Source organism: Topomyia yanbarensis, chromosome 1 (assembly GCF_030247195.1).
Source record: "Topomyia yanbarensis strain Yona2022 chromosome 1, ASM3024719v1, whole genome shotgun sequence".
NCBI lineage: Eukaryota > Metazoa > Arthropoda > Insecta > Diptera > Culicidae > Topomyia > Topomyia yanbarensis.
In genome coordinates, this window is record NC_080670.1 from 17,847,739 (window position 1) to 17,991,917 (window position 144,179).

At 39.2% G+C, this 144,179-nt stretch overlaps 1 protein-coding gene across 1 annotated transcript; it reads left to right on the forward strand.

Moving 5' to 3' along the window:
• The first annotated feature begins 23,541 nt into the window (after positions 1 to 23,541).
• On the forward strand, positions 23,542 to 88,768 carry LOC131677038 (homeotic protein empty spiracles-like). Its single transcript, XM_058956553.1, has 3 exons — positions 23,542 to 24,724; positions 71,592 to 71,746; positions 87,645 to 88,768. Exons 1-3 carry the CDS (start codon positions 23,905 to 23,907, stop codon positions 87,936 to 87,938), a joined length of 1,269 nt encoding a protein of 422 aa, XP_058812536.1. The 5' UTR covers positions 23,542 to 23,904; the 3' UTR covers positions 87,939 to 88,768.
• The last annotated feature ends 55,411 nt before the right edge of the window (positions 88,769 to 144,179 follow it).

The following is a 144,179-nucleotide window of genomic DNA, read 5'->3' on the forward strand; positions in this document are numbered from 1 at the left end:
TTGGTAGTGATTTGTCGCGAAGCTTTGCAAGTATCGATGCAACACCAAATTTTAAAATTTTGGGTGCACCGATGGTTCCAGAATCATTGGTCAACAGTGCTATTGAAAAAGATTCTTTGTCTGCTTTACTAGCATTCGATTCGCATTTATTTATTGTTTTGTTTTTGTGTTTCTGTACGTTTCCTTCTAGAATAATTCCACCTAGAAGAATTAGAATTATAGTTCTATTAGTGATTCTTAAACGAGAGTAGAAATCATTAGCTTAGCTTAGTTGCATATTGAACCAATTGTCTGAAATTGAAATTGAAATTTAATTTCAAGTTATGATGACAATCAGATATAAGATATCGTTATTATTCTCATTTTGCTGCGCTTCAGGGGCGGATTTAGGAGGAGGATACTGAGGGTCCGGACACTATTCTTATTTTCAATAGAGCAGGCGTAGAAATGATAGAGAAATAGTCACTAACACTCCTTTTGTACTGATTGGCATTGAGGGCAAAGTAGGCTGAGTTATAAATATTGAGAAAAACAAGATAGGAAGAACGAACGCTATCTTTAATACTCAGAAACAGCTCTCGCTGTATAGTTGTATAACGAACAAGTGCTCAACTGGCCCTTTTCCATCGTTCTTCTTTCTTGATCAATGCTTTTTTCATGATCGAAAAAACGTTATAAAACTACGAAGATCAGATTCCCACGTGTCAGTCTGTCAACATGTGGCTAACTGTGGATTTCAATTTCCTATTGCAACACGCTCCATTTTAGAAACTTTCAATTCAAACAGTAAATGTTAAAATTAGACATCCGTGATGTGATTGTTCATCATTTTTGTTAATATTTACATCTATTCTCTTATATGGGTCCGCTCTCCAAAATTTTTCAATTTGTTAAGGAATTTTAAATTAGTTTAAATTTTCAATTAGTTTCAAACTCAAAATCATTGCGAACGAAAATGTTCACTGATTTTCATTAAATGAGGTTATTTCGTAATACGTACAATGTTTATTTTACAATCGAAATTTCAGACCTTCTCCGATTTTTTTTCTGGATTGAAAAGAGTAGGGCCGGAGCGTCCTGCGTCTAATGTCTAAACAATACTTATTACAAACAAGTTGCTTGCAAAAATTCAAAATTGCTTTTTTTACCAAATTTAATTTATTAGCTTTTAAATTGCTACAAAAACTTGTTGATCACTTCTACAATATTAGCATATTGAAGTAGGGAAATGCAAATATCTTTTTACCAAAACAGCTTGTGGTTAAATAGGGGGAGGGAGGGTTCACGTGCCTTACAGTCACTTTTACGCTGTTTGCTCACGAGGCGACAGAACATACGCCACAAAAATATTCACTATGGATTTTGTTCTACCTATTTCAGCACTGTTGCTGTTGCCACGTTGGAATAGGTCGAACAAAATCTACAGTGAATATTTTTTGTGGCGTGTGTTTTAACGCCTCGTGTGCGTACAGTTTTAAAGTGAAATAAATGCTCGAAAACTTTTGTTACGGTCAAGATCGAATATTTTCGAAACCGTCAACTTTATAAGCCTAACACGCTCGAAAAGGGCTTTCAACATAAAACGTCGCCTGATTTAGCAAATTTTAGTGATTCATCCTCATTATAGTGATAATTTCTCCCATGGAGTAAGAAACCTGCTGTCTTCAGTAAGTTTGTCGAGAATGTTATTTAAAACAAGTTTGTAGATGAAGATTACTTGTGCTCGAGTTAGAGTTACAAACTTATGCGATCGCTTCGTAAAAAGTTTCGAATTTTCATATAAAACACATGAAAAAATACATGTATTTCCCATACAAAATTTCAAGGTTCAATTTCGTTCAAATTTTGGCCTAAAATTGTTTTTGCGAGCACTTGATCTAATTCAAAACGACCTAAAGTCAACGGCAATCGTATTTGACAGGAATCAGAATATATTGGCTTAAATGGCACGTTCCCCGTATGTAGCCGGCGATTTGTGCCTTGCCGTGTGTTTTCATCATTTCCTGAGCGGAAGGAAAGGATTAGGAGGTGTGGGGAAGTAGAATTGGAAGGGGTGGGAAAAATAACAGCACAAAAACAAAAATAAGTTAAACTCGCAACTTGCCTGCGAATAAGCCTAAAGCTCTTTACCACATTGGATAAGAAACTTTAGTATGTCTCTGAGTTTCAGTCGTCCAAACATGGTTTCGTCTATAAAAGGATGGCCGAAGACTCGAAATCGCAATTGCGCTACCGCTGGACAGTTGCATATCAGATGATATGAGGTTCCGTAGTCGGATTCACAAAGATCACATGAAACAGACTCAGCGTGCTGAATAGTTGCCATGTGATAATTCAGTTTGCAGTGGCCGGTTAAAACCCTGGTCAGCATGCCGCAGTGGAGCTTCGAAAAATGAAGAAGATTTTTCGAAATCACTGGGCACGGTTTTTCTAGAAATGCCTTTGTTTGGCGACACGTTTGTAGATTTTTACAATAATTGCGGTGCTCGGACAAAGCCCAGGACCGTATTTTTACCCTTATCCAACTTGTTGAAATTGGCAGCGCGGGCTCAGGACCAATGAAGTCAATCGCTGAACCTGCTTTGGCCACTTCGTCAGCCCATTCATTTCCAGTAATACCAGAATGTCCGGGTACCCAGACAAGGTAAATAGTGTTGACAATGCTTAGTTCTTCGATTTGGGTTCGGCACGCGATCACTAGCTTGGACCGGGATTTGTCTGAGCTAAGGGCCTTGATTGCAGCCTGACTATCGGAGCAGAAGTTTATAACTCTGCCGGACAAACTCAGTTGAAGGGCCGATTGTACCCCGTACATAATCGCAAAGATTTCTGCTTGGAATACAGTACAGTATCTACCTACTGAGTGAGATTGTTCCAATCTCATTTCACGATAATAGACACCAGCACCAGCACGTCCCTCCATCAGAGAACCGTCAGTGTAACAGACCACTTGCGCTTGTTGTTGTCTTTCCATAAAGCCAGACAACCACTCCTCTCGAGAGGGAATCTTCACATGGAATGTCCTGTAAGGAAAACTACATGTGAGTGTAATATCGCTGGGAGCAAGAATATCTTCACCCCATGTAACCATTTGTGGCCACAATCATGTATGACTGGTAGCAAGATCAACATGGTTACTGTTCCAAAGCCCAGTAACCGGCAGTCTGTATGCACATGATAGTGCTTCTTGTTTGAGGTGTATGTGTAGTGGTTTGATATTTAGAAGTGCCTCAAGAGCAGCAGTCGGAGTTGTGGTGAAAGCACCAGTCAACGCCATGAGCGCCATTCTTTGCAGATGATTTAGCTTTGACTGGACTGTCACCACCTCTTCCCTCTGCCACCACACAAGGCATCCGTATGACAGGATTGTCGTGTAAATCCAATAGATGTATTTAGGTTTGAGACCCCAGGTTTTTCCAAATGTTCGTCTGCACTGCCCGAAGACCATGCACGCTTTCTTGACCCTGAACTCAATGTGAGCAGACCAATTCAGTTTGGAATCCAATATGACTCCAACGTATTTGACTTGATCTGCACACAGTAGCTCAGAATCAAAGAACTGCAAGAGACGAACACCGGTTGTTATTCGCTTCTTCGTGAGAAGAACCATTGCAGTTTTGCTTGAGTTAACTGATAGTTTAACTTGTCGACACCACTGTTCGACAGCTCTTAATACCTGTTGCATGAAGTCAATGATTGTTCCGATGCAAAATCCAGTAATTACCCGATCAGAAAGAGATAACAAAGTTATTACACACTGTGTTACTTTGTTATGACAACAAGTTGTGTTATAACTCAGGTCTCGTTAGTTGGTAAAATAACAGAAAACATAACAGAAATTCTTCTAGTGTATATCAAAAATATGGCAACCTGTGATATGCTTCTATCAGAATTATAACAAATTTTGTTAGGTTCTCCCACGGCCAATATAGCTTTTATTACCTATTGTATAGTATCAACGAATTTAGCGTGCATGTCTAAAAATAGATTAGAATAGAAAAATATAGCATACATTAAGGCGCTTTTCGTTTGGAAGCAAAAAGCTTCATGTAGCAAAAGCTTTTTATAGTTTGGTCAAATTGTTGCATACATGCTGGCTGATTGTTATTATGAATATATGACACACTGATTCTTATTTGTGGATATAGCGATTTGAACCTGGGTATTCTGGGTTTTATGGAGATGTTTCCTGGATGAACCAACGACGTTGCTTTCGACCGATATTTAATGTTAGCATTATATTCCACGCATCCGTCAAGGGTAAACGATTATAGATGCAGATGTTGCAGATGAACGAACACATTGAACTTTGCTAAAGCCTAAGGACTGTTTGTTTTCCTTGTATCGTACGCTTTGTTTTCATACAGTTTTGCTCACTACTGCAGCTGCCTATATTACGATAGACTGAAAAGCTTTATAATATCTTTTCAGATAAGGAAAGTGGGGCTATTTTTAGATTCTGAGTAGTGCGCCTCGGTGCTTTTCTTGTACATTTACATGTTTTACACGATTTTTAGAAATAATGCGATATGGTAACATTGAGCGGATAATTTACCTACATAATTTTACGGAGAATACTACAAATGTTACTTATGAATCCGAATAGATTCAAAGAAACAAATACCAAACTTTTGAGGTTTGCATTTTGAGATTTCAAGTAAAGTCGCTTTCGGAGTTTTGTTATTGGCATTTTTAATATGAGGAAGATTAAGCAAACTAGTACAATTATCTCACACCTAATAAATTCCCAGAAATACATTTTTTTTACAATAGTTCAATCTATCAACTGCGAATATTATAACAGATAATTTGAAAATTCGAGGAATTGTTGAGGATTCTTCTGTGTGATGAATTTTAGAATATTTCATGTTTTCTAAAATACATTTTCTTTTCTAAATTTCATTTAATTTTAAGGAGGAAATTATTCAATATTTTTACATTCAAGCCTACATCTATTTCAAGCATTATCTAAAACACATATTTAAATTGTAACAGCAAACAATAATACCAGCTCGTCGCTGTTGTGCTATCTTATGACAAACGCCATTTTGGGGTAAACTGAGTTAGATATGCCACATTACTTGTCTGAAAAATCTCTACAAAGTGGCGTTTTCAGAATTTTGAAATTCTATTTGGTTGCTTAGATATAGCGAGAAACATGATGAGAAATTGTAAGTTTTTTGCTTCAAATCACTGTATCTAGAGATTTGCTCAAGTTATATTGAAGTTTTAGATGTTTTATGTGTAAAAATGTCTGAGGAACACAATGGCATTAAAATTTTCAATAGAAAAATATAAAAGTTGTGAGAAAAACACAGTTTATGTTATAAACTGAAAATATAGCATATTTGGCAACACTGTAACCAAAAATAACTATTTTGCTAGATTCCCTGACTCATTTCCTTTAAAATGCATCTCACCGATTGTTTATAGACCAAATGAACCCAAAGATATGAATAAAAGTAAAAAATTGATGATTTTTTCCTATGGAAAAATTTCCATGCACGATTATGACACGTCATACAAATTTTGTCATCAATACACGCCTCTGACATATGTGAGTGCGACTTTTGCTTACATTCATAGTAAAAACTCGCAACATAGTCAACCGATCTTTGTAATAATTGAGAGATTAGTATAGAATAGATAGAAGCATCAATTGTCTTTTTTGGATTGTCTGTACCATTTATAAGCCTTAAGATATTCAATTTCAAACTTTAAAAATCGTTTTTCTCGAAATGTGCTAAATGGCGCTTGTCATAAGATAGCACAACAGCGACGAGCTGGGATATGTATATATTCAGAGATTTCTAGGCCATTTTGAAATATTGATAGCTCTATGCAGCATGCTCACAAATATTAATCTTTCAACAATTTGAACAAAATGAATCAAGTATCTTGAATATTTCGAAAATTTGTTAGTTCGATGTTTTTTTTAAGACGAACGAAGCACCATCGAATACAACGGAAACATTAGTACATATGCGCATTCAAAGCAATTGTCAGTTCAACCGTAAAATGTCAAACTTATCTTAAGTGGAATGAAAAGATACAACAATCTCAGCCTCAATCATTTTTATGCGGGGGTTTAAATTGAAATACTTTGGTAATTCGGAAAACGCACAAAATCAGATATCCACAAACTGGACAAGTTTCGGTTGTTTATCAAAATCCCACATAAATTGGAGAAATCGGACTGAAGATCCTCGAAGATCCTCAAAATTCATAACGGTATTGTGGAAAGCAGTATATATCAAACAGTTTTATAAGTTCTGAAAATTCGTTTTCGCAATATGCAAAATTAATTAAAAGAAAATTATATAATCATTTGACTAAACCATGATAAATAGTTTAAAAGGTGCTTTTGTTTGAATCCGCGTTTCTTTATTTCATCTGGAGTGCTTGATACTTCCTGAATCTTCTTTACAATAAGTTTTATATGAAAATTATTAACTTTAGAATAGCTTGTTGATAACTTTTCGATTCCAAAACTTTTTGAATAAAGGTTTCAATATTGAAATCATTAGCCCCATATTCGAAAATGCGTCTCAGAAAATAGGCAATCTCTTAATCAAAATGCAACCAAGTAAGTTAAACACCTTACTTTCGAATTTTCCGACCACTTGCATCTAAAACTTATCTATTCTCAAAATCGTGGAACTTTGAATATCCGTGTGGAAAACGCAAATATTAGTAAAACAATAAAAACTTCGAAAATTTGCTTTAAAAAGTTGAATAACGACGCATATTAGCAAATAGACAGTCATCTGTGTAATATAACAATCATTCACAGTTGATTGATTTGTTTATTGGGGCTTTAACCAACTGGTCATTTGCCCATTTTACAGTTTACAGTTAGCATTCTAAGATAATTGTGAAAGAATATGTAATGTATTATAACATCATCGTTATATGCGTACATTAATATTATATTAGCAGTTCAATGATATCACCAGAAGATATAATCTTGATATAAATTTGCTTGCCTTGCTGATTGGGATATCACAAAGATAACACAGTGAGTAATAAATATCAACATGAGATATAAATTTGATAGCTTTCTGTTATGTTGTTCTGATCGGGTAGTATTTGGTAATCGTCAGCAAACCCGTAGGTTGGAAATCCAAGCTCATTGAGTTTCTTCAACAAGCCGTCAGCTACCAAGTTCCATAACAAAGGTGACAGAACGCCGCCCTGAGGACAACCGCAAATACTCAGCTTCCGTATCTCAGCCTGTCGCAATGACGAGCAAAGTATGCGGTTACTAAGCATTGCGTTTATCCAACATCCATATACATACTGCATTCATCAGCTATTGTTTGTCGTATAAAGTAAACGGAGTATCATGACTGTTGCATTTGGGACTTGGAAATAGACTGAATAAAGCAATGTTGTTTTTAATCAAATGTGATATTTACTTTTTTATGTGTGGAATACAATATGCTTGGAATTATTAGTTTTTGATGTCGTCACAACTGCGTCATTTGGTATATTTTTCATGCTATAATTCAAACATAATTTATGCAATATCGAAAAACATTGAAGGCCTAACATAAAAGGATCCTTTGGAATCATCATAACACTTCTGACAAAATAAATGTGTTTTATGTTTAAAATTAAAAGAATTCAAAACCAACCTAGGAAACGTATCACCTAGTATCTATACATGTTTCGGTTGAATGTCAATGATAGGTTCACCCACGCAGTTGGCGACGACGACTTCAAGTTATTCTTCAAAACCACTTGTGGAATATCTAGACCCCTGCCCAGGTAGATCCACACAACAGCGCGGCTCCATAGACAGCTGCCTTTCGAAACCAGACCCAAACACGCGGTGTCCGTGTCGAAAATCACTAATTGGTCCGCGCAGTCTCAAACATGTGAAAACCGATGTGCTGTCACTGTTATTGCGATAATGCGACTCTCCGCTCGACAGCTACAGTCTCGCCCGCAGTCGTTAATCGTTGTGGAGTGCCGCCGCCCGCGCCGTTGACAAAAACTCTGTGTCGAGGGATGTGCGTGTGTGCGATGAAGCGAAAGCAAGGTATGAAAATAAGATTGATTTCGATGATAATTGGGTTTATTTGGTTGAATTAATGTGTGTTTTAATTTTAGTTGTCACCTCAGTTGCGCTCCTAGAGGAATAGTAACAATATTGGACGTAGGGGTGATATAGGTCGATATTAGTATAGAAAATCACGGCAAGCTTATGAACCTGATTTTTAATACAGCCTGTAGTTAGATAATTGTTTTTTTAGCATTGAAAAAGCTTTACTCGACTATATGACGCTGGTGCTAGCTGTAAAACTGTAAACTAATTTTGCGCCGCGTAAATGTGATTTAATTTTAAACGACTGTAGCGCTGTTAATTGTTGGGTTATGTATTTTCTGTTGAATATATGCACCTACGAAGAGTAATGCAATCTTAAGGTGAAACAGTTCTGCTCTCTGGTTTTTGAAAACAAACACTTAACACCAAAAAACCCTACTACACTTTTTCTATTCCAAATATTAAGTTTATGATAATTATTCATAAATTCCAATTTAAAAAAAACAGCTCCCTGAGAAGTCCGTTCGGTGTTCCGTAAAAAGCCTACCTTCTCCGCCTTTTATAATGTTAATCCACACTTGCACATTAAGCTGAACACACATATATACATTGAACAACTCCTCGTTAATAAACCACAGATATTCAGTCCGCCGATTCCTCCCTCCCTCGAAACAACGTGACCGGTGTGTAACCGTGGGAGCTACAGCAAAACTCAATTATTGCTGCTTTGTTTGGGCTTTTATGCTTCGACCAAGTACAACATAAAAACTGGAGCTCTTGCTCACAAAATGGTACCGAACGAAACCATCGCCCCACTTGTTAATAATTGGATAAGTGATGTCCGTTCACGGTTTTGGACGGCGTCGGCGCCAGGGTGATAAAAATTAGGCATTTGCCTTCGTTTTCTCACAAATACGCACAGCGAAGGGGTGAGGAATCGTGCCGTAACGTAGCGCGCCAGGCGGGAATTAAAGCTGATTAAGACCATCAAAGAGCTCGTAATGGTGCGTGGTTTGACTGTCTGTAAGGTGTCCCCTTCCGAGCCGATTTCTTTGTGTTACTTGAGAAGTTTCAGCTTTCCAAGCAAACAGAACCGCACACACCGCCGTCTGGATACTTACAACTGAGGGAGGCGCCAGATAGTTTTACCGTCGTGAGGCGAAAAGTAAATGACTGCGATCGGAGCATTAATCACCCTGGTGGGCATGTGCGTTTCGGCTGGTTGGCGCATAACTCATGCGTTCGTTTCGCTGGAAGGTCACTTTGGTGGGCCTGTTCGTGGTATCTTTTCCCCTCTCTCCAACTGGGTAAACAAAAAGAAAAAATAAGTAGAAGATCATTGCACGTATTTTAACACAAATTTACCACTTATTAATTAAAACATCACGAAAAATAAAGATGGCTTCATTTACAAATAAATCAACGCGTTAGTATGAAATATTTATGAGGAAAACCGAAAACCAGCATGATTTCGCGTCTTGGTTTTCTTTGCGTTTCGATGGTGGGCTGAAGCCGGGGTGGGGAGGAACGAAAAGGTGATACCGAAATAAATGTTTCATGATTACCCGCTGCTTGCGTGTCTTGCGCGTTCATCTACTGACCAGTGTGAGGCTGTTGCTGACACCCGATCTGAGCGAGATAAAGTGTAAATGGTTACAGTAACTGATGCATGCTTTTCGGGAATCGGTTTTAATTTAGCAGACAGGATAGTCTGAAAAAAATCTGTATAGGGATTTGAACAGGAAGGAAACTGTTCAATTTTTAAATAGAATAGTTCAAATGTTTCAATGCAGCGGTCTTGTTCCAAGTAGTTGTCCAGATTTTGATTACGAATAACTGCCATTGTATTGATCGAATTAACTAGATTTTCGCGACACACGATTGTTAGTACGCGCAGGAAATTTGAATCTAATTCACTAAAATGTACGGGTACTATAAACATTGAAAAGAATGGATATTGTCAAAGAAATTAGTGACCTGATGGGGGTTCTACGGTTCGACCGACGAGCGAGCATTCTTTGCATTGTTAACACCGTCCCATAGGATAACTGAATGTTATACTACGTTCACACTACGAGTTAAAACGTGTTTTAATGCTATCTTCATGACATTTTTCTTGTTGCTAATTATTATAACATGTTTTAACTCTGCAGTGTGAACATAGTATTGGTTACATATAAAAGAAGGAACACACTGGAGTCGAATGTTTCCAATTTTTAGGTTAGGTTAATGGCTTTGTAGTCTAATTTTTAAGCAAAAAGAAACTATTTTATCTTCATCCGACATTTCGATCCGTTTGGGACCGAATCCTTGAGAAAGGTCTCAAACGGACTGAAACGTCGGATGAAAACAAAATAGTTTGTTTTGCTTAAAAATTAGACTGCAAAGCCTAAACTAAAAGTACTATAATTGGAATGTCGTTCGCAAAAATCGTCCCAAACGAACAACAAACGGTCCTTATTAGTCTATTAAAAATTAAAACGTTAGTCTTTCACAGTCAAAAACATTTTCCTTTCATCGGCTCACCATTTTCAATCTAAATGATGATGTTAAAAATTGCATCAAGGGTACTCGTCACGAGAGTGGTGAAAACTGGGTATACAACTAGAAAATATCGATTGATTTTGCGACGAGAATATGAAATAATTTTGAGCGGCCTAAAAATCCTTAGTATGACGGGCATACTAGTAATTTCACCTGTGCGTACTACATTATTAACCCAACTACTAAAAAGACAAGCAAGCAGATTTATCACAAATAAATAATGATCAGAATTAATTAACTATTTTTGTAATAAAAATTAGAAAGCCTAAAAGATGCAGTAAATTAAATATAGAGAGTACCTATTGTATTTGTCGCTTCTTATGACATAAGACCCATTGGGTCAATTACTGGGTTTTGTCACCGAATTTCCTCTCGGCTTCTAGGTTGGGTTTGTCCGGAGCAAGATAGTAGTGACATCAACCTACTAGTGGACACCAGCCCCTTCCGTTATACCCTCATACACGGTTCTACAGTCATCAAACAAGATCATGCTTATTCCCTACGTACATTTAATGCCCTGTGGATTAGTTCCCTAGTTAGTGTAATGAACACTAAACAAAGGGATTGGTTTGCTTCGTCCAAAGAAATGTCAGCTCGATTGGAATCACCCGGCGGATCCATGCTCCATTACAATCAAATCAACGAACAGTACCGGCTAATTTGGGTAGTATATGTAGCTCTACCCACTCGAAAAGAAACCGGGTGATTACTCAGCAAATGAATCGAATGGTACACAAGTTCGAGCGCTATGTTAAAGCGTATAGTACATCGACCTATTTTTAATCAATTGAACTTATCAAATGAGCTGCATTTCAAACTGGGTATTCTGAGGTTTGTGTATGGTCTATCCAGAGACATACAAGTAATCTCCGTCGACATTGTCTATCAATGTATTAGTATTTATCTACCGCGATAAGTTTCTTTTCACGGAATCGCACGCTATTGTTAAATTAATCATCATTTATTTATTTATTTATTTCGTCAAAAACAGATTTAGACATGCTATGCTATTCATTATTTCTGCCGTTCACAGATATTTTACTTTTTTTCTGGTTATAGTAGGGTCAATTTTTTCATAGTTTTGGTTATATTGGCGCAACATTCAATTAACCGGGCCGCTTTTTGCATAATTTGTTTTATGAAGTGTCTCTAAAAATAATTTACGAGATCTTAAATTACGGCTCGGCGCAATGAACTTTGTTTACTTTCGACGGCACGGAATGAACTTTGTTTACTTTCGAAAAGTGTTGATTCGAGTCAACAACATCCAGCCGGAAATATGCCAACTAAAGGCTAGTTTACAGTTCGAGGAATGGGTCACGGGATTTCGCACGGGATTTGATCAAGGAAAATTTTCGGTCGGGATCTTTCCAAACTGTCAAACTAAAAGCTCTGCTACTGCTAGAAACAATCAACAATATTAAAATAGCGCTGAATTTTAAACCTCATGAAAATACCATTTTCCCTGTCGGAAACAATTTAGTTGAGTTTTAAAATCCCGTGATGTTTCCCGTGGTTGGGTTTACACTTCATGAAAGCTGTCTTTTTTGTGCGTAGATTCATTTCCCGCCACGGCATTTGAAAATCCCGCTCCATTTAAAATACACAGGCACATAAATCCCGTGATCCGTTTCCCGAACTGTAAACTAGCCTTAAGAATCTCAAGGGGGAATTTTTTTCAAAGAATATAGATGATTGGCATTCGTTTTATTAATTTTCATCATTTTCTCTTTTCATTTCGCTTGTACTGTTTACATGTACTTAGAAAAATCCTTTGTGATTGGCTTCGAGGGAATCTAGTCGTCTACAAAAATTTTCCATGTGAACATTGATAGTAAAATGTCAAAAAGTGAGGATACTAATTGTACTATAATATTCCCTAATCTCGCCGGAGAAGACTAGCTAAAACTCAAAGAGAAACTTGCACTAGGATTTCGGTTGATCGGTATATTTGACGTATTTATTTATGTTACATTGATCGACTTATCGCATTGTTTTTATCTATTGCTACACGTTCATTCAAAGCAACTCGAATATGAGTTGTCAGCCACTCAATTTCAAGTGCACGGAGTCAAAAATTGAGTTTTTCTCGTTGGGTGTATCAAACCAGTTTTTTAAATGAGTGTTGAACTTGTCAAAATGTCAATTTTTAAACTACGACTGAGATACCAAATTTACCTATGGTGTGTTGAAAATATTTAATAATATTGACAATAAGCCGTCATAAAATCAACTTTTTATTCATCAATGAAATATTAAACCCTGATTGGAAAACGAAAATGAACAACTAATTTTTGCTGGAGAACGAATCTGTATATACAAAAACAAGCAACGATGGGCACTCTTAAGGCTCAAGAAACATTTTTTGAGCATGTGGAAGAATTGAACGCTTAGTAGTATGAAAACTTGTGTTCAGCTTTGCCACTGGTTTGACCATATACAACCTTGTCAAAACTCTAAAAGAGGAATATCAGTCGATTTATTAAATAATTACGATTCAAATTGTGCCAAATAGTTGGTGGAAAAATAATTGACTGATCGGAATGGTGCTGTTGAAAAAGTGGCCGCGATGATAGCTCCGTTTCTTTACACACCAGATCATTGCATCGTTTCATGATAGAAAGTGCATCGCGCTGTTTCAATCCATCTCACGTAATAAATGACACGAATGTCCCTCCGGCTATTTAGACGCTTGATTTTGATCCATCAAGCTCATACGTCGTGTAGGAAAGTCATATTTTCTGTCCATTTCTATCGACTGAATCGTACGCTGCATAGAAATCCATAAACAGATTATAAGACCGCAAGTTGCATCCCGAAATTTTTCCAGGAGGTCATTGATCGTTCTTCTCGAAACCAACTCGGGAATTCGACGACAAAAAATCCAGCCAACGGGGATAGTCTGATAAACAGAAATTGAAAATCGTTTTATCTCGATACATATTACATTCGAGTTTATGGCCCACCATGCAACCAATTCAAATGTAATTCTTCTTTAACCCAGATCATCTTGATCACGCAATGGATTGCGTCGTACAGCCGGTCACTCTCGAATTTCAGCAGAAACCCATCATCGCAAAATATTGGCCCGATTGGGATGTTCACCCATGTTATTCGCAAATTTGTCCCTTGTCCATCATACACCAACATTAACGTGAGGTCCAATTGCTAATGAAATGTACACGACTACATGCACCACATTTCTCGAACCTCTGTACAGGAGACCTGCCAGTCTGGCAAAAGCAAACGCAATATCCGCTTTCGCGGTGAGCTTTGCAGCAAATATTTGTTTAAGATATCATTCTTCCTTTGTCCGTACTGTCTTCCATCCTCTCCTTCCAGTCAAGCTTCGAACATATCTCTGGCAAACGCAATATTTCAACCGTCTCCTTAACTATAGTATCCAATATACTACACCCCATCAAACATTTGCTGGCCAGGCAACAATATCAACAACAACAACAACAACAACAGAATGGGAAAATTAAATGCCCTCATCGTCAAATGGAAACGGTAAGTGCTGAGCTGAAACGAGGTGTCACAACGAGAGGGGCCGCCGTGGTAGCCAGGATGCTGTATGGAACGCGCGCGCTGATGAGGCTTAATAAGTTTGAAATATTTGTAGCCGAGCCGAGGTTCTGTTGGTTCTGTTTGCTGCTGCCTATTGCTCAGTCCGGTCCGGGATAGAGACGGAAAAATCATTAAGACTTCAACCTCCCCAAGCCAGCAGAAGCAGGTATGTACATACGTACATACATCAACCGCGATCGGCGAGTTGCTCGCGAGGGTAGCGGAAGAACGGTGCTGCGACAACCGACGAACGGTTATAATTGAGATGTATTTTTAATTTCTGTTCGTTTTTACACCGAATGACGTCCCGGGAACAGCTGGATCTCGTTTATTTAAATTGTATTGTTAGTGCCTTTTATTATTCCAATTTCTTACGTGATCGGTCTTCTCGATTTTTGGCTCACCCTGCTGTTCTTGTTTGTTGCCGTACAAGCGAAACGTGTGAAATTCGGAGTCTGAGGAAATGTCGTTTGCGAAAGGAAATGGACACGATGAAATTTATTAGCGAGTCACGCAGCCGTGCCAGATCAGGGCAAAGCATTTCAATTTTCGGAGGAGCTTTTCGATGGGGGAAATGTCAGAGGCTGTTTGCGTTTCGTATAGTTAGATAATTGAAATCACTTTAGGTATTTAATTTGAGAGCTACGTTTTTCGTTCCAGGGGTTCCCGGATTTTTCTATCTGGACGTAAATTTGGCTTTGTGCAAACGCTAGCTTGTGTAGTAAAACTGCTATCAGTGAATATAACACAATCTGATCGGCTTTAACCAAAATAGTTGCGATATTTCATTTTAACAAAACATAGTTACGATATTTCACGAAATATTCTATGCTCTAGTGCAACGCCATTTTCAAATATTTCGTGACGCCTTTACTTTTGTTTAATAACATGTCAATAATGAACCTCTTTTAAAGAATGTAAAGGTCCAGACTTCAGATTCGTTAACATTAATATTTTGTTAACGCATATAAAAGCCGTCGGCGACGTCGTGATGTACTTTTTTTATGCTTACCGTCGATCACTATCATTTTGAAACATTATAGAGTCGAGTATCGACGCAGACTTCATGTTATTGAAGCGGCTGTTGATGATCAAAATAAATAAAATTGGTTCTGAATTAATCGAGGCATATTAGTATACATTGTATGTGAACCTGAGTGAATTCAAATTTGATGAAAGCGAATAGTTTAGATTAATAAACCTGGGGACAACTTGACAGCTCCCATATATTGAACTCATAAGGAAATTTTGGGCATTATGGTCTACATTTGAAAAAGCACATCGTTTTATTTATTCTTTCCAAATCTGTTTAAAAGAAATCATACTAGATTCTATTTTGAATTTAAAACACGCAAAATAAAATGAATCGATGTTGAATATAAGTGGCTCGGATTTGAAGGTTGGCTTTTAGTGTTTTCGAAAATCTTTGCGTGTGAACCAGATCTCTCCAGACAAATCCTCATGCCAGAATCATTCCGTCAGACTTCTATCATTCTTTGGTTTTGTCTAATATTTGCGTATATTTTGTCGGGCCATCCAAACAAGTTGAAATCAATTTCCTGGTACAAATCTGAACGGAACCGAGCAAACGTGAGAAGAACTCCAAAGCTACTCTAAAACGTATTATCGAAACATTAGGAACTAAAAAAAGTTAGCCATCCTAATGATTAGTGAATATATTTTTTCATATCAATTGAACGAAAAATTCTTTCAACTTTACAAAATTTTGCAAACAACTCTATTTGAACCGCTAAAAGTAAATAATAATTTTTAGAAGCACTGTATTAAGCACCTAGTAAAATTGAGTCGGAAAATGAACCAAAATTCTTACTGGCTCTAGATAATATCCGGAACCAGGAAAGACTAATTAGAATCAGCTAGAACTCCGGCTCATTTTCCGGCTGAACTCACTGGGAAGCTCTCCTTAGTAAACAGGAAGCAAAGCGTTCTTGTAATCGCTTCGTCTTGTTTTCTTCTCCTGATAAACTGGAAGCAAGACCTGAGTAAATCTACAGGTAAATCAAATAATGAAAACTTTTATCCACAAGTAGGTGGCCAGTTAGTTTCGATGGAGAGATATTATCAATCAAAAAATTCTTTCCGTTTCTCTGAACAGTTATCAGAGTTTGCTACAACTGGTGCCACTTGAAATCCTACAGCATTTTTTTTTGCGCAATGATCGATTAATCATTTTCCCTTGCTAGTAAAATGCCTACATCAATTATTTGAAAGCGCAGTACAAACCATTAGGTTTGCTGCAATATCGCAACGTTGTTCCTGTATTCGCTGGTAGCAATGGGAGCCTTTTTTGTTCGTTTGGGGCATCTAGGAGCAAGGATCGAATACTGGGGTGGCATTCCGCATCTCGATTCGAGTGACTCGATTCGAAACGTTTTGAAGTCGTTTCGACTAAATTGCGGCATTACGTATCGCATTCGACCAAGCGTTCGAGCTTGTTAGATTGCGGTACTAGATTTCGACTGCCTGTTCGAGCGCAAACTGTCAAATAAGAGTATACACTGAGAAAAATATTTTTAATTCTGCTACAAATAAGTTTCATAAAACCAACTTTGGTAAAATATAAGGAATTGTTTTAATTTTAGTTTTTAGTTGCTTTTTATCGAAATATATTTGGATAAGTTTCGCAAATATAACATTTTTTTTTCTAGTACACAATAGGGGTGAGCTCTTTGAAATAAAATCGATGTTGTCAAAAATAGATCCAAAATGATCCGATGTAATACGGAAATATGATTTTTTTCCTTTTATGTACGAAAAATAAATTAACCCTTTCCAAAAATATTTATACTATATAAAACAATTGATAAAAGAACGAATCATTTCGTTTCATTGACGAAAAATAGTTTAGCCATCGATGATAACTTTTATGCACTGTACGGCCCAATCAACGTCAGATTTACATAGAAAATTTTAGTTCATTCTAAATTTTTTTCTTGCATTCTTCAGCTAAAAATATTTGACAGGTATTTTTGTTATGGCTGAATATAATATTAACTTCAAGGTATGAGCTTTCAACTTTTGAAGTTAGAAAAATTTAACATTTTTCAATCGCTGATAGCTCGTAAAGCATTTGATGCATGGAAAAAATATTAAATATGAAAAGTTGCATTGCCGGAAAAATTGAGAATTTTTTAAAAAGTTGGATTATTTTTTTTACTTATTTTTTTTTCTTCAAATAATAAAAATCATGTTAGAAATGTTGTGTAAAAAAATTGCAGTAGATCTCAAAATGTTTTGCGAGATATTGCAATATAACATTAAAAAGGGAAATTTTACATTAAACGCCATGTTATGGGCCAGCTTTAATTGAAATATCTCGTAAAGTAATAAGGTTCTCAATATAATTATAAATGTTTTCATAAAATATAAAACTTATTAGTTCAAGCTTGTTTTTTTTATATGTTTCTAACATTTGCAGAATTCATAACATAAATAACAAAAAAAAACTATATTAGATTTTTATTGGTGAGTTCATTCGAAAACGCACTTTTTATTATTAATAAATTTTTCGAACAACTAAGAGTTTCTGAGTTATCAGTGGTTGAAAAATAGTCCAATTCATAAAATTCAAAAACTTATAACTTGAAAAAAATCTATCGTATTCAGCCAAAATAAAAAATAGATGTCAATTATTTTGTGTTAAGAATGCAAGAAAATTTTTTGGTTGGAATTAAAATTGTGGTTGTAAATTTGACATGGAATAACCCGTACATTAAATATGTAAAACTACTCAACTTTTCGTTCATCAAGATGCCATTAGACGAAACGAACTATTTACAATGCACGAAAATGCTTCGTTGCAGAAAACGAGTAATGATTTTGTTCATCGTATAATTTTAATTCCACCTAAGAATTTTTTTCAGTGTAAACAAAATTGCAGTTTGTTTTGTTTTTTTTCCGATGAGCGTCAAATTCACAGAATATAAATAGTGATTGATAGTGGTAAATAAATTGACCCAAGCATGTTCATAATTTGTTCACGCCACTCTCCCTCACCACCTTTTTCAATGCTTGGGCATTATTTTAGTTTGATATAACTGTATTCTTGAACTTCTTACCACAAAATTTTTATATATCTCGCTGTTTAAGTTTATGCACCGAAACATCAAAATGCCTAGCTGGTAGTGTGTCTTATTCGGACCTCAGTCACATGATGGAATGTATTATCTGCAGAATGAGTTATTCACAATTATTCTAAGATTAAATAACATATTTAATATCTAAATAATTGTTTAAAACAACACAACTTCGAAACCGCTTTTCTCAAATCAATTGGAAAATAATCATAGCGAACACTGCCCTTTTCAATAGAAATAGCTAATTTTGCATTGATTGTAGATGGCATAATCTTCAATCGGTTGATGCATTCAAATTTGTTAGTAATTCAAATTTCTTTGCTATATAAGATGATATTCTGTATTTTCATGCATTTAATACAAATGATGATATAACACCTGATTCTGTTGGTGTATAAAACGTACATTATGGCATTGAATTCAAGGCTATATTGTGATATTGAAAACAATTGAGGTATAGTCGGGAACAAATGCATCAATTAGAATATATAATTGTTTAAATCACCACTTTAAATCGCGGCAATGGAAACAATGAATTCAGTAAAAAATACCAGCATAATCTTATGTATCCTAAAATCCTTAGATGTATGGCAGAAGTTGAACGGATCAACATTGCAGGAGAATGCAAATTTTGAATATCTCGAGAACTACTACGTTCAAAAAATTTTCTTTATGAGCATTTCGATTTAAAATAGCGTTTAGAGTAATTTTTTAATTATATTTACGGCTTAGTCAGTCTTTAAAGAATTAGTAGAAAGAATTTTTTAATTTTTGTTGATGTTAAGGCAGTGCCTTAATGTGTATTGAAAATTGTGTTGCTCAAATGACTGGATCTTACCATTGGAAGGGGATTCTCTGTCCCTGCGGATTGCGCATAAATGACTCTGTTTATGAATCCACTCCTTTTTGGTCCTTCATACAGCGAAAATGTGAATGTCGTTAGATAAAATGATTGTTGCTTTACAGTTAAAAGCATCTGCAGCCATGCACTGATGGTGGGTTTCTATATCATCATCATCATAATAATAAGTTCTCCATCATGCAATCATATTCAAAATGTTTCGTTTCTCTTTAGGTTTTTGTTGACAAAATATTCAAAATTGAAAAAGGGTTTTTTTGCAATCTTTATTTTCAACATAAATTTTTGTTTTTACGATAAATGACACATTTTTTTCAGCATATTTTTTACCGTACAGAAGTATTTATTCCCTGTAACTCGTTCTCAGATAGTTTTTCTGTTTAAAATACAGCAATCGAACAAAAAAAGAAATGAAATTAATGCACGTAGAAACGACTATGCCCTTTTGAAAAATTGCTCTTTATCAAAATATTGCAATTGCCAGAAAGAATCATGGAGATTCATAAACCGAACACAACTTCAAAGTTTCGTTCGAGTCGAGGTTGGTCATATTTTGCGGTCGGCCGGTTTCTCATGGAATCCCTCATTCTAATTACACTTGCACGACTTCCACGAGCCTGATGAGCAACATGTCGACACTGATACACTTCAAACGAACAAAAATGTAATATTCAATTAGCTTAGTGGGTGTGTATAATTATTGGGAAGGGGAGTTGTTCTCGAATATTCCCGAAAACCGAGACTTCCGTAATTATCGGTAGTGAACAAGATATTTGATGCTTGATGCTAGTAGAAGGAGCGAAGAATGATCGCATGGTCGTTCTAGGCGAGGATTTATGAAGTTTCTTTTGTCGGCGAGCCCACTACCCACGGAAGAACAGCTGGGCGCAGCTACTCTTGCTACTTACTACTTCTCCTCTAATAAATGTAAGCATTTATTGGAGGAGAATAATGTAGCACGGGCTAAGGATGCTGCAGCACGGAACGAGACAGAATGTGGAGCGATACAAACAAACATGGAATAGGCAAATCTCGGTCCTCCGGAGAAAGAAGCACCAACAGGAGGAACAAGATCGCGAAGCGATGGAACAAATGTACCGCGTAAACGACACACGGAAGTTCTACGAAAAGCTGAACAGTTCGCGCAAAGACTACGTTCCGCAAGCCGATATGTTCAGGGACTTAGACGGCAACCTTCTTACGAACGAGTGTGAGGTGATTGAGAGGCGGAAGCAGTACTATGACGAGCACCTTAACGGCGAAGCAGCAGAGGACGAAGGCGGTATGGCAACGGATTTTGAAGCACGCGCAGAAGACGATAGGCTGCCGCCCCTTATCTCCAAGAAGTCAAGGAGGAGATCGTTCGGCTGAAAAACAACAAAGCTGTCGGTGTAGATCAACTTTCCAGCGAGCTATTAAAATACGGTGGTGAAACACTGGCTAGAGCGTTGCACCGGGTAAGCGCCAAAATTCGTGAGGAGGAGATTCTTCCGGAGAAGATGATGGAGGGTGTCGTTTACCCAATCTGCGAAAAGGGTGACAAGTTGGATTGCTGCAACTACCGCGCGATCACACTACTTAGCGCCGCCTACAAGGTCCTCTCCCAAATTCTTTGTCACCGATTGTCACCATGTGCAAGGGAGTTCGTGGGGCACTACCAAGCGGGATTCATGGGTTCTGCAAACACATCAGTTGTTCATCGATTTCAAATCGGCATATGACACAATCGATCGAGTTCAGCTATGGCAGATAATGTACGAGTACGGTTTTCCGGATAAGCTAAGACGATTAGTCAAAGCGACGATGGATCGGGTGATGTGCGTTGTTCGTGTATCAGGAACACTCTCGAGTCCCTTTAGGTCTATCGTGCCTGCTGTTCAACGTTGCGTTAGAAGATGTAATAAGGAGAGCGGGGATAGACACGAGTGGCACGATCTTCAGGAAGTCCATCCAGCTTTTTGGCTTCGCCGACGACATTGACATAATGGCACGGAACTTTAAGTCGATGTCGGAAACGTACATCAGACTGAAAGCTGAAGCCAGCAGGATTGGACTTGCCATCAACGTTTCGAAGACAAAATACATGAGAGGAAGAGGTTCTAGAGACGACAAAGGGACCTCCCATCCCGAGTTTGAATTGACGGTGACGAAATCGAGATGATCGACGAATTCGTGTATTTGGGCTCACTGGTAACAGCCAACAATGATATCAGCAGAGAAAATCAGAGACGGATCTTGACGGGAAATCGTGCCTACTTTGGACTCCGGAGGACGCTCCGGTCGAACGAAATTCGCTGCCGCACGAAGTTGATTATCTACAAGACGCTGATTAGACCGGTAGTCCTTTACGGCCAGGAGACCTGGACTATGGTCGTGGAGGACCAACGCGCCCTTGGAGTTTTCGAACGAAAGGTGTTGCGTATCATCTATGGTGGCGTGCAGATGGAAGACGGAACGTGGCGCAGGCGAATGAGCCACGAGTTGCATCAGCTGCTGGAAGAACCATCCATCGCGCATACCGCAAAAATAGGACGTTTGCGTTGGGCTGGACACGTCGTAAGAATGTCGGACGACGACCCGGTGAAGATGGTTCTTGAGGGCGACCCTACAGGAACAAGAAGACGGGGCGCACAGCGAGCACGGTGGATCGACCAGTTAGAGGACGACCTGTGGACCCTTCGAAGACTGCTTCTGCATACAGCAAGAGACAACAAGGCTCTAGCCTGAACGCGATGCGATGATAATTCGGCTTCCAAACTGGGGCATGAATCAAGCGATGATGTAGCGTTTTGACTTGCCGTCAATTCTCAATAATCCAAGAATGCTCATAAAAAATATTTTTCATAGTAACAAGGACATAGTTGCTCCTTTTTTGTAGTGTGCCAATGTGCGAAGCCCAGTGTGCCCATGCATAAAGACAGTACTGATGGTCTGTTGACTTGAGCAAAATTCTGAAAAATTCCAATTAAGTCAGGAATATTGGCAACTCCATTTAATATAGAAAAAATCTTCTAACCGTAAATACATGGCCAGTATTTGAAAGAATCCACGACTAAATCAAATTTGATCCCTATTAACAATTTATAAGGGACCAGGTAGTGTCTATTTTGAGTATTCTTCTAATAAATTGAATTATTAAATCCGTAAACCATCGTTTTTGTGAATTATTTTATGACCACTATTTTTGTATATGACTTGAATGTTAGTAATTAGTTTATTATTAAGACCAACACCATTAGGGCGTTGGTATGCCTGTTGGTGTATAAGACTAATAAAACAATACTATCCTGATGCACACAGGAAAAGCATCCTCTGTCATTGCTGGTCCCATTCGAATCTCTGCAAACAAACGGTATAGGAAACCAAATTCCATTAATTGTACAACTATTGATTTTTCACTTCAGATCCGTGCCCACAAAGCACCGCGTGCGCTGCATCCCATTGCCAGTAAATTGGCAAACAAAATGGCACCACGCTCTCTGCGTCCACCCGTCCGTCCATCCATCCACCCGTCCCGAACGAGCCGGAATATAAAACGGATCCGTCGTTTAAATTAATAGCACTGCGTCGGAGCAGTTTGTTCCCATCTTTCCAACTGGTGCCGCAGTAATTTCCAGCGCAGAGGCGAGAAAAATCCACATCGTTCGCCGTGGTCTGCCAGGCGCAACTTTTGAGAGCACAATTTAATCTTTTGCCCTCCGCGTCCATCGCGGATCTCTTCGCCCGGGGTGGCTGACGATGCCCAGGAATCCTCCGGCTGTGCTCAGACTTCGAAATGAGCAAAAGCAAATGGCGATAATAACGAAAATAAAACACCAAATAACATACCAGACAATTATAGAATGAACTTTTAACAAGCTTCTAATAATATATAATAAATAAAGTAAATATATGCCATTATAGCCACCCCGGCACGGAAAGAGAGGGGTACATTGAGCGAAAACCTCCCATCAGATTTGCGGCAGGGATACGGATCTGGTTTTGAGCAACGTGTAGGAAAGACGACATGCAACGTACCGACTGAAAAGGGTTAACACCGAATACTCCCCACAGGACAGAGCAAAGAGACCGTAATTGCAGTAGGTACCGCACGCTGCCATATGAATCGTTTTCAGCAACCACATTGTGGGGTTAAAAGCACCTGAATTGTCCAATCACAGCCGGCTATGATCCGACGGTTGTACATAAATCGGTTGAAACTTGCGAACTAGTTTGCTCCGCCCCTTTTCGAAGTTTGCTCTCCAATACAGAGCCATTCTCAGTTGTGAAGAAAGAGATTGCGGAGAGCTTTGCAGGGAAACACGTGCAAGTTGTCCGGTGCACATCGTTGTGTTAGTGTACGCCAAGTCCGGTTCTTTGCATGTGTTGGAGCTCCCAGGCAGCTAATGTGGCAGCTTTTTATTATGTGGCCAGGCGTCGTTGAATGTGGAACGGTTCATGTGCGTGCGTAATCTGCGGGCCCCGTGAAGTGTTAAAAGCGTTGTTGTTGTTGTTTCGCTTTGTTTTTGCCGTTCCGGGCGGCCGGGGTGCTAAACGAGGCATGAACAAAAACACTCGAGAACAAATTAAGCTGTTTGCAATGGAATGAGCCCCCGTGAGTCCCTTCGCGGTTTTAGACTTTCAGGTGATTTCTTCACCAGTGAATTAGGTGTAAACACATTGTAGCTGAAGTATTAACGGTGTTACTTTGAAGTCGAACGGTGAACGATAGAGTTGGTTCGTGAAAAAGATGCCAAAAGTAGCAAGGAACATCAGGAGCTTTCAGTTTTTTCGGTGGATGTAATATGATGCCATTGGCGCCAGCTTCGATGATGGCCATGTCCACGCAAAAACCACGGATAGGATTTAGCATTGAGTCCATCGTGGGAAGCAGGCTAACGAAATCACCGCCGCATTATTCCCCGAATAGTGACAATTCTGAGCGACCGTTGAGTCCTCTCAGTGACAGCAGTTACCCCAATGAGCTTTCCACGCATTTAAAACTTCCGATAACACCGGCGGATATTCAACGAACATTAAGACTGCCAGTGAACTGCTCTCCCAGTGACTATAGTTCGCGGATACACCAATTTCACCATAGTTCCTCACCACCAATAGATCTGAATCGTAGTAGTCGGCTTCCGGAGTCTCCTCAAAGCCAAGATTTATCGCGACTAGATAATAGTAAAAGTCCACCTCCTCACACACGACTGACTCCTGAGGAGGCCGTCTTCAGAAGATCCAGAAGCCCGTCCCCACATCAACCGCTGGGTTCTGGTCCAATGGCAACCGGTAAAGGACCGATCGTAGTTCCGGGCATACCGGCCGGTTTAGTTCGACCGTTTCCGGTTGGACCGCCGCCTCCGCACCATATGAGCGAACTGAAGTCCATCCCACAGTTTATGAACAATCAGGAAATGCTGCAAGCTGCCCACAATCAACACCTTCTGGCGGCCCAGTTCCAGGCAGCAGCCGCTCTGGCACACGTTCAGGCCGGCCAAGGATTCCCGCCACCACATCCGGGCCATTTGCACAACCCGAACATTCCGCGCGATAGTTACCCGCTGTACCCGTGGCTGCTGAGCCGTCATGGTCGTAATGTGTTCCCGCCACGATTTCCTGGAAGTAAGTCATGTTTTTATTACTACTTCACATATATATTTTTTTTATTGTTTTGACTGCGCGGTGCGTACTTCTTCATTTACATCCACAACTCGCGGTTGGTCCGAAGCGAGTGCAATTTGAAAGCCATACTTAATTTCAACGGAAATTATGCTAATTCTCTGATTGTGTTGTTTGGGTAATGTGCTTCACTCGTGGTCTGTGGTCTAGTGAGGTCACCGTGATGTGGGTAGGTTGGATTGAAAAAAATACGTTCCTAGAGAATGTTTTTTCAACGTAGATTTCTATGATCAACTATTGCGGATGTGTTGAATTAAAGTAGGCGCGAATTCGGTACGATATCGTTGAAGAATTAGGAAACTAATCATTAGTATGGATTGCTAATTTGGCAGTAGTTGCAAAAATCGAAGAAGAAGAGTGCTTTCTGTATATAAATATTTATTTTTTCATCTAGCTTTCTATTTGCTAAAATGAAAAACACCTAATAAAGTTGAGTTCTTCATTTATTTATTTTATTTTATTTACACATCGATAGACTCTTGTTCTACTTTAATGACGGATACATAAACTAAGAGCATTTAAAATTTATCGCAGACAGATCAGTGACTCAATTTATGGGACGTCCCGTCAGGGATACCAGGTATATTTTTCAAATGTCTTCACATTTCATAAAAAATGTCTTCATTTGTCTTCAACGGCCAGGATTCTGAATCGGTTATTGATTTTGAGCCAGAAATCAGTCAGACATCCGAACAAATTTGTCTTCAAAATGAAAAACACGTCTTCACAACATTTCAAATGTCTTTAAAATGAAGACAAATCTTCAATTCTGGCATCTCTGCGTCCCGTGATGGTGGCATACATATTAGACTGGTTGTAATCAGCACAATCTTTACGCATGGACACACTGGGCTAAGATCAGGGAGGGGGGGGTGGTTGTTGGTTTTTGGGACCGAATTGTAGATAAATATAAAAACCTAGTAGCTACCAGCACTGTTGGCACTGAGAAAATTACAAAAAAGTTCGTTCATATTCTTTTGTCTTGAAAAAAGATGTGAGGGTCATGTCAGATATACAATCAGAGTGAAATAGAATACACCTTAGACTATTAATTCGAATATAGGTTTTTCATTTGTTACCGATAGAAAATATTAAAGTAATTTTTCGATATTTATGTACGTCTATAATCATCGGATTTCACACAGCCTTTGAAAACAATTACTATCGTTTGGTTACTTAACATATTCAGGGAGTCACAGTCTTCTTCCGGACCAACAGCAATACATTAGATTTAATAAAGATATCGCAAGATTTGAAATAGCAAACTTGGCAGTATAAGTTAGGTTCGGCAAGGTGAACTGAGGGTAATTGCGAATGACTTGGAGTAGACAAATAGAATAGCATTTTGCAATTTTTTTTTGGCAGGAATAGCGTATTTATTTAACCGCGCGGCTAGTTGAAATCGAAGGTGTGAGCCAAAATTCAAAGGTCTGCTGAAATATGGGGTAGGGCTATTAATGACTCCTAGCTGTTGTCAGTATAAATTCTGGATTGCAGGCAGTTGCGCTCCGGAAAAATCGACGAGAAAAATTCTTTATTGCTCATCGACCTAATTAGTTTCGTGACCTCCGCTCCACTGTCAACTTTAATCTTAACAAAACTAGGCCTAACGTGACAATTTGACACTATTATTTTTGTTTTTGGATATGTTGTTTGTTTTCTGAGATATGGGTGATTTTGTCAAAACACAACATGTTGTAAGCAAATAATTTTCGAGCAATGCAATTAAGTCGCGTTAAGTGCATATGAATAGAAAGCTATACCGTCATCGGGGGTTACTTTACGTTTGATGTTTTACATATTGTAGAAATACCTCCAAAGTCAGTGAAAAGATCCTTTGGAAAATAAAGATTGAACATGAGATATAAAGAACTAAAAATTGGCGTAAAGTCGCCCCTACAGCGACAACGACAAAACGTTTTTTTTTTCCAAAATCATGTTAACTTCTTGATTTATTGTTATGGATTGTGCTTGTTATTTACGTTTGAATGCAAATAAATGTCGTTCTCGTAAAAAAAAGTATTAGGAGATCCATTCTAAATTTGTTTCCCAATCTTCTTAATACAAGTATAAATAATTTAAAAAATTAAAAAAATTAGTCCCACTTTTACAAAAAATAACATTTTCGGAATACATAAATTACATAACAAAAAAAATGTTACAAAAAAATTTCCGTGGGCTGATTGCGAAAACGCCACCTTTATTATTCGATGTTTTTCCACAAATTTATAAAAAAGTTTCTGAATTATCACTGGTTGAAAAATGTCCAATTTGATAAAATTTATATAAATACTTCATAAAATTGAAAAACTCATAACTTGAAAAAATGTCATATTCAACCAAAGCAAAAACTTAATAATTTTAGGCTAAAGAATGTAAAAAAATGTGAAGGAACTAAAATTTTAATTGTAAATCTGACGTGAAACGATGAGCCCTGTGCCATGTAGTCCCGAAAAAAATTGTTTGATAGCATTTATAACTTTCACTGGGCCTTTAGCGTAAAATTGCTTTCTTTTAAGTTTATGGTTGTACTATCTAGCAAAGTATTTTGATATCGACTCCCAATTGTTTACATAATCTTTTTAACATGATTCTTAATATTAAAAGAAAATAATAAGTAAAAAAAAATTCCGTATGCTCATTTGAAAACGGAACTTTTTTCAATTATTTTTTTCTTTACCATGTACCGAATCGTTTCCGAGTTATTGAAAAATGTTCGATTTCATGAACTTCAAAAGTAATAACTTGAAAAAATATCATATTCAGCCAAAACAAAAAAAAAAACTTGTAAATTATTTTTATTCGAAGAATGCAAAAAAACATTTCGTAAGGAATTAAAATTTTGGTTGTATATCTCACGTGGGATGACCCATTTGTAGTCCTGAGAAAATTTTAAAAATATTTTTATTATGAGAAAACTATAACCAAATTATCTTCAAACCCTTAAGATGAAAGGATTTCGCTTCGAAACGTTGCACTATGGGAAGGCAGGTGACCAAATGTCGAAAACTACATCAGCTCCAATTCAATTCAATTCTACACAGATCGTTTATATATACTACAATTAAGGAAATTCTTGGGTATCTCATAAAAATATATGACTTAACTGGGTAATATGGATGTTTGAAGATGAAAATTTTGAAAGATTACATTCCACGTGCGCTTTTACATTCTTCGTATCTCCATTGAATTTTGAATGATACATAAGTTCAAATATGTCATGTGAAAACTAAGAATACTTTTTTTATTCAGTTCGTTTATTTGATAGGCACAAAAGCGTAGCTTGGCGGTGCCAAATTCTTTTGTTTTTACATTTTGGATATCTTAAAACTAGGAGGTTGCAATGTTGAATTTTTCTTTAAAAAAAGAGGAAATTTTTTACAGCTATCTTAAAACTACAAATATAATGCTATATAAAACAGCGGGATAAAATAGTTTGTTTGATTTTTTTGCATTATACAAAAGAGGGAACATAAGTTCTTTTACGAAAATTTTTACAGCTATTTTAAAACTAAGAATTCAGATTGATATATGAGAAGGGGAACAAGTTTTTATAAGAAATTTAACAACAATCTTAAAACGAGGACTACAATTTGATATACCAGGTAGGAAAGAATAGTTTTTTTAAAACAAAAATTCAGATCTCTTAAAACTAGGAATACATAATGAAAATTTGGTTTATTTTCAACATCGTTGTTGCAGGAGTTAGGAAGGGACAGAAGAGAGTAGGCAGACATGGGGAGAGGTAAGGTATTAGTTTGTATAGGACTCATTTATCCATACCTCCAGAACCAGAATTCCGAACAAAACAAGCCATTGGGATGACTGCATTGTAATCGATTTAATGTACGGTTTTGTGCTATCGACATAGCTTGGACACTTCACGTTATTTACTTCAATGCAAATGAATACTTTGAAATATCTACCTGTCTCATTCACGAATCGCATTATCTCGCTGTCGCGAACGAAGAGGTGAAAACGACAAAAAATGGAAACCATATAGGTGCATTGTATATTATTAGTCATTTTTTAAATAATATGATTTTTACAAACATTTCGCAACATTCTAAAACAATGGTTCTTAAATTCGTACGATTCGTTTTATTTATTTACTTTATTCATTTTTTTTATTTCTTTCAATTTCATTATTTACTTTTTTTCCTTTTATTCATTTCATGGAATTCATTCGTTTTGTTTATTTGGTTTATTTAAAAAAAGACTAATTTCTATACAGAGTGCGCCAGCTGGGTGTATCCTTTTTCAACATAGAACAACTCCGCCATTTCACAAGTAAACGAGTTTTTTTAGGAAATTTTATGCCATTTAAAGGTTTAAAATACAACGTCGATTTAATGACCACCCCCATTTGATACACAAAAAGCAGCTCTTTTGCGGGCATTTTGCATGACATTGAATAGCATTTCGGGCTTAATCGCAGCAATTTCAAATCGTATATTAGCTTTGAGCTCGTCAAGGTTCTTAGGTTTTCTAGAAAAAATTTTACTTTTCAAGTGAACACACAGAAAAAAAGTCTGGTAGGCTAATGAAGTATGATATTTTTTGTTTCAAGTGTTTCACCGTCGACACGTAGCTCATCAAGTTCGTGGCTGGCAAACCATTGTGTATAGGTGCAAAGTGTACTAAGAATGTAATGGACATTTCCACAATTATGTTGAACATAAACAGCCTCCGAGCCATAGTTTAGAGAAATGAGAAAGGCACAATCGCACCGCTAGGTGGATTAAAACAGGTTTTTACAGTTGGTAGAGGTAGAAAACATGTTTAATTCATCAAAAATTATCGTTTATTTGAAGAGATAACATTTAATAATAAAATTCACTTTTCGTTTTGTTTGACAGATGAAACCCGAAGCATAATCACTGTACTCTTGCGCCGTCTATTGATGATTCAGCTATAAATCGCGAATTCAGTTTGGTCCCCCATTTTATTATTTTCATTTGTATCAAGATGAACCAGCCTCCCTATAAAAATCTCGGTAGAAAATAAGAAAGTATTCCGCATTTCGCTTGTACAGACAAAATCGTAATAAAAATCATTTTCAGTACTTTTCTGCGCTAAGTTAGAATTTTATGATCACATCACAGCAGAGGCGGATCCAGAAACAAATTTCGGGAGGGGTCCGAAATTTCGATTTTAAAATAAGCATTGTACAATGTAGAAGCCTCTTTTAATGAAAATCAGTATTGGCGTTCAAATTTGGTTTGAAACGTTTTTGAGTTTGAAACTAATATAAAATACAAACTAATATAAAATTTCTCAACAAGTTGAAAAGTTTCGGGAGGGGTCCGGACCCCCAGGACCCTCCCCCTGGATCCGTAACTGCATCACAGTTTGATATAAGGTATAGAGAAAAATGATTTTCTATATTGTTTTGCTGTATTTTCCCTCGACTTACTCTTTTCCTAAATATAATTATTATTTTATAAAATAAAAATTGGTAGTATCTCAACTAAAATAATAGTTTTTTTTTATTACTTTCCTCGTTTAATTATTCTCAAATCATAAGTACGAGAAGGCAACTGATTTCTTTTTTTCGGTGTGTCCAATAGGGTACAGAAAAAACAGACGCACAATACTTCTATCCCTAACTGCTAACAATTAAACGCCATATCATTGCACATATGTCGCACCATTTTCCCTCCGGCGCCGAATCTATCACTTCTATTTATCAAAGCATTAACACACCATTCATGCATTATTACTTTTTTTACAACACACTCATTCGAGTGTCAACCCCATAAAAAGTGCTGTAATGCACAGAAGGCAACCAAAAAAACAGGATCGCGTAAAACGATCTGACATTTTCCACTCCCTTCACACTAGGCGTTATTTCGATCTTTTGAGCACACATTTTGATTGACTCGCCCGGACCCACAGCATAATATCAAATCCCCGCGCAGATTCATGCGTTCTCTTTCTCCTTCCCGTGTCATGCGCACACGCATCGCCCTACGGATCCCATCTACCGTTTCTGGGGTTTGATCTCGGGTGTAAATAATAATATTTACTTTTAATTTCCTCCCCGGGAAAAGGCGAAACGCATGCAAGTACAAGGTAGGGACAAAGCGCGACTCCCGGTCCGGTTCGGCAGGCAGAAGCTTCCAGACGGAAGAAATGGCAATAATCCCTCTTAGCTGGAAATTAGGGATTAATTTTTTAATTGGATTTGATTGAATTCTGGCATTTAGACCGGTGACGACGATGACGGCGGTGGTGGAGACGGTTGCTGTCTGGATAGTTTGGTCTGGCCAGTTTGATATTGCAGTTGGCTTGTTTTTTGTTGGTGATATTCAAACTAGTTTTCTTTAAATAGGGACTGGAAAATTAAGGGGATCATCTAGTCTCGAAGCCTGCAATTAAGCTGTTTTTTTGAAGAGTGAATTGCAAAGTATCTACTGAAAAGATTTGGAATTCTTATTTTTAATTTTGAAGATCAGAAGATGGCAGATTTTTCCGCCATTTTATGAATAAAAAACCTCTTTAATTGAAAAATTATCTCGAAAACTCAACGTAAGGGTTAGGCATTTTATACATAGAATGTGTATGCAAAGTTTGAAATAAATCGGTTGTAGTTTTTGAATGGCAGTTAACACAGAATTTTTATGAGATTTATCGTATTGATTCGGTAATTTCGGCAATTTATTTTCTGGACAGCCAGATGTCGAAAGCGTTGCTTATATTTAATTGGACAATTTTTATTAAAGATAGGGGAACGATTGTTTCCTTTATTTCGGCAAAGTTCGGATATCCTAGAACAATAAAAGAGAATGTCATGCGCGCACAGAACATGCGTGAAAATACTGGCTCCCGCGCAAGGCACCAAAGCTGTACCGAATCGAAAGTTTGAAGTTCACACAATCTGAATATAAAATTGGTGCTTTCAACCTTTTTGAGGTTTTCACCCTTTCTGACCGAACCGAAACAAAACTTATATCAATAGAAAGCCCATGCCGTAATTTGTTTAAAAAAATCGTTCCACACATACCATCAAATCTCAACCATTACAAAGTTATAACTTTTTGTGTTAAAACTTATTTGTCTTAAAATACCTCTAACTCAAAAAGTATACTTTGTATTTCTAATATTTTAAGCCCACTGGGAAGGTGAGAAAATTTCGAATTGAGTGATGCCCTCACATGCTTCAGCTCAAAAGTTTAAGTAGCCTTTTCAAAGTAGTTTATTAAAAATTAAACAATTTTAATCGATTTTTCGTTCATTTCTTGAAAATTGTAATAGTTAACCTTATCATTTTAATAATCTAGATTGTTAGTCTTGAAGAGCTGCATAATTCGTTCTTTGACATTATACACTTACCTTTTCTTATTTTCATGAATTTGGGTTATTCAACTTTTGTCTATCACTCCCTGAGAGGTTCTTAACCATGAACCAAACACCCTGTATGAATTAAAAGAGAAGTTATACGTTTGATACTGAGCAACAAGAAATTAAGAAAAGCAATAAAAAATATCCAATTTCTTCAAAAACACAAAGTTGATGAAAATGAGCATAAGTAAAATGCTTTTTATGTAGTTATATAGAACACAATAAATATTTTTCTAAATAACATTGTAAATACATTGTAATACGAACATGAAAAGTGAGCCCTATTGTGAATAACAAAATACTTTTTTAATATAAAATCGCAATACTTGTTCTGTTTGATTTCATTGTATGACGTCATGCTCGTTTGGCTCCGGATTTTGAAGGTTTGTTTGGTTCGATAAAAATACCTTCGCTGGGGTATTACTATGAAGGTCTATAATGAGCACCCGTTGCACTCGAACTCACACAACTGACGAAGTAAACAAATTGTCAAACTTTCTCGACAAACATATGATTACGGCCTAAAAGCCAACTGTCACAATTGGAATGGAAATTCCGGACAAACCGTAACTCGCAAATCACAGATGTTGGCAGTAGATAAAAGAGAAAAGTTTTCTTTATCGTTTACTGCTATGTACTGTAGTTGGTCAGTAACGGTTTGTCCGCAATTTCCTTTCAAACAAAGTTTTGACAAATGGCTTTTACGCCGTAATCATATGTTTGTCGAAACATAAACTTCATTCATCGTGAGTTAATTCGTGCCGTCATCTTGTAGAACTCAATTAGGCTGTGGCACGCTGACGAAGTCGAAATAAAATTGGATTTTACTGTTAGCCGTGTTTGCAAACATTTCTTCACAGCTTAATGGTGATGTTGGTAAACATGGCTCACAGTAAACTTCATTTTATGGCGACTTCTTCAGTGTGCAGTGCACACTGTGCACTTTTCGAATGAACCAGTTCAATCTCGGAGAGTAACACGAACCTTTCTCATTTCTCTACCACACTATAGTCTACTACTCACGCATGGCGCCATGTATTTCCTCTGCATACAGATTGAGTTTTCATTACTGTGCATAGTAGTGGTGCGCACTGGTTATGCGTTTTCGGGTAGATATGTCAATTACGGTAGCCATCTTCACTGATTTTTCTGTTTGATCACAAATTTACCATTTTTGGTAGCATATTTTTTCAAGGATGGCAAATTTTTCGCATTTTTGTGAAAGTTTCGCAAATTTTCACAGATGTTAGAAGATATTAGCATTTTTCTCAGATTTTGTTTTGGAAATGTCAGACAGGTTTTCAAAGATTTTTTAGGCAGTACAGATCATAAAAACATTCACTATGGACACTTATTACAACGCTGGTAACAAATCTCACCGCACCGCAAGTTTTTTGGTAGTGCATAGAACAGAAAAGCACTTACGAAACGCCCTTGCTTTAGACATGCTTTTAATTTCATACTATTTTCCAAAAAAATGTAACTTTCTTATAGATTATGGTCTGTTTTGGGGATTAATTCCAGAGTAATGCTTGGTGACGTTCTGACGAGTGGCCAAGGTTCAATTTTCATTGAAATATTATAAATTCAAAGTTTTCAAATTAGCCGATAAAACGAGTAATTGAAACTCTAAACTACTATAAAGCGGACACTTTTTTATGCAAAAATTGCCTTTTTTGAAGCCCTCCTAAAAATACAGGAAATGAAGCACAACTTATTAGTTATAATTTGCATTCAATTCCTTTTCCCGTTTACAATCGCACTATTAAGGGGTTATTTTCCAAAAAAAAATTATTGGCCTAAAATGTAGTTTAGGGTCTTGAAAATGATATACCAGAAAACCACAGACGTCTGCCAAATGTTCGAGTTTTCAATTCTGCCGCAACGCCATAGAACTTTAGTCGCGTTTTTCTCGAAATCACGTTTTTTGAGTTGGCTGGAAACATAACTCAAACGAATGAAATTTTGTTGTTTTGAAATTTTAACGGTGTGTTTAAAATTGATTTCTCCAGAGACGTACGTAGGATTTTATTTTTTTAGTTTGATAAATATTTTTTAATCAACAATTTTGTGTCGATTTTTATGACATTTTCAGCGTTTACTAAAAAGAGCGTCATTTCGAAAAAAATCAAGATATCGAAAAAATCCAACGTACTACTGTTATAAGCAATCGGAAAATTTTTAGTTTTAAACTCTAGGTTAAAAGTTACGGGGGATAGGTTTCCGGCTGTGGACCCTTTCCAAAAAGAGGCGTGTACGGGAAAAGGCTGCACAGCCGTCATCTTGTTACAGAATCACTGGAAAAAAAAATTTTTTGTGCTTCACAACTAGTATTATAAATTCCATTTGCCAAGATCTCGATTCACCTCTTTATGGCGTCTAGAAAAATTCCTGAAATACACCTATTTTTTCGTGTTCCACAGTGCACAATGGTCCAGGATGCGAATTTAACAGAAATTTTAACTTTTTGCTAAAATTAAATGACTTAGCCTTACAATATGTTTGGCAAAGTTATTGTACTTTGCAAGGCCCTTCTTTTTGTTTAAACCGATGCTAGGGTGGTTCTAAATTTAGCAATATTTAAAATAGAACTTTTTAACGGTTTGAGATAGAGCTTTACTGTCTTTGATGAAGTTGTAGAGCAACACATTTTAGACAAATTTGCTGAAGACGTGCAAGCTCTAGCTTTTATACTTTCCATTGCACGAGAAATTCAATTGTAAGCTTTAGGGTGTTCCTTAAAAATCGGTTTTATTTCTATAACTTTTGAAGTTTTTATTTTACGATAAAGTACCCTTTGGACAACTTGAAGATTATTTTAGGGCAAATAATTTGCTTTAAAACACCAACTACTTAACTTTTTTCGTTTTAAAGTTAGAGGAACTTTTATATAAAAAATATATCTTTTTCAAATAGAATTATCTTCGATTCGGGCACTGAACATTAAATACCGTTGCTTTCATATGATATAGCATGCTTTGTAGTATAGAACACCAAAAAATGGCAAATACGGATTTTTTTATATCTTGCAATATTTACTCAAAAAATAGTTTATTTTTAGTAAAAAGTATATATATATATATAACTTTCTAACGAGTGAAGCTAGAGGTTCAATATATTAAGACAAATTGTTTTCCTTCAAAATATCTGAAAATATTTCTAAAGTGATCGTAATGAAAAATCAAAACTGCAAAAGTTATACAAAGAAAACCATTTTTGAAGAAACACCCTAAATTTTTTTTTGGTAAATTTCTTGTAAACTGAAAAGTAAACGACATAGACTTTCAGTGTCTTCGACAAAGCTTTTTAAAACTTAATTTTCTTCAATTTTCTGGAAGACAGCGAAACTTTATCTCGAACTATTATAAAGTAAATTACCTGATTTTAAAAAATTAGAACCACCCTACCCACTATCTAAAATAATAGAAAAGTATTGTAAAGTGCAATATTTTATCATGAAAAAGAAACTACATTTTTTATATTGTTCACCGTGAAAGTAATTTAAACATATTAGAAAGAGTCAAAAACCAAATTTTTAATATAACTTTTTCAGTTTTCATATTTTTCCAACCCATCCTTCAGATGTTTTCCAGAGTTTTTGAAGACGAACATTTTCTACTAATGCATCAAAATTCTTGCTTTTATTGTTCAGAAGATATAATCACTTAATATTTCAAAAATAGATTTTTTTAAACCAATTTTACGAAATTTTAAAAAATATCGTATTTACCATTTTTTTGCTAAATTATAACTCTAATCATGACCTTATTTGTAGTTCAAAAAGAAATATCTTTTATTTGCCCCAAATGAGTGATATTGATAACCTTAGGGTCATTCGCCTCTTTCCGGGTTAGAGAAATCTCTTTTGGAAAAATCTCTAACCCTATGTGCAAGGTTGGGAATCGAACCCAGGTAAGCTGCGTACAAGGCAATCGATTTACCAACTACGCTATGCCCGCCCCGATATATTGTTATTCCAAACAACCCCATTTTTGGCGAAAAAGTGCTCATAACTTTTCAACGGAAATAGTTAGATATATGGTGCCATGAAACAAATTATTCACCTTGAAACAATCTTAAAGTTGTCTGAAGACTACTTGAGTTTTAAATGAATACAGCAAAAGTTATTTGAATAAAACTGTATTTCTAAGAAACACCCTAAGCTCCGACTTTAAATTAAAAAGTATGACAGATAGAGCTTACATGTCTTCAGCAAACTTTTCCAAAATTTGTCGTTCTAAAACTTCACTGAATGTCGTTTGGCTCCAGCTAGAATGATTGAAAAGTAATTTTTTTGATCTTGGTAAAATTAGAACCACCCTATCTGTTGTTTTAACAAAAAAGAGGGGCTCATAAACTACGAAAACTTCTCCAAAGACTTAACAAGGCTAAGTTGTTTAGTTTTAGTAAAATCTCAAAATTCCTGCTAAATTTGCATTCTGGACCACTGTGCAGTGGTGTAACCCCTTAATGCAGATTTTTTTACAAAAAAAAATGTCTAGAAATTCTTGTACCGCTCCAACACGTTTCGAGCGTAGTGATAGGACGCTGAATCAGGTCGAACAGAGCAAAACCGTTATGCTTCCTTATTAATGGCTAGAGTCGCTTCTGAAGGTAATTTTTTCTACTATACCGTTCATCGTTCCGGAAAAAGAGCGCTAATTTCACTACCTGCACAAATCGTTTGCTGGATTGAAAAATTCATGGCAACTTTCAGCATTTTCATCTTTCAAATATGCTCTGAAATTACAAACGTGAACTTATTGCCGAAACATCCCTATCGAGAAAATTGGCAGAAGCTCACCTTGGCGTTTGGCCGGGTTACGTTTTAAGGTTTTCTGTACAACACAGACTGACACCTGTCATTCTTTATAGGCATTGTGAACTCGTATGTTAGTTTGGCGAACACTCGTTGAAAGTCTTGGATTTGTTTCCACTAAGAACTTTTCAAATTCTTATTTTGCTTGACTATTGGGTCGATCATTTTAAGAACTAAATATAAATTTTTAAGTTTTCTTCAGATATAGAATTCTGGCTACGGTGGTGTACAGAAATGTAAGTAACAAATTAATATCGTAATTTTCTATATGAAATCAACTGGCCATAACAGTACAGATTTTAATTTAATCGACAGTTGTAGAAAAATCAGAGCAAAAATTTCGATTAGAACATGTTGGTGTTTTCTGTGTATTATAATATAGTAAACTGACGATTTAATTAATTTTTCTCAGATTTAACTAAACTAAGCATAAATGCAATTAAATATCAATCATTTGCTATCCGTGATAAACCACTTTCATGCTTATTATCGTTGTTTTCTATTTGCGGTGCACACCATGCACGAAACTCTGCAAAATGAGTGTGTTCACAATGTTACCAACTAAAACAGCAGCCCATTTCGTTTAGTCGAACCACACCGGTAAACGCATTGAACAAGGACCGTAAATTACCTCCCGCGGCATCGGCCACCAGCAACCGGGTGATTATCATGAACACTCACAACTAGCTCAGTTGGTGTCCATACACCCGGGATCAAATTAAAATTAAATTACAAAAAATCAATCATTTATAATTAACTTAACATGTTCAGATCCAAATGCACAGCCAGAACCGCATGACAGGCAGTCCAGAAAAAAAATCGCAATCCTCCAGTTCGGCAGCGCCGAGAGCCCGTGTGTTTATGATCAACGTTGAACACATTTGCCTGCTCTTTAGCATATACAATAAAAAAATACAATATAATTAAATAATTACATATCATTATTGCGCATATATTTATAAATGCAGACAGACACAGGAGCCCGCTAAGAAGGCCTCTACCAACACACCGGCAGACCCAAGACTCGCGAAGCAAGGTGGAACCACTTTTCCATTCGAGTTTTTTTTTTGTACTCTGTACGCTACGTGCAATAATTTGCAATTTACGGAGAAGTCCTCGACGGTTGCCAACTACATTTAGCGGCCAATAGCTGTTGTAGTGCAAACGAGCTAACTGAGAAAAAAAGTTCATTTCTGCTAAAACCCCGTTAATGAGGCCTGCCTGCCTGCATGCAGCCTCCTGCTTCTCCTCCATCCCCTTGGTACCATTCCAGAACGATTGTCGGATCAAAAAGTACCAGGTATTTATGCAAAACGTTTTATAAACTTGTCACTTGACTTGTCATAGTTAATGAGTTTTAATAAATATTTAGCTTGTTAATTAGTATTAATTCAATATTAATATCGTTGTTAGATTGCGTCGTTAAATGCGCCAGGGGAGGCTGCGTCATAAGACGAACGTTTGTCGATTGAATGCAGCACGCAAGTGGTGGTGATAAGTGGATCGATTTGAGCGATACAAAAGCTTCCATTCGCAGAAATCGATACAGTGGTACCAGGGTGGCTCCGTTCGATTGAACGTTTGACCGTACAAACCATTTAAAACTTAAAATGTTTTTATTTTGACGTCAAGTCTAAAGAATATAATTATTTTAATAAGGAGCTCCCAATTTGCCGAATAATCAGTTTTTAAAGCAAATATGAGCATAATCATAGAAATAATCTTACAGGGTAGGGCGTAATCACATTCAACTAAAAACAAACGGCGGACGGCTAAATAAAGGAAAAAAGCCATGGCATGTGTGGTGCTGGTACAGACTGGCCAGAAGGGTAATAGATCTGTTATCGCCTGTGTAAGATCAATCCCCTGTAACCGGCAAGCGGAAATTGTTTCCTAATTAACGCAATTTACTCATGCGAACCGTAGTAACCGGTTGCTTTGTTACGTAAGTTCGATCCAATGAGCATTAGTTCGGGCTGCTTTCATTCGTGTGCAGATACGATAAAGCATTAATCTGGTCGAGATTGGAACGGTTCGTTAGACTACGAGAAACAAATCCATAATTTTTCGCAACAGGGTCCCAACCAAGGAGGTGGGTGAATTACACTGTTTAAAATATTACTTCATGATTAGATTGCTACTGTTTTTCGGACAAAGCAGTCGAACTAAACAAGCAGTTGCAACTATGGAATTCAGCAATAAATGATTTTCTGTTCTTCTTCCTCCAATGTCGTAATTTAATTATTTATGTAACGTAACTTAGAAGCTGTAGAGTATAATTAACTTTAAATATCGATTAATTTATTACAATTTGATTTTCCAACTTGAACCCAATAATACCTTTAAAAATATACGCTACTGGTCAAAAGTTTAAGTTCACTTGCTTTTTTGAATTTTACATAATTAAGTGGGTTTCTCAGTAGACTATATCATGTTGCTACACGCTACTGGTCAGAGTGTAGGAGGAGGTTTGACGCCTTTAGGTTACGCGTAGTTTGAATCATTTGTTGCTTGCATGCCAAACGAGCAACATCATGACTATATCGACCGGATGGTACAGCAAGCGGTAGACGCCATGTACCTTCGGCAGTGGTGACATTAACCCGCATACTGCCAAACCGTGTTCGAACCTTTCTGGTGCCAGTACCTCTCGCAGCTGCCATCCCACTGTATGCAAAGTTTATAGTGCGCTCTTCATCATGCTATTTGACCGCCTTACCCGAACAAGTATAGAAATGTGACAGGTTCGCGTCGTGTACACGCGATCTGCAATGTGGGTGGGCAGGGTTAGTTCGGGATTGAGTTCAACACAGCAGAGTGCAACGTGTGTACCAAGGTGCTTAGAGTTATAAGGTGATCCGTCTTTGGCAGTAACTAGGTGAGGAGTGAGGTAAGCGTGCAGCAAGCTGCGGAGTAGAAAAATGACGGCGAGCAACTTTGTTTACATACTGAAATCCAAGCAAACATGCATAAGGATGTAGTAAACAATGTTGTTAGCTGTCGTTTCTAGAACCAACATGGCTGATCGGCGATTTCGAGGATCGTATCACCTGAGAATAAAAACTCCTTGGTGTGTACGCTGCTGGTGAGTCTGCATCGGTTATTTTTTTGCATGTGTGTGCGTTGGGTTGGAATTCTCATGTAAAAATGTTTTCTGCGATTTTTAAACACGTTTCATATTTCAGATACACATGATGCGCTTTGAAGTAGAATGTTTCTAACGTTTCAATATAGGGGCTCCGTTTCAAAATTTTCGGCTAGAATTTTACGGATTTTTTGAACGTGAATAACTGCCGTTGTTCTGAATAAAAAGTATATTTTTGCACTTTCTTAGAATGTACAATTACTGAAAATAACGGAAATAATGGATTTTGTGAAAGCAGTTATTATCTGCGCCATGATCGGTCCGTATAATGCGTTCACAATCAAGCCACACTAACTTTCGTTCGATGCTCCACCTCTTTGACGATGGAAGTAAACTGTTTTCGTTCGATGACCGGTTAACGTGAACTGAACCGAGCACACATTATGTTGTGGCCAAGGGGTAGTGTGCGAGGGACGCGAACGTTGATTTTATTGTCATTTGATGGCCAGCCCCTTTGGCTTCTGACGTAAATTGGAAACAGTACAAAGCTACACAGTACAGTACAGGCTATGCTATGTTCGCATATGCTCGCTATGTCTAGACACAGTAATAAAGGAAAGGTTCGTGGCGGTCTCCATTTTTCTGTCGGTCGAATCCATCGTTTGTTTAGAAAGGATTACTACGTCGAGCGTGTCGGTGGCGCGGCACCTCTCTACCTGTCAGTAGTGATGGAATATTTTGCCGTCGAAATATTGGAGCTGGCAGTAATCACTGCCCTTGATAGCAAGGAGACCAGGATCGTGTCCCGTTATCTGCAGTTGGCCATTCGAAATGACGAAGAGCTGAATAACTTGCTCCCCGGCGTGAACATTGCCGAGGATGGTGTGTTGGCCAGTACCCATGCCATTCTGCTGCCAAAGAAGAACGAAAGGAAGGTGCCGACTTGAACCGTTCTTTGTTGACAGGTGAAACGATGCATAGAAAAAAAACCCGTCATTTTCAGGGCGACCATTGTATTCGCATGAAGAGTTTTGATTTGTTATTTCTTCTCTCTGTCTCCTTCGTTGGTGTATTATAAAGGGTGTCCAACATCAAATTACATCGCGAAAAAAAAACGCTGTAGCAAGGAACCCATTGGGAATTATCTCTTGAAAATTTGGGTGGAAATAGTTTAGAGTGTATTGTTTACACTGTATTATTATCGCTGTTAGTTTTTCGAAAAAAGGCGTCACCCGAAAAGCAACGTTGATTTTGCATAAACACCTGGGAATTCTCTCATCTGGACATCGGCTATCAACTCGGAATTGTGCAATCAACAGTGAGTCGTGTGATTAAACGTTACTACCAAACTCTGAGCATCGAACGGAAGGAGAAATGCGATCAGAATGAATATTCTATTAGTGATCAGGATCACAAGCGTGTAGTGAAAGCGTTTAAGCGGAATCCCAATGCTTCGGCAGGGATGTAGGTGAATCGGTCCATATCTTTTGTTTGGAGAGCCAATGACAGAGAGGGACTGCATACGTACAGTGCAGAAGGCTCAAAATCGTGACGAACGGAAAAATAAGGTAGGAAAATCACGGGCCCGGAAACTGTACAACCAGCAGTTGACGAATCATCATTTTCCCATCATGGATAATAAGACTTACCTTAAAGCGGACTTTCGGCAGCTACCGGGGCTACTTACCGCTCAGCACAAGTTTGATGTTCTGGAGGAAGTAAGGAAGCAGAAATTTTCAAAGTTTGCCAATAAATACATGATTTGGCAAGCGATCTGCTTATGTGGCAAACGGAGTGCGCCGTTCGTGTCTACGCAGCTGTTCTTCTGCTTGCTTTGTTGAAGCAACACGAAGGCCCTACGATCTTCTGACCGGATCTAGCTTCGTGCCATTATTCAAATGTTGTTGAGCTAACTGAAATCAGAAGTGCATGTACCGAGGATTCGTTTGACCATGCATTATAATAGGGCTGATACAACACTATGATAATCTACGAAAACCAGGTAGCAATATGCCAATAAAACTAAACTCTTAAATATCAAGGTTCGAAGTGTACGTAACGCATGCGTTGTGAAAATAATGATATGACACCAAGTATAGTAACGAAAGACGTAAGTCCTACGTTAAAATATGAATCGGAAATGACTGAGTGCCAATAAGAAAAAGATCCGGTTTTTTATTTTATTTTTAAGCAATATATTAAATGGATTGCTCGGTAGTTTTTTCTCTATAAATTAGCCTATTAATTTTGTTTACTAAAGCATCTCGTTTTTGACGTGGAAAAGTATATATTTACTATTTCAGCAATAACATCTCGTGAAATTAGAATACAAGAATACAACTCGATTTTGCTAGCCACAAAAAAAATATTGTGAAGCTGACAAAATCGAAACCGCCCTGTACAGCTCACCGATTCATCGGTTCCAAAAAGGCGCCCGGAATAAAACAGGACCAGTTCTTCGACAGTGGAATGGTTTCATCGCACTTCAACAGCTAATTCCTCACTGCAAAGTGAGAAAACACCATTTCCGCAGGCTCCAAAATTGCCCAAACCCACGACACACGGGGATTTCGCTCGAGAATGTAAAGTTCAAAGAGAAAACCTAAATAATTAATTAGTTTACATGCACAGAAAAAGGTGTTTTTTTATTTCATCGCGTATATAAATAAAAGATAATCTACGCCACGCTCTGGCTTGTTTCCCGGTTGGCCGCAGAAAGCTGACCGGAATCCGCCGTGAACGGACTAGGGTTGGTTAGGGAGCCGAAGCAGGGGGGGAAGTATACTCCGTATACACATTTATTGTGCTCATAATAAAAATGATTAGTGAGATCTTATTTCTGATCGTGCTGTCCCTTGCGCCACTAAGTTGAGCGCTGGTGAGCACTCGGCGACCAAGTGCGGCAATGGTGGGCATGTGTACAAGACGCAAAAACGGGCTCATCGCAGGTAAACGCAGTGACTGACTCGCCGGAGCAAACTCGAGCATGCTTCTCGGAAAGTGTTGCATAGCGAGTGTTGCCCGTTGAGCATGTGGTATTCGCAAGGCTCTGTGAAACGAAGGCAGAATAAAGGCATACGAATAATGAAACATAAAATCTTATTAATTTATGTTATCGCCATGAGGTGGTTTTAGTTGCTATAGACATATTTTCGGTACTGAGAGTACTGCCTTGTTCCCTTGGAGATCTATCGGGAGAGATGGTGGGATCTATTCGGCTGTCGTTGGATCATGGATGCAAATATAAATTCAAATGATCAAATTATTTATGCACAGATTTGCTAGTGTTTTTAGCATATTCTCTCTACAGTGAATATATTTATGATCTTCTCGGGTATTTGAATTGGGTAAAAAATAACCTACTATTCAAATGCATTTTGGTGCACTAATGCGTTTGACCAAATAGTAACTGATTTTTCGACAAAATTCACAATGACCGGTATAGCTTGAAATATTCTGGCATGGCAGTTGCCGGTTTAAATTTCACTCGTTAAATGTCTTTAAATCTTGAGGTTCTTTTGTTCATATAAGAAGTCAATAAAAAAATATAGTTTTCTTCTAATAGTGTATAAGTGTTGACTACCATTAGGCTAAAAATTTGCTCAAATCCCTTCTAACAACACCGCAAAACTTTCTGACACAATGAGCCATTTACGTCGAACTGCAATCATAATTTACCAGCTAAAACCAACATCGATTTTTCTTGCGTGTTTCGTTCAAGGGAACAAAAAGCACTCACCTTGCTCCAATCCAATTTCAGCTTTAAACTGTCAACTCATAACGTGCTGAAGGTGTGCAAATTACCAGCAACGGAATGCCCATCATAACGCCACGTACTTTCGCAACCTAACGCGACTCGACTGAAGCAGTGGTAAAAAAGTCTACCCGCAACCCGCTGACAGCGAACGATAAATCAATAATATTTATAAACAAGCGGCCTAACAACAATTTATAAAATCACCTACTTTTTATTTCCTTTCGATATCTGTTTCCCCTCCGCGAGCGTCCGTCTTGCTGCCACCGTGCCGGCACCTGGACATCCGATTTCAGCGAGAAAGCACCAACCGAGAGCCAATTCGATCTCCAAGTCAGTGCAGTGCTCGGTGCCCATTTGCCTTCAGTGGCTTGGTGTAATAAATTTCAAAACCATCACTCGAGCGTTTAGTTTTTGTGCCTCCGCACTCCAGTCAGTGGCACCAGAATCATAGTACACATATTTGCAAAACTAACAAAACAAACGGAAATGCCACCGTACTGAACTCGAACGAGAGGTGCGAGGGAATCGATCGCTAGGTGAAGTACGGAGAGTGCCGAGTGGTGCAAATCGATACTACCTGTTCGGAGATAAGTTGCTGGCTACTGGTTCTTCGCGGAATCAGGCTTCAGTAGCTCAGTTATTTCTTATTTGTTTGTTTTTTTTTAGAATATGGTTATTTATGCACTCACACTGTATAGGTTGTTGCTTACTTCAGCGACTAGGGTCTGTATTTGTAGAGTAGTCTTTACTATCGAAAGAAGAATTATTTCATAGGTCTGTTTACTTCGATTCTGGTGTAAGCATCTAGGGCGCCCTGTCAACAAGGGTCTGCCGGGAAGGCAAAAATTTGAACCAAAATATTGGCCAAACCCCTTGTACCTCTAGTTGATGTATGCTTGGATCATGGTATTAGGGTTTTAATGTGTGGTTGATCGAATCAATTACACAATTATAAACTTATTTATTCTGACATGGATATCTATACTCTGTGAGCTAGGGTACTGCGTAAACGATGGGATCGCCAACGATGATAGGTCCACAGTTCTACAGTAGGCGAAGTTTCAGTTCTGTTTTGACGTAGGACTACGTCTTTGTTTTCGATATGGGGGTGTACTTTGCAAATTCTACAAAAATGGTATGTATCGAAAAGTGGTCCAATTTTAAACGCATATAATTCAGCCATCTTACGATAAATTTTCAATTTTTTTGCATATATCGCCCCGAAATACTTCTAAGAATTGATTCCAATAGATAAACCCAAAGATTTTTAATATCATAGTCAAAACATCGCGCATTTACACATAGAAGATAGCGCTTCCCAAGTCCAGCACGACAGATTTGTGTACCTAGCGCGCTACGCTTCTATGAATGACGTCATCATCGACTATTTAAAGAACGGATTTGGCCGGACAAGCTCAGTTACCTGTTGAAGGGAAGGCGGAGCAGATTACTGCGCTGTGTTTTTTCACAGCCAGTGTAGCTGAGTTAGAAGTCCGTTACACTGGCTGTGGAGGTACGCTACCCAGTGTCGTCAAAGACGTGACTGAGTTTGTTCGTTCAAACACTATGCTTTCTTTTATGTTGTGCTCGTTTCCAGCACACTTTTATGTACAATCTCGAACACAATTATTCGCACACAAAATCGCTAGTACATTCGAGCTCCATTTGCGAACACGGTTAACATAGTGTCGTGGTATTAGTCGTCTCTTTCGCTCTACCCATCATCACCAGCGTTGACTCATTTTGCTTTGTGCGCTTAAGTTCAATGTTTGAGATGAATGTGTAGGTAGGTATAACTAATGTGTAGCGGTTGCATGCGTACCCTGCATGATAGCAATCTGTACTCTCGTTGCGCAAAGACGAAAATTTTCTTAGCGACAAATTTACGCGGATCGATGGAATGCACAACGAAAGTTTACAATTTACGTTCGATCAATTCATTGATTCATTTCCATTTTACGTGATTCATTTCCACTCAACCTATCCTATTTTGAATCTGCTCATAGGTACATACTACAAAGCCTATTTATGAATGAATACACTGCAACTCGAAAAACCGTTGCAAAAACGCATCTATGTCCTTATATAAAATTGTTTTAGATTCTTGTATATTTATAGTTTTGATATATGATTAAGACCACTGCATTCGCTACATTTGTATGCGTACCTTAGGAAATTTACAGTGATGGCAAAATATAACTAGAAAGCTTGGTCTATACATGAAATTGTCCCAATTTTTTTTTCTTCACCGGTCCTGGTTTTTTACCCCACACAATCGAATTTTTAAAAGCTGATCTTGCGCTATAAAGATTTAGTTCCAGATATTAGTTCGGTCACGGTTTTCTGTCTTTTTTCTTCAGATCTTCTCAAATATATTTAATCGGATTTGATCACCTCCTACAAATGAAATGACCTGATAACCAAGAAGGATTGGTTCAATATGTAACATTCGATGTAGATTGGTTGTTCTTAAACTGTACGTAAGGAATATATTTGATTTACTCCAAATGTACTAAGAAAATAAAATTAAGTAGTATAGTCCTACGTCTACAGTTCGTGTAACCTTGTAGGGTTGCCCCTTGTAGTTTTTTTCCGTCAGATTTTTGTACTCAAAACTTTTGTGCAGTTTTGGATATTTTGTTAGTTTGACCATTTTCGATAAATTCCCGGTGGTGAACCATGGAGTGATATACGGTGGATTGCTGGCTCAGCGTTTCCGAAACGATTTTGACGTCATTGTGCTGCTCATTAGGACAGAACAGCTTCTACGTGGTTGTGTGAAGTGTGAAAGCAGAGTTTCGACAGCTTTCTGACCATTTTTCTTCACTAAGTACTCTTCATAAGTTTGACGTTCCTGAGGAAGTTAGAAAGCAGAAGATGTCTATGTTTTTCAAAAAAAAACATGATTTGGCAGACAGTTTGTTCGTGTGGAGAGCGGAGCACAGTGCAATTTGCTGGTGACAACCGGGACGGTCAATGTGCAGGTGATCTTGAAAGAATACATCCGAAGGTGACTTTAGAGGTTTGGCGGTTGCTCTACGCTTTTCTGACCGGATATGGTTAAACTTGAAAAATACTGGATCACCAAGAACCAGGCACTCCGGAAGCTTTCCGGCCTGAACGTTATACAAAACTTTTTGAGGAGTGTTAAGAGGTTAAGTACGTACATTTGGATATGGCTATGAACTTGAATACAACGAACGTGGAAAAAGTTTATTAATGTTTCATTTTAATCCCTCAAAGTTTGAAAACGATCGGTTGAATACGTGAATTCTGACGAGTTTTTTTTTCTTGTGATGCAATTTGATTCCGCACACCCTTTAAACGGGTACCACCATGATACCAAAATGATGCAAAACTTATTAAAATGGGTGCAAAATTACTTGGAATTTGTCAGTCCAGATCACTAATGACAAACCAAAGTCAATATAACATTTTGTGCAAATTCGAATTTGTATTTTTGATGCCAAGTGTCTTTAAAATGCATGAAACGAACGAAAATTTACCTTGGCACTATTTTACCTTCCTCATATAGAAAGGTTATGCAATCTTTCTGAAAATCGTCAACCGACTGGAATTTAACTGGATTTTAATAATGGCGTAGACAGGGGTGTGTCGCTAGGCGTTACTCCCCACTGATCGCACCCCACTCTCATACCACCTTTCAAACACTCCGTAGATAGCCCCCTTCTCTGTTTGCGCCACATGCAGATTGATGACATTATGGATTGTTCCATCTCGAATTTGGATGATTTTGTTCCCTCTATCGGCCCACCAGTCGCAAATCTCTAAAAAAAAATATAATAAAAATATATATAAACTGACCTCCGACCACAATTTGTATCGGCCGATTGGAATGCTTTTTTGTGTCTGGAAATTAGTAAAGAAAATAGTCTTACGACGCTTCGATAAATTTATTGAGGCGAACGGATTGTTATCAGTTGTTCAATTTGGCTTTCGCAAAGGTAAAGGGACGTACATTCATAAGAAATTCACTGGCATACGCTCGTAAAGAGCAAATGGCATTAGTATTCTTATTTCTTTTTTTATTAACAAGTAAGAGTCAGTCATTTTTTCCTATGTTATAACGACATTCATTTAGCAAGAAACTGGCAGGTGTGAAGAATATTTAATATTAAGAGTAATAGTTCTCAAGGAAGAGCAAGGCCACGAAGAAAGAAAGTATAGGAATGCGTCGAAAAAGATTATATAAGCAAGCGTTGGGAAACTCCCCCAACGACTTAACCCTTTTTCTTCTACCGCAGGAGTCAGTTTGGTATTTTTATCAAATGCGAATCACCTGAGTCTGCGACATGCCTGGACAAACTCATTCAAGAGTTTCGACGTCGCAAAATGCTTAGTGTGGAAGCATTCCGTGAGTTAACTTTTTGTCGGTTTCCACAGCATAAAGTACTAAGTCACTTTACGCTTGTTCGGCCATGCCGCAGACTCAGGAGATTCGAATTCGATAAAAATGTCCAAACATCCTTACTCCTGCGGCGGAAGACGAAGGGCTAAGTTGCTGTGAAATTCTAAGGTTGCTCATATTCCACGCTTTTCTAATCTTTCTTCCATAAAATCCTTGCTCTTACTTGAGTACTATGGTTCTTAATATTGAAAAATGCTTAACATCTTCTAGTTGCTTGCTAATTAAATCTCAATACAACATAAAAAAGTTGCATCGACGACCAGAAAGAAGTCATATAAATGACAGTAGCCGTAGCAACAAATTTGGCTGAAGCTGACCGAACATTTCAGTTCGTTTAAAATTAAATGTAATTTAACGATAGCTGGTAAGCAGGCCCATAAATGCCACAAGCGGGGCCATTGTAGCTACACAGACGTTAAAAATGAAGATGCCAAAACCACACTGTGTTTATGAGTTCCAAAAAATATGAAAATTTAGTACCCGTGTCCTCAAAGGCCTACACCATTGACGAAAACAACCTCTGTATGTAGGATATGCTACGTAGCTTTCGGTTGACCTCTAAACTGGTTTTTAACCACTTCGTCGAACGCAAGTACATACTCTTCGCTAAAAGACCATTTGCTCAGCTATAGAGTGCCCGGAGGCGTATATCTGAAGCTTTCATTTTGTCACAGCTCGGATAATAAACACCGCAAATTACTACCTTACAGCAGGCCAGCAATTCCGCAGCCTTGACTAATGTGTCGCGAAAAAAACTACTTAACCCGAATAGACTGCTACCGTGCAGGCGACAACGATTATTATAAGTTTCCAGCAGCATACCTCTCGATAGCAAGCCAGCAGAAAGGCAAATGTGGCTGGCAATCTTCGCCACCGTGCACCTCTAATCCAGCAACATGCAGCATGAAATATGGGTTAATTGAAAGTGAAACAACTGCGTTAAGTGCTTTGAAATGAGTTTTGTTTAACAGAAACGGCAGCTGATTCGGTTAAGTCACTCTGTACTTCAGCGGGTTTACATGGTCAGAGAGGTTCATTTCACGGAAATAATTAGAGCCCTTGGCTGCCGGTGGCCGTGGCGATGGCTTATCGCTACCATTTCATTTGTTATTCTTCTGGTGGATTTGTTTCATATCAGCAAGATCAGTGCAATCACCAATCACCAGAGGTCATTAGAGTTTGGAACAGCAGAATTAGTTTGCTCGGCTAACAGATTGTTCCTGCGGCACCGTTTGAGGCTCAACGAATTTTGCGCTTTTCGATCAGTTAGTGCATATACATGTGCAATAATAAGGCGGAACCCTGCAACTGGCAGCAAAAATTTCGCACTACAGACATGGTGGTAATTTATGAAATTATCACTAATTTGAGAACAATTAAGAGCAATAAAGATAAAGCAAATTGTTAGTTCGGTGCTCGACCGAACTTGGATTGTTCGGGGCCATCCGGTAAGTGACACGAATGGCCCAGCACAGTCGTCAGCCGATCAAGTGTGTATCAGAATCGCCTTGCAGTGCTCCTATTCCGTGTGGGACCAATTCTCGCCTCGCGAAAGACTCTCGCGTGTGTCTGTTTTTCGCGAGGGTTTAAGTGACAGCGGCGGTACACTATCATTTGTCAGGCGAACCATGTCTCCATGGGACAGGAATCACATTTAATCAACGGTCATTAGCTGGCGGGTTCGCTCGCAAATATGCAACGCCTGCATCCGATGAACGATCGTGTTATTTCTTGTGCCAATGCAAGTAGTACTGACGGGGGTAGTGCAGGAAATTCTTCCGAGCACATCTTTGAAACTAGGAAACTACCAGCCAATACATTTTTTTTCTTTACGAAGAGTTTAATCTCTACTGCCATAATAGGCACAGTACCCTATTTGACGTACAAAATAATTGATCAAATTGTATACTATTTATTCGCTTATTGAATTCTTTTGATATCAAAAAATACAAAAAAATCAAATGGCTACAACAATTAATGAAGTGTTCTGGCATTCGTACTAGCTATTCCGTAACAGCCAATAGAAAAAAATATCGATTCTCAAAACAGCTGTCGAGTTGTTGCATGTTTCACCGTACAAGTTCCCCTCATTTTCCTAATTCTTTCCGCCCTGATCCTGATTGAACTTCACCTGTCTGATGCTATGGAGCGCGAGGCCAGCAAGAGGGAGTTGGAAGATTCTACTGGAACTACTAAACTTTTCAACACCCTACACTGTGGACATGGGATAAACTTTGGTTCCGTGACAGAACTAGGTTAACCGTTTAATTTATTATAATTCCCAACAACTGCTAAATGCTTTACAGTTGTTCCAGGGTTGGTACCGACCATCCCCTACCCACGGATCGGGCAGACATTGTTCGTGCTTCATGTCTCGTACTTTGTTATTACCTAGCAATGCATAGTGTGGTAATTTTTCCAATTTTTGGCCAAAATTATTGAATAACTTTTCATGAGTAACTAAAAGTAATTTTTATGGTTTTGATCTTTCCTGAGAATGGCTCTAAATATCAATATACATAAATCACGTAAAGTATAAAACTTGTAGTCGACCTGAATGGCTTTGCACCGATTTAATTTATTCTTCTATGATCAACATATCTGGACAAACATATGATTAGACAGTAGTCTCAGTTTTGCGCCCCTTTGATGATACTAAAATTTAAGTTGAATTTACCTAATTTTGAGTATACCCCAAAGAAAAAGAATTTATAGGCCTCAAGTATTGTCTACTATAAATTCAAGCATTAAACCGCAATTTAAATTGTGTACTTTAAAGTAATCTGTACATTTCCCAACTCAAGTTTTTAATTTTTTAAAAGTGTTATGGCTCATTTGACAATTATTTATTGAAGAAACCGCCAAAGTTAATGAAAATGATTTCAGAAAGGGTCCGCCAATTGAAAATTCTTAAAATCTGTGTTAAACTGTATTGTGTATTGAAAATCTGTATTAAATCTGTATTCTGTATCAAGTCTATTTCTGCCCTTAAAAATCTGTATAATACAGACAAATCTGTACGAATGGCAGCTCTGGACGCACAACTCAAAAGTAAGCTAAAAGATGGGTTGTTTCATTTTTGCGTGTAGGTTCTAGGTATACTGTACTCAAGATGAAGAGAAAGGTGGGAACATTTGACCCTTTTTAATGTATTAGTTTTATTAGGCAATCCATTAGACGTTGGATTGACAATTCAGCGGTGAGCAGGGATACCAGGCATATTTTTCAAATGTCTTCACGTTTCATGAAAAAATGTCTTCATTTGTCTTCACCGACCAGGATTCTGAATCGGTTTTAGATTTTGAGCCAGAATTCTGCCAGAAATCGGTCAGACAATCGAAACAAATTTGTCTTCCAAATGAAAAACCTGCCTTCACAGCCTTTCAAATGTCTTCAAAATGAAGACATGTCTTCAGATCTGGCATCGCTGGCGGTGAGCTCTGTCAACAAGTAAACTCCTGCGAACAGAAAAACGCATGCGACAAACATATTTCGTTAGTCCGATTCGTTTGATGTTGGATCGAATCAACGATATTGTCGGACGTCACACCCCTCGGAGTAACGTCAGAAGACGTAAACAAGAAATAATCAGCTGATCAGAAACGTCTCATGGATTGCCTAATACTCCTGCTATTAAATATAGCGTCCGGGGCTCTTGAAGTAAACATAAACATCCGAGCAAGCATCCTTAATCTTTAGCGCACGATGCAAAGAGTGAAAAGGCCGAGCTTCTTCCGATTCGAACACTTTTTAGCTCAAAATTATCGATAAAACATAATTTTAACCGAACCGAAACAAAACTCATCGCAACAGAAAAGCCCACTCAGAGTTAAAAATAATCGAAGCTCTTTTTTGACGGCTGAAAATGAACCTAATGCGACTCGTGGTGAAATGAAAAAATATTCATTCAAATATCTATGTTATTCATTCAGTTGAATATCGTACAATATATTCATTTCACTAATTATCTAGGAAAATGTTTTCAAATGCTGGTAATGCATATGAAACAACAATCATCATCGCTTACATTGTGCCAGGGCCTACTTTGATGCGTTTGATTCATTTCTGCACAGTCGCTTCGTGTAATAATCGGAAACGAATGAAAATCTGCATGGATGAATGGGCGGTTTGTTCGTTTGACGTTTTCAGCTGCGTCACTGAATGCTGAAAATGAATGCGGCTGAATATGATCAATTTTCATTCAATGAACTTGAATATTTTTAACTCTGAGCCCACTACGTTATTTGTTTATGATTTTCTTCTTCATTGAGTTCTTGTCGGCCGGTCTCACGAACACTAATGCAGTTTCTTGGATGAAAACAATCTTATTTGCTTTTGCCTTTGTCTTTGTTTATTATTTTCCACCAGCTAGTGATGTAGTATTTGTGATATGTGACGTGTACATGAACCGTAGCAAAGTCTACATGCTCTTGTTTTTTCGGCTTCATCGAAGAAAAATGACAACCGCACTCACACATAGAAAAAATGTGCCCACCTGTATCTGTCTTGTACTGTACTGTCAATTTGCGAGTGGTAACTGGGTCTTCTCCTAAGGTCTTCCCTGAGACGAGAGATGAAAATTAGAAAAACTCTAGTAAGAGAACTGCGTCTCTGCAATTTTTTCAAATGTCTTCACATTTCATGAAAAAATGTCTTCATTTGTCTTCACCGACTAGGATTCTGAATCGGTTTTAGATTTTGAGCCAGAATTCTGCCAGAAATCGGCCAGACAACCGAAACAAATTTGTCTTCTAAATGACCACCCGTCTTCACAGCCTTTGAAATGTCTTCAAAATGAAGACATGTCTTTACATCTGGCATCGCTGGTCTCGTCCCAGAGTCTTCCAAGTCAGACGTTTATGTTTGGGACGGAGGAGTCACTCACGCGGGAACGCTTTCAGTAGGGTACTCAATCACCAATGTAGTATTTACAGATATGGCGAAGATGGCATTTTGGTATTCGTAAGTTGAATCTTACATGAGTGGTGTGAGTGATCACAGAATAAATCGACTTATTTTCGTCATACCGTTCGTTCCGCTCCCATTGAATTGTGTGAACGCTATGACGTCGACCCGTTGTGCTCCTGGATTGTTCACATATTTTTGGTTGCCAACACTAGCAAACCGTGTGTTCTGCCATATCTATATATACTTCATTGCTCAATCACAACGGTGTGAACGAATGATGTCGCGCAACATGCACGGAAACGAAAAACTACCTAAAATTGAGTTCCTTTGACTCAATCTCGTGGTATCGTGGGGGAACTTAAAATTAGGTAAACCGTGTTGGAGGTAGTTTCCATTTAACCACGGCAAAAATTACAACTCATTGATAGGTTTTTTATACGCAAATTTAAGTTGAATTTAGCTAATTTTGAGTATACCCCAAACAACTCAAAAGTACCTTCCTCCACGGAAGACCTCGACTGAGTCGAATCTCTCGTTTTGTTTTTGACAACACTAATAAGTGCGAAAGCGACGCACAACTCAAAAGTAAGTTAAAAGAACTTATTCTGCAGGTTGTTTTATTTAACCGTGTGGCATTCATATCGCTGTTGCAGCCATGGGAAGGGCTGTCAAAAGTGGAGAAATCGTAATACACATGTATTGAGTAATGAAATTGAGCAGAATTAACAAACCAGCAGAATTAACTAATGAAAATTGAGCAGAATTAACAAACCAGTCGAATTTAGTTTAAACAATTTCTATTTAATGTTGAGGTATGTATGACTTTTATGAAAACACAGTAACTAATCATTTAAGAAAAGATGTCGAACACTACGCGGAAACCAAAGCCATCTATATGGAGCTCCAAGAGAACACTAAAGTTTACAAAGGGGAATTTAACTCGCTTCTATCATATAACAATCTAAAGAATCTATTTGAATTTTCGTTCATTCACAAACCGTAGTATTTGTTTCCGATGGTTGGAAGCTTGTAGAAAATAGTGAAAATCCGATTCCCAAAAGATTCGACTGGAGATGTGAATTATAAAATTCAATTTCCATTAAATTTTAATTTCTGTGACTGTCACTTCACTTTGTGGCAGGCATGAAAAATGCCCAGCTGGTGATAAACTGACCGTTTGTAATCATACACACTAAACTCTATCGTAGCATATCCGATATTCTTGCAAATCAACGATAATCTACTCATTCTACAGATTTTGAAAGAACTGACGCAGAAATATTCAGCCGTTACCGATATGTCGAAAGTTATGCCCAGAATTGTGATATTCTGATTAAAGGAAGCAAATGACATTACTGGCGACAAATCTTTTCTGAAGAACTATCGGATCTACATACCCGCTCACAAGGCAGAGATCGATGGTGTGATCACCGGTTCGAGTTGGTTGTGTGTAAATCTACCAAAGTACGGGGTTGGCTGTTTCGAGGACTACTTGCTCCAGTGAACGTAGATCTTGAATGACGATGGCACAGGATGGGAGCAAGCTGTATGTCCTTTTAAATCCGTATGGGGGAAACTTTTGGCGGAGCTGCTTTGCCTACCTGTCCGGCTGTTTGTATCGCGCGTCATGATAGATTCGCATTCATTTCACCTTTATAGGTACATGCTGTTGTTTGAACTTAAAGCATGTCGCTACTAATGTCCGATAGTCGATAAAAGCTCCTTCGCCATATATTCAAACAAGATGGCAGGCAAAGAAAGAAATTGCTCCCAGTTGCAAATTAGTCATCTAATCTAATTAGATTACTTCATCAAATCACGATCAATTTCGCTATTTAAATATACATTAGAAATCGATAGGTTCTACGGTGCAGATATTGAATTAAAATGAATAATGATATTGAATTGATATTTTTACATCTAAGAACAAATTTTTTCTTTATGTTTTTTCACTCTTTTTTAACAATATTCCAGTTTATTTGAAAAAAATGTTGGCACGCTTGAGTATCATACGAAAAAGGTATATTTGGGTATCATTATAAATTTTAAATAGGAAAATATCATTATCAATGATTTTTACCAAGATTAACACCTTCTTCCACCACTGTTCACCCTGTCTGGAGTAGGTGGCGTGGTTGTTCTGTTATGGTAATTATTCATCGGAATTGAAACAGTTGTTTTTACTACACAAAGTGGGCTGGTGCCAGGAATCGCTGTTTTCGCTCCTTACCCGGCTCGCTCGCGTTCGTATCGTTATCATTCGATCATTGTGTGCACATTAGGCAACTAAAAGCCCCCTTTAAATGGTGATTTGATTGGCTCTAATGAGGTTATGGAAAACACGAGCTGGAGGTTGTTTTGAAGTGGGAATGTTGAGGATGCTTGCCTTCTGCGAGCGACCGAATCAAGCCACTCAGTAGTAGTTGCTGAGGTGAAACGCTATAGGGTGTTGAGCCCATTTTCGCCATGTTTCTATTGTCACCCTACCCATTTGAAGCCGTTGGTTAGAGCAGTATCTGCCATCTTTGTTCAACGCATTGAGTCAAATGATAGCGCAACAATAGGGCCACTCGATTCGAGTTTTTGTTGCGCTCAAACACCAGAATTTCACTGTTTTAAGCACATTTGTGTTATTATACTGGTTCTTGGCAACGAAGCAAAGCTGTTGATGTCAATTTTTATGCATTCCATTGATTGTAGTCCGAGAAATTAATGAATTAGTGAGGCACCCTGCTTAGTATGGTGAAAATAGGCACTTTACCCTAGCTAATAGGATTATCGATTTTTTATTATTACCATGACAATTTAATGCTAATTGGTGCAGTCGGGGTGAGGATAGCGTTGTTCGTAAACCGATTGATTTGTAGGCTGCTAACCTGGGTTCGATTGCCAGAGATTTTTTCTAATCTCAAATAATAGGGGAATCTACACACCAAAAAATAATGAAAATTAAACGTCATGTAAATCAATACGAATGTAAACATACAAAGCTTGAATCAAAAATTTGATGGAAAATTAAGTTGAATTCGATGCACTTAATGAGAGCATTAGAAAGCATACGATATTACACTTCCGTTCGTGTAATATTACATGTCATGTATTTTACAGCAATATGGGATTAAAAATACATTCAAGATTAAATTAAAATTTTCCTTTCAATGAAACTGTAATTTTCAATCAACGTGTAAAATTACAATAAATATCGCTGAAAAAAGCACGACAAGTTGTGTGTATTTGTGCTGGAACTTAATTTTACATTAATTTTCATGCTCCAAATATGTGCATGAAAATAAATTTAAAATTACAAAATATTTTTTTTCTGTGTAAGGTTAAAGAAGATAATATTGAAATTGTTTCCTTAGCTCCATAGTTTTTTCTTTAGCGGTGTAAGGGGGACCTGTTTAATAGCGAATTTTGTTGTTTTGACACCGGTGACGTTTTTTTTTCTGAGGAATCAATTTAGCTTTTCTTATACCTTATTGTAGGTCATCGTGACGTTGTTTGCAACTCGTAAATATTTATTGCTTTGTTCAACGCTAGTAGATTATTTTGCTGTCAAATTGACGTCCATTCGTTTTGTTAAAACCGAAAAATGACTTAATCGAGTTATTTGACGTCTAGGATACCAACACAGTTGTAATGTATATGGACATATGTGTATACGAAATAAGAGTGTATGCGTGAGATATCTCACCAGATTTAACCTCATTTGTCCAAAATTCCACTCAGTTTAACCTCAGTTTCACACTAATACAACACATACAAAAAAGCTAGACAGTCGTCGTTTCTTAGGAAAACGATAATCCGTTACAGTCGTGGAATTCAAGCCATCACCAGTTACTGATAGCACGTAACCAATATATTATATTGGATATTATTACAGATCCTGTCGTCGCATGTATGCTAGGATTAGTTATTATTCGTTCCTATTATTTAAGCCCCATTAAAAACGCTCTAGTGTATCTACGGCTAAGCATCATAAATTTACCTTACCATCGCAGTTTGCTCGGTGCTCTGAAACGATTAATTTCACAAAAAATGGATTTGATAATAATACGTATGCAAACAATTTGCCTGTGCACTCTTGCTTTTTTCTTGAAGCAGCGCGCATGCACGTCTCACGATCACGACCTGCGGATCGGCACCTCTCCCTCGCTTGCGTCCATGATGGGGCTGCTCTTCAGTTTAGCCTTTGCGCGGTTCCGCCGCTGCCGTTGCATTATTTGTCTTAATTTTTTTGTTCGTTAGCAGAATCAATAGGTTGCACAGCTAGTTAGTGCAAGTATTTATTTAAATTATTTTTTACTTGCGTCCGATTGTGAATAAGAAAGAAAGAAAAAAAGAACACGATGAAGCAACTTGGCGTGAGCACTCGTTGCTTGGTAAGCCGAGTTTATTCCCAGATGTGGAAGGAGTTTAAATTAATTTAATTATTGCTTGATATTTCTTAATTCAGGTTTCGTTTGAGCAATCGCTCTGCTTCTCCGTTCGTCACGGTGGCAGTCGGATCAGAGGAAAATTGTTCATCAAAGCTAATATCCCTAACATTCAATTGGTTCGAGTTTGAGTGCAATGGATTCACATGGCTTCATTTCACTTGTGATGCAATTTAAGATACATCATTTAATTTAAATATATACGTAGTTATAAATATTTATACTGTTAAATCATGCTCCATTCACTAATTACGATAATTACCACTAGCTTGAATCTTTTTTATTCGTTTTCTGTTCGTTCAAATTCTGCTAGCATCAAAGAACCTCTTCAATCCTCGGTTAACTTAAGATGTAACACATCTACCTTTTCGCCATTTTTCATTATCCGTTTCCTTCAAACGCAGAATAGTTTGCGAGATTTGATAAAGGCGCCACAAAAATAAACAGGAGTATTAGATTATGAACGTTAATATTATTTGTTACACTTAACGGCAGGCCCGTGTGCATGGAATTAACAAGGGGGCGGGTTTTGATTTGTTTATGTTTCTTCTTAAAATAAAGGTATAGAAGCCTTCAAACTATGAAGGTTTTTTTGTGAGGGCCGAATCTTGTGTACCGATTGACTCAGCTCAACAAATTTGGTAAATGTCTGTAATCGAGAAGGAATATTCAACAAACGCCGCTGTCTGCTGCCTCTTGGCAGTGTCGTATTGGTTTGTAATAGTTAAGCCTACCTACTAAACCTAAACCTTTTGTTACCTGCAATCCACATCTATCCGTTGCAACGGTTATGTACTATTTTTTTATTTTGTGTTTATGTGCTGCTTTTGCTGGCTTGTACGGATTCAGTTTGTAAATTGTCATGAAAAGTTCCCCATTTATAATCCATAAGCGCCAACTAGAATTTCAAAATGACGGCAAGCGTCAATTTACGACCTTTACACACCTTTTGATTATTAAAAATATCCATGTTGCATGGTTTAACCCTAGAACGTTGCACTGGGGTACAAATATACCCCACGCCATCTTTGGAGCCGTGTGAAGACGATAATTCGGCATTTACTGACCTGGGACCCTAACCATAATTCAATTTAGAGTTCTTAGTAAGGGTAGGAAAAGGTGGCATAGCCAATCTGTTTATAGCCTTCGTGGAAGCAGGTGTCAAAGTTGGCGTGGGGTACATTTGTGCCCTAGTGTACGGTTGCCGTTAGGGTTTCGTCAGGTTTCGTGCTGTCAGTGGAAATGTGATTCGTGACAATACCAGTTTAAATACTGGTTGTTTTACTACCTAAGTAGCAATTAGTATTATATATTAACTTTTAATCATTTATTCAATTAATTTAATTTTGACGTAGAAACAAAATCGTTCTCATTTTTGCTGATTTTTATTGTTTTATTGTTTATTTTTAATAGTTTTTCAAAATAATGACTCGCAAGAATAATTGCGCACAATATCTGCTGTAACAGTAACGTTGCGTGTTACAAATGTATTACTGATCAGAATTTTTTTTCATTTCAATTTCCACTCCATTTAGTAGCATTTTGCAAAACCGGATTTTTAAACTTTCACTCTTCCAAATAATTGCACTTTTTCAAACATTTCGAAATTCCATTTTATACCGTTTCTAGACCATTCTTTCAACATTTAGAATCATTTGATTTTTTTTAAACCGTTTGAAAATTCGCAAAGTTGTAGTAATTTTTGTAAAAAAAGTCAACACCACGATCTTTTCAATTTTTTTTTGTTCAAACCAATTTATGTATCATTGATTCCATAAATTCCGTACTTTCACTCACACATCTGTTTTCGCAATTAAAAAACGAAGAAAATGATTTGTTATACATTCTTTTGTTTGCTTTTTTACCTGCGAAAATTGCGATCAAACGCGTGGGGTACATTTGTACCCCAGTGCAACGTTCTAGGGTGGAAAACGTAAGTGCAACGTTCTTGGGTTAAGATTATAGATCATCATGCCACCTTAAATTTTAGTCTGCTTTTTTGGACATTACATTGCGAAGGCTATTTGTTTCACTATCGAGTTTTAGACTGCTCTCTTTACCTAAAGACAATTTTTCAAATTACCGAAAAGGTACTCAATATTATAACCAAAGAAAATTCTTAAAGAATTTTCATAAAAAACTGGCACTACTGTACGCTGATAAACATCAACCCAAATACACAAATTGATTTCGTATTTTTCGTTCCATACTCGTGCACGGTGCACCGGTAAACCTAACCGTAAACGAAAACCAAAACCAAATCAACTATGGTCTTAGCTAGTCAAAAAGACAGATTCAAAGAAAAAAAAAAAGAAACTTAGGCCTAGTTTTATCACATCGGTTGAACACCTACAAAGTAAAAATGGACGGGTCTATACGCACTCATGAGCGATACTGCATCAATGTCGTATATACAGGTCTGGCAAAGATGGCACTTTGGTATTCGTAAGATGAATCGTACATGAGTGGTGTGAGTGATCACAGTATAAATCGACTTGCTTTCGTCATAGCGGTCGTTCCGCTCCCATTGAATCGTGTGACCGCTATGACGTCGACCAGTTGTGCTTCTGGATTGTTTACATATTTCTTGAGCGTTTCTTCAAAACGTCATATCTGCAATGAGTTACTCTCTTTGTTTACTTTCTCTTTCGATTTTTACGACGTCACTATAATACTTTTCACTTATTTTACAGTACAGATCGAAAGACGGTGGTTTTAACTAGCATATTATGCAAAGAGTTGAGGGATAAACGTTAAAGTCACCGAATTATTAACAGAAGAGAAAGTAAACAAAGAGAGTAACTCATTGCAGATATGACGTTTTGAAAAAACGCTCAAGATTTTTGGTTGCCAACACTAGCAAACCGTGTGTTCTGCCACACCTATATATACCTCATTGATACTGCATGCCATATGATATCCTGTACACGTCGACTCCGCTAGCGAATGACGGACCCCAATAGTAGCATGTCTGTAATAACATACGTACATGGAACTATTGAGATCCAGAGCTACAGGTCCAAAGCCCTGGTAAAGGAGGATGGTTGTGATGATCCGGGCCGAGATCACCACGTAAAGCAAGGTAGGGCATAACCCCAATTCCAAGGCGTGAAGCGACCCGTGCCGAGGGATGAGTGATCGAGGGGGTGAAAAAGATGCTCGATCGTTAACGGAGCCTGTGGGGTACCTGGGCAACCCCCACAGTAAGCGTCCCTTACCACGCTAATGCGGAGCTCTGGCGTGGCGGACATATATTTCTCGCGCTACTCGTGGGAATTTTCATGGAGCAAAATAAAAATAATAAAAATAAACAGACGGAGGTGCCAAACCCCTTCGCAAGAGGTGGTTTGGCGAGGTCTCCCCCCCGTGGGGAGAGTAGTGGAACGATGAGTGCTGTACTCGAAAGCACCAGTGACCCCCCAGCAGCGGTAGGCAATACCCCTACCAATGCATCGGAGGGGCCAATAGCTGCGATGCGCAAAGTAGCGAAGCAACTCGATGCTATAATCGACTTCGCTAGCGCAAAGCAGAACATAGCCAAGGAGTTGAAGTTGAGCCTTCTGGAGCTCCGGAAAGCTGTTCGTGTCGCAAGACAGGAACAGCAGGCATATGTTGAGAGGGTGGAATGTCGGGAGAGGCCCGACAGAGAAACCCAGACAGTGGCCTCCAATAGGGAGGAAAGAGAGAAGGTTAATAGAGGTTCACAGACAGTGGCCTTTACTTTCTATGGAGCAGCCACGTCGATCGGAGCGGCGACCGAGTTCCCCTCGAAGGGAAAGGGAAAGGGCAATCGCAAGACGGCATCGAATGCGAAGCGCCCTAGGAAGTCGCCAGGAGAGGGTGCCAAAACCGACACCACTCGGCGTGCAACCGTCAAGGTCAAACGCCGCCTGGGTGAGGTAAGCGAGGGCGAGAGTGACCTCGCTGTGGAGAGCGATGGTACCAGCAACCCGACACGACCGGGGCAGGGGGGCTCAAACCCCTGGACGCTGGTTACCAAGAAGAAGCCGGCACCGAAACCGGAGGTACCGCGGCCTGCGAGGAAGGCCAAGGACAGAGGCGAAGCCTTGTGGTTAAAAACCGACAAGGACAAATACGCCGATGTCCTTAAATCGATGAAGGCGTCCGAAAGCCTCTCGGCCCTTGGGCAGGATGTGCGTAGCGTAAGACGCACCAACACGGGAGAGATGCTCCTGGTGCTGAAGCGAGGCGCACAATCAAGTGCAATATATAAGGCCTTGGCTCAAGAGGTCCTTGGCGAGGGTGCGGAATCAACTCTCCAGTGCAAGCACTTGGACGAGTTCACGACCGCAGAAGACGTCGTCGCAGCCGTCAAGGAGCAATGCGGCGTCACAATCGAGCGGGCCTCTGTGCGATTGAGGGACGGACCCTCTGGCACCCAAGTAGCCTACCTCAGGCTACTGAATGCGGATGCCAAAAAGGTAACCGAGAAAGGGAAGCTGAAGATCGGCTGGTCGGTATGCCCTATTAGTATACCCCAGCCGCCTTCAGTGGACAGGTGCTATCGGTGCCTAGAATCCGGCCATAAAGCTTATGAATGCAAAGGCTTAGACAGGAGTAAGCTATGTCGTTGATGCGGCGAGGAGGGGCATAAAGAGCGGGGGTGCACTAAGGCATATAAGTGCCTTATCTGCACCTCTAAGAAGCAAGCCCATAAACATGCTATGGGCGGACCTTCGTGTCCCTTCGGCGAGTTAAATAAGAAGAAGCCGTGAGAGTCACACAGCTAAATCTTAACCATTGTGCAGCAGCCCAACAGCTGCTGTGGCAGTCGGTCTCGGAGTCGAGGACAGATGTCGCCCTCTTATCAGACCCGTACAGCATCCCTGCCGGCAACGGCAATTGGGTGTCGGACGAGTCTGGAATGGTGGCAATCTGTACAACGGGAAGGTTCCCGGTTCAAGAGGTAATACACCCCTCCGCCGAGGGTGTGGCGATTGCCAAGATCAATGGTGTGTTCTATTGCAGCTGCTACGCCCCACCAAGGTGGCCAATAGAACAGTTCTACCAGATGATCGACAGGCTCTCGTCGGACCTCGTGGGCCGGAAACCGGTAGTAATAGCGGGAGACTTCAACGCTTGGGCAGTGGAGTGGGGCAGCCGCTGTACAAATAGCAGGGGTCAAGCGCTAATGGAAGCGTTTGCGAAACTCGATACTGTGCTAGCTAATGATGGCTCCGCTAGTACATTCCGTAGAAACGGAGTGGAGGCGTGGATTGATTTGACCTTTGCCAGCCCGAGTCTGGCTCCAGGCATGGAATGGAGGGTAGACGAAGGCTACACCCATAGTGATCATTTAGCAATCCGCTTTAAGATCAACTATGGTGTGCAGCATCCGAGGGCGGGAGATCCCTGTCAGGTACGCGGGTGGAAGTCCAATCACTTCGACAGCGAAGCTTTCACCGCGGCCCTGGGACTGGAGGCCAACACCGACAGTCTAAGCGGGGATGCGCTGGTAGCTGTTCTATCACGCGCGTGCGACGCCACTATCCCGAGAAAAACACTGCCAAGAAACGGTAGATGCCCGGTATACTGGTGGAGTGCCGAGATTGCAGCTCTACGGTCAGCCTGTCTCAGAGCTAGACGTAGGATGCAAAGAGCTCGCACCGAGGATGCAAGAGAGAACCGCCGTGAAGTGTTTAGAGCTGCGAAATTAGCCCTTAACAAGGCTATTAAAAGCAGCAAGAGAGCGTGTTTCGACAACCTGTGTGAGAGTGCCAACGCGAATCCGTGGGGTGACGCCTACCGGATTGTGATGGCCAAGACCAAAGGGGGCTCCTCACCCCCAGAACGGTCTCCGGACCGGTTGGCAACGATTATCGAAGTACTCTTCCCGTCTCGAGCCACAAGCCCCTGGCCACCTGCACTACGAGACAGTGCGGGCACGGTCGAAATGGTGGCTCCAGTGACGAACGAAGAACTACTCGCAGTGGCTAAATCCCTAGCAATGAACAAAGCTCCAGGGCCGGATGGAGTTCCGAACAACGCTCTCAAGGCAGCGATCATAGCGAACCCGAACATGTTCAGGCTAGCTATGCAGAGATGCCTTGACGAGTGCCGTTTCCCCGATAGATGGAAAAGGCAGAAACTGGTGCTGTTGCCGAAGCCCGGGAAGCCGCCAGGCGACCCATCGGCGTACAGACCAATCTGTCTGATAGACACGACTGGCAAACTGCTTGAGAGGATCATCCTCAACAGGCTCACCCCGTACGCGGAAGGTACGGACGGTCTGTCAAGCAACCAGTTTGGCTTTCGGAAGGGTAAGTCCACAGTGGACGCTCTCAACTCAGTGATAAATACTGCCGAGATAGCGATCCAACGAAAAAGGCGAGGTATTCGATACTGTGCGTTAGTGACACTTGACGTGAAGAATGCATTCAACAGCGCAAGCTGGGATGCCATCGCGCTCTCGTTACACCGGCTTAGCCTACCGGTGGGTCTGTACCGGATCCTGGAAAGCTACTTCCAAAACCGCGTACTGCTATACGAGACCGATGCCGGTCAGAAAAGGGTTCCGATTACCGCCGGAGTCCCGCAGGGCTCGATCCTAGGCCCGGTGCTATGGAACCTCATGTATGACGGGGTTCTGAGACTGAAGTTCCCTCCTGGGGTCAAGATCGTCGGCTTTGCCGACGACGTAACCTTGGAGGTCTACGGGGAGTCAATTCCTGAGGTAGAACTAACCGCAGAACACGCGATTAGCACGGTGGAGGAATGGATGAGCGCGAGAGGCCTGGAGCTCGCTCATCATAAGACGGAGGTAGTTATCGTCAACAACCGCAAGTCGGCACAACAACAGTTATCCATGTGGGAGAAGTCGCGATCACTTCACAGCGAAGTCTGAAGTCTCTCGGAGTCATTATAGACGACAAGCTGACCTTCGGCAGCCATGTCGACTATACGTGCAAGAGAGCGTCGACTGCTGTTGCGGCACTATCGAGAATGATGTCCAACAGCTCAAAGGTGTGCGCCAGTAGACGTAGGTTACTGGCAGGCGTCGCCGTATCTATCCTCAGGTACGGCGGCCCGTCATGGTCAAGAGCACTGAGGGTAACCAGTTACCTACAGAAACTGGAGAGCACCTACCGCGTGATGTGCCTCAGAGTGATATCTGCCTACCGCACGGTATCACACGATGCATCCTGCGTGATAGCGAGCATGATGCCAGTCGGGCTGGTCATTCGGGAAGATGAGGAGTGCTTTGAGCTACGTGGAAATAGGGGAGCCCGCGAGCGCACCAGGGTGACCTCGGTCGCCAGATGGCAGCGTGAGTGGGACAACTCCTCGAAAGGTAGGTGGACCCACCGGCTGATACCTAGCATATCGAGCTGGGTGGGAAGACCCCATGGGGAAGTTCACTTCCACCTGACACAATTCCTGTCAGGCCATGGCTGTTTCCGTCAGTACCTCCACAGGTTCGGACACGCGGAGGTCCCAGTCTGCCCGGACTGCCCAGGTGTAGACGAAACTGCCGAACGCATACTGTTCGTATGTCATCGGTTCGACGTCGAAAGAAGAGCAATGCTTGACGTCTGTGGCTGGGACACAACCCCGGATACCCTTATTCAGCGGATGTGTCAAACGGTGGAGAAGTGGAACGCAGTCTCGGCTGCTACCATCCAGATTGCCAGTAGGCTACAGGTAATCTGGCGAACCGAGCAACAGACGGCGGGCACGGCTAACTAGTGATTGGTTAGTTGGAGCGAAAAAGGCCAAGCGCAAAATAAGAGAGTGAATGGTCTGTTCATGCCGAGGTAGGTTGGCGCAGCGAATGGCAACCGCGTAAGGGGTAAACCCAGCCACCCCGAAGCAAGACAGAAGAGTGAGTGTATAGGCGTATAAGTGGACTGCCTCATGCCAAGACGGGAGGGTCGTAGCGTAGTATGTTGGAACTAAGCTATCGATGCCTCATGGCGTGGCAGAGGAGTGAAAGGGTGAGCATCCAAGTCAGTCTCACACTGCATGTTAAGGGTGAGCATAAAAGTCAGCCTCACAGGTTGGTAGCAAGCAAGGAATGAAAAAGGTGAGCACAAAAGTCAGCCTCGCATGGTATGTCAGAAGTGGGGCCTAAGAAAAATGTCCCACATGGGATGCCAGAGGGAGTGACAAAGGTACAATAGAGTGGCACGATTGAGAGTGAATCAGGTGATAGGGTGAGCACCCAAGTCAGCCTCACATGGATGGGTAGGGCGAGCACAAAAGTAAGCCTAGCAAGGAATGAGTAAGGTGAGCACACAAGTCAGCCTCGCATGGAACGTAAAAGGTGAGCACAAAAGTCAGCCTCATGTGGGAGTGTTTGAGAGAGAATCAAAGTGTGATTGAGAGAGCACCCAAGTAAGCCTCATACAGGATGTATGATCGCGTGAGTGAGAGTGAATGAGTACATTTAGTACAGCCATCCCCCCAGAAGTAATACCGAGAGGTAGTTCCTGGGAGGAATGATGGCGGAGCCCAATGGAGTTTAGTCGGTATTAATGGCTGGTCACCATTCGAGTCCGACACGCCCCCAGTGCACCCCGTGTGGTAGATTGGACCCTACCGTTAGCACGTGTACTGGGCTAGGACATAAAGGTCTTCTCCATTGTAAAAAAAAAAAAAAAAAAAAAAAAAAACACGTCGACTATACAACCATAAGACTTTAGGGAGGACAGCTTATAACTTCTAGGCACAGATATGGGCATGTTCAGGAGTGCTTCAGTTGTAGATTTATAATTTTGACAGTTCTATAATATAAAACTGAGCATTTAAAAACTAGAACTTGTTATCCCCAGCAGCAGTTTTAGTGGGTGTTCTAGTTAGTTAAAAATCTATGTCTCGCCACATCTTTAGTCGTATAAGGGCATGCTCAGGAGCGTTTTATTTTATATAGGAGTTTCAAAGTAGAACTGAAACTGTAACATTCACATCCCCAGCAGAGCATTTTGGTTTATAATTTCGAGCGGTTTGGTTTTAAAATTTAAAACTATTATACGACGACGTTCTTTTGCCGTTGCCGATTTCTGTTGCCGATTTAAAAAAAAAATGTTTAGAACGATGTTTTAAATACATGGAGAGTACTCAGCACAGACACTTAGACGCGATAGATTGCGTAAAAATACATTTGAATGCAGTAACGCTGAAGGCATGACAAGAGATGAATTTTAAGCTGAATAGAACACCTGCTAACACTGCTTCTAGGGATAGCAAGTTCTAGCTTTAAAATTTTCAGATTTATATTATAGAACTGTCAAAATTTTGAATTTAGAACTGCAACACTTCTGAACATACCCTAAAAGTTTTAAAACAAAACTGTTCGAAATTATAAAACAAAACGTTCTACTGGAGATATGATTCAGTTTCAATTCCAATTCTACTTTTAAATTTCTATATAAAATAAAACGCAGCTGAGAATGCTCTAAAGATGTCGGTGGGGCAACTGTGTTGAGCATTAAATTAAATTTTCTGAAAAAGAGTGCTTAGAGTAAGAAGAAAATCTACATGCACAATCGTTCGATTTATCCTTTCGCCAACTTGCCAAGTGAACGATTCGCATGCCGCGCTGGCCTGAAAAAAATAACGGTTCTTTTCCAAGCCAGCCATAGTTGAACGAGAGAATACAAGAGAGCGAGAGTAAATAAGCGCATCTGCATCAACATCATCACACGTACTAAGTGATGATTGCGTGAGCTGCAGTGAGGCTAGTTTTGTGGTATATTCGGGAATGTTTAAATTTGTACCTCTATTTTCTCCAAAATGCTGCGTTTTTCATTCAACATCTCGGAAGCAGGTTTAATGCGACTGATTAAAAGTAGTGTTCCTTTTGCAAAAAGTCCAAGGATTTGACTGTAGATAGACAGGATGACCGCACTGAACGTGTGAAGCCGTTAAACCTCGATTTTTCCAAAATTTTAAAGGGAAAATCAAACATGGTAATATTTTTCGGAGTCTGAATGCGGTTGACTTAGTTATATTGCTTACAATAAAAGATCCAGGAAATCGATTGCAGATAGTCAGAATGTCTGCACGAAAGGAGTGAAGCCGTTTTACCCTTGTTCTTTCCGAAATTCAAGTTTGAAGTTAAATCAGGTTTGGTATTTCGGGAAGAGCCTGATTACGGCTGATCCAAAGTAGTGATTCTAGTATTTAAAAAATAGTCCATGGGAATGAATTGAAGATTGTGTAATGGAAAGAATAAGGGTGCAATGGATTCACACGATTCGTGCGATCAAAAGAAATTATCTGCAATCGATTCTCTGGAATATTTTGCATAGGAAATATCACTTCTAATCTGCCGCCTCTTTTGAGAAGTACAGTCAGGTTTAGCCTCAAACTTTAGTTATTGGGGTTAACACGTCTCTAACCATCTTCAAGAAATTCCCTGGATATTTTTACATTAGAATTTCTACTTTTAAATTCACACTTAAATTGTTGTAGGAATTGAGGTAAAACGGGTATACAGGTTTCGTGTGGTCTTTCTAACTATGTTCAATCAGCTCCCTGGACTATTTATCATAGCAAAATACTTTTGATCAGCATCTTTCAGCCTTTTTCCGATATGTTGAGTAAAGTGTAACTTCGCACTTATATTTTAGGAAGATTTGAGGTAAAACGAGTTCACACGTTTCTTGTGGTCATTCCAAGTATATTCAATCCATCCTGGACTACTTCACGCAAGAAAAACTACATTTGATCAGCCGCTTTTCTTCCCTTGAAATATTGAGTCTGAATAACTTTACACATTGTTTATGGGATGAATTGGGGAAAATGGGTACAAACGTTTCGTGCGGCTATTCTAACTTTCTTCAATCGATTCTCCGAACTATTTTTTTGTCAGAATTACTACTTTTGATCAGCCGCATTCAGCCTCTTTCTGAAATGTAGCGTTTTCTGTATTTGAGTTACGGTAGGAATTGGGGTAAGACGGGTTCACACGTTTCTGGCGGTCAATCAAAGTATATTTAAACGATTACCTGGATCTTCGTGCATACAAATTGCCACTTTTGATCAGCGGCATTTAGTCTTACGCTGAAATATAGAACCATGATTAGCTTCAAACATAAGTTGTTCGAAGAATAGAGGTAAATGGGTACAAACGTTTCAATAGACCATTCTTAGTATCTTGAATCTATTTTCTGGGCTTTTTTACATAAGAAATATTTTCTTTTGGTTTTCACAAGTAGTTTAGAATACAACGTCGATTGAATGACCCATTTGATACACGAAAAGCAGCTCTTTTGCGTGCATTTTGCATGATACTGGACAGCATTTCGAAGTTAATCGCAACAAATTCAGCTCGTATATTAGATTTGAGTTCGTCGAGGTTCTTAGGTTTGCTAGAATAAACTTTACTTTTCAAGTAAGCCCACAGAAAAAAAAAATCTGATGCCATTAAATGCGGAGCACGAAAAGGCCATTCCAAATCATTATTTTTGGAGACAACGCGTCCTGGGAATTTGCTCTGCAAGAACTTGATTGTAGCGGCTGCAGTGTGGCAAGGGGACCCGTCTTGTTTAAAATAGGAATCTGGGGAGTTATCACAGACCCGTTTTCAAAGAAATTCATCACCAAATTACAGATTGTCTTGTTTGTAGGCGCCGAATGCCTGCCATATTTTTTACGATATTTTTTCACTATTGAACGATCGTTTTCAATGTAAAGCGCTACGATTTTAGCGCGCTCTTTTGGTGTAAATCGACTCATGGCTAAAATTGCACTAAATAACGTTTCAGAATTGTGTTTATCTGTCAAAATCGGTTGGAAAATGGTGGAGTTGTTCAATGTTGAAATAGGAAACATCCTGATGGCGTACTCTGTAGTTCTCACAAGTCTCCTATCTCATGCCTCCATGTGAGTCTAAGTCTATTGATGACATTGGGTCCTTAGACCGGCGACGATTGGGTGCTATACTCTTATCAGATAATCAGAAGTCAAACATGATGCAGTCAGTGTGCAATCCGCTAAAATCATCGTCACAACGCAACGCATTTTGTCCCACTGTACATTGTTTCACATATGTCATTGACTTCTAAACCTTAAGAATTCACTCTCTCCTGTGAGAAAAGCAGTGCTTGTTGAAAGAGAAAATGTGGATTTCCGGTTATAAAATTCTACTTATTCAGTTTCGACATATACGGAATGCGGTTTTAGTACAAGTCGCCAATAAAATAAAGGTAGATGACTTCATCAACAAGAATAACATAAAACACTTTGGTGAACGTGATATCATAGAGATCAAGATCCTAGAGAATTGTGCAGTCAAGGCACGACTACACGATCTGTCGCCGGGTTCAAGTCGCAAGGTGGTGAAGTGATCTTTGTTAAACACGACTAGTGGAGAAAAATCCTTCCCTTCCATTGTCAATGGTGTTCGGATGGTAAGCATGCAACTAAACCGCTCCCTTCCTTTCTTCATAAACTTTGACTATGACATCCATTATTCCCAGACCACGTAGTGCACCTATGACAATCACCCAATGGAAAACCGTTTGCAGAAACTTGTGACAAAAAGATTCAATTACAACCGAACCAAACCTCAAATACACGTACAATGCATCGCAGAAAAAATCAGAACGCCAGTTCTGCGAGGGCTAACCTGCATCATTAAGATCTGATGTATGGCACAGCCTTTCCGTGTGAGGCACATCACGATTAACGAACATTATGCATCCGAATCAATCAAATTAGGCCTCGTAAAGGGAATACCTATAAACAACCGGGTTTGTAGTCTGGAAGATAACAGAAGGTTTAGCACACGGAGAGGAGCTGACTGGGGCTATGGTATCGTACCGATGTGGATGACGGTAATGATGGCGTTGATGATGCCGACGACGACGACGACGACGATGATGACGACGTCGACGAAGACGACGACGACTGCGACGAAGATCACGCTGATATACGAAGCGCAAAGTGCGTTCATCAAACTTCTTCGGCCACGTTTTCGCCTTCGATAAGACATTAAACATTAATGTGCTTCGGTTTACGATATGTTTCCAACCTATCAGCTTAGGATAGTGTGCATGCGAGGAGAGCGGAATTTGCAGAAGTTTGTACCAGCGGAGCAGCGCCGGCGGGTAATTACTTTGCCATTAATGATGCGCGATCGTTTTTTGTTCTTTCTTCTCTCTGATGATTTTGGTGTTTCCATGCCGGTAATTTTAGGTTGCGAACGAATCACATTAAGTAATGGCAGACAATGAAATGCTGCAAATGGATCTGCATCTGCTGCCCTGGCGTAACATTATTTTCATCGTTACCGGGCAAATTGCGCTGGAACGCATTCGCAAACTGCACCGCCGGCTATGTATTGGAAATAGGAATTAATTCGCAAACACTTTACTCTGGGAAATGCTCCGATTTTGATCGACGGTGAAAATGGGTGAGGAAAATGGCCAAAGTAGCATAACATTTATCTAAATTATCATTGCTGCGCCGGTTTCTTTACTCTAATGTGATATTAATCATAGTCCCCCCTTTTTCCCCAAGCGTTGGAATGAACATCAACAGGACATGTTTAGTTCGATGAAACGGACATGACGGAACATGTGCCAGTCAAATCGGGTTGATACGTTTACGATTGAGGTTGCACTCGACTCCTAACGACAAAGGCAGGGTACATTGTCAGGCTGTCGGATATATGCAAAAGAAGGCTGCTCGTCGAAGCAACAGGCGTTCATTATGTATTTATGTACGTACTTAGTGGATAATTACTGTTTGTGGCATTCGGGCCAGTAGTAAGTATAGCTGCACAACGTGCAACAATGTCTGTGCGCTGACTCACTTGCCCGGCAGCTGAAAACGCGAATTGTTGGTTGATGCAGTTCCGTTAAACCGGTTGACCTTGTCCAGTGTAATGTTGATATTTTGGATTTTTTTTGCTTTTATCCTTCAGCCTGTTTTTAGATTGGAAGTGTAAGCCTAGTAAGGCAAGAGTTATTTTTTTTATTATCGTAAACTATTTTGAAGTACCACTTAGAAGTATCAAGATAGCATTACTGATTATTAATCAATATACAAATTTCAATTTTTCCAGGTTACCTGCTACCATTCCGAAAGCCAAAGCGAGTGCGAACTGCCTTTTCACCGACACAGCTGCTGAAACTGGAGCACGCCTTCGAGAACAACCACTACGTGGTGGGGGCGGAGCGGAAAACTTTGGCGCAGGTTCTCAGTCTGACGGAAACACAGGTAATATACGGAATGAAAAATGTTTGCACTCCGATTCGAATCTGTATGCGGTCATTGTACGTATTTACTGGGACAATTCCCGAAAATTGATTCCCCACGCTTTCGACCGGGTGAGAGGTTCAATTTGCCACGCTATCTTGATTTGTGCTAATTCATGCTTTCTTCCCGTACCTACTTCCTGCACCGGGAACCGATTTGGCACCCCTTTGATTTGGAAATGAAACATTCGAAGATCGCATCGCTGGGTGCAAGATGATTTAGGTCAAGAGGTGGTACGGTGTTGAGAAAACGTCAATCCGAATAGCAGATCACTATTAGATCCGGAGAACTAACCATTAGGTTTGGTATATGTTATAAAATGAGGGTTGATTTTGTTTTCGTTTATAGATCCGAGTTTAGGCAGTTTCGATCTAATGTTTATAAGGTATATATGAAAGCAAATAACCCCAAAATCAGCGATACTTCACCTCTCGCCTAGTTACTGTCAAAAGATAGAACCACCTAAATTTTTAACACATCTTGTCTCAGTATCTCGTTAAGTTTCACTCCCCGCATAATTCCAGCCAAGTACAACAAACTAGTTAGCACTCCCTCACACATTTCCCCGGTAGACATGTCCGTTTGGTTATCTTCCTTTGGATCATTTCATTTGCAAGCTCCCTTCGTGGGTCGGTTGATTTTTTGTTCAGTGCTTGTTGTGTTGCCGTTGTTGTTGACTCACTTAATCTACCGTATAATCGGATTAGACGCGCTGTCCCCTGGGACCAACTGAGACCAGTCTGACGCTCCGCTCCGGCCAGGTCACCAGGCCAGGCTTTACGGCGGAGGGTGGGTTGGACTTTTGGATAAACAGTCTAATAATATGAATTTGAATAGGAACTGCCCAATTTGAGGGTGACGACGACGGTAATTTTCCAGACATTATCAAATCGTTTCGAGTTCGATGGATACCGGGTGGGGTGGAAAACAGTGCCGGGGACAATCAGTGTGTCGCCATTTTCAAGGGTTGCTTGACGCCGTCGTTCCTGATATGAAGTTCCTGTTATGTCGCACCGTTGGTCGTCGTCCGCTTAGGGGACCGATCGTAATTAGATTGAATTACAACCGTTGTGGTCGATTGTGTGGGTTGGTGGAAGGTGTGAAAATTTGAGTCCGCTAATGTCATTCATAGCTAGTTTTGTGTTTGCTGTGGATTATTTCTAAGGTGGAAGCTACAGTCGAGACATAAGTTGTGCTTAAGCGGTTATTAGTTGGGCACTGAATTTCTGTGAATTGGAAGAAAATAATACACGCAATTCCACTAGCCCTGCACGTGCCCTGTGCGCTATTGAACGATCTGTTGAAATAGAAAGTTTATTTTCGTATAGTGATCATAGTACCATCGATTTGCTTTTTCTTGTTCCGATTAGTTCAAGGCTTTCGCTAGGAATAAGCAAAATTTGGCTCAATTCGCGCATTGCAGTTTTTTTTATTCAAGTCGTTTATTTGATAAGGCGCGTTCACGTTAGTTTAAAGGTGCCATTTTTTTCTTTGTTTTACATTTTGAATTTATTAAAACTAGGGGGTTACACATTTCAATATTATATATTATATAATGAAACTAAACAAATTTTACAGCTAACTTTTACATATACAATAATAATATATAATATTATATGATAATATAATATTCGTAAGATTAGGGGGGGGTCATTTTGCGTGTTCTTTGTATAGTAATGCACTTTGGGATTTTTGGAAGGGAGATTGTTAGAATGAGCCATGTAGCTAATTTGTGATATCGACAAATCACCATGCATGTGTTTTTCCGATAGCAAGTTAAGCAAAAAGTTGTTTGGAGTCGGCGAAAGACCATGCCGATGTAGCTTCTCAGAAAGAATTTTGATAGAAACTGAATCAAAAGCGCTCTTTATATCTAGGAAAACTGATGCCATCTGCTCTTTGCTAGAATAAGCTATTTGAATTTCTGTTGAGAGCAACGCAAGACAATCGTTCGTCCCTTTGCCTTTGTGAAAACCAAATTGTGTATCTGATAGTAAGCCATTTGCTTCAACCAAATTGACGAGGCAAAACAATTTCGGATACAGCACAGCAGGGATGCCAGGTGATATTTTAAAAAATCTGTGCGCGGTCCATTTAAAAATCTGTGTCTATCTGTGTCACGGAAAACTTACAAATTTCGCTGAAAACAAGATGTGGTGACCTTTTTTTGGGTTTTTGCGCGTGTCAAAATTTAAGCGCAGGGTAAAAAAATTGAGAAATCTGTGCTAATCTGTGCATTTTAGAAGAAAGCTGTGGAAATCTGTGCGTTAACACAGAAAACTGTGGAAATCTGTGCAGTTCTTGCTATCTGTACAGCATATTGAAAATCTGTGCAACACAGATAAATCTGTGTAACTGGCATCCCTGCAGCACAGCCTTGCAATCGGTCGATGCGAGTTGTGGTCGGAGGCTGGTTTTCATGGTTTTTGGATGGCGATACTCTCGCTTGCCTCCAGTCATGAGGGACAATATAACCCTCAAGAAACTTATTAAATAAATTCAACAAGCGTCTCTTGGCAGAGTCAGGCAGATTCTTTAACAGGTTAAATTTGATCCAGTCTGGCCCTGGGGCTTTATTGTTACATGACAAGAGAGCAAGTGAGAACTCCACCATCGAAAACGGTGCTTCGTTCGCGTTATCGTGAGGGGGCGCGGCGCGGTAGATCTTCTGTGCCGAGGTGGAATACGGACAAACTTTCTTGGCAAAATCAAATATCCAACGGTTTGAATATTCTACGCTCTCGTTAGTACTGTTTCAGTTTCGAAAGCGCCGGGACATGCCCCTAAGAGTGCTTATCGATGTTTCTCTCGTTAGCCTGTCGACGAACCGATGCCAGTAGCTACGTTTTTTTGCTTTTATCAAACTTCATGCGCGTTTCCGCCATCGCATACTATCGGTAGCTGACTAGCAACCCGTCGTCCTGAAAGATCTTATACGCGGCGGATTTCTCCGCGTACACGTCTGAGCACTCTTTGTCCCACCATGGGTTGAGAGGCAGCCCGCGAGAGTTCGCGTCTGGTACGCGTTTAGTCTGAGCTTGAATCACGGTGTCGAGAATCAAGCCAGCCAGGAATCCGTACTCTTTCTCTGTAGGAAACTCTTGAGGGGATTCGATTTTGTCGGATATCGGAGACGCGTAGCTCTTCCAATCAATATTTCATGCGAGGTCATACAAAATATTGATTGTATTCGGTGGCCCTGAACCGTTTGCAATGTTAATTACGATTGGTAGATGGTCACTGCCGTGGGGATCAGATACTACCTTCCACATGCAATCTAAACGCAGCGATGTCGAGCAGAGGGACAGGTCTACGGCGCTCGGACGCGCTGGAGGAGCAGGAATTCGTGTCATTTCACCCGTGTTCAAAATAGTCATATTGAAGTTGTCACAAAGCTCATGGAGTGAGGTAGATCGATTATCGTCATAAAGGCGTACCGTGGGAGTTGAAATCACCTAAAATTAACCTCTATACAGGTAGGAGTTTCGCAATATAGCAAAACCGTCGGTGGCTACCTGAAGTTCTAGGGGGGATGAAGGTGGAAGCAATGCAAAGGTCTCTGCCTTTAATTCTGGTTTGGCAAGCGACAACTTCAATGCCTGGTGTCGAGGGGAGGTCGATTCGATTGAAAGAATAGCACTTTTTACGCATTTCAAGTTATTTAGCAAGACTTTAAAGGAATCGAGTTTCGGGATAATGCTTCTGCAATTCCACTGTAGAACAGTGATTAAATCCGGGACTTCGTTCGATGAATTTACCATCGAAGGATACAATTGCTGAAAGGAGGGGCCAATTCGCAGTGAACTACGTGAAAAAAGTTTTTACTGGGAAGTAAACTCATCAAGATGCTTTAAAGAAATATTTAGTGCTTTAAAAATACGGTCCACAATGTCAGAGAAATTTATTAAGTCAGCGCTAGTTTCTTTCTCTTTCTGAGATATGGGAACACTTGAGGTTTTTGATGTTCCTGGAAGTGCTGGGAACTCCCTCTTTGAGCTCAGGTTTCGGAGACCGGGAGCGACTTGCTTCGGTTTTGCACCAGTACTTCCTTAAGTAGTTATTTTAGGGGGGGGGGGGCATGAAGAGACACCTTCTGGCCTTTACGACGAAGCTTGGGAGAGGAAATATTCCTCCTTTTTCTATTTCTTCTAGGCACAGCAGAAGATGTTCTCTCTTGGGGCTCATCACAGTCGCCTTCGTCAGTAGACAAGTTGATATAGATGTTCGTAGAGGCCGGTGGCGTAGCTATCTTAAGCATTTCTGCAAAAGATCGCATAGAGCGTCCCTGAAAGGAATGCTTGAGATTCCCCTCGCGCTGTTTATACGCGGGACATGTCGGGTGATCATATGGATTTTCCCCACAGTAGAAACACTTATCGACATCCTTTCCACAGGAATCATCCGCATGATTCCCACCGCATTTCCCACAACGGGCCTTATTGCTACAATGGGAGGCTGTGTGTCTTAATTGTTTGCAATTAGTGCGGTTCATGACCCGCAGCACAAAGAGGCGAACAGGTGGACGAACCTTGTCAAAGAGGAGATAGTTGGGTGGAGAAGAATCGGTGAAGGTCACCCTGTAAGAGTTTGAGTTGACGTGTTGTGACTGATGCTGAAGGCAAACGTTTGCACTCCAGTATATTCACTGGCTTAAGCATGGGGTCTTTGAAACTCAGACTCGAATGGGGGACTACCCCACAGACTTCAACCCTGTTAGCTAGAATATACGCTCTGTACCCCTTCGTTAAAGGCCCGTAGCCAGCAATTTCATTTACCTGATTTGGACTGTTTACAGCCACCAGAGGCTCATCAGGGTGAATTTTCGATATTTCTGTGACGGCCGAATACCGATCCGTCTGAACTCGAGAAATCTGCAACAGATTTAAACACATTTGGTTTTTGGTGCGGAAGCAGATCACGAAGGGCTAGATATACTTTGAGTCGAGAAGAACACTGCTTCACTGGTCACTGGTCGTTTAACGGCACTCAGGAACAGAAACACAAAAGAAGGGAAAAAATACTAAAACCTCGACGAGGCGGAGAGTGCGCAAGATAATCTTGAACGCGGATTAGCATTATCCTTTGTCGCTACACACTGCACGGACTGGCAACAAAACACTTGTGTCTCGACCGAGCGCTCGAAAACGAATGGCATTGCAAAGTTATTCGGAGATTTATGCCTCGTTTTGCTGGTCAGAAGAGGAAACGGAGGAACAATAGAAGAAGACAGAAAAATGGAAAATAACAACATAACACGAAATTTTTTTGGTAAGACATGGATTTGCCTTTCAACATTCAGTTGCGGAACTTGACCTTACATTAATACATACTCCATGTACAGAACAATTGCAGGCAGATGCTACGACCCTACTGGGCACTAAGAATCATTCCTGGTTGTAACTCGACCTTCCGATGAGTGGCTTACGAGACCAGCGTGCCATTCGCCAGACCAGGATAATTTTAGGTAGTGATTAACGTATAAGGCGTTTAGACATTTGTTACGATGGTTGAACTTTTCTGCAACGCCCATTTCAGACGTTATGCACATAAAGGGTCTTTTTGTCGTTTATTTTTAACTAAGATCTGACATTTTCTTAGATTATAGACGGGTTATTCGCCTCTTTTTTATGTTTATATTTATGTTTATTACCTTCACCAACAGAATTTCACCAACAGATCTCTTGGCCCCAATGGTGATTGCTTAAATTAATTACATTCCAAAATAGTTAATGTTTTCGCTATTGTCGAATTCCTCGTCCGGTTCGAATCAAAGACCATCGCCACACTGTTGAAAATTCGCTGGAGTCCAGTAACAGCGCTCTGGTGACCATAGTTGGTTCTCCAGAACGGAACTCGCAGAAGAGAGTTATTGCGTAGAGGTCGAACACGGCCTTGAAGATCCGGACATCCGAGGATTGTGGGGCAATCCACCCTGGCAGACAGTAAGTCATAGACGTACAGGGCTCAAGAGTAATCCCTCCGGATGCCTAGAGTGTCAAACTGTATTAACTGACAGTGGTTTTTTTCCAAATGTTTTTCGCTATTCGGTAGATGAACCCAAGCTGTCTTGATGCCTTATCCACGATGTATGAAGCATATGGTTTGAACGTTAGTGCCGAATCCATGATGACTCCGAGATCCTTGACGCGAGAGTGTCTTGGAATGCTCTAGTTGAAGAAATGGTAGTTAAACTGAATCGGATGGCGTTTCCGAGTGAACGTAACGATTGAGCATTTACTCGGGTTTAAAACCATTCTGTTTAGTTCACACCACCTACTAAAGCTCTCCAGTTCACTCTGAAAAGACTCGGCATCGGTTTTATTCCGTGTTTGTCGAAAAAAATTTCAAGTCGTCAGCGAATGAAAGGCGTGGTCCTCGTAATTTGATATTGACGTCATTGAAGTAGAGGAGGAATATTACTGGACCGAGATGGCTTCCTTGTGGGATGCCGGAAGTAGCGTAGAATGGTGCAGATAGACAGTCCTTAATGCTGATTTGGATTTGCCTTCCATCGAGGTAGGAGCGAAATCAGCGCAGAAGTTGTCCATGAATACCGAGTTTGTCTAGCTTCGCTATTGCGATATCATGGTTGGTTTTGTCGAAGGCCGCAGATAGATCCATGTAAATAGCATCGGTTTGCAACCACTCAGCGATTCTATCGAGTACATATGATGTGAACGAGAGCAAGTTGGTCGTTATCGATCGTTTAGGCATAAAACCGTGTTGGTCGTCTGCAGATAGTGTTTGTAGTGAAAGAAAATAGGGTCTAAAACTACCAGCTCGAATAGTTTTGATACGGCATTTAAACACGATATTCCCCGATAATTGTCAATGTTCGATTTGTTTCCCCTTTTATGAACTGGAAACATGTGCGCTACTTTCCAGCAGGAAGGAAATGTTATAGTAGTGAGTGATAGCACGAAGATTCGCCGAAGTGGTTAATAAAAATCTGTTTTGGAAAAATCTGTAATCTGGGAATCGAACCCAGGTGTGTGCAAGGCAATCGATTTACAAACTACGTACATGCCCGTTCCATTCTCTTACAATTGAGTTGTCATATGATCTTATCTTTTTAAATTACTTTAGCTATCTTTGCATCTTCATCATAATAAACGCATTAACAACGTTTCTAATTTTTAGAATTTTTCATCAAAATTGACCTTCGGTTCAGCAAACTTTTTTCAGGTCGCTGCCAAAGAATTATCTTTTCAGACGTTGTTAAAACAGTGAAGAGGTTTGTACGCAAATGGTATCCGGGACTCAGTTTTCTTTAAAACATAACAAGATAGGGAACAAATCGTACGGCAGTTGACAGTGATCTGGAATTAGGTATTATAAAACAACAATAATAAAACAATTAACAACAATTGATATCAACGATTTCTTGTTTGTAATATTTCGTTTTGTAAACAAAAGCATTAATAAAAAATACCCTTTACATACTTAACCCATTCATGCCCATGTTGTTTGTGGACAACAACGTTTTTAAGCAGCTATGACTTTTGATTGAGGCAAGATTTGCTCACAAAAACAGTAAGGGTAATAAATGTGACTATTGGCTTTCATTTGAGTGTGAACAGTTACAAGGATCAGCTCTAGAACTGAAGTTATTGCAATTAGTTTGATTGCAGTCCGATGGAGCAGTGCTGCCAGGGACAGTTTACGTTGACGACGGAAAATGAATTTTTCATATAACTTTGTTAAGTTGCAATATTAGTAAAAACTGATAAAACTTATCAATTTAGATTATTTTTGGCTACGTTTTCCACGCAGTTGGATTATTGTAAATATTCTAGGAGAATTGTAGTGAGCATTGGAAGGTAAAAATTGTGCCGCTTCTAGCACTGCCATGGAAGGACCTACCTTTATGAAAAAAGATTTTTCGAGTTTCTTGACCTCACCGTTCTCAAGAAAAAATAGTTTTGAAACCCTACATGCACTAGAAAAAATTTGGGCATGAAAGGGTTAATTAGAAAAATGTTGATGTATATTAATTATAGTTTCTGAAGATTGTTGGTGTAAACATTTCTAAGACGTAAAAAGACGTCTGCCATATAACCTAAAAATCAACCAAACGAGCCTTCCCAGGCTGGTAACTTTTTTCGGCAGAAACGTTTCATCACGTACCAGCTATCCACTTGATCGAGAATATAAAATATGCGACAAAATAAATGGTTGGCGCAGTTCAACTAATCCCAGGCAGCCCCGTGAAGAGCTTCCTGAACCTCCATCAATGCAGTGTTCAACACAGCAGGCTCGGGAAGGAGAAAATAAATTGTTAGCACTTTGTCGAGCAAATACTCGACAATATTTGCCACGAGTAATAAGGATTACGAGACCGCTCTCGTTCACACTCTCAACGGGACCGACGCAATGAGGAAAATATGGAAACTCCCGTAAAATCATCCTATTACGAACAAACGAACCAACACTCGCTCCCATAGCACTCGGCAGAAGCGGGCCAAACGAGCAGCCCGTGCGAAGCCAATTTCAACCAAATATGAACACTGCAAGGTTGCAAGACGAAGAGGGGTTCCTGTTTCCTACCCTACCACTCGCACTGTACGGTTGCTTTATGAGCTGCGTGATATGTTTACTGAGTCTCGATGAGTTTTTCCCCCTACCTAACAGCAGCCGGCAGGCAGCTAGCAGCAGCGGGTGAAAGGGGATCATCACTTGAATCGGTCCTCGTCGACAGTTAATAAAAAGCGTATCAATTTTCGTAACGAATTTATTCATGAGATTCATAACGAGCCATCATCGTTGGGTGGAGGAAAATATGGATTCCCTGTTTTTCGTTCCGATTCAAGAGGGGTGACTTCAGAAGCCGACTGTGGATTATGGATAATAAAATTTTGATGTACGACGCAGACAATTTGCAGTTGAAATTGTTGCAAAATTTTGTACAGTTAACTTCCGTCGAAATCACGTCGCGATATTTTTTTTAATATATTTTTCTTCGGCATAGTTGTGAAGTGAAAACATGGGAACATGATATTCCCATGAATTGGAGAGTTGCTTTTGTCGTTGAACAAAGTCGTTGCAAAATTTTCATAAATAACATTCGTCTACGCCAGTAGAAATAGTTGTGAGCAAAAATATGAAATCTAGCATAATATTGGAAAACGACGTAACTACACGCAGGAAAAAAATAGTAAAAATAAACAAATTTTGGTTCTAAATACCAATTTTCCCGTTTGATATAGTGACAAACTAGATTCAGGTTTGATTTATTCAATACTGTTGGTTGAAATTACCAACAAATTCATTTGTTGGCTTTTCAATAGTTTCAACAAATAATTCGTTTCAAACAACAAAACCATGATAAGTTCAACCGAACAAACAAGTTCGAAGAAACAAAAACAAATCCTTTGTATCAACCAAAAAAGAGAGTAACTCAAATTTAGTCGAAATTAAACAAAGATTCTGTTGGTTTTTAACAAAGGGATCAGTTAGATCTAACAAATTTTATTTTGATTCAACAATGTTTCTATTGAAAATGCAAAGAGAAGTATTTGTTGAACTAAACCAAATGCATGCTTTCGAAAAACGCCCATTTCAGTTTGTTATTCGCCACGTTTTAGATTCAACTAAACGTTATGTTGATTCGAAAAGGCCTGATTCTTCTGCGTGTACAAATGACATTTACATTTGCTCTATGGTCAGTTTCAAAGGCGGATCCAGGAATCCTAAGCTGCCCATGGTCGTATATCCGCCCCATTGGTCGTATATCCGCCCCATAAAGATAGGAAATCCCATAGAAAACGGGAAAAATATACGATCATGGGCAGTGAGGGTCCGGACACCCCCCGATAATGTGTTGAGAAATCTTAAATTAGTTTCAAACACACAATCATAGCAAACCAAAATTTACATATTGTACAATGTTAATTTCAAAATAGAAATTTCAGACGGTGCATTTTTTCTGGATCCTCCCCTAGCTGGTTTCAAATTTAGCTAGAACATACCGAGTAAAAAGCGTTTGTATTTTGCAACAACCACGTTTTCAAGAGTTGGGAATTGTTATTACTAATAGTTATTATTTCTATTACATGATCGAAATGAGTGAAACTCGAGGCAACACAAGTTTAACCCGCTTCACAGTGATCATCCTCCATAATGATAATGTCATGATTAGATGTATTCTAGATCAAAATCTTAAATCGTAAATAGTTGATCAGTAAATAGTGCTGCCCTGCCCCGCTTCATAATCTAATGGTGTTTAACAGTTTTTTTTAAATCGTCTTTCGATATATCCTGGAAAATTTGATAATAGCGCTGTAATATTTGAAAAATGAAAGTTTACGCAGAGAAGCTTCCGGTAAGACTATTTTTCCACGGAATCAGTACCGATTTCTTTAATATGAGAATGTAACACCATAGGTACTGCGCATGTTTCTGAAAAGTAAGGAAATTCCCACCATAGTAAAATTTCGGACTGTTCTGTTTTCCCCCTTATTTTCCATCGAGTGCCGAATTTCCACGTTTACCTAAACATGATATTTGAATTTTATTAGTGCTTCGCAATATTTGCTTTCCTGTCGATCCCAGAACGACCAACCAAGGGGTATTCTCTCTTCACACACAATTTAGCTTCTGTGCTCCGATGCTGAGCTTTAGTATCGAGCTGCCAAACTAGACTAACGAAACAAACTCATCGTTAGTCGTGTTGTTGCGTAAACCATTTTCAGCCGATGTCAGCCATCTTGATTAAATTATGGTGAGAATGGTTGGTACCTAATAGAGCCCTTACGGCGAGCGCCCTTCTCACCCCACACGCGCACACACTCTGTTCGGTAAGATAGTGTAAATAAGCTGTCCATTTTGCCTAATGGTCTGGCGTGGCCGTCGAGCGATGTGGAATGGGGGTAGGCCGTTTAACAAGAAGAGGCGGAAACTTGAACGTTCTGAGAGATGGTGCGAATCGAACACAAATTACTCTACCAAACGATGGTGGTATTTATTGTCTCGGCGGTAGTTTGATTGACGTTGTTTGAGGGGGGAAATCGACCCGAATGCTATAGAAGTAAGTGGTTATTTGCACAGATAAATAAAAAGAAAATAACCGAAAAATGTTATTAATCTATAAATGACAGTCCTTTTTTTCATGGAAAATTATAAAAAAAATGTCACAGGTGTTCCCAGCAAAAAGAAATGAGTATAAAAATTTGCTTTGGCTTTGTTAAAATTTTTACAATTTTTTTGGGGGTCTGGAGCTGTACAGCTGGATCCCTATCAGAATTGCTGCTTATGGCCAATTGCAGCGGGCCGGGATTGTGGAGACGAGAAAATTTCATGTTCGCTAAACGCTTGTGTGCAGGATCGAGCGTTTGTATGTTAACTTGTTTGATCACGTGGGCGTTTGTATGTCGCTTGATCTAATGTGTAAAGGGGGTATTTTTTCTTGAAAATTTGTTTAGAAGTAGTATAGAGTGTATTGTTTATACTGTATTTTTAACGCTCTCAGTTCTTCGAAAATTGGAAAAAAAATGGCGTCACCCGAAAAGCAATATCACGAGTTTATTTTGTGCAAGCACCTGGAAAATCCTAAACTCTCTCGTCAACTATTATATGTTACCATCAAACTCTGAGCATCGTTTTCTAATAAATATATGTTTTGGCAAGCGATCTGCTCATGTGGCGCCGTTCGTGACTACCGGGATTGTAAATAGGGAGATCTACCTCTACACAAACATTAGCTTCCTCTGTTGAAGCAATACGAGGACCCTATGATCTTCTGGCCGGATCTAGTTTCGTGGCACTATTCAAATGTTGTCATGGAATGGAACGAAGTCGAATGGGTCTTTTTCGTACCCAAGGACATGAACCCCTCCAACTCACCGGAACTAAGGCCCATCGAAAACCACTGGGCAAGCATATAAGCATGCACTATGACAGCATCCCAAAGAGACCAAATCTGAGAAGGTCATATAGAAGTGGGTTTCCGTACAGAAGAAGCTGCGGCCAGATGTTGTACAGAACCTAATGGGTGGAGTTGAGTGTAAGGTGCGAGCGTACCGTTATGGCATTGAAGCTGAATAAAATAAATTTGCCAAAAGCTTACTAATGGGTCATATTTTATTGTCTGAAAAGGATCGGTCCACTAGGTAATTTTCCACAGCGTTTTTTCTGTGATGCAGTTTGATGTGGGACACCCTTAAAATGTAACTTTGCGTGTATAAAGTCTATTGTTTGGGAGCGTGATCATTTGCACATTCGCGAGGATTTTTAATGTTAGCGCGGACCACGATTCCAATTTTGAGTATAAGGTTCAGATGCTAGAAGAGAGTGAGTACCCCCATATCACTAGAGCTCCCGGCAATGACGCCCACAAACTTTTGTCTAGTGTTCATGAGCGTCATTTTTTGAAAATACTTCAACTTAGGGCATGGACCTAGGATGCTAGGACCGAGGGTAGGAGCTTCCGGATATAACCGATTCATGGGAACGAGCGTTTCTATTTTGTCACTTGAAACCGCGTTTATAAATTCGTAGTTGTTAATACATTAATTTAATCAGATCTGAAATTGAGTGAGTTCCCCCCTAAAGTATCTTTCTATGGCACTCTGAGACGTCTTGTGTATATGAGTTTTTTTTATTTGAGACTAAAGGCATAAACCTAGGCTGCTTGAGACAAAGCTGGGATTTCCGAACGTGACCGATTTATGGTAGCGTGAGAACGGGCGCACTTCAGAACGGATTCGTAAATTTGAAAGCTTTAATAAGTTGACTTTTGTTATGAAATAGTATAAATAATAAATTTAGCATAATAAATTTAGTTGGGCCTAATTACGGTAGCTCAATGTGGTCAATTGGTATTGTTTTTACAGTAAAGAAAAATAACTAACTTTTATTGATTGACTCTTGCAAATGCAGTTTGCTGTTGCGTGTTGAGATCCTTTTTCCAGGCGGCGGAATATTTTCAATGTTGTCCACTGCAACTTGAGGTACAATTGATCGGTTCTAAGCCAGACCGGACTAAGTGACAAAATATTGATTTCGAGAAAAACGGGATTAAAGTTTGAGCAGCATCCTCTACGTTATAATTGGAAATTATTTTTTGCCATAATTCTTGTTTATGGTTACATATTTCAAATCTGGCAAAAGTTGAATGTAGCTGAGGAAATTCTTTATCCATTATTGTCATTATTTCATTTTTTTGATGCTTTGCGACTTGGTCCGGTCTGACTTAACACCGACCAATTAGTTTATCTTCTCTCGCGTTATCGTTCACGTCCGTGTCCTCATATGTACTACTTTCATGCTGTTCGCGGTCGGATGTTCCAGCTTGTTTTTTATTCTTGTGGGTATGTATCCGTTTTCTTCGGGTTTCGCTTCATTGTTGTTGCTGGTTGTTGGTTTAGAGACGATCATTGTTGACTCGTCGGGATGCTTTTATGATTGCAAGATCGTGTATGCGTTAATGATTGTGTTTGCTACCGGGTTTGTAATGTCGCTGCAGACTCGAGCGTCTATATGTTGTCAACTAATTGATCACAATCGGCCGTTTATTGATAAATTGATTAAGGTCGAATTTGAATTAAAGAATTTATTATTAATGGGCTGTTTAAAAATATGTGGTTACTTCCGTTTTATTTCTGTGGATCTCCCTCATTCAACAAGGTACGTTTTATAAAAAATATTAATAGTAGAGAGATGTGCATGAGAAAATAGATAGAAGTCGAAATGAACAACAAAATATTCTAGATTACAAAATTCTTAAATTCTAAGATTGCGAAGATATCATTTGATTCCTGAGATATTTTCAGATTAGGAAAACTGTTAAAATACAGTTTTAAAGAAATGTTTATCCATTGTAATAAAATTTATTAAATTTTTTTCCATTTTTCGTGATGATGAACTTTAATCTTTTTAAACACGGAAATTGACAAGTTTGAAATTTATTGTGTTTGATGAATTTCTCTACTTAAAAGTGAATTGAAAGACATTTAAATAAGCTTGAATTATTCCTTATTATATTCGTTTCCATAATGTTACAATATGCAATTCATTTTTAGTTTTTGAAGGAATTGTCCTGTATTCTAGCATGTCAGGTAAAAAACTTGAGATCCGCGCGCAGTATTTGTAAAATTCTGTGCAAATCTAAAAAAATAATTTCCGAGTATTATTTTTTTATTTTGGTTTTGCAGGTTTTAACCTTAGGGTCATTTGCCTCGTTTCGGGTTAAAGAAATCTCTTTTGGAAAAATCTCTAACTCTATGTGCGAGGTTGGGAATCGAACCCAGGTGAGCTGCGTACAAGGCAATTGATTTACCAACTACACTATGCTCGTCTCCTATGTTCATATTATTATTGTGAATTTTTGATTTTTTTATGTTGAATTGTTTTAAAACGGCTGTCTCAGTTCTATAAAGCAGAATGATTGTTTTACTGTCCATGTCATATTGTAAATGTTTGTGAATGCCGTAAAACATGCCCCGAATTGTTTGGTTGGAATTCCACAAACGAATACTTTTTAACCCTAGAACGTTGCACTTGTGTTTTCCATCCTAGAACGTTGCACTGGGGTACAAATGTACCTCACGCGTTAAATCGCAATTTCCGCAGGTAAAAATGCAAACACAAGAAATGTATAATACATCATTTTCTTCGTTTTTTAATTGCAAAAACAGCTGTGTGAGTGAAAGTATGGAATTTATTCAAACAAAGCTACATAAATTGGTTTGAACAAAAAAAAATTTAAAAAATCGCGGTATTGACTTTGTTCATAAAAAATACTATAACTTTGTGAATTTTCAACCAATTTGAAAAAATTAAATGATTCTAAAAGTTGAATGAATGGTCTAGAAACGGCATAAAATGGAATTTCGATATTTTTGAAAAAGTGCAAATATTTGGAAGAAAGAAAGTTTAAAAATCGGGTTTTGGAAAATGCCTCGAAATGGGGTGAAAATTGATATGAAAAAAATATTTCTGACCAGTATTATACTTGCGAGTCATTGTTTTGAAAAATAAACAACAAAACAATAAAAATCAGCAAAACCGATTTTTTTCTACTTCAATATTAAATTAAATTAATTGAATAAATGATTAAAAACGATTTTATAATACTAATTATTACTTACGTAGTAAAAAAACTAGTAATTGAACCGGTATTGTCAAGAATCACATTTCTACTGACAGCACGAAACCTGACGAAACACTAACGGCAACCGTACACTGGGGTACAAATGTACCCCACGCCAACTTTGATACCTGCTTCCACAAAGGCTATAAGTAAACTGGCTATACCACCTCGTCCTACTCTTACAAGGAACTCTAAATTGAATTATGGATAGGGTCCCAGGTCAGTAAATGCCGAATTCTTGTCTTCATACGGCTCCAAAGAAGGCGAGGGGTACATTTGTACCCCAGTTCAACGTTCTAGGGTTAGGTGTGGAGTTTTCTATACTTCTAACAGGGCTTCTACCGGCCCTGGTGAGACGCATTCAATGCATAAAAAGACTAACAAAAATACGTCCAATATAGTCTATTTTAAATTAATGTAATATTATTTTTTTCAGACGTGGAGCTAACATTGCAAATATGGCCATTGCCAAGTATATTCAGCCAAATCTTTTGGGTTTAATATTTCAAAAACGATCACATTTCACTGTATTGTGGTTGTAGCCATTTGTTCGCGCAATCACTCCTTCTCTCCCTTCTGCGTGATTATTATTGCCCTCTGAAATTTGCATTGCTAACATGATGATGATTCCACCCCATTTTACGACAACCGTTCACGTTTAATGATCCGTTACAGATTCAACTGATTTATTGTGCTAATTCGATTATGCAATCATCCGACTGAATAACAGAAAATACTCCCTTCCATTCTCTATCGTTTTCTCCGATCCAGGTCAAAGTATGGTTCCAGAACCGTAGGACCAAACACAAACGGATGCAGCAGGAGGAGGATGCCAAATCCGGTGGGGGTGATGGTGGTGGTGGGGGTGGTGCTGGAAGTGGAAACCGTTCCTCCAGTCCGGGTTGTGCTTACGACGACGAGGACGAGGATGCCGATGACGACGAACTGATCGACATGGAAATGGAGGACTGCCTGAGCGATGAAGAGCAGGAGTTGATCCAGCGGCAGCAGCACCAGCAGCAACAACAGCACCAAATGCAGCAACATTTGCAGCATCATGCATGAAGTTTAGCTCAAGAACGGTTGCTTCGGATGATCGTTCTTGATTGATTTCAATTTTCATCCGGTCAAGACGGGGAAAGGCGGAAGGAAACAGTGATATTATCGGTTATAATCCGACTGACTAAACGTTGATGTTCCTGATTTCATATGAGCTGAGTTTCTGGGGGCTCTGTGAGAATCTAGATTGAAAGATTTCAGGTGAAATGGTCTGACGATCTGTCAAAATTGCAACCCCCATTGAAGTTGCAGTTTTTAACGTGCCAAATTAGTTTATCGATGTAGTGTTCATACCTTGAAGGCACACACTGTGGGAACTGTTTCGCCATTTAAGATGGAGAGTGTAATTTGTGTGCCAAACGTGGAGCAACAGAAAACCTATTCAGGGCGGTCGAAGTGTGCAGCACTTTTAGCCCGTTTGCTAGGCAATTTAGCTACATCTAGAGACGAGCGAATGTATGTATAGTTGATTATTTATTATTTATTTGTCAATTGAAAGCGATAGAAAATAGAACCGATGTACCGGAGTAGTCGGGACTGCTTCGGAGTGTGTAAATACTGCTTGTACATACTAGGCGTAGCGTAGATGTAAATTAAATTATCCTTATAAGAGATACAATACGGTATCAATTAGATGAGGTGCAAGTTGTGGTTGAATAATTGAAAGTTAATGGGCCGCAATGCAGGCGCTGAGAAATCCAAAGTGATTTGTACAATTGTGCATCGGATGGATGTATCGTTGTTAATTAAATTAAAACCCATTTCGCGCGCAAATAAGTATGCAACATGGACGCATTCAACTCGTGATTATTTCTTTTTTTTTCCATTTCGACAGTCTCGTGCAAGTAGTTCAATGTATTTTAACTACGATTTTTAATAAAATTATACTGAACAAATATCTAAACAAATGCCATTCGTTGTTGATTTTTTATTCATCCGAAAATTACACAACTGTCAATAACTAACTACAAATCGAATAAGCTGTTAACGAACCTGAATTGTGATTGCGGACAAAAAAGGTACCAATCTACTTTTCACTCTCCACTATTAATTTTTATTAGGTAGAAGAGCTCCAATTTATTTCATACTCCTCCGCAAACTCGCTACTAAAACGATGAAAAACGGAGCGTCTACCCTACCTTAAACGCAACTAACAAGAGCTAAAGTACGCAAATTGATACACTGAATTAATTACCCCTGGCTGGGCGTTTCAACTCAAGTACCAAATTACAGACCTTTGCTGCTAAAAGCTTGTTCGGGTAAAGTCCGTTCTCGGGCACGGTTCTCGCAGTCCCTCAGCTGTAGGAAACGTACCAACTACAATAACAAAAATAAATGCTGCTCCTTCATATTAAATACCAATTTTCCACTTTGCTGACGTCCCGATGCTTCGGCACTAATCCCATCACCCCGGTCGGAAGATTCAAGCCATCTCAGACTGTGAAAGGTAAACCATCCTGGCACGAAACTACAGATTTTTAACACAACATCCGCCGCTAAATCGTCGATGGCACGAAACCAGGACTATCCAGGTAATCGCGAGAATGGCTCATGCAACGTAGAGAACGGACACCGAAAGAGCCATCTTTGCCTAGTCCTAGCAGGAGGCTTTGGTCGAAAACCCTTCCAGAAAGGTTGATTTTTCCCTCTTCCCTACAACATATCTCATTTTCGCTGCAGATTGTCGGAGCAAGTTGTTGAACACATTTCCGTTAATTTGAGCCGTTAGAGTGTTATTACTGCCCGAAAGGAGTGCAAATTATACCTGTGATCTGGAAACACGCACGGTTCGGCAAAAAGAAAATACGAATCGGGATCCGCTCGCAGCCGACCGATTCAAATCTACCTCCGTTGGTTTAGCTTTGAAATCCGTTCCGAAGATAGAAAACTGGGAAAAAAATGAAGAAACAAATGGGTTAGCGATTCTCAATTCCTAAACTGATAATTTCAGCTGGTAATCCAATCCGCTAAATAATTCAGAAGTCAGTTCTTAGAAACGGGTATCTGTAGCAAAAGAAAAGAATAACATGATGGATTTAGGGGTTAAGAACATTACATTTTTGCATGGTCTGAATCCGCCTGTGCACGAATATCGGCAAATGGTTTATGTTTGCATAAGCCGGTCAATTTCGGGTTGCCCGCCGATGCTCTAATGCTCGATGATCTACTGGTAATGCCATTAGCATACAAGATTAAGAGTGCCTGGGCAGGCCATCCTATTCTGTATTTACACAGATTTTCCACGATTCTTTTACACTCTTTTTAACTGAGTCAGTACCTGTTATGTTGTTGAATATAAAATTTTTTCACCGCCGTGCCATTACCTTGTATTACTATTCATTAACATTACATTCATTGATCGTCTTTGTTTATTATTTTCCATCAAGCTTTTCCGTAGTGTTTGTATCGTGTGACACGTACGTACAAGTGGCGTAGAAAATGTGCTATAGTCCCAGTCAAGTGTAGTTGTGCTAGTGCAGTGGTTTTCAACCTTTTTCGTTCCTTTCCGAATATTGATCCTTATCATATACCCCTTTGGTGAAAATCCACCCTGTCAAAAAAAAAAATGATTTTCACTTGAATAAACGCCATAGTTTTCAATTTGTACTCTGTTCCTGAACTCTCTCAGTCAGCATTTTTATTCTTGAGTCACTGAACTCCCAGTTGAAATCCACTATGCAAGTGGGATGGGCAAGATCAAACTCCTCGGTGCCCATGGGGACCGAGTCTAAACCCCATACGTACTCTGCTAGCCTTACTCAGGGTTGTCACTATTTTGCAAAGAATATCTGGCAGATCAACTATAAATGTCTAGCACAATCTGTCACTTGACAGCGACTTCAAAGTCATCGCAATTTAATATACATTTTAGTCTTCATAAAACATGAATTAATCGATTTTTGTTAAATTTGGGAAAATGACAACTTGTATAATTTAAAAATGTAACAACTTGTATAATTTAAAAATCTGGAAGAATGAGAGGTTCGTCTTTTTTTCTGGAAGCTGCAAAAAACATTGGCTGTGCCAAATAAATCTGGCATAATGGCATCCCTGGCTTTACTGGTTTATCTGCCCAATGCCGAACGTTCCTACGAGCCGCTTCAGCACCTTGTACTGACACTAATATTTTCCTAATATGAGATCATTCACAGTTGCCCGGCACAGGCGTCAGGCATCGTGCCGGACAAGTGTGAACTTGCACATAAAAATGTATGCTGAGAACACCAGTACATGCGCACGGTGCCGAACTGAACCGGATTCAACGTGCTCAACTCAATTAATTCATTTGAAATACACGCAACGCACACATATGCAGCGTATATGTTTTCACTACGGCACTGCCAAGTCCAATAGACTTTTTTACGGCTCATGTACGTACACGTCACATGACACAAATACTACATCACTAGCTGGTGGAAAATAATAAACAAAGACGGTAAAATCAAATGGGATTGTTTTCAACCAGGAAGCTGCAGACGTGTTTGTGAGACCGGGCGACAAGAACTCAATGCCATTCTCAACATATACCACAAAATTCAGCTCCAATACAACCTCATACAGACTGGACAATACCGATTATATTGCTTGTGACACTAAAAACTAACCGCACTGCACACTAACTATTCTTCCATTAAATTCTTCTCATAGACTGGTTAGTTCGACTGGTCTGTCTATGAAAGTACCATCTCTATCACTTGAAATACATGTGTTTTGACAGCTTGCAGTTTTCAGTGGGTGGTGGGAAGTGCGCAACTGAAGTAGTTCAGACGCGCTTCCCAGAGTGAACACTGATGCTTGCTCTTCATTCACTAGTAGGCTGTGCACGCTGACGAAGTCGATTAGCAAGTCGACATTAATTGACTTTTACTGTAAGCCGTGTTTACTAACATTGCTTCACAGTTAAATGGTAAACACGGCTCACAGTAGATGTCATTTTATATCGACTTATCAGTCGACTTCGTCAGCGTGCACAGCCTAATTGTACCGTGTTGACGTTTGATTTCGGAGGAAAACAAATGGTGTACACGGCGAATTGGAAGGAAAACAAACCGCTTTTGGGCTTAAGGGGATGGCGCTAGTATAAAAATGCGACATCTCAGTGTGCGTATTTTAAACCATAAATATCTCATGTGTACATATAAATTTCCCTTAAGCGGCTATTCCAGAGCAAAAATAAAAAAAAAGATTTTTATTTTTACATGTTTTGCATCTTTCATTAAGCAAGAAGAGTGTACTTCAGAAAGAGTTCACTCGAATTTGGTTCGATTGCTAGAGCTCGTAAAATATTTTTTTCATAAGAGATTGACAAATCGGATCTTCACTGCGTTTTATATTTTAGAATGACACTTAGTTCCAGATAGTTGAGTAAGAAATCGTTTTTAATGTCAAAAGTAACAACATTTTGAAAGTTATACCATTTTGCCGTATAATATTTTGTGACCTCCAGCCGCTTTACATTGGCATTATCCTTAAGCAATCATTCTATGAAGTAGAATCATTTACATTTTTGTTATGAAAGTGCTTTGTGTTTTGTTTCAATTATGCAGATCTTAAGCAATCCACGGTTATTAGTCTCTAAACAGTTCCTTCGCAAAACGCTCGACCTCCTTAGAATCAACAAAGAGCTTTAATGCTCTATTCATCTATTATCAACCCGATTGTAGTCGATTTCAATTTAATACTTTCCTGAACTAGTAAAATATAATGCCAATTCATGTCCATTCTTTCCATGCCCAGCTCCCGCCTGTCATTGTTGTATCATCATTATTCAATGCCGTCACTCATCCGTTCCCCTACGGACGGACGGTAGTGAGTACGCGAGGCAGCACATAAGCAGCGTACTTAAGCCGACTTATCATTGACACCATCAGCGAAATGTGCGCGAATCAACGCTACACCAGCTCATTTTCTGCTGGGAACACGTAGGATCGCTGGTCGTTCTTCCAAAGAAATTAATCGTTATTCCTGGCGGGGTGGCCACAATTTATGAGCCTATCGGTGGTGGTGGTGGTTGTGGCGGTGGCATGGCGCCGACGAAGTTAAGCATAAACTTTCTGTTATTTTGGTGCTCGGTCCGAGCAATTCAATTTGCACATTGGGATGAATTAATTATACTTCTAAAGCTGATGCATCGGTAGCATTGTGGCCATTCTGGAATTCAGATTCCTAGAAGCACTACAATCATCATCATCGTTTATTATAATAAATATAATTTTCGATCTCCGTCCTTAATTGATTGCCCTGAAAATTGACCATAATTTGATTATGATGAGGATGCAGTTTTTGTATCACTCGGACAACCGTTGGACCCGATGGGTGATTTGGGACAAACTCTTTTCAAATTATTTCGATCCTCGTCTCTCTCCAGCTCGAAACGAAGGTCAATCATGACAATTCGTTTGCATGGGCGCTCGTTCTGACCTCTCCGCTCGATGTTGGTAGTGATGTTAGTACACGGAAAAAAAATTATTCCCAAAATAGTGAATAAAGTGCCATAGATTCTGGAACAATCACGTTTTTACGTTACGAAAACAGCACCACGAAGAAAAATCGTGTGTTATATTATATTCCATTTCCCTTCAGTAACGCCAGCATAACGCTTTTATTAGGGAAATATTGGTTTTTGTTTTGTGCACTTCAGTTACGGTTTCCGCTTTATCACTACAAAAACGATTTTCTATACGTGAAGTAGTTCACAACTTTATGAACATTATTCATAAAACCAAAGATTGACTCATGTTATGTTATATTGATGTTATTCATATATTAAGGAAATTAGTTGTCAAAATAAAAACATTCTGGATAATTTCTCTTAAACTCACGAAACTCTTCACGAAACTCAGAGTTTTATTCATGCATCCATTCAATACTCGTAAACTTATTTATGATTCCTAATATATTAGCATCTATCCGATATCCGTGCTTGTAAAATGGTTCACAAAATCATGAAATGATGAATTCATGATTACTAGTACAATAGTACAATAATTCACAAAATTATAAAATAATATTCATGTTTACGTGAACTAATTCATGGATCCTAGTATAATTGCCACAACTCACCATTTGTGCTCGTGATATAGTTCACAAAATCATCAAATATTATTCATGCACTCGTGAACTGGTTCATGATTCTTAATATATTATTTACGCTCTCGCGAAATAGTTAATAAAATCATGAAATATTTTCCATGCAATCTTGTACTGGATCATGATACCGAGTACAATAGTCAAGACGTACCACCATTCGTGATCGTGAAATAGTTCACGAAATCATAAAATATTATTCATGTATTCGTGAACTGGTTGATGATTCCTGGCACATGATTTACGATTTATTTTGTGTGCTTGTAATATTTAGAATGTATTTCTAATTACTTTGAATTTCATGCAATAAAATTTTCAGTGAACTTTTTCACAAAATATTAAGTAATATTTTTGGAATCATTTTGGTTGTATGCACTTTTTCATGAAATGTCCAGCTGCTAGTGACCAGTAATAGGTGCGAGCAGTAGATATTGTCGGTGTTAGGTTAGACCGGACTAAGTTGAAAAACTTAAAAAATGAGATAATGATAGCACTGGATGAAGAGTTTCTTCAGCTATATTAAACTCTTGCCAGATTTGAAATATGTAACAATAAACTAGAATTATGGCAGAAATTAATTTTCAATTACAACGTAAAGTATGCTGCGATTCAAACTTAAAACTCGTTTTTCTCGAAATCAATATATTGTCATTTAGTCCGGTCTGATTTAACATCGACCATATGAGAAAACTATTAGGACCTCGAACATCGTTATTCACTTGATAAGGTGTAATTTCTGGACAGAAAACGAAAACTACGAACGAACTCGAATTTGTATTTGGTGAAATGTAGAATTCAAGTTATCTGGAAAAATCTGCCAAAATTAATCTGGCAAATCTGGCAAAAAGTCTGGCTTGATCGGACGGCTGTTCAGCTGCGAAAAATCGGGAAGAATTCAGATAAATCTGGAACATTGGCAACACTGGTAGTAATACAAACTAACTTCCAACTGTTTATGTTTAATTTTTTTAGGTTAGGAATCGTTTCAATTTGTTTTTAACAAATGACTCCTGTATGTGCCCTATGTGCAATAAGGACCGAAAAGTTGGAAGAATGTAACATACAGGAGTTCTTTATTATAAACAGTATAATAGCCACTTATACGCCCAATCCTAACCTAAAATATGTTACTGATTTATTTAATATAACTAACATGGCACTGTCGATAGTTTATCGAATCACCCCAGATATCTATTAAAACAATATTTCTATCACTTAGCAAGCACCGAACGACTTAGAAATACAAAACGTCTTGCGGTGCTGGGGTAATTTTCCCACCAACCACGAATCATTATCCAATAATTTAGGACAAAATGCCCCGCTTGGCCAACTTTCTACCCTGGCAGCTCTCAGGTGCCAATAAGCTAGTTTACAATTATCACCAAATTATTGATATTAGCCTAACCTGCCGGAGCCTAGAACTCACACTCTGTTGGCCAGTAAATGGGAAAACGGCAGCAAGTTCGAAGAAAAACAACCACTTAGTTGAATCGCCTTGGTAATTTTGATAATTCTGTTCTAAGCGTAGATAAACATCTATAATCGAAAGTTGGCCAACTAATTTCCACACGTTTGCTGTTCAGAGGTATTCGTTGTTTTCCCATCGTATGCGCGTCCTCGCCGGGAACGAGCTCGCATGCTCGAAGGTCTGAGGTACAAGCAAGACAGGTTAAGTGAGAATTCGGTCCGGCCGAGACCGGACCGGGAACTATCGATATAAATCAGAAACGAAATAATTATAGGGCCCCGCGAGATTTGGATATTCAGCAAGCAACAAACAGCCCACGGTTCCAGCGCTTCCAGCGAGGTTGAGCAATCATAATTGTACCTCTGTCTCGTTCATTGACGATGATGCTGCTGGCGCGGTGGTAGACGAAAAATATCCGGCGCCTAGATTTTTCCTTCTGATTTTTTTCCCTCTTTAGATCAGCTAATGAAAGCAGCAACTTTACACTGTTAAATGCCTCCGGTCGCCGATATGGGACGCTGTGGTGTGAGGTAACCCCGAAACGAAGCCAACATACGAGATTTGAGCGTGTAGTCATTCATCCAATAAACAGCAAATTACACTTAATGATGCCTAATTTGAAATGTTTAATGTTAATCTTCTAGCTAATTGAACGGGTTATTATTAGAATTTCTAATCTTTTATTATAATTAGATTTATCAAAGATCGAAATTATACGACTCTGGTTGTGGTCGGAACTGGGTGGAGTGGTGGTCTGATTTCGGCTGCTGATTGCATGTTGTAACGGTGGGTCTTCGATTGGCGCAAAAAATACACGGCAACTGAAATATTTCATTCATGACGGGTTCCGAAGTGGATATCATCTCCCATAGCTCAAACACTGTCGGCGCCAATCGTATGTCGATTTCGGTTTTGGATCAGAGCCGCTCTCGGTTCGATCGAAAATGTCATTTTTTGTGTGGATTTTGTAAACATTAGCGGATTCGGTCCAAATACGAAATCAGCAGTGATTTCACTTAACCCCTCTGTTGAGCTCGGAAAGCATGATTAGTTGGAGTTGGCTGAACTTGATTCACAATAGTTATAAGGCAGTTATTTGTCAATCGCTCAATTTTTCTTTGATTTCGATGCATTTTTGCCTTTGTGGTAGCGATATCATCACTCAGAATTGTGAAGTCTTTTGCAGCAATACCGTACAGTGGCGGATCCAGAGAAGGGTCCTGGGGGTCTGGACCCCCCTTCCCGAAATTTTTTATCTCCTTGAGAATTTTTAAAATAGTTTCTCTTTTAAATTCGTTATAGATTCCAAGTCATTCCAAACCAGATTCGACAACCAAAACTAATTTTATTTAAAAAGGGTATTACATATAACGTATTGTACATTGAACATTTCTAAATCGAAATTTCGGACCCCCCTCCGAATTTTTTTTTTGGATCCGCTCATGATACCGTAGAAAGATGTGAGCCATCATATATAAGGGCACGTATTTTAATGTGAATAGGATCGTTGTAACAGCACGAAATAATCTGCTGATAAGGTCGTTTAAAAAATCACAATTTCGACAAGTGAACCGTTTGCGAAACTCATCACTAAGCTCTTGAAAATATGAATATCAACCAGATTTCCCATGAACATCGACAAGTTTGTACCTGTGTACAAAATTTCGTGCACGGGTTCAACCTCAAACATGCTTCGTCTCGATGTACAGGTTCGCCTCGAACATCGAACCCAAGCGAACGATGTACAAACTCTAGTTCAAACACGTAAGCCGGATGCGATTCGCACAAGGCAAAAAAGGTCAACGCTAGTCATGATAGCAGTGAGAAAGAGAAAACTGGTGCCACGAGCCTATGTGTACCCACACCGTGTACGTGCATGGGGCTCACTTGTGCAGGTGAACATGTGCACGTGTTTTGGTACGAAATAGTGTGTTCGAGTTCGTACACGAAGTGTGGGTTTAATATGAGCACAGCACCAGAGTGAACATTGCGTGCGATGTTCATTTGGGAAGACTGAATAGGGGCCTGTACACGAGACGCTAGTAGTGTCATTACTGAGCAGTAATGTCTTTTTTAATGAACGTGTAGGGCGAGTAATGATGAAATTCCCATACAATTCCAGTAATGTCATTACCTAATAATGACACTTTTATTGCGCGTGTAAGGGGCCCTAATAACCTTCGTGTTCATTAAATGGTTACAGACACCACACAAGTAGCTTACGCCAAAAATTCATGGCACTACACTCGAACGTTCGGTTGGAATCATAAGGTACGAGTACAGTTGTTAATAAAGAAGCGAATTCATAATTTACTAAAGATTTAAGCTTCGTGAATCTCAGTAACACTTTCCCCAACACGTTCCAATGTCCTGATTTTCGTTTATAATTGCGAGATACACTAATTCGTACTAGCTATAGTCTACTAAAAGTGCCAACGATTTCAGGACGTTGGTCACGATTTTCAAAATTTCTCTGTGTGTTATCGTGATATTAAATGTTAATGATATCAGGATCTTTGGCTGGATTTTCGTTATTCCTACCTGAGTTACCGTGATACTGCAGGTGTGACTCATATGCATGGTTTAAGAAGCTTAATTACTATTTACGTAATTTCCCTTTGCGTTGTCATAATATTTAATTCTTGTGTTAAGTGTGATATTTTTCGCACTGTGTCATGCAACTCGTGTTTTTGATTTCAATTATTAAAATATGACATGGATGAAGTAACTCATGAAGTATAATATCTTAATACGGAATGCTCTGATGATTTTTCAAGGACACGTTTTACGCAATCCAGGTACACCGAAAAGTTCAGCGTCAAAGTGACAGCGTACTTTGATGAAATAAAAAGATGAGTAGGTAATGTCAGAGACATAACCGAAGTGAAGTAGAATACACTTAGGCTGGTAATTCGAGTGCTGTAATTTTACTATCTTTTGCATGATTGCATTAAATTCAGTTATCAAGTATTTCTGTTATTTATGTATATGCATTACCTACACGTACATTACTTGCGATGCGTTTATGCAAATTAAATTTCGGTCCTATCTCGAAACTAGCAAACGTCCGCCCGAGACACATGTGTGGCAAAATTCAAGTGTTAGGTTTGTTCCCAAGTTTCCAGTGGGTAATTATTTTTCAGGTGGATAGTAGTACCTTTACTACTCACATTATTGAATATTTCATTACACATACGTATAGTGGGATCAAAAGGAATTCGTCTAGTTGCTTTATTTTTGAAAGAGGCCACTTTAAAGCATGGCATGCACAAATAAAATAAATTAAAGGCCAAATCGGATAACAAATACTATTTGAAATCACTGGAAGGTAAACTCACTCCACGGGTAAAAGCCAGTAGAAGGGCATTTCACTTGTAGAGCAATGAAATTCACAAACCAAATAAGTAAAATGAAAATCCCGTTTCGCATTTCCCAGTTTGCCCCCAGTATCAAACCATCAACAGAAACTTATATCAGTGTTCAACAAACTAAAATAATCTCCTTCAAATCGTCAATTGCAGCCACACTACCGTTTGCTAGAAGAAAACTAATAAAAGAGCACACTCCTTCGCAGTGCACTCTGGAGCGCGCACCGTGCTGAATTTATTTGAGAACGCCACACATAAATGAAAGAGCAAGAGAGCGCGGTCTCTCGCACCCAACCACCCCGTCGCCATGAAATTCATTTATTTAGCTCCGCAAGAAAAAGCATTCTATTTTTTTGTGTGGGGCATATTTTCATATCCTGAAGTTTCAGAGATGCTGATTTTTTTTGTATAAAGTTGTCCTACCAAACACACCGTGACCCTATCTTTGCTTACGCCGTATAACTGCTATAATTAACATCAACCAGAATAATCTTGCTTTGTCCAGATACCAAAAGTCAGACACGCTGCTGATTCGCGTCAAAATAATTATAGGTATTGCATCTCTGTTTCAAAGCTTTTCTTTGCTTCACTCCTGCTGAACGGTTTAAGCAAATTCGAATTAGCCAAACGGCTCGTTACCTACATTCCATCTCACCTACAACCGAAACTGCAATTGAAAACTCCGCACGTACTTTGTTGCAGTGTGGTAGTACGAATTAAACGTTTTTATGTCACGAGTTAAGCAAATCGACTCGAAATTACCTGATGGAAATCGGAGGCAAGTTGGTAATTGTTTCATGAGCTTTTTTTTATCCGGAAACGGCCCTTCCCTCCCTTCCCGTATGTCATGGACCCCTTGCAATTCATTGCTGCTCATAAGAAGCGGGTTATTGCTTAGAGAGATCACGTCTCTCTATTCGACCCATTTATGTTCTCTTCAATGTGCCCTCCGGGAATCATCCGAGGGAACTATCAGCAAACCAGAACACATAAAAAATAGTCGATTCAAATCTGGAGGCTCGGTCTAAATTACACAAAATTGATAAGTACGAATCGTGATTTTCCTAATCTAAAAATAATATGCGATCTAAAATTGTGTGAAATCCTAACACAATTTTCAGTTCATTACCCGCCGGGAAGCTATTGGAGGCAGTTAAAGCCAAGAGATACCACAAAGAGCCCGGTGAGAAGCGTCGTGGATCGTGGATAGCTCATCTCGGGATACAATTTTGTATCGTTACTAATTTGAATTTTTATTGCACTTTCCGGCTTCTTGGAGTAGAGCAGGCCAACCTGGAGGCCACTATCTGAGCTTTGTAAAGGGTTATTTAGAGGTTAAAGGTGTTCGAGCTATGCGGCTCTTCTCGGCGCGAATTCGATCCAGCGTGCAATTGGCAGACAGAAACCAATTCCTAATGTTTGCTAAAATCAATTTTAAAACAAGAACAAATTTGCCGCTTTGGAGCTTGGTATCAGCGTTCGGAAGAGGAGCCCAATTAGGGTGATGAGCCTATTTGCGCCATGTTTCTATTATCACCCTACCCATTTGAAGCCGTTGGTTAGAGCAGTGTCTGCCATCTTTGTTCAACGCATTGAGTCAAATGGTAGCGCAACAATAGGGGCTTTCGATTCGAGTTTTCGTTGAGCTCAAACACGAGAATTTTACTGTTTTCAACGCATTTCTGTTATTATATTGGTTCTTAACAACGAAGCAAAGCGGTTGATGTCAATTTTTACGCATTCCATTGATTGTAAGGCAAGAAATTACCGAATTAGTGAGGCACCTTGCTTAGTATGGTGAAAATAGGCTCATCACCCTATCTGCTTTTGAACGGTTGGACGAAGCGCATCGAGTTGTTCAACATTGCGCATGGCTTACTACATCGCACAGGTACAGGGTCAATCCGGCGATAACTTTGTCCTGTCATTAAGTTAGTGTCGGATTCTGATGAGACAAAATCGAAAAGTAAATTCCATAACTAATTTATAGGTGTCCTTAACCCGCAAATGTGGTTTTAAACATTTAACATGGATGTATTATGACTGACGTCAAGCGCATACGTGGTACATGACATTACAAGGGTAGTGTTACTATCCTACTGATACTAAGAATCCTTCCGCCAGACCAGAGATACTATTACTTGCTTCAATAATAGAAACAACTAAATCTACTTGACATTCAGAAAGTTAATTGAAAAAAAAAGTGATCAATGTTTCACCGTTTCACGGTACCCGAACCTATACGCGAACAGATTTTTTTTTTTCTAGAACCGAACAGCGCCGTTTGACGGTATGTACATCAAAATAATCAGCAATAATTAGTTGTAATTTATATTATTTTGTTTGTTGTTCGCATTTTCTTTATTTATCCTTGTCCTATGCATTTTGTTCGCAGTCCATCGGGATGCTTGCTTCTCAGCACCCATCAGTATAACGGAAACCCGCTAAAGCGATGCACGGTGGTGTGCGGTCAACGAAGATGTTCGAACCGCAGAGAGTGGAGTATGTAGGTACACAAGACTTCAATCTTCACCGTCATCTCACGAGCAGCATTTCGCCAAGTTCCGACTGCACAAGGAGGAACACGAAAACGCATTGCAGCGCAAATTTAATGATCGATAAAAGCAGTTGTGGTTTATTTTACCAGATTTTGTGATGTTTCCGAGGCCTTCATGATTGCTAGGTACGGAGGTGAAAATTGCCTTAAATTACTCCTAAATAAATTGGTGATTGGGTAGACTGCTGAAAATAAGCATCATTTGGCCCTTGGAATGTTATCTGTACTCACACATCCTTCTGCAGACATAATACTTACATACATTAAAAAGGGATATAACCAACGCGAATTCCATCGCCGAGTGCCGTCCGTGGCAGGCAAATGCCGGTAATGTAATTGGATTCAAATAGCTATCCCATGCTAATGAGACCAAAGACAAATCTGCAAATTATTTTACGACCAATTTTTACTCAAAGCGATCAGTGTTCCTTATCCCATTACCTGGGAAAACCGAGTCCTCATCGCCGGTCAGCTTATCGGTCGAAAAACAAACCGTGGGAGGAGTCAGCAGATAATCTCCTCTTATTGTCATCTCGATTGTGCCAAGATAACCGAGAAAACCACACATCGGAAGCCGCCGAACAGCCTGCCAGCCAGCCAGCCAGCCAGGGACTGATCCTGTTCCAACAGTCAGCAGCAGCAAACAGCGGGGATAATCTGCTTGCATTTGTTTTCTTTTCACGGATCACCTTTGCCGAAAATATTAATGCAATTATGCTAAGCTGCCCCGGCGATGAACCCTATCGGTGTCAGGTTCGGGCTAGCGGAAACACCGACGTTGGATTGAAGGAGTTACCGTTTATGACATTTGACTGAACAAACAACGCTCTGCTGGGACCGAGAAACCGATAGCAGATTAGGCAGACCCCGACAGGTAGAAAAAAAGGTTTCACGGTATTGATCATCAATTTTGGGAAATTGGATTTGAGCGCAGTTGATTTATGACTCTCTACATCGGTTAGTGGCAAACTGGCAACGATGGAAACCGGGTTGCGAAGCGGTTCGAGAAAGAACTGAATTAAATAAAGGCGATGTATGTTTAGCTGGTGTGTTTGCGATAGTTGCCAGGGCTGCCAAAATTGATAACTCATCGGGAGAACTTGTCACTTTTTATTGTCTCCGGGTATAGTAGTGCATACCAGGCAGTTTTTTTGCTTCAGGGAATCCAGAAACATTTTTTATTTATTTATCATGTGGAACAGTCCTAAAATTAGTAGACTTAACCCGCATGGCAAGACCTGTCAAATAGTGTTCTACAACCGAATGGCTGATATCCAAAAAGACTAACCCACATTGACATTTTTGCATTTTGTAATAGTTCCAAGTAATTGACGTGGACTGTCATTTGAGAAATTTGTAAATTATTTTTAGATTTTTTCTTATTAGCAGTCAAAGTTGACTATGGAGGTAACCCCAGTACTAGCTGGTGCCCAAAAGGGGCTAACCCCGGGGCAGCAGGGACATGAAGGATAGGAGTCTAGGGGCTTAACGAACACCCCCGCGGCTCTATTGCGAGTTGGGGAGACTTGCTAGGATATGGTGGGGTTTGGATTGAGCTCTGCTAAACCAATAACTTCGAAAGCAGCTCCGACGAAGCGAGTCTGTGCCGCTGCTGCTAAGATCATAAGATTCCAGTAATCTAAGATCTTAGCAATAAAAGCACTCTAGCCCAACCGGAGTGCCAACTGACTGCGCCGGTGGTTCCGTGGTAAGCGTGAGCGCCACTCATTCCAGTTGGTCTGGGTTCAATCCCAGCCGAGGTCGTTGAGATTTTGCTGAGGTGAAAAAATCTGTGGTCATGTCTTCCTTCGGAAGGAAAGTAAAGCCGTTGGTATCCGGTCCATAAGTTGATGGATCGATATCTAGTCCAGATAGTGGAGCCACCTCTCTGGCATCGGTAATGAAGAAGTAGAATCCAACTTCAATACTTACTAACAAATATCCCCTTCTCCCGTGATATTTGTGGAACGCGGTAGTATATACGGCCTCTGGCAAAAGCAAGTATCGGACTAGCATTCCTTCCCTTTCCTTCCGCTATCTACGTTCGGACCTGGCCTTTAGCATTACCAGGAGTTGCACATTGAAAGAAGTTTCGCTACTCCCAAGCATAATTATCTACTGATTCCCTGTGCACCTTCAGTTAGTCCAGATCGATAACGGAGTAGCAACCAGGGGTAGTCACACAAGCTCAAGGTCTAGCCCAATCGGAGTGCCAACCAGCACATCAGGATCGACGCCAGTAGCATCCTGATTATGGCATACTGACAGGACACGGATCATGGATTGGATGACGACTTTGGGCTGATAGGCGTGCTGTTCTACTCCCTGAGTAAGGAATAATAGCACGGCTGCCTACATCCCTACACAATCCTGGCAGTCTCCGGGTACGTTTGAGACTCGTCACTATTTAGTTGGTGATACTAGGTTCGGATGGAGCATTACGCCGATCCGGCTCTGAGCACTACCCCATGAAGGATAGTGTCAACCTTTGCATGACCTCATAGCTCGCATAGATAATCATGGTATAATAAATGGTGACTATGTACAATGAGTGGAGATAGCGGCTCGAAGTTGGGACCCAATAAAATGAAGCAAAACGAACAAACTCTTACATACGGAGCAGGTGCGACGAATTCTTTCGCTAGAGATCGTTTGGTGAGGTCACCAACACCAGTTGCAGCTGAAGTCATTTAGCAAGAGCGTGAGGAGGGGAAACAGTAGCAACAGCAATAGCAGCAGCAACAACAGCCAGAACAGAGCAGCAGGAGGAAATTCCGGCTGATGGCCACACGAGTCGCGAGCGCGTACAGAACAATATATTCGGAGGCAGTATACGTTATCGCCGGGATGAATATTGAGTGCTACAATCGGAGAAAAACCAGAGGCGTGAGTAAGATGGTGAGGATTGATTAGATGGCGAGGTGGCAGCAGGATTGGGAAAATGGGGAGAAAGGAACATGGGCCTACCGGCTCATCCCAAACCTGTCGATGTGGGTCAATAGAAAACACGGAGAGGTGACACAGCTCCTGTCGTGCCACGGCTGCTTTAAAAAGTATCTTCATCGGATCAGGCACGTAACATCACCGTTGTGTTTGGAGTGTGAGAACGTCGAATGTGGTTTTCGAATGTCCGAGGTTCGAAGCGACAGACATATGCTTGAAACAGGAGGACTGGACATCAACCAGGATAATGTCGTTGACAAGCGACGTAAACACGGAAATGGTATGATGAACAGTTTCAGGAGAGCAATTATCGCCGAGAAACTCTTCACCGGAGTAGGCTAGATCGACCACCGGGAACCAGTCGAGTAGACTGTGATAGAGCACCGGGTATGAACCGGCGGGGCGCCAAAGAACCGGACGCCACGCTCCACCCGGAATCACCGAACCGACCCCTACCGGTTGGCTGGAGAGAAACATAACGGAAATCAAAAAAATATCGGTATCCGGAGAACTTTTTCCACCGAGGAATTCATCGTCGGCGTAAGTTCGATTCACCGTCAGGGACCAGACTAAGTAGATCGTCGGTAGACTGCGGATCGCAGGGCCACCAGCAAACTGGACGCCCTACTCCACCGGAATCGCCAAACTGACCTCGGCACCTGGCTGGTTGACTCGGTTTCGGGAGAACTTCTCTCGCCGGGGAATTCTCCGTCGGAGTAGGCTGGGTCCATCGCCGAGGACTAGACCGAGTAATTTGCGAACTAGTCGGGAGCCCAACGATGAAGTGGTGCTAGGTAGCACGAGAAAGGAGCCAAAGGGCGTAAAGGAGTTGCGGTGCTAAATGGCACGAGGGAGCCGAAGGACTCAGTAAATTAGACAATCTGGAGCTTGCCGCCCAGGTTGTCCTCGTAGGGGAAGAGCACTAATTCTCGACTAATTCCAACTGCTATATACAAATTGCCACTTTTTGCGAATGGTCGAAAACTGGTAGTGTGTCGAGGATTGATGCTGTGAACTAACTACTAAGTAGCTGGTTTAGAGTGGGTGCTACGCACATAAAAACCCTTCCCTGAAGTAATGACGTATGGTATTGTCAGGGAGGAATCAGGTTCCGTGCAAGAGTAGTTTATTGGGGCTTTTCTACATTTTCTCTTTATAACAAAAAACACAAACATGTATAGGAATTGTAAAATTCGTGTTTTGAAAATACCGTTTCTAAGTTTCCGAAACATCCATCAATATTTTTCCAGTCAATCGAAAACAAATCGGCAGCACTGGACACCACGACACCATTTTCGAATCGACTAACACCGAGTTACATGGTGTATTAGCAGTTTGCCAAATATTTATCCTTTTAGCTAAATACCATTTAATCGTTTTCTTCTGGTGTATAATTATTTATGATTTATGAGCTGTAAATATATGTGTTTGGTGTACATTATTTCTTCCCTACATCTGGAAATAACCATGTCCAGGGCAGGTCTTCAACTTGTTAATTTTGCAGGTTCCCGCCTTTCCGTTCCGCTGTCTCTATTTCTGCGCTTTGCTTGGAGGCTCTTCTCGAAATTCGATTTTATTAAAAACATGACCGGTCCGGGGAGCTTGGTGATGAAACAAAGCATCAATTTGGCCAGCTTCGATGCGGGAAATATTAAATTTGTCCGTTGGCAGCTCTCTTTGACAAGTGCAATTACCTTGATGGTGGTACCATATGTGTTCCGCGTTTCTTGAGCGTTCTTGGATCGTTTTAAGCACGCAGGCAGACAGGGATAAGGTCCGGGTGGCGATATCGTGAGAAGCTGCCTACCCGGTGCTGTCCGAAGACGCATTCCAAACAAAAGGCAGCGTAGTTAATGCTCGTTAGTTTTGACCAACCTGTAATTACATTATTTACATTTTTACTTAATTTGATCAAATTATCGACAATTTTCTATCACCAATGCGGAGATTTTGGCTACGCTGTCTGAGTTGTGTGAACGAATTAGATGAATCATAGATATTGAGTGCTAGGAGTTGAGAAAAATGTGCCAATGCAAACGATTAATTTAACTCTGATAATTATTTGGGTATCTGAATTCAACTGTTATATGAAGAAGCCTATATTTATGGAATATAATGATTTGGCACTATTGGCTTTACACTCGATGGGTTAAAATTTATTTTGAAAGTTTTCATTAACACAATTTATTCGAAAGCAATATGATCTGTTATCCTAGAACTATGTGTCAGTTTTATACTAAAATGAAGAAAGACGAACAAAGTATGTAATCGTAGCTGAACTTTTCATTGTTTCAAACATTTTCGTAAAAATCTTTTCCTACAGTGGGAAGATAATCCTTTGGTCCCTCCCTTAGTTTGTTTTTCATTTTCAGCTAGGGATGATTCAAGTATAAACCCTGCCATATAATAGAGTAACTGCCCAATAAATTCTAGGGATTATCTCTACAAGATTTGTTTTTCGTCCGTCACTGGGTAAGTATTAAATAGCTATCCAATTAGTTTCTCTCCTATGCTAAGCCTAAGAAAATGACTGTCCCAATATCTCAGCTATCTAAAACACACTCTCACACACCCTGACAACAGGTAGCACTTCCGATTCCACCACCAAATTCTTCAACTCCGTCTTCGATGGGTCCAGATCATCGATAAAGTTAATTCATCTACCTCCTCTCGAAATGCCACAGGTGTGTAGGACGCGTAGGACTGGTGCGGGAAGCCGTTACCGTGAAATCCCGCGAGACACGAGGCGTGAATAAACTTTTTTTTTTCATTTGGAGCTTATTTTTTAATAACGACAACGTGCTTTGTCATATGATAAACGAGCGAAAGATCGCTTAAATTTGATATTTCCAATTCTTATTAATTTATTTGTTCAGACATTTCGAACACCGCCCAGACCGTCTCGAGAGCAGCTCCGGAGCGTGGAAACCAAATCCGAATTGGTGTTTTGGCTCGACCCGTCTCGATTGTTGGCCACTTGGTACGGGCGGGTGTGATGCAGCCCGAAGGTGTTTGATTTGGTCGAATTTAAAGCAGTTGGTATTCGGCTGAAGTGGAACGACGCGAAACAGTGTACGGTGTGGCACAAGTGCAGGTTTTGTTAAAAAATCAATAACCGATAGTGCTTTTCAAGGACGGAATTGAGTCAAAGCGTAGAAAAGCACCTTTATCATTCATCAGCACTACCTGTAGAATTTATTTCCTGATAATTGCCAGTTTGCTGCAAAGCTCAATTACCTGCTGCGACATCTACAGATTAATAGCATAAACAAGATAAGGTGGATGTTTGTGCGTTTTTCATATCTACGATAAGTAATTTGATGTAATTTTTTGATGTTTTTCCGTAAATACGCATCAATTATAGTAAAATAATCGACTCAGAGGGGGGAGAAAAACAATTTGGAAGTTAATGATAATAGTTTTTGGTAGATACACTCAAGTTAAACATAAGAAATCTTCGAAAATGTGTATATTATGCTTCTAGGTTAGGGTAAACAACCGCCCGAGTTAAGAATATTTAAACAACCAATCAAAACATAACCAGTATAAATTCACTTTTGGCAATAATTAGCTCTCATTTCGAACATACACAACTTTGTACGAAGTGGTTTTATAGCAGTTAAGCAAGAAAAATTTAAAACTATGCTTTATTATCCCTGTTTTGCATAATAAATCTATTACCATCTTGAAGGAAATTAGTTTTCTTCCACTTCACTTTCATTTTTTTATACAAATAAGGCCAATTTTCTTGAAAATGCAAAAATTACGGCAACTTTTGAAAATTTGCTACTGATCCGACAGTTTATTCGCAAAACATCCACTCTAACGACGCTGAATCCCTCTGGATAAAGACTCGACACGTCTATCGTTTGTTTACCATTTATCTGTCAGTGTCATTCCTTTCGAGCACGAGACCTGTCAACGGCCCTCGTTCCAGAAGGATTCCAAGCGATTTTCTTCGGATAGAGTGCTTTTGACAGGTCTCTTGCTCAATTGGAATGACACTTACAGATGAATAATAAGAATAAGATAGAGATGGCGAGTCTTTATCCAGAGGGATTCAGCGTTTTTAATCCGTTTTTAAGCGCCCCCATACATATATTTTCTGCGTAAAGATGCCAATTCACAATCAGTGAAATCTTTGCATCAACTAGTCAAGTACAGATGGCGCTGTGGATGCTAAGTAGGCGTATTTTTTGGCGGCTTGATTCGCGCACAAAATTAATAACGACGCTGAATCCTAGAAAAACTCTAAAAAGAGAACTACGGAGACTACATTTTGGATCGATTGGATTAGCGTTTGGCTGTCAAAAAACGAATTCAATCGAACATTGCCTATCCTTATAATATTGGACGTGTTGCCATACAATACCGGGGCATACGTTGCCAAAAATGCTGTTTTTCTCTCCGCAGTTCTCTTACTACACGCCACCGAAAAACTACCTAAAATTCAGTAATTTTGACTCAATCTCGTGGTATCGTGCAGGAAGGTAAAATTAGGTAAACCGTGTTGAAGGTAGTTTCCATTTAACTACGGCAAAAATAATAACTCAACCTTGAGTTTCCTTAAATTTAAGTTGAATATACTCAATTTTGAGTATACCCGAAACAACTTAAAAGTACCTTACTGCACGGAAGACCTCGAATGAGTCGAATCTCTCGTTTTGTTTTTGACAACGCTAATAGTGCGAAAGCGACGCACAGATCAAAAGTACCTAAATTTAACTTAAAAGAACTTATTTTGTAGGTTATTTAATGGTTGTGTGTAAAGCTTTTCTACTGAATCCCTCTGGATAAAGACTCGATACGTCTATCGTTTGTTTACCACTTATCTGTCAGTGTCATTCCAATCGAGCACGGGACCTGCCAAAGGGCCTCGTTCCAGAAGGATTCGAAGCGATTTTCTTCGGATTGAGTGCTTCTGACAAGTCTCGTGCTCGATTGGAATGACACTTACTGATAAATATTAAGAATAAGATTGAGATGGCGAGTCTTTATCCAGAGGGATTCAGCGTCTTTAATAACTAAGATGTGACGGTAAAATCACTACGTCAAATAACATATTTTTTCTCGGTTTAGAAAAGAGGAAGAAATCAAGGAGCTTTTAAAATTAATTTGAGGAGGGCGAAAGGGGCCGTAACGTTGATTCGATAAAAAGCCACATTTTTCTAAAAAAAATTTTTTTTGTTCAAAGGGGGGGAAATTTCTGAATCGAACAGGTTTTATTGATGCCAAATGCCTTTAAAATGCATAAAGCATCAAAATTTGATGTTATCTCGAATATTTTTTTTAACGAAAATTGACTTTTTTTGACGATTTTTGTTCAAAGGGGGGAGTAAAAGAAAATTTCAAAATCGACTTTGTATTTTTGATGCCAAATGACTTTAAACTGCATGAAACGTCGAGGTTTGATGTAAACTCGAAAAAATTTTTTAACGAAAATTGACTTTTTTTTTGACGATTTTTGTTCAAAGGGGGGAGTAAAGGAAAATTTCAAAATCGACTTTGTATTTTTGATGCCAAATGACTTTAAACTGCATGAAACGTCGAGATTTGATGCAAACTCGAAAAAAAATTTTTGACGGAAACCAATTTTTTTCGACTTTTTTTGTTCAAAGGGGGGGAAATTTCCAAATCGAGCAGGTATTATTGATGCCAAATGACTTTAAAATGCATAAAGCATCAAAATTTGATGTTATCTCGAAAAAAATTTTTAAACGAAAATTGACTTTTTTGACGATTTTTGTTCAAAGGGGGGAGTAAAGGGAAATTTCAAAATTGACTTTGTATTTTTGATGCCAAATGACTTTAAACTGCATGAAACGTCGAGATTTGATGTAAACTCGAAAAAAAATTTTGACGAAAACCAACTTTTTCCGATTTTTTTTGTTCAAAGGGGGGAAATTTCTGAATCGAGCAGGTATTATTGATGCCAAATGACTTTAAAATGCATAAAGCATCAAAATATGATGTTATCTCGAAATTTTTTTTTAACGAAAATTGACTTTTTTTGACGATTTTTGTTCAAAGGGAGTAAAGGAAAATTTCAAAATCGACTTTGTATTTTTGATGCCAAATGACTTTAAACTGCATGAAACGTCGAGATTTGATGTAAACTCGAAAAAAAATTTTGACGAAAACCAACTTTTTCCGATTTTTTTTGTTCAAAGGGGGGAAATTTCTGAATCGAGCAGGTATTATTGATGCCAAATGACTTTAAAATGCATAAAGCATCAAAATATGATGTTATCTCGAAATTTTTTTTTAACGAAAATTGACTTTTTTTGACGATTTTTGTTCAAAGGGAGTAAAGGAAAATTTCAAAATCGACTTTGTATTTTTGATGCCAAATGACTTTAAACTGCATGAAACGTCGAGGTTTGATGTAAACTCGAAAGAAATTTTTTTACGAAAACCAACTTTTTTCGACTTTTTTTGTTCAAAGGGGGGAAATTTTCAAATCGAGCAGGTATTATTGATGCCAAATGACTTTAAAATGCATAAAGCATCAAAATTTGATGTTATCTCGAAAATTTTTTTTTAACGAAAATTGACTTTTTTTGACGATTTTTGTTCAAAGGGACTTTTTTTGACGATTTTTGTTCAAAAAAAGATTGAAGGAACTTTGAAATCAAAAATCCAATTTTTCCTAACAAAAAAAACATGTGATGTGAGAAAGAACTGTCAAATTTCAAAACCGTTCAAATTGTGGTCCGAGAGTTTTGAGTTATGATGTACGCAGCATTTTTTCGAGGTGTCTCCTGAAAATCCACTGTCACTAGACCAATCTCTAATGTTTTGCAATGAAATTTAGGATGTGTTGCATTATGAATTCTCTGTTTCGTAAAAAAAAACATTGACTGTAATACTGGCGCTACATTATATTTTTTCTCTAGCGAGCTAAATTTACCAACACCCAAACATTACAATGAACTCCCACTTCCTCCACACCGCTTATCTCTCCTCTGTATCATCACGCTCGTATTAGAATATTACCGTTTCCTTGTGCTCTGCCCGGCATGCTCCGGGTTCAGTTTTCAGGAAACTCTTTAAGATGCTAATCGATTAGTCGATTATAGCATTCTGCACCGTTCCGTATCCATTCGACGATGGTCCAACACTAAACGGTTGCCCGGGCTGGGCCCCAGTCCGAGACATCGATCCGTCCGTCGTTTCTTCATTCTTTCCGATTGTTTGCTTAAGTTCGGATCCGGCCCGAATCGTGGCTTGCAATTGAACCTCAGTTCCCGAGTTCTCCGAAAAAATGTGATTATCGCGTATCGGTGGGTTTCCACCTCCGGTTGTCCCGGGCGTTTCGGACGGAATTATGAATGGAACGATTGGGCTTAAATTGTTTGGTATCGTAGTAGATTAATGTGTCAAATTTATAACGCTTTACCTTTCTGCCTTTTGTTGTGCTGTGCCTCGATTGATTTATTATTCCGCTGATTGAGATAACACGTGGCCGTGTATATTGGTAAAATCTCGGCTTGGTGTCTCCTCCATAAAAACAACCGGAGCCCAAAAAACCGATGATGATGGAGCTAGTTTTCTCCGCGGACTGAATCCGATTCCCGAACGCATGAATTGAGATGTAGCTTTATATTCCGCACTTAATCCTATCGGACAAAGTGTTCAGTCAAATCAGTGTAACGTGGGTAAATAATGATTGCTTTTCGGCTCCGGCTCTGCTAAGCGAAGACGAAACCAACCTTTGGGAAACGAGTCAGGTATCGGCCGTGACAAATCATTCAATTAACTCCGAATTGCAAAGCGCTCGTTATGAACTCGAAATCTTTCAATTTCTCTCCGTCGATCTTCAGACATTAGTTGATGTGCTGGGGTTCGGATGGAGCTGAGCGGGGGGCAGGCAGGGCTAGGAGGGGGTGCTAGCTGGCAGCCGATTTTCTGGTTAATTTGAAAATTGTAATCATGATTGATGATGCCCTCGCGGTAATTAATGATGCTGTTATCGTTACGTCGATTTGAGTTCTGCTGGAGCAAAGCAGAATGGTGTAGGTTTACGGGTTAATTTCGAGTTCAAACCTTTTCGAAATAGAGGACAATGGTAGTTTGTTTTAGCGGACTTAAATTGATTTGTTCAATGTGGGAATTATGCAACGGTAAAATCGATCAGTGGTGGGTTTACCTGTTCAGTAGTTTTGATACAAAGGTAATTATCACAGTCGTTCGTATTTTGATAATTTTGTTCGATGAGGATCAATACTAAAATGATGAATTGATGTATAACACATACTTCATCGGAAAGTCAATAAAATAAAAACGAATCCAAGCTCAGATTGGTTTTACTAAACAATAAAATTCCAAAACGCACGTGCGTTCATAAAAGAAATGACAGCAAGCTACTGGTCACATTCCACCGATGAATCATTCGAATAATTGGGCGGCAAGCGACGAACCCACTGGCTGGCTGTCTTCGTTTGCGTTTAACTGGACTGGACGTGCGTTGAAATAACTCCAACTCAACCCGAATCGTAGAGGGCTTCTTCGTTTATGAGCAGACGAAAAACTCATAAAACCTACCTTTCACGATTTGTAAAAAAGGAATTAAAGCATTGAAAGTGCGTGCTCCGTAGCTGAACAGTTTACGAAAATGAAGAAATCCATTAAAAAGTAACCATAAATCTTGTGCTCGAACCGTTGTTAACAATCGCTTAATTGTTTGTTTATGTTTTTTTTTTCTTTCAACAAAACGTACATAGTTTGTTTGGGCAGCTGTCAGGGGGGCTCGTGGGGTTGTGCTGTCTGGCCCAGCAACGGCCGCTGGCGATACGCCTTTCGAATTGATAATTTTGGGTAGTAATTAAAATGAATTAACCTTTCTTCGAAGCTACGGTTGACAACATAATATAAACAGAAAATCAACGAAATGACCAGCAAACTAATAAGCCACGCAGACGGTAGATTATCACGTCGCTTAATTACGACGCATTTATATGGCGAAAAACATACCACTTCACACCATTTATTCTTGGGGATCGTTCGCTTATCCACACGATGCGCCCGGTCGCGAATTTTGCATAAACCGGTGTCGTATGAAACCGTGAGTCACCGCGAAGATCAGCCGATGTGTTTGTATTTGTGTATGGATTTGAACACGAGAGTGCTGGACCTTGTCTATCGAATAAATTACAACAAATTCCCACTTCATGACAAAATTCTCGCTAATCTGCAATCTGATAAGCGAACAAACAAGCGTGAAAAACCAGAATTGGACGTGTCTGGGTTTGGGAAAAAATGTGATTTGAACCCGTATGATGCAGGGCGTCGGGATCGGGTCGAAACTTTATCTTTTCGAGACATGAAACCTATTCGTGTGCAGAATTGTTACACTCTCTCATTCGGGACGTGGAATTTCGCAGCATCGTGACATAGTAATAATCCAAAACAAACATTTAACACGATATGCAATCTTAATGACTCAAGCGGGCGGTGGCTGTGGTCCAGCACTCCTTCTTGCCAATGTATCTTATGGTGGAAGACCAGATCTGCGAAACCTGAACCCTCTTTATTGTTGCTGCAATTTGTTCTTGAAAACAGAGTGAAATATATATGCTCTACAGGTACTCAATACACACTGAGTGAAAATTAAGTTGTACAAAAATGTGTCATGGTTACGTTATCTCAAACCAGTCATGGCCAAGATTTTTATATGGTGTACGGTTTAATACAAAATTGGTATTGTTTTAGTATATTCAGGATTATGCCTACGTCTCATCAGTATCTGACACTGACTTAGCGCTTACCCAAATATTTTTTTGGGTATAAAAATATAGGATAACATATGGTCGATAAAATGGCTGTGTATTTTTGGAACCACACTTTCACTCATTGAATAGAATTGGAAGAGAGACGAATAGTTGCGTTGCGTCGTGGTGATAATTTCGGCGCATTGCATACTGACTTCATTTCGTTTTACTGTTGATTATCTAATACGCGTTGCTTATTGAAAGGAAAGGAGCATTCTTGTTTGATCCTCCCTTCTCTCTCCGTGGGCTAATGTGAACAATTCCCAGCAATATCCACATCGACTTTTCGATTTGTTTTGTCGGTAATTATGGGTTAATTCTATAAGTGACTTATATTATTATTATTCAAATCTTCATAACAAATTGTTAAATTTGTCAAAGTTACAGAAAATTGAAGCAAGAATTTCTGAGAATAAATATTTACTGGGGTTTTTCACGACTTTCGATTTTGTGTTGATGGATGACAACGATGTTTCTGTTTTACACAAACGCTAAGACAACCCAATCAAAAAAAGGCGGACGAACTTGGACACTGGTCACACGATTTAAACACTTTGACGTTTGACTCAAAGTCGCCTGTGCTAATTGTCACTAGGAGCAATTGCAATTTGCGGATGCAATTTTGAGGCAATTTCAATACTCAGACAGATTTTCTGGCGGATGAAATGGACTTGGTTGTTTTTCGCGTTTTTTCAATATGGCGGTTCAGTGGCGTAGCCAGGGGGGGGGGGTTTGGGGGTTAAACCCCCCCCCCCCCAAACCAAAATTAATTGGATTGAAAAAAAAATTGATGCTGACGAATTTAATTTAATATTCCACAAAATATTTTTGGAAAAATATTCTATGATCACTAAATTGATAACTGTGTTTAGAGCGTCATGAGAACTTTTGGAAAATTATGGGAAGGGGATCTTGTAACTTATCTCTTAGCCAAAATCCCATAGTTGTCAAATTTCTTCAATGTAAAATAAAATAACTGTCTGAATTATTATGAGCTCATTTTTGGAAAGATGCTTCAAAATATGGATTAGAGACAATTTTTCGAATGGGAATCTAAATTTGAATAGGTTGATTGCATATAAAACATAAGCTTGTTTACCGAAAACTTACATACATTTCAACATTTGCTGAAAATGTATTTTTTTTAGATTGTGTAGAGTTTAGACAACAATTCAATATGGTTAACAACAAGAATAACATTTCAGAAACTAGTTGAAAGCTGATGTAATTTTGTCTCTAGCAGGTCAGGATCGGTTTTATGTGCATTGGATTTTTGTTGTATTATCAACTATATGAATAGCCTCTTAGCAGGATGCAATGAATGGCGTACTAAAATTTTGTGTACTACGTTCTAGTACTGCAAGTTGTGAGGTTGACTAATAAAGAAAAGTAAAATTAATGCTCGATAAATTTTTAACGGTCACGATCACATTCATTCGAAACTGCCAAATTTCGATGTTAAGTAACATTGAAGAATTTCAAAACGTAAAACTGTTCATCTGCTGATAGAATAATTTTGACGGTTAATCCTCCTAGAAGTAATTATAGACAAGAATTACTCTTCAACCAAATTTGGGTCGAGACTTAATGTCTCCAGCAAAGTTTTCGAAAGTGCTATTTCAAACAACTTTGTCAATGACATAAATATCCCACATATTCAGAGTATCGAAATATAGTAGTAGAAAACCTTTACAACAAGCTATTCTGAAATTACTGTATTTGATAAATCTCTTCTGCGGTAATTAAATAATAAATTCACATTGCGTTCAAGGTGCCTTTGAAGCTTACAAAAAATAAGGGAATTGGATATAAAACAAATAATTCCCAGATATTAAAAGGACTCAAAAACACAAAGAGTGATTCCATTTTCAGGAGCTAGCATCAATTCGGCGCAAGCTTAGTCCGCCCACCAAGTTAGTGTCGGATTCTGATGAGATGAAGTCGAAACGCAAGTTTCAGTTCCATCCATCCATAATTTAGTTATAGGTTTTGTGTTCTCAACTCGCAATGATTGTTTCAAACAATTTTATCCGTAGCGCAGAAAAAAATAGTTTTCACCTAAATTTTTATTCACTAAGAAGAAATATAGCAGGCCCAGTCCATTTAAATCCCTATATGTTGAATTCATGTAGCCTTCATATTTTCAACAAAATTGTTTGAAATGACATTATCAAAAACTTTGCTGAAGGCACCATGTCTCTTAATATTTTTGAAAAATTAATTCACCATAATTACCTCTATGAGAGTTAATCACTAAAATTTCTATATCAAAGCAGGCGCTGTTTTATGTTGATAACTTCCCGAAGTTGTCAAACCTTCAAAGTCAAGGATTATTATATTAGGTGATCTTGAACGTTGAAATTTTTTTAGATCATTTATCCCACTTTAAAAGATCGCAATTTTTGACTTTATTGACATATTATACAAGAAAATAATCTATAGAGGTTTGAAAACTGTTCCATGTTGATCCTTCTTGTTTTTAGACTGGAATGACATCTGTTAGACTACTTATGTTTTAGAGTTTTCAATAATTTATCAAACTCATATTAAATTTTAGCATTTTTTCAAAAAAATTGCGATTTTCATCAAAACCCCCTCCAAACCGAATTTCTGGCTACACCACTGTGGCGGTTCTTGTTTGGCTTAAAATTGAACATGTTTGTTATGCAATTTGCGTGTTTTCGCTTGTATTTTGTTCGCTTAGTGCACTTAATTTAGCCAACGAATGTGGAAAATTGTGGAATTGCCTTACGTTACATTATTATGAATAAATAAATAAATAAATAAATAAAGTATAGTAGAACAAGAAAGTCTGTAAAGTCTGAACGAACGTCAGATTGTAGTAAATTTTGGTGTGCAATACCAATTTCACCATTGATTCTTCCTATAGTGGTGATTACCTAGTATGCTGATAAGTTTATGTGAGCAGATAATGAATCCGAAAATAAGTATTATTTTTTTATTTTCATATTAGGCAATTAAGGGCGATTAAGTGGCGTTCCGTAGGCGATTTGGCGGCGATGTAAGGGCGGGTAGGGCGGCAAAACAATGATGGCTGCAAATTGCCCAAATGTTGCAATTGAGATCGCCCCCTATTTGACGGCAAATTGAAGGGCAAGTAGCGCATCTAAGCTGGCAAATAGTCTCCCGTTATCCAGCAAATTGCCCGTTTTGACTGAGAAGACATGACAATTAGGCAGTCCACTACGACGTTTGTTTGACAATTCAGGTAGGGGTTTGGTCAACAAGTTTGCTCCTGCGAACAGATAAACCCGTCCGACGACCATACTTCGTTAGCCCGATTCGTTTGATGTTGGATCGAATCGGCGATTTTGTCGGACGTCGCACCCACCCGAGTTACGTCAGAAGAAATAATCAGCTGATCAGAAATGTCTCATGGATTGCAGAATAGGGAGGGGGTCGTTTTTGTTCCAATTTTACGACAGAATGTTCCAGCTCTTGACTTTTTGCACCGTGCCCAATGTTACTGCAGGGATAGCGAAATGATATCTGGCAAAAAAAATATAGGAAAATATTGTAATTACTTTTGACAAATAAAATTATTATCGTTAAAAATGATTAAATTGAACTGAAATTGTGCGGCAAGGTAGAAAAAGTATCTACTACACATTTGCCGTATACGTGGTTAATAAATTTTAACAAAAATGAAACAGCAACCAAGCCATAATATGGAAAAACGGTGCCCTTCATCAATATATTCAAGATACAAAATATTGCATGCATAAAATAAATTAACAAGAATCTATTTTCATTAATAAAAAATGGCAACACTGTTCGGAAGATTTCGGCAGGGTGAAAATATCCGAATAGAAGAATGACGAAGGCACAGTCTATAGAGAAGAGTTGCGCAAAGAGTGAAGTCAAAAAACTCACCTACTGAGCACCTATGCTGCCTAAGCTCGACCCTCATTAGCAGAAGACAAAGATTAAGCCTGCACGATATTAAGCCTGTTCTAATGACCCTGCCACTTCTAGTTTTCCGATCTGTTTACTTCACATCCCTGCTCTCACTTGAGTACTATGGCTCTAATTTCATAACTTTCCTTACCCAGTAATCTCTAGCTAATTGAATGTCGTTAAAATGTAAAAAAATATAATTTATAGGATTGCTTTATCTAGGGGACCATCTATAAATGACGTAGCATTTTTTAAGTAATTTTTAACACCTCCTTCCCCCATCGTAGCATTTCGTCACAAACCTCTAAATACCCCCTGGTAATTACGTAGCTTGACGGTAACTCTCCCCCTGTCTCCGTATTTTTTTTTTAAATGAAAAACGATGTTAGTTATTCCCCTTTAAAAAAGCTACGTAGCGTGACATGACTCCCTACCCCTCCCCGTCGTCACATATCATCACAAAATGCAAAGCTTCCCCCTCCCATATATTGCTAGCATTTATGGATGATCCCTAGCCAAAAAACTTGACCAAACGCTCATTTTACTTTAAAAAATAATGAAAAATTAAGAAAAAGATCAATAAACCTGTAAATAACTTTTTTATATTGTAACGACATATAATTAGCAAGGGACTGGAAGGTGAAGTATTTTTCAAATATTAAGAGCCATAGTACTCAAGGGAGCGCAAGGAATTGAAGTAAGAAAGTTTAGAAAAGCGTGGAGTAGGGTCAATGAACAAGCTTAGAGTTTCCCGGTTACTTAGCTTTTTGTCTTCTGCAGCGCAGGAGTCAGGATCTTTTGGCATTAAATGCGAATCACCTGAGTCTGCGGCATGTCCTTGTAAATAACGTCAGAATCAGTCGTCGCACTAAAGCAAAATGTTCGAACGATCAAAAGAGCATTCTATTACCTTTAATTCAACATAATAATATTTCATATCGATACACTACAACCGAAGGTATTTGGATTTTACTGAACGTACTTTTTATTTTAGAGGTGAAATTCATTTATTTTCTGTAACTCAAAAACTGCTCTACTGTAAATTTTTTGGACCTCATTTTTGTATTCAACACGAAATTTTAAAAATAATTGATATTCCGCTTACCAAACAAAATTACATTGAAAAGAAAATCATTTGACAGTGAGTGGTAAATAAATGGAGGATATTGCAACCTTAGAACTATAAATGGCTTCAATCCATCATTCAGTTACGTTACCACTACTTTCATATGACACCCCTTTTTACTTGTTTAATTGTTTTGTGACAACCGTAAGTCCTCATCTTGGATACAAAAACGTCTACAATCATCAGTTTTTGAAATTAGTAAATTATCTAGATTAAAATTTCCGAATGTTCTAAAAATTATCACATAAAAAATCATCAAATAAAAAAAATATCATAGGTTGGGATTCGTACCCAAGCCAACTAGGTTTACTTAAATCGATAAAAGGCTGTAGGCTTTGTACAGGCTCTATTCAGCAGCCTAGACTTTTCGGTACATCGGTGAAATCTTAAGCATTCGATCTATGCAAGATTGGTGCAGAGAATAAGGTAAGTGTTTAGCATTGCGGATTCGAATCCAGGTACGTGATATGATATCCAACAAGGTAATACAATTTTTTTCTAACTGTAACGTAACACTAACAAAAAAAGATGGCTTCCGAAGAGATTGATGGGTGTGTGTAACTTGAAATAAATGTCATTTTTTTTAAATTTTCCTATGATAATTCTCTCAGCTGAATGTCGGTAACGAAAAGGTTTAATAATAAAGCTGAACTGTGGTTTTCTTCAGGCTGTATACATTAGAGTGCCCAGAAATATGATGATTTTTTGAAAACTCTATCGGCCCACCCCTGAGTCGATTCCTAGTCCCACTAGGAGTACTTGCTTCCAATTTGAAGCAAATCGGACATGTCTAGCTACCGGACCAACGTGCCTGATGTTTGTATGGGATTTTTCGACAATTTACATGGAGAAAACCCACTAACTCGCATTTTCGCCGCTAGATGGCACTATATGCATCGTACTATCACTGTAAGTGAAAATAGGAAAAATAATTTAATTACCTACAACTTTGTCGAAGACTGCTAGTAAATCCAGCATTGTTAAAAGAAGTTATTAAACTTTTAACAAAGTGATGTCTGAGTCAGTTTTGCATGGGGCCTAGCAGTGGAATGAACGATATAATCATATATCTCGTATACTTCCAATGTTCAGCTAGAGCTGAATAAAGCAACTGTTAAAACGTTTATAAAACCATGAAATGTTTGTTGGGATATCTACGATATTTAAGAAGTTCTGTTGAATAAAAGGTTATAAGGGGTCATTCACAAACAACGGTGTACTATAAATAGAGATTTTTGGTCTTCAGTAAAGATGTTCGCAAATATAAGCTCTTTTATATTTCTGAATACTTTATCTTGTATTTCATACTTAAAAAAATTGTCATAAATGTCTCACTTCAAGGAGGTTTAATCACTATAATTATATCATCAAAATAAAGGTCTTGGATCATCATACAACATCCTAGAAAACATCACTGATGTACGCTTTACCGTTTTCGCGTGAATAATTATTCGCACGTTTCTGGCAAAAAAACACTGTGCGTCACTATGAACGATAGAATGGTTTATTTTAAAAAATAAAATAAATACGAACAACGTTTATGCCTACTGCGATCAGATGATGCGAAAGATGTGTATGAAAATAAAAATAAAATTCCTATATATTTTTTTCTGTGAACGTCATTTTTGTTGCTCGTATATGTCAGGGTCTGAAGACGTAAATGTACACGATTTTTTCTTTGTGTTCATGTCAAGTCACAAATGTGCATAGTTTTGGCTCCATATCACGTGATGAGCCAGAGTGAAACGTTTCGAACCGCATCGATAAATCATGTAATCAAAACTATGTGTTCGCAATATTCTATACATTTTATTATTTCTTATAATCATAATCATAGCGTTTTAAATTATATTCACTTTCTCAGCACAGCTCGTCACACCTTTATTGAATGATCAATGAAGATAGATATCATGATTAGTGTTGAGTTAATTCCCGTAACATGCGTGCTGGATCCACCGCGTTCATATATTTAATCCGTTGGTATGTTTATTCCTTGTAGGCTTCAATGGAAGTGCTTCTTCAATTGGCCACATCAGTGATCGCATTCGAAGAAATTCAAATGCTTTCCTACGTGCCAAAACTCGTGTTGGTTGTAAAATAGAAAAATGCGAATTATAATTTCTATCGAAAGGAAACTAGATTGTATGGATGTTCGCGGAACATGAGCAGTGTTTCTGATTAGCTGAGTTGACGCAGGCCGCCGGACGGGCACCCGAATCGGTGAGCCACCGCATGGGAAATATTAAATATTTCGGATACGTAGTCCATGCAAATGAGAAACGCGTGAGAAATTCTGCTTTGCGTATGCATATTTGAGCGAAGTATTTAAGGTCAAATTGTCGCTAAATACCCTCGTTTGGTTTGTCAGAACATGGGAACCGGCCCGGTGGTGGTCGCTGATCTTCATGGTAAACTCGGGAGACCCACATTTGCATGCATAAAATTTCAATGTCGGAATTCAGATCAAAGACTGTATACATTGTACAGATCAATGACTTTGAATTTCTTGCTTTGACTTCAAAGGTATTTCGTTTAACTGATGAGAATAAACGATAACTGATCTGCATAATTGATGATGCCTTGTTGTTTAAAGAACCTAGATTATTTTGCGATTATTAGTTGAACGAAGCTACATCCACCTACTAGCAAACCATGTCTGTCCATTTCGTATACTTTCCACCCATTCTGCAATGATCAGCGCCAGCGGCAACGGATCTGTTTCCCCTCCCGGTGCCCACCCGTCCACAATCCATGCCAAATGGGTGTAAAAAGCTACATAAAGAAAACAATTTAATCATCTCTAATTTTCAATGTAATAAATTTTATACCCATTATCACGTCCATTCATTTAAAATGAATTTCATCAATATGTACACAGCGTACTGCGGGGCCGTTCACGCTTTCGCATTTTTCTTCCAACCGTACTGCCCTGTGTTGCACTTGTACTGCCCCAAGGAGTCCAGCGCAGCGCAGCTCAGCGTCAGGGCGCTGAGCCGCAACACTCACCAACTGTGATACCTGCACCGTATCGGAACGGACGGCTGGCTACCGGTTGACAACACCAGCTCGGAACGATTTCAGCACTGCGCTGGCTGGAAAAAATGGTGAAATAAAACTGTTTTGAAAAATGTTCATAAAGTATCCGTGGCCGCGCTAACCTCGCGAGGCTCCGTGGAGTGGACAGGAAGCGGCAGAAGTCGAAGAAAACAAAGTGGCAGTCAATATTATAAACAAACCACTATCTCTGCTGCTCGGAACTGTTCTTCTGCTGTCCGCTGGATGGCCCCAGTACTCTGGCATGCCCAATGCTTGGATTGTGCTGCATTGTCTTGCCACGTTCTACAGGATGGTATAGTGTTGTGGTTGATGCCTTTTGGTAAACAGATATTACTGCCTGCAATAAATTATCACCTGCAATGAGTACTCAACACTTTCAGGCAATTTCCCCGGGTCAGCGCTTTCCGCCGCTTTTTTTTTCTCCCTTCCCCTTGGCAGGGGAACAAATTTATGCTGCAGTCTTGCATTTTTCGAACAGTGATTAAGTTTGTATATTCATATATAATTCAACATTCGAGGAAAATGAGACAGTAAATCTTCATCTTGCGCTAGCTGCGATTATTGAACGGATAGTTTCGTTCAGTCGAGCAACCAAGTACGCAATCAACACGATGCGAACGATGCACAATCTGTTGTGTTCCTGTTGATAAGTACAATTGAAGTATTAGGTACTCAGAAAGTAAACAAAATTCCCTGTAAGAATTCACTGTTGTTGAATATTGCGTCGCAAATTAAATAAATTATTCGAGGAACGAAAGACAACATTCAGTAACTTATATATGTTATGTATGTTAAGATGCGGTAAAAAAGGGAATAGTTTAAATTTTTGTAAAGGTATGTAGCTATATTTATGCATATTTTTATGAAATACTTATACGTCTAACGTAGTACAATGTCCAATTTGCAAAATCCACTTGAGAACATCAAAAAATATTAATGATTGTCGAAAAGTTATATCAATTTCCGCAAAATGCGTTTTTTTCATGACTACGATTCCAGTCCAACAGCTTAACTGAAAGTATAGAACTAAACAAAATTCCTTATTATGGGTACCTGTGATGTTCTTGAACGATTAATTGAGAAATGTTTTTCTTTCTTTGGAAACGGGGACGATTTTTCCAAAAAAAACACACTATTTTCACCTGAAAAAAAAATATTAAAAAAATTATAATATTGATACAATAATTTAGACGGAAACATGGAATCATTCAAGGCAGTTAAAACACGAACAATTAAAAAAAGTTTAGAAATCGGTTGAGAACTTTTTCGGCAATCATAGTCACTTATAGTGCTTAGAGTTCTAAGGTGATTCGTCTTTGGCAGTAACTAGGTGAGAAGTGAGATAAGCGTGCAGCAGACTGCGGGGAAGAAAAATGACAGCGAACAACTTTGTTTACCCACTGAAATCCAAGCAAACATGTGGAGAGAACTAGTAAACAATGTTGTTAGCTGTAACCTTTAAAACCAACATGGCTGATCGGCGTTTTTCAGGGTCCTATCACCTGAGAATAACTCCTTGCTCGTCTGATGAAGATGTAGTACTCAACTGTCTGTTTGACACACACTTTCTACTTTCCGCGGTACGGAGCTATCACTGACGACTGCCCCTCATTTTTATTCAGGTAGTTCTGATTCTTGGGCATTTGCTCGTAGAATTGTGACAACCGAAAAATGGGCGATTGAAAGTTTTGCTTTGTATAAGTATCCGGGAAAGGACGGAATTATTCCAGTTCTACTACAAAAAGGGGTCCGCGACGTTTGGCATAAATGCGTTAGGCATAATGGACGATCGGCATAATATACGTTAGGCATAATGGACGATTGGCATAATGTACGTTAGGCATAATGGACGATAGGCATAATTCATAAAAATATTAAAAAAATCGCAAGACTTTCGTTTTTATAGAGATTTTGCTTTTTTTCAGAGTAGAAAAAAAGGACGCTTTGCTATACCAAACCTTCGCATAACTTTATCGAGAGACTACAAAATGAAAATACCATGCGAGATATTTAACCCTTGCAAGTGTAGTTTTTTTCTATTTTTTTCTGTAGACGAGAGAAGAAAAGATCCCTTCATTTAAGTGAATAGTTTTGGTACAAGCACATTTCAAGCCTCTTAGATTTATTACTAATACAGTTGCATCCAAATATAAAAAAAACAAAATAATAAACAGACATTAAGCTTTGGATCCTATGGAAACTGGCAGTGTCATGTACAGGATCAACATTAGGCTACGGATTCTACGTTTGTGATGATACCTTTTTCGTTTCGGTAACTCGTCACAGTACAGGATTAAACTTTCTCTCATATCAAAAAGATTCTGTAGTTCTATTTGTGATGACCTCGAGAATACAATCATTGTGCTATGAGAGACAATCAATATAGAACCAGCAATATTCGTATATTCGTTGAATGAATAATAAAATGTATCATTCTTTCTTTCATGAGCTATTCTTCAAGGTCATATATTTTCTTTTTGGGCAATTTCATCTTGCATGCATGAAAAACTAATCTAAGTTAACCCTTACATGCCCAACTTTTTGTAGTGTTCATAGAGTTCAAGAAACACGAAAAACCCGCTTTGAAAGATGCTGCTTTCGCAGTGCTGGAAGCTGCTCAATATTTACACAACACAATTCTCCTAGAAAATTTTCAATATTCTATATGCTAGGAAAAGATAGTCGAAGACGGTCCAAATTGATGCGTTTTATCAGTTTTCAACAATAATGGAAAATAACGAAAATATATCAAAATTTTATTTATCAACGCTAACTGTAAATATCTCTGGTAGTACTGCTCCAGCAGAGTTATATCAGGCTAATAGAAATAACTTCAGTTCTATGTTCTAATAGTTCCAGTTACTGGTCTTACTTGTTTTTTTTGAGTAAATTCTCCCTAAATCAAAAGTTTTAGCAGTTTAGAAATGTTGTTTACAAAAATCATGGGCATGAAGGGGTTGATGTGCGTTATTCATACCTTTATACAAAATAGACCGATTTTGAACAAGAGTATTAGCCTATTTTAGAGATGTGCATTTTGTTTATTCGTTCATTCGATGTGCATTCGTTCTACATCTTTTATTTGAGTTAAGTTTTTTTGAGGTATTTACAATAGAATAAAATGTTGATCGAATTCTAACAGCTTCCAGAGTAATTCTACAACATCAAAAAATTTCAAACATTTGCGCTCTTACCACCCGTTGCTGTCACCACCAAAAAGTTATTTTCGTAAAGGATACTTCAACATGATAATTTATACCTAACGTCCATTATGCCTAACGTCCATTATGCCAAACGTCTTTATGCCTAACGTCCATTATGTCTAACGTACGTATGCCAAACGTTCGTATGCCTAACGTATTTATGCCTAATGGGGTACACCCTACAAAAAGGATATGAACACTTCAAGTATATTTTGAAAAAGGTTCTTACTTAGGTTCTTAGGTCTTGCAACAAGATACATTCCATTAGCGTTGCGGGAAATAACTGTCAAATTCATTCCCAAAGGTGGCCGCGTCACTTATGAGGAGGCAAAGAGCTTTAGACCAATCAGTCTTACCTCCTTCTTTCCCAAATCAGTGGAACGTTTAATTGATCACTACATTCGGGATGTTAGCTTGGGCAAGCACTCGCTGCATGCAATGCAACATGCATATCAGCGGAGGAAGTCTACTACCACCCTGTTACACAATGTTGTCTACAACATTGAAAAAGTTTTTTCACAAAAGCAATCAAGTTTAGGTGTTTTTCTCGATATTTAAGGTGCTTTTAACAACGTGTCTTTCGAATCCATTTTGGAAGCAGCACGAGGTCATGGAGTTACTTCATATATCACGAACTGGATACACGCAATGCTTAGCAACCGACATCTGTGATCATCGCTAAGACAAGTAGAGATAAGGAAACTGAGTGTTTGCGGATGTCCTCGTGATGGTGTGCTGTCACCACTTCTATGGAACCTTGTCGCTGATGGCTTGCTGAGGAAACTTCATGAGCTTGGGTTTTCGACGTATGGTAATAGTTTCAGCGTAAAAAAACACTTTTTGCGTTTTTTTTTAGTACTTTGCGTGAAGTAAATTTATCAAAACTTTTGTATATTATAGTGTATCATTTCAATAACATGCTGTAATTTTTCTATGCAAAAAATATCGACAAACAGCTCGGTGCCGAAGCTTTTTGTAGAACGTCTCTGGAAAACCATGATTTAAGGCGATACCTGCCATTCAAAAACTACTTAACCGATTTCATTCAAACTCTGCATAGACATTCTATGTTAAAAATACTTAACCCCTAGGTTGAGTTTTTAAGATACTTTTTCATTTAAGAGGGCAAAAAAGCATGAAAAAGCGGAATTTTTCGTGAAAAATAGTAATTTTTATTTAAAATGAGTAAAAAATTTCTTGATTGAAAATTTGTCTCAAAAACTAAACGTAGGGATTAAGTAAGTCTTGGGAAAAAGTCCTCCAAGTATCTTCCTTAACACAATCCACCTCTCTTCGTTTTGACATGGGTAGTATAAAATGTCATTAATGTTTTTGAACATAATCTGTACTTCGTGACGTAGATGGTGCAATTGTACAGCATTAATTTCTGCTACGTTGAGCTTCAAGTTCACCTACAACATTTGCTCCACTTCACGAACCGATGGTCTTACCGGACATTTCGAGAAGTCAACAGCAACACGGTTTGCCCGTAATGGGATACACACTTGTTTTGCATTGTGATTCATTGTTTGTTCACGTTTCACACACTATGTAGAAGGAATCAATTCTTGCTATTGCAAATAGACAAAGCGGTGCACCGGTAAATTTGATTACTTGCACGCTATTGCTTCTGATCTAAGCAAGATTAGAAACCGAATTGAAATTGTCTTATGCTTGCGGTAATACAATATAATTATATTGCATTTGTGAGTACTTATTGTTAGCAAGTTTAAAGAAACATTGATCTTCGAATCTACCCAAGAGCTTTTGTAAAGCTAAGCAATACTGGATGCACTTGACCACCATGTATAGGTTGTAATATTGTAGTTAGATCGTTAATAAACAGTGTGAACAAGAGTGTGTCCAAATTACTTTCTTGAAGAACACTCGAAATATTTGAAAACGGGGCGGAAGATACGCGGCTATTTACACCACCTTGACATTTTTAGTTTTGCGATGATAATTGAAAATGACATATTTAAACTACGGTTGACAGTGTTCACAAATCTTTGTGACAAAATATCATTTCTTTGTGTAAATTTATTACCTTATAGCCTGATCGAAGAGAATCCCTCATTTAATAAGAAAGTACTACAATTAAATTCAACCGATTACAGTTGATTCTTTATTTAACTGGAACCACCTCTGGGTTACGATCGCATGCGAGTGAACCGTTACTCCACCCTCAGGCCATTTCTAGTAAAGGAACTAGAAAGAACTATCATCAATATTGCAAACGATGGCCCCCTGGCCTCATCTATTAGAAGTTATTAATTATTCTTTATTAGAGGGCTCTGCAATTGCAAGTCCCATGAAGTCCGCCAAAGGGTGACACTATTGCATATCTGATGAGCGATTCAAGTGAAACCAGTGCGGTATGATTGATGGTGGTTTGCTTGTGGAATAAATTTCTTTGCATGCTTCTTAAGTATATGCAATGCATGCGCTGGTTGACTGATGATGCGGCCGTGGACTTTCATTGGAGACGCATTATTGCGCTAATGCCGCGCTAAGCGATAGTTTTTTCTCGGTAATAGATAAACTGCATTTTGATAGATCAGCTCGCGGTCATTATGCAAATTTATAGTTCACTGGAAACACGTCGAATGCCGTTAAATGGATTCAGGACGGGCGGTGGTGCAAAAAGCGGTGCAGCTGATGGTGACTATGAATAGCAAATTGCGAACGTTTGCGCAGAAAATTTATCGATCATAAATAGTATGCTTGACGATGAGGTGAGATTGATGCGTTGCTTCATTCAAGTTGATGTAAAATACAGTCAAGGTTTGCCCACGATCAGCACAGCTTGTTGGCGAATAAAAATTAATCGCCGTTGCATTCTCATTTTCAGTTGAAAAGAAATGATTGTAGGGTAATGTATCGGTCTGAAAGATTTCATAATTCTAAATCTAACTGTCGCTCTCGAACTATTCTTATATTGTATTGAGGACTTTTATCATAATTTAATTAATTAAAATAACAATCAAATGCGCTCCAAGAAGTTGTTTTATTACCAATTATATAGCTGATACCCAGTGCCGTTTATTGAAACGAAACTTCAATCAACCGTAATCCTCCCAGTGAGCATCAATTTCCCGAGATTAATGAACGCATAAATGCATCAATCCTGCCGGACATGGTCCCAGACCCGAGGTGGTAATAAAGTTGTCCGTTTTACGATTATCAAATTAGTTCCCAACCATGCACTTGCTGTCTACCCATTCCACCTTACGTTCCCACCGGCTTCCTGCTGCATGATCGCTGCCAGTTGTGTTGGATCAACAATATTCCACCAATAACCCCACGGGTTCTGATTCCACCTTACCTGATTTGATATAATTTATGTTAATTAGACTCGCGACTTGGAACGGTGCGCAGAAACGCCAGGACTGATCTCGACGGAAAGATCTCTTCGACCGATCAGCATGAGTCTGCTGCCTGATCCTATGGCCGGACCATAACAGAGACATTCACACGTACTCCACGATCACCGGGCCACAAATGAGGACGATGAAGACGACGAACACGACGACCATGATCGAGCGAATAGAGCCATCAGAAACACATAAACGAATGTATATTGGGTTGTAAATGTTCTTATAATTCTAATCAACTATCATTCAATTAATTTGATTTCATTTTTCCTCGCAGCATCATCATCGTCGTTGTCCTCGTCGTCTTCGTCATCTTCGCCCGACAGCGGACTTCAGCCATGGACTTTCAGTCCTGCTTTCTACCACCGTTGATCGTGTGACCATAGAAATAATTTATTCAATTATAAATCTATTAATTTTCTCATAGACATTAGTTGTTACGCTTATTTGTGTCTCCTCGTCGTCGTCGCTCATTTTCTCCACCGGGGTGTTGATTTTTATTTTCTCAACAACTCGTGGATTGGGGGTCGTTTCCCCAAACAAGGTGTGATCTTTGGTGTTGCTTCTTCAGTTCGCCAGAGTAGCGTATGCGGTGGGGCCGTGGGGTCCCCGGGAAGCTGTGCCAACCTCCAGTGCAGCACAGTGGAACGAGAAACAAACGACCACAACAACAACAAAAAAGTCTCTGGTCACTTAATTTATGTACATTATTATAATTCGACGTTTATGTGTTGTCAATGATTAGGGAAGGTGTGTGTCGTTTAAAATTTTGTTTATTCGATTCTGCCACGCTAGCGCTCCATCATCCTGGAATGTTTCCAGGGTTTTGTTTTGTTTTTCTTCGCGGATTGGAGTTTTTCGATATTTTTAAACTATCGTTATAACCCAGGAGGATAATGTTTCATTAGGCTGTATCTATCGGGAATGGCAGGCACTGTGGGACGTTTGGTGGTCAAACAAAACAATGCCAAATTCTTATTCGCCAAATTGTGGTAGGATCTTGTCTCATCACGAAGAACAAGAATCTTAAGTGTTTGAGTTCTTTTCAATGGACCGTAAAAGTTTATTTACGGTCTATTGAAAAGAACATCATAGAACATTGCTTGAAAATGTATAAACTCACTTTTCTGACAATTCCGATAGCTTGTTTACATGAACCTGGTGGTAGATGTACCTACACGCTAAAAATAAAACAACCCAAAGAATAAGTTCTTTTAACTAAATTTTGAGGTGTGCGTCGCTTTCGCACTTCTTAGTGCTGTCAAAAACAAAACGAGATATTCGACTCAGTCGACGTCTTCCGTGCAGTAAGTTACTTTTGTGTTATTTGAGGTATACTCAAAATTAGGTGAATTCAACTTAAATTTAACCGTTATGTGTCCGGTGCCGCGTCGTCGGGTACCTTTTTAGGTTTCAATTAATGAAATTCCCATGTTTTATACATAGCTGGAAATTGAAACTCTGTGACATCTTAGAACTTCACTAAGTCAAGCTTTTGGGTTAATAATATTGTTGATATAGTAAGGGGGTAGTGAGGAGGGGCTCCTGATTTTTTTTATTACGTAACAAGCCGACGTGGATACCCGGATACCCACAAAACTGAAATGCCAATAACTAAGGTAATTTCCAACCGATTTTGATAGTTTTGGGTATTTTGGATTCGGAAACTCATACATACTTAGACTTGGTAAAAATGAATCAGATTACTTCATCCGGTTCCCGGGAATCTGGATTTCCGGAAGCATGTTCCAGTGCTGGGGTACTATTTGTGAATTTCAATGGGTATCAAAATTCTTGGAATTACATCAGTAGGCTGTGTCTTGTGGTTTTGGAATCATTTGGTGATTTGACCCCGGAACGGACATTCCGGAGCAGATTCCCGTAGGGCCGTGAGTGGCCATTCCAGTCCAATTCCATGTTTCAAATTGCTATATGGTCCCGTAACAATAAATAGCAGACTTCCGAGACAATTTGAAGAGTTTTGATACTCATATTGCTTGGACATTATTAAAATTTACAAATCATACCCTAGCACTGGAACATTACTCCGGAAAATCCGGATTACCAAGAACCAGATCTATTCATCCGGTTTAATTTTACAGAATCAAAAAGTGGATGAGGTCCTGAATTCAAAACATCTAAAAGTACCCAAATCGGTTAAAGGCTGCCATAGTTATGAGCATTTCAATTTGTGGGTACCCGGGTACCTTCGTTGGCCTGTTAAAGGTGTTTTTTTGTTGGACACATAACTGTTACCCAAGCAACACTTGCAACATGTAATGGCCGCGGTTTGTTGCATAACCATTAACTTTTGCTGGTGCGCTTTTTTGGTTGCTAAATCAGTTGAATAATAGTTGATGTACACAAGCTTGTTGATTGCTGAGTGAACGTCGATTTTTTCCCGTTTCGCTTCTTGCTGTGATGATGCACACGTCGAATCTTATAATAGTTTGTTCATCCCCCTCTCTCTGTTCATGCGATGAATACAATGCCTGATGAGTGGCGTAGTTGAGTAGAGGCTGGCACAATCTAGCTTAGAATTGCTCACACAGCATTTCGTTCGATGGATGAAGCAAATTCTTCCGAATGCCACGCTCACTGAATCTGGAGGCAGCATTTTCATGCGAATGTGATTTTCGCCACTCGTGAGAATTTTTTTTGAAAGAATGTGTGTTGTGTTTGGCTGCCGGATAAAGAGTCAGTAGATAAAAAGCCTAGCAAGTACAGAGTCGGAAACAGAAATTGAATGTCAAAAAAATATACATTACCGCCATCATCAGTAAGAATTTTTGTAGAACAAAATAACGATGGGGTTATTTTCAATTTTCGCAAGCAAATTATAGGTAATTATTGTATGCAACTTTTTTCAACACTAACATGTAAATTCTACGTTGCAATACGGGTTCTACTAGGTAGAAGAACCATATTTTAGAATGAATTGATTTTGATGAACCGTATAATTTGAAATATTATAAATTGTATTTAAACTGACATTTTAACTGATTTTCACTTAATGTATTTTTATATGTATTCTATCATTGTAAGCTATTTTGTTAGTGCTTCCATCAAATAGGTCATATATAATCACAGTTCACTATATTACATTAAGTTTAACATTTACAAGTTTTCCTACACATATCCGATAAAAATGAAATAACAGAATTTTATTGCAATGCTGTTTTCGTAACAAGTTGAGTCGATTTTTTTTTGATCCGACCCTGTAACGGTTTATGAGCTATTGATCTGAAATGTGTTCACCGACTTGCTGGACTTTTTTTTTGCTGGAAAGCCTGATCAATTACACATATTTTAGCTGATACGGTTCGATCTCTTACTTTTATTGTGTATAAACACTTCACCGCAAAAGTACATCAGAAGTTTGTACGTCACGAAACCGTTGTAGGGTTAATAAATTGTAATGATCTTTGTTTTCAGTTTACTTCAGGCTCGTAGTTTTCGGACCATGCTTCGCGCGGATTCTCAAACGAAAATCGCCGAAAGTTCTTACGTCTTTTAATTATTCCACAAACAATTTCAAACTTACCTAATTTACGTCCAAAAGAAAAAATAACCTCCCCTTTAAAAGTTTATTCTCCACAACACTATATATAGATTTTTTTTACAGATCGACTTCGACGAATCAAGTTTTTATGAGAAACAAAATTCAGATTACCCAATTGTTATCACTTTAGCTACTTTATGCTCCATACGAGACGCTTTTCTTAAATAGACATTGTTGATGGAAAGTATATATAATTTGCATACTTTGAGAAAATTTAATATGGATCCAATTTTTTTTTGTTATTTATTACACCATGATGATTGCCTAAAATGTGCTTTTTGCAAATTTCGTATATAATGGTATCCCAATAAATAGAAGACGAAAGCAATATATAAATCTTAATTAATCTTAAAGCAACAATTTTATTTTATTCAGTTACCAAAACCGGAACCGTGCCAAAAATAGAACCTTATTTTTAAAGTGTGGATTTTCAATTTACGACTTCTAAAATGTTTCAAGGATGTTTAATATTATGTGAAATGGAATGAGATGAAAGAAAAAATTAGAAAATTCAATTTTATTCATGTTTAATCAAATTCAGCCGTCATCCAGTAGAATTCTCGAGATAACGGGTATAGCTCAATCAGTAAATCGATTGCCTTGAGATTTTTCAAAAAAAAAACATTTTTCTAACCCAAAAAGAGGCAAATGGCCCTAAGGTTAAAATCTCTATAACCAAAATAAAAAAGTAAAATTCTCACAATCTTCGCGCACTTCTCCGGCGCAATGCTCCTTGTTACGGAGGTGTAACATATCATTTAATCCCAATCGCTTTTATTCGGTCCATTGGACGTCAAAACTCAAACGATTCACTGCATGGTAGTATTGATTTCGCTCCTGGGGCTGTTATCTCTTCTTTCTGAAAATTAATGAACAACTTTGTTTAAAAAACACAGCTCTTTTAAAAAATAATTACATTTATTGATTCTCAATAACAAACCAATCGTTGATCTTTCAAATGCAATTGATAGATTGAAAATCGAATTGCAATGCTTGAAGATATGTAGGTTTGAAAAACAAAACATTTTTGTTGTAAAAATCACTTGCAACTGTTCAAACAAAATGGTTTGGAACATCAGTGCTACGGTAAAAATATGCGCCAATGAAAGTTCCAAAAATCTCTAGAACAATGCATTTGAGAGGTAAACAACCCGATTTTTCAAGAGCCACCCTACCTCAAATCTTTTTAAAAAATTATAACAAATTAACCATTATACATCGCCCAGTTTATTCAGCAAACTTGCTCCCATTTAATTGTGTTAGTATGTTGTAGGGCATTGCGCAGGTAAACTTCACACATCTAAACAGTCGATACTTTGAACACCCTAACCACAAGGACCACCTTAATTCCATTCATTTAAAAAAATCACCAAAAAAAACTAACAAATTTGCCAAAGACATAAAGCCAGGGCCGGCGGAAAGCGTGGGTAGTATGGGTAGTACTACCCACTCGAAAATAACCGAGTGGGTAATTACCCACTCGAAATTTTGATCCATTTCAAAAATTTTAGATGTGCAACGCATGTATCTCGCACTACACACATTTGAAAACATCGATGTACCACAATTCCATTTGCTCAAACGAACGTGATTTATCGTGAATGTAATGTCAGCGTGTGCATAGCGAAAAGGGAAAAAAAATCCTTACTAATGGACCCCTCACCCTATGCTTTCTACCCACTCGGGCGTAAAGTGTTTCGCCGCCCCTGCACAAAGCTAAAACAAACTATTTGGGTGCTATTAGTTTTGTATTCCTAAATACGGCTTTGGGATGCACTATGATCAGCTTTCGATATGTAATGAAAATTAAGTGCCAAGTTTTGTAGCGAAGTCGTAATAATCGAAAGAGAAAGAGGCTCGCAATGTTACTAAGGTTCAATTGAAAATTTTCTCTAGAACTAGTCTTATTATGCATGCATGCGCATTCCTCTGTTCTAGACTCTCAGATTGCAAAGACTCTGGGTCTTATTATAAAAATTGATTCCGTCGGACACTAAATAATTCATTTATATACTTATTGTAATCATTAAATACAACACGTATAGTGTAAAATTTAGTTAACCCTTAAATGCATAACGCTGTTTTAAAACAACATTACGAAAACCATCTCAAAATTATCACAGTAATGTATTGAAGCTATGAGACAATTTTCACAAAATTTTATAAAAAATTGATTTGCGCCTTTAAGGGTTAATATGACTCCAATCTTTGGAAATAAAGTCAAATGTGATATCAATTGATACAAAAATATCTATTGTAATTTTTTAAAAGACTTATTAAGTACAACAAGACTGTTGCCAACAACGGAACCCAATTGTTGCCAAAATCGGAGTGTACCAAAAAGGGAGCATGCCAAAAACGGAACGCGCCAAAAACGGAATCATACTGTATTTTCGAAATTGATTTCTCCATCTTGTGATGAAATTACTCGATTAAATTTGTTATGTTAAAAATTCCATTTAACAAGATCTCAATTCATCTATTTATTGCATATTAGTAATCTCTTGCCTTACAATCAATGGAATGCGTAAAAATTGACATCAACCCCTTTGCTTCGTTGTTAAGAACCAATATAATAACACAAATGCGTTGAAAACAGTAAAATTCTCGTGTTTGAGCACAATGAAAACTCGAATCGAGTGCCCCTATTGTTGCGCTACCATTTGACTCAATGCGTTGAACAAAGATGGCAGACACTGCTTTAACCAACGGCTTCAAATGGGTGATAATAGAAACATGGCGCAAATAGGCTCATCAACCTACCTCTTTTTGCGCGCTTTATAGTAGTAACCCCTTAATTTACAAACCATTGATTTACTTGCGATGTTTTTTCCGCCAAATTAATTCATGATTTATGTTATTGGAATGCCTTGAACACTGCGCTCCATTTCACGACAGACGTGCGCGCTTTCATTTAGTATATCAGGTAATTTTTCACGCAATATTTTGATTCCCGGAGACGGCAGCAGCCCATTAAAATCAGTTCCTTCCTAATCAGGGATGCGAGGCAGAACACTTTATAGCCACCAGCCGCTAGCAGTATTCCGGTGTTCGTTTTCCAAGAGAATCAATTAGATAGATACTTATAACCAACGCGCACAAGAACAACAACAGCACCGGCATCGAAATGGCGTTCACGAATGGCATTCACGCGAAAGCGATTCCTTCAATTATTGCGAATTTCAATCTCATGATTCTTGGCTCCGAAAATTCGTGCGAGTGTGGACTCACAGCCTACACGTAAATGTTCCCATAGACATACACTTAGGCAACCAACTTGTAGAAAAATGCAAAATTGTACGAGATTTAGGAGTAATCTTAGACTCCAAGCTCACATTTGTTGAACATTATAATACAATAATAAATAAAGCAAATAGTATGCTGGGCTTTATTAAACGTTTCACCTACAATTTTGAAGACCCTTACACAATAAAATCATTATACAATACATATGTCAGGCCAATTTTGGAATATTGCAGCATAGTATGGAACCCATACACTGTCCTGTACGAAGAACGCATCGAATCAGTCCAAAAACAATTTATTTTGTACGCGCTTCGTAAACTAAACTGGACGACATTTCCTCTTCCATCGTATAAAGCACGTTGCATGCTCATTAATATACAAACACTCAAAGAACGCCGCGAATTTGCTATGCTTTGCTTTATCAACGACATTATTTCTCAACGTGTACAATCCGCATCATTACTTTCGCAAATAAAATTTTATGTACCTAGCCGACAACTAAGAACTCGTAATTTATTCCAAGAACAATCTCTTAGGACAAACTATGCTAAAAATAGCCCCATCAATAGAATGATGCGTCATTATAACGAAAATTGTGTAATAATTGACCTTTCCATGTCTAGAAAACAAATCAAATCTGAACTAAACCGTAGAAATAATGTATAGTATATAAGTAAATATTGTAAAACCATTCTATGTAGTCTACATATGCTTGACGAAATAAATAAATAAATAAATTAAATAAATGATCCGAGGAGAATGGCATATGAATGAACCTATGCTGTGAGTTAGTTTATTCTGTCTCCCGTCGCTCTCACTCTCTCGAGCTTGATTTCTGATCTCGTTTTCAATCTGTTTGATGGTTCTTTCAAGTATTGCCTTTCGATAAATCTAGCACGGAAAGCCATTCGGTAGATGAGTTAAATTCGCATTCAGGCGAATGAAAATTATACAACCTTGGATGTACATTTCTTTTCAACCAATTATGTTGCAGAAACTGCTAGTCAACAAACGGTGCTGCTCGGGTAAGTAAATTGAACTCCAGGTTGAGTATAAAAAACTTACCTATGAGTTGTGATTTTTATCGTAGCTAAATGGAAACTACCGTCAACACGGTTTACCTAATTTTATCTTCTTGCGCGATACCCCGAGATTGAGTCAAAAGTAATTTTAAGTAGTTTTTCGTTGGCGTGTATGGAAACCATAGGGCAAAGCGTCGAATGTCTCGCACGCAGGAGTTAATCAAAAATTGGTAGTACGCAATCAGCAATGATATGGCAATCAAAGCAGTTTGTCAATGCGCGTAAAAAGCGATGTGGCTTAGCCACATTAGGGACCATCCATAAATGACGTAGCATTTTTTGAGTGATATTTAACACATCCCTCCCCCATCGTAGAATTTCGTCACAAACTTCTAAATACCCCCTGGTAGTTACGGAGCTTGACGGTAACTCTCCCCCCTCATTGTCACCGTAATTTTTTTAAATAAATAAAAAAACTATGTTAGTTATTTCCCTTTAAAAAAGCTAAGTAGTATGACATGACCCCCCTGTCGTCACACATCATCACAAAATACAAAACTCCCCCTCCCCCATATAATGCTACGTCATTTATGGATGGTCCCTTAAGTGGTGAATCAAAAAAAATTGACAACGTTAGCAAAATGCAAACACCAATGAACATTCTGGATGAGCCTATTGTCAATTGACATTTCAACGTGTTTTTTTTTTTTTTTTTTTATTCATTTCGTTTATTTGATAGGCACAAATGCGTTAGCTTGGCGGTGCCAAATGCTTTTGTTTTTACATTTTGGATATCTTAAAACTAGGAGGTTACAATGTTGAAATATTTTTTTTTACAAAGGAAAAGAAAGTTTACAGCTATCTTAAGACTAGAAATAAGATTCAATATACAAAAGAGGGCCAAAAGATTTTTTTATGAAAAAAATTTAAAACAAGGGATTCACTTTGATATACAAGAGGGGGAGTAATAGTATTTTACGAAATATTTTACGGTTATCTTAAAACTAACAATATAGTTTAGTACACAAAAGGGGGAACAAATATTTATGAGAAATTTCACAGAAATCTTAAAACTAGGGATTCAATTCTATTTACAAGATGGAGGACAAGAGTTTCAATAAAGAGTAAAAATTATAGCTATCTTAAAACTAGGAATACAGAATACTAATTTGAATTTTTTAACTAAAACTTATGCTTGGTCAAGATATTCAAAGGGTGGCTTATTTCCGCATCAGTGTAGCAGCAGTTGTATCAAAGACAGGGGAGAGACAGGGAAAGAAGAGCAAAACTTGCAACTTTCGCTCGAACGGCGGGGGGGGGGGGGGGGGAGGGAGATCAGCGTATCAAATTTGCGCCTCAGTCTAGTAAGTCGTCGAGTACTGGATTGGCGGATGGTATTCTTCGGACCCGCGGGGAATCCTTCAAAAGTCATCGGACCTCGAGTCGCTCTCGCTTCAGTTTCCTTCTATGCAGGCGTAGTGGTAAGGGCGACGGCGGTTACATAGTGGCACTCTGGAGCTGATCGGTTCCACAAGGCAGGAGGAAACTCTAAAAACGAGAAATAAAAGAGAGGGGCTAAATTGGGATATTTATCGTTTTTATGAAGGTATAAATAAGGGACATATAGGGGAAATCACGAGTTGCCAGCATATCTCGGACTGGTACATTGGGTGGTCTACCTCGGGCCCGAAGGGATTCCTTTAACTGAGACCTGGCGTCACAATACCCGGCGCACACCCAGACAACGTGTTCGATGTCGTGATAGCCCTCGTCACAAGCGCACAGACTACTCTCCGCAAGCCCAATACGCCGCAAATGCGCATCCATGGTGTAGTGATTGGACATAAGTCGGGACATTACACGAATAAAATCCCGACCCACATCCATCCCCCCGAACCAAGGCTTCGTTGATACCTTTAGGATAATCGAATGTAGCCATCGTCCAAGTTCCCCATTGCTCCACGAGGTTTGCCAACTGTTGAGCATCCTCTGACGACAAATACTAAAAAATTCATTGAAGCAGATTGGTCTTTCGTATATGTCACCATTTAATGCGCCCACCTTTGCTAATGAGTCGGCCTTTTCATTGCCCGGGATAGAACAATGAGAGGGGACCCAAACAAAGGTAATCTTATAAGATTTTTCAGATAACGTACACAAGGACTCCTGTATCTTCCCCAGAAAATACGGTAATTGCTTTTTAGGCTTCACCGCACGAAGAGCCTCGATAGAGCTGAGGCTGTCCGAAACGATGAAGTAGTGATCTGTGGGCAGAGTGTCGATGATCCCAAGGGTGTACTGAATTGCAGCTAACTCTGCGACGTAAACTGAAGCGGGATCATTGAGCTTGAATGAAGCGGTGATAGTATTGTTGAAGATACCGAAGCCAGTGGACCCATCGAGATTTGATCCGTCAGTGTAAAACATTTTGTCGCAGTCGACTTCTCGGAATTTATTATAAAATATATTGGGGATCACCTGCGGGCGTATATGGTCCGGGATTCCACGAATCTCTTCCTTCATGGATGTGTCGAAGAATACAGTAGAATCAGAAGTATCTAGCAAACGAACACGGTTGGGAGTATATGCAGAAGGATTAATGCTCTGTGCCATGTAGTCGAAGTACAAGGCCATAAATCGGGTTTGAGAATTAAGCTCGACGAGCCTCTCGAAGTTTTCAATTACCAACGGGTTCAGAATGTCGCATCGGATGAGCAATCGATATGAGAGTTCCCAAAATCGATTTTTTAGCGGAAGAACGCCCGCCAGCACTTCGAGACTCATCGTATGGGTCGAGTGCATGCAACCCAAGGCAATGCGCAAGCAACGATACTGGATTCTCTCTAGTTTGATGAAGTGTATGTTCGCAGCGGAGCGGAAACAGAAACACCCGTACTCCATCACCGACAATATCGTTGTTTGGTACAACCTGATCAGGTCTCCTGGGTGAGCACCCCACCATGTTCCAGTTATTGTTCGGAGAAAATTGATCCTTTGTTGGCATTTCTGTTTCAGATACCTAATGTGACATCCCCAGGTACCTTTAGAGTCGAACCAGACCCCGAGATATTTAAATGTGAAAACCTGGTTGATCGTTGCACCCATTATTAAAAGCTGGAGTTGCGCCGGCTCACGTTTCCTAGAAAAAACAACCAACTCAGTTTTCTCCGTGGAGAACTCAATACCCAGCTGAAGAGCCCAAGCAGACAAATTGTCCAAGGTATTTTGTAATGGTCCTTGCAAGTCGGCAGCTTTGGGCCCTGTAACAGAGACCACCCCGTCGTCTGCAAGTTGCCTTAGCGTGCATGAATTGGCAAGACAATCGTCAATGTCATTCACGTAGAAATTGTAGAGCAGGGGACTTAGACATGAGCCCTGGGGAAGACCCATGTAGCTAAATCGCGATGTTGTTAAATCGCCATGCGAAAAGTGCATGTGCTTTTCAGACAACAGGTTTAGCAAAAAGTTATTTAAAATTGGCGAAAGACCATGCTGGTGCAGCTTCTCTGACAGAGTGTTGATAGAAACTGAGTCAAAAGCCCCCTTAATATCCAAGAAGACTGATGCCATCTGCTCTTTGTTAGCATAGGCCATTTGGATTTCTGTAGAAAGCAACGCAAGGCAATCGTTCGTCCCTTTGCCTTTGCGGAAGCCAAATTGTGTATCTGACAGTAAGCCATTTGCTTCAACCCAATTGTCGAGGCGAAACATGATCATTTTCTCGAACAACTTCCGAATACAGGACAGCATTGCAATCGGCCGATACGAGTTGTGGTCGGAGGCTGGTTTTCCTGGTTTTTGGATGGCGATGACCTTCACTTGCCTCCATTCATAAGGGACAATGTTACCCTCAAGAAACTTGTTAAATAAATTCAACAGGCGCCTTTTTGCAGTGTCAGGCAGATTCTTCAGCAAGTTGAATTTGATTCTGTCTAACCCTGGGGCGTTATTGTTGCACGATAAGAGAGCAAGTGAGAACTCCACCATCGAAAACGGTGTTTCGTTCGCGGTATCGTGAGAAGACGCGGCGCGGTACGTTTTCTGTACCGGGACAGAGTCCGGACAGATCTTCTTGGCGAAAGCGAATATCCAACGGTTTGAATATTCCACGTTCTCGTTGGTACTATTATGATTACGCATACGTCGAGCCGTACCCCAAAGAGTGCTCATCGCTGTTTCTCTCGTTAACCCGTCGACGAACCGGCGCCAATAACTGCGTTTTTTGGCTTTCATTAGACTCTTCATTCGCCTTTCTAACGACGCGTACTGTTGATAGCTAGCGGGTAACCCGTCTTCCCGGAAGGCCTTATATGCAGTGGACTTTTCCGCGTACAGCTCTGAGCACTCTTTATCCCACCACAGGGTGGGAGACCGTCTATGGGTATTCGCGCTGGGTACTGGTTTAGTCTGAGCTTGATTCGCACTGTCGAGAATCAAGCCAGCCAGAAACCTGTACTCTTCCTCCGGAGGAAGTTCTTGAGTGGATTCGATTTTAACGGATATCGCGGTCGCGTAACTCTTCCAATCAATGTTCCGTGTGAGGTCATACGATACATTGATTGTTTCCGATGGTCTTGAACCGTTAGCAATTGAAATCACGATAGGCAAATGATCGCTACCGTGGGGATCAGGGATCACCTTCCACATGCAATCTAACTGTAGCGATGTCGAGCAAAGCGATAAATCCAACGCGCTTGCGCGTGCTGGTGGTGTAGGAATCCGCGTCATTTCTCCCGTGTTTAAGATGGTCATGTTGAAATTATCGCAAAGATCTTGGATTAATGTTGATCTATTATCATCATGAAGACAGCCCCATACCGTACCGTGCGAGTTAAAGTCTCCCAGAACTAGCCGCGGTGCCGGTAAGGATTCCGTGATATTACAAAGCGTTCGGTGCCCTACCGAGGCTCTAGGAGGAATGTAGATGGAAGCAATGCAAAGGTCTTTACCTTTGATTAAAACTTGACAAGCGACAATTTCAATGCCTGGTGTCGAAGGGAGGTTAATTCGGTTGAAAGAATAGCACTTTTTGATCCCCAAAAGTACTCCTCCATAGGGGTTTTCTCGATCCAGACGAATTATATTAAAGTCGTGGAAGTTGAGATTTATATCGGAAGTTAACCAAGTTTCACATAATGCGAAAGCATCACATTTTAAACTATTTAGTAAAAATTTAAAGGAATCGATTTTCGGGAGGATACTTCTGCTGTTCCACTGTAGAACAGTGATCGAATCGGTGACCTCGTTCGATGACTTAGCCATCGAAGGATACGATCGCTGCAAGGAGGGGCCATTTAGTAGTCAACTGCTTCAAAAATGTTTGCACTATAGGGAGAAAACGTATCAGAAGGCTTTTAAGAGGATCAGTAACATTGAAAGCTGTGAAAATTAAGTCCACTATGTCAGAAAATTTCATTAGTCCGCTACTGGACTGAGTATCTGTTTGAAAAAAGGGGACACTTGGGGTTTTGGATGTCCCTGGAAGTGGTGGGTACTCCTTGTTAGAATTAATATTTCCAAGTCCTGGAGCAAATTGCTTCGGCTTTTGTGCATCACTTCCGTTGGATTTATTGGTTGTAGATGGCGCACTCTGAGTGGACGACACCTTGGCACCCTTACGAGGCAATGTAGGGGAGGCTGGATTTCTCCTCTTCCTGGATTCCCCTGGGTTAACCAAAGATGTTCCCTCTCGTGGGTCGTCAGATTCTTGCTCAACGTTAGCCAAACCAGCATAGGGATTTTCGGACAGGACAGATGGCGAAGCATTCTTTAGCATTTCTGCATAAGAACGCCTTGAGCGTTCCTTAAGGGAGCGCTTAATTTTATCCCCGCGCTGCTTGTACGCAGGGCATGATTTAAGAGCATGTGAAGGGCCCCCGCAGCAAATACACTTTTCAGTTTCTTTGTCGCAAGAGTCATCCTCATGCTCTCCTTCGCATTTGCCGCATCGTTTCTTATTTCCACAATATGTGGCTGTGTGGCCCAACTGCTTGCAATTGCTGCAGCTCATGACCCGCGGTACAAACAGGCGAACTGGTAGGCGAACCCTGTCAAGGAGGATGTAGTTGGGAAGAGAGGACCCGGCGAATGTCACCCGAAGCGAGCCTGATAGAGAGTAGGTAGTCTTACCTCCCTCGGTGTTTGCGGTATACAATTGTTTGCATTCTAAGATCTTAATCTGTTCAAGAGAGGGGTCCTTAAAGCAGCCAACCCCGTGCTCCAACAGTTCTTCGCATTTCAGGCCCGGTTCGGACACTACCCCATCGATTTCACAGGCCACACAAGGCACGTACGCTTTAAATTCCCGCGTAAAGCGCTCACAGCAAGCAATCGCGTTTGCCTGGCCGAGATCACTCACTAGAACACGTATCTTGTTTGCCCGAACACGTGTTATCTGAGTTACGGCCGGGTAATTAGCAGTCAGATCTCGAGAAAGTTTTAATATATTAACCGGTTTCTCTCCGGTCCGAAAATATACCACCCATGGCCCAGAGGAACCTTCTGGGTACTGCTTTATACGGGGAGCAATGCGAGTATTAGGGGGATCAGGGACTTCCATGATTGCATCAGATGGTATTTCGCCCTCGGCCATTTAAGCACGAGGGCAGAGCGTTATATAAACGGGAATGTGTCTTATTATTTGATTACAAGGTAGAGTAAAAGTAGGGAAAAGGAAAGAAAGCAAACGAGGAAAAAAAATAAAGCAAAACTTATCTGCAAACAACGTCGATTGTTCCGCACCAGCGAAAACAATGTACTGGATTTACTGTCGGCACCAGCAGAACGGCTGCTAACGAACGAACAAAGGATGACCTTGACTCACTAAAATTTACACACCGAGCACCACTGTGAAATATAACGATCCGTTCCGTTCAAAGGTTGGGAGACGTATGATTTCAACGTGTTTTGATTCAAGCCGACAATAGAGGCTTTTACCATGACACCATAAATGAACTCGAGCATTCATTCATGACCGTGATGTTCACAAACGATTAGTTTACTGTCACTTCAAAAACCTAACAAAATAAGGTGTTGTAACTGCGACGAAAAGAATCAATATTTTCCCAAGAAACTCAAGACACTAACCCAGTGTGCCAAACGGGGAGCCTCGATCGTGCAGTTAGTTTCAATAATTGATTGGAATTAGGAGAAAATGACTTAATTATGTGGATAGTTTTGATCATTGGCGAGATAAACACAAAAGAGCGCGAGGCTTTATTTTTTTGTCTAATACAGTATAGCGCTCCAGTTGTTCCAAAGTGGCAGCAGAAGAAGCAACCACGGGAAGAAAACCATCAGATGTTGGACACCGATAATAAGGCGAATGACACAATGCGATTTAATTGGAGCCGGGATCTAATTTATTCCGCGTCGTAAATCTACGGACGCTGGCTCTCCGGAGGAATTTATAGCTACAAATTTTGTATAGATTTTTCTCTTTCACACGTTAGCTTCTTTTGCGCTAAAAAGAATTAATTTGATACCCTTTGGAGGAACATATTTCTTGGAATTTCTTCTCTTGCCTGTTGAAGAAGAAAAGAACGCA

Bases quoted from the DNA above. Each gene is read 5' to 3' on its own strand.
- LOC131677038 (XM_058956553.1), top strand. From the start codon at position 23,905: ATGATGCCATTGGCGCCAGCTTCGATGATGGCCATGTCCACGCAAAAA. The intron at 24,725-71,591 runs GTAAGTCATGTT...CAATTTTTCCAG, and splicing joins CCCGCCACGATTTCCTGGAA to GTTACCTGCTACCATTCCGA. The intron at 71,747-87,644 runs GTAATATACGGA...TCTCCGATCCAG, and splicing joins TCAGTCTGACGGAAACACAG to GTCAAAGTATGGTTCCAGAA.